At 47.5% G+C, this 116,306-nt stretch overlaps 2 protein-coding genes across 8 annotated transcripts; both read left to right on the top strand.

Annotated features, from left to right (window-relative positions):
• The first annotated feature begins 223 nt into the window (after nt 1-223).
• PHC2 (polyhomeotic homolog 2) lies at nt 224-102,823 on the top strand. 7 transcript variants are annotated; one of them, XM_060308176.1, is made up of 15 exons: nt 224-327; nt 53,723-53,950; nt 56,578-56,736; nt 57,817-57,894; nt 58,343-58,507; nt 60,544-60,696; nt 61,822-62,134; nt 74,636-75,054; nt 75,325-75,490; nt 92,837-93,039; nt 94,741-94,870; nt 95,706-95,820; nt 96,868-97,009; nt 97,962-98,238; nt 101,484-102,823. In XM_060308176.1, the coding sequence occupies exons 2-15, from the start codon at nt 53,777-53,779 to the stop codon at nt 101,636-101,638; spliced, it is 2,649 nt and encodes an 882-aa protein (XP_060164159.1). In that variant the 5' UTR covers nt 224-327; nt 53,723-53,776; the 3' UTR covers nt 101,639-102,823. The 7 variants fall into 7 exon arrangements, with proteins under 7 accessions (XP_060164159.1, XP_060164155.1, XP_030726080.1 ...); XM_060308172.2 differs by lacking the exon at nt 224-327 and adding an exon at nt 502-1,124; XM_030870220.3 differs by lacking the exon at nt 224-327 and adding an exon at nt 504-1,124 and having other exon boundaries at nt 60,610-60,696.
• On the top strand, nt 102,306-114,199 carry A3GALT2 (alpha 1,3-galactosyltransferase 2). Its single transcript, XM_030882825.1, is given in 6 exon segments — nt 102,306-102,312; nt 102,406-102,603; nt 109,899-109,974; nt 110,182-110,271; nt 110,569-110,703; nt 113,512-114,199. Coding segments are annotated over 6 exon segments (1,194 nt in total).
• The last annotated feature ends 2,107 nt before the right edge of the window (nt 114,200-116,306 follow it).

Genomic DNA, 116,306 nt, shown 5'->3' on the forward strand with positions numbered 1-116,306 from the left:
CTCCACAAGGAGCTCAGGTAGGGGAGATGCTCTGTGCCTCCCCACTCCCCCGCCCTCCCAGCCGTTGCCGTGGCCACCGGTTCAGGCCCGGAGCAGCACCTGGGCGTGTTCAGCCCAATCCCCGCCTTTCCAGAATGACCATTGGCTGGAGACGCCACGTGATGCACGCTGGTATGCTAATATATGGTAATCGCCCCCACGCCCCTCCTCCCCAGGCCTTGGCCGAGTAGCCAGCAGGGTGCGCGGCGCCGAGCCGAGGGGGCGGGCTGAGGGGCGGCCCCCGGGAGAGAGCGGCCAGGTGGAGGAGGAGCGCGAACGCGACCGCAGGTAACGGGCGGGCGCGTGCGCGCTGGGGCCGGCTCGCGGCGGACTTGCAGCGCGCGGGGCACTTGGGCCGCAGCTCTGCCGGCTTAACCCTTTGGGCACCCAGCTGTCACGGCCGGGCTGGGCCGCGCGGGGCGGGGCATTGCCGTGGGCACCGGCCGGCAGGCGGCGGCGGCCCGACCCGGGATCCGCGGTGGAGGCCGAGCAGCCCAGACCGGCGGATCGACCGGCCGCAGCGCGCCCGGGGGCCGAGACGCAGCCGAGGCTAGGGCTGCGGGGCAGCTCCGAGGCCAGGGCTTGCGGGAGGCTGCGGGGTAGCTGCTGAAGTACCGGCACTCGCGCTGTTTCTCGGGTCGCCGAGCCCCTCCCGCGCAGAGGCCCGAGCCTCAGCAGCCCGTGGCCTTGCGCGGCCTGCGTCTCCTCCGCGCATCCCGCAGAGTGCGAGGAGACCCAGGGGTCGGGCCTGACCTCGGCGCCCCCTCCCCAGCCGCGACCTGACAGTCCAGCCGCCGGCACTTTTGACCCGGAGTCAAGCTGGGGCCCCGGTGGGACGAAGGCAAGAGTGGTGCTTGGGGGCCACCAGCCAAGGGACCTGGGGATTGTCGGTGCAGGGAGGAGCGGACAATCCCCTAAAGGAAAGGCAGGCCCCACGATTTGCCAGGTTTCAGAAGGAGGGATGCCCAAGAAAGGCACTGGCCCCTTGTTTTCTGTGCTGGGTGATGACCTGACACTCATGGGAAAAGGTCACTGCTGGACACCTGGATCGGGTCTGTCATGTCCAGAGGAAGCGGCTGTTTTGCGTGAGTTTCTAACAAATTTTTTATAAGGCCAGGATTAAATTCATCTTTCTCCCTCATCCTCCTCCGAGGTCTGCTACAGAAGTGTGTTCTTTTAATTACCCACCCCCCTCACCACCAATTCACTAAGATTGGTGGCAGCATTAGGCTTACAGTGTAATTTAGCTTTCACTACAATAGAAATGGTAGGATGGGCCATGTGCCACTAATATTAAGCTTGCCCTGGGAGCTTCTCGGAAGTGTGTGTGTGTGGGAGGGGGGATGTTTCTATCACCAGTGCAGAGGAAAAACTGGCTAATGTGCCAGTGATATCAGTAGAATTTCCTTTATGAGGCTAAAGTCCTTTCTTCTAAATCAAGGAAGAATGTGGTTACACATGCAAAGTACCAGGAACCAATTTGATTTTTGCAAGTGAAGTGCAAATTGCACTTTCATGTTGCTCTTGATGTCTTTTATCACACAACAACAAACTCTTGCTGTTTGCCAGGCACTCTGCTATGTCTTGGGGATGCAAAGATGAATAAGATAATTAGTCCTTGTCCTCAAAGAAACAGTGGGAGAAACAGAAATAAAATTGCCAGTAAAAGTGATAACAGCATAATAGATGTGTACATAAAGAAGCACAGAGGAGGGAACAATTAGCTGTCTGAGAGGATCCAGGAAGGCTTTCCAGAGAAAAACATGTTTAAGGTCTTGAAGGATGAATAGGAGTTTGCCTTGCAGAGAATATTGGGAAGAACAGGAAGGGCAGCCAAAGCAGAGGAAACTGTGAATACAGACACTTAAGGAGCATGGTATCTCTAGGCAATGGCTTTATAGTGCAGCCATGGCCTTTTTCCTTTCTCGATAAAGTAACCTAGAATTTCTAATTCCCACCACATTTTCCAGTGAAAATGCGGCTGTAGCTCCAAGGTAGAGGGGTGGAAAACTGGGCATAGGTATGGCGCTAGAGGCATCATCCCAGGAGGGCAAATCTAAACCATACAATAAGGGAGTAATATGGGTCATACCCAGGGAAGCCATGCTGAATGTCAAATCTGTGAGGTCAGATTTGTGAGACCTTGGGAAATGAGTAAGCAGATCAGAAGCTGGAAGGATCTGGACTGTGATATGGGTCAGGACAAGCAGTTTGGGACTGAGACCATGAATCATGCAGAGGTGATAGAACTTGCTGTTAGTGGTGCCAGCCCTGGAGAGCGGGGGCTGGATCTGACAGCTTAAAGCAACTGCAGAAAAGGACAGCACCATCTCTTCAATAGACTATTTCCAGTACTTCCTTCTTTCTGTTCTCTTTCCCTCCTTACTATTATCGTCTTTTGATCCAGTTTCCACTCGTGACTCACTTTTACTAGGCTTCTTTTACTAAGGTCTTAGCTACCAGAGCAAAGAAAATCCTGTTCTGCTGCCTTAGCCTCCACTTCTAGAACTATAGATAGTCCATTTTACCTCATAAGCCATCAATTCAGCCAGCCTATTTTTACTTCCTGACCATTTGGAAACAGAACAAGGATGGGCCCAGAGGCGGTAAAGTAGACCTCATCCCCAAAACTCACCTAATGTTTGATTCAGATAACAGCCTTTTAGCTTTGCTTGAACCAAAATTTATTTTTAGAATGGATCATGGTGAATTTTTGGCAAATACCCCATCTTGAACTCAATTACAGATCAAGCCTCATAAAGAACGTGACACTGGGGGGATATGCCTAATGTGGTCTGCTGAGATTGACAATTCCTAAGTGCTGGAGAATCACGGGTGCTATTTAAGCAGTCTTCTCAATCAGCATGTTTACTGAGCACCTGCTTGTGTGTAAATACTGTGCTGTATTTGTGCTTTGGAAGAGATAGGAAAATGAGAGGGATAGTGTAGTCCGGGGATTATTCTCAGCTAAACAAGGATTCAGATCCCAGTTCTATCAGTTACTTGCTGTGTGACTTGGACATGTTATTTGACTTTGTTTCTTTATCTGTAATAATGCCACCTACTTCGTATACTTGTGAGGATTCAGCGTAAAGCAATTCTTCTGTAAATTTTCAAAGTGCTAAAGGTATGATATTATAGGAGTTGAAAAAAGAGAAAGATCATTGTGGACTATGATTATCCAGGAAGGCTTTTTTCAGAGACATGGTGGATTTTGTTATATAGAGAAGGAAAGTGGGAGGGATTTCTAGATGGGGAAAAAAATGTTCATAAAACACAGGACCGGAATATGGAAGAAAGTTTTCAGGGGTCAGTTGATAAAACTGACCAATGTGGCAAGATCAGAAGGTTTAACTAAAGAAGTTGTAAGATTGGAAGGGTTGCTTGAAGCCAGATTTTAACAGGCATTAATGCTTAACTAAGGAGTTAGAACTTTATCCCGTATGATGGAAAGTCTGAAGATGTTTGGTTAGGGAAGTGTGTGCTTATAAAAGTAGTATTTTATGAAGATTCTCAACAACAATGTGGAGAATAAACTTTAGTAGGGATAGAAAGAACTGTACAACCAATTAGAAGGTTATTTGAATAGTTTAGATATGAGGGGGATAAGGGGATGAATTCGGGTGATGGCAGTGAAAATAGAAAGAGATAGGTTCAATGAGTATTATAAAGGAAACATGAAAGGACTCTGACTGATAGATATGGAGGACAAGAAATTAGGAAGAATCAAATGTAGCCTTGAACATAGGTGACAAGATCAACAGAAATAGGACAGACAGAAAGAAAAGGCAGTTCGGGAGAGAAGAGGAAAAGCCAAGTGCTAGATCTCTTGAGGTGATACTGGAATTTATAAGTGGATGGATCCCCAAAATATTTGGAACTGGTGGGGGGGCCTAGTGTTCAAAAGAGAGAAGTCAGAGAGTCTTATACGTAGGTAATAATTGAAGCCATGAGATTAGCTTAGTTCCCACTTAGTTGTTAGCGGTATAACAGCATAGAAATAGAGGTGTAGAGGACCAAGGCTGGAAAGTGGAGATTGCCCACATGCAGGGAGGTAGGAAGAAGAAATGGGGTCAGTATGGTGAAAAATAAGGAATATCAGAGAAGCAGAAGAACCATCTCATTTATTCACCCAAAGAATGAATTCTCTTCACGATCATTTATTTATGTACCTGATAGATGCAAGGCCTATTAGACATGCTCTTAGCCGTGAGGGTATAGTATCGCAGAAGTGAAGCAAAGAGAGGGTTTCGAGCTGGAGGGATTGGTCAGCAGTATGAAATGTTACAGAAAAAGTTGCGAAATGTCCATTATATCCCAACAGGGATCATTGGTGACTTTTTGAAAATAATAGCTTCAATTCCATGGGGGATGGCCATAGGGATATTAAATGCCAGATTAAAGAGGATGGGGTCATGAGATGTGGGTAAGAAATGGAGACAGCATGTAGATCACCCTTTGTATGTTTGGCAGTAAAAGGAAAAGAGAGAAATAAGAAAGAGGTTAGAGAAGGCGGAACAGTCAAGCAAAAGATTTGCTGTTCCCTACCTGCTTCATTAATTTAGTTGCCCTAATATATCATTCTCATTCTTTCATATCCTTGATAGCAGTTCAGCAATTCATTTCTTAAACTTACTGCTTTGAGATTTACCTGCACGTTTCATTTAACAATAATAAGATAGCTACCATTTATGGAGTGCTTACTGTGTGTTAAGCACTTTGTATACATTCTATTCATTATCCCATTTAATCCTCACAGTACAGGATTACAGCCATACAACCTCTTGGAAACATGGAGCGGCTAAATAAACTGCCTATGATTGCATACTTTTTTAAATAAATTTATTTATTTATTTATTTTTGGCTGCATTGGGTCTTCGTTGCTGCACACGGGCTTTCTCTAGTTGCAGCGAGCGGGGACTACTCTTCATTGTGGTGCGCGGGCTTCCCATTGCGGTGGCTTCTCTTGTTGCGGAGCTTGGGCTCTAGGCGCGCGGGCTTCAGTAGTTGTGGCACACAGGCTTCAGTAGTTGTGGCTCGCGGGCTCTAGGGCACAGGCTCAGTAGTTGTGGCACATGGGCTTAGTTGCTCCACGTCATGTGGGATCTTCCCAGACTGGGGATCAAACCTGTGTCCCCTGCATTGACAGGCAGATTCTTAACCACTGCACCACCAGGGAAGTCCCTGCTCACATAAGTAATGAGGGGCAAAGATGGAATTTGGACCCAGCTCTGACTCTCAAGCTCAACGAAAGGACCATACTATGCTGTCCCTGAAGGCAGGGCCAACTTCATGGCTATGTGACCTGTGTCGCCTCCCAGGGCCCTGCATTTATAAGGGCTCCACACTCAGTTTAATGCTCTGTTGTTGCTGTCTTGAAATTCTTAATAATTTTTTAACAAGGGGACCTGCTGTTTCGTTTTGCACTGGGCCCCACAAATTATGGAACCAGTTCTACCCGAAGGTATCAATATTCCCTCCTAAAGCTGGGAAAACATTTTGTGCTGTGTAATTCCTTTTATTTGCATAGCCTAAAGTCCTTGCTGCCTCATAGTACATGATCACATTTTCCTGTCTTCTCATTTTGGACTCCTGGTATAAAGGGCAAAAGGGGGATATTTGGAATTTCAAGTATAGAGCCAGTATGAAGAGTAGAGAATAAAGAGGCAAGGAATTATTTACCCAGAATGGCTTCTGGAAACTCACCCATCATATCATGAGAGAATTATTGGATAGAGTTACTGTCCTGATTGTGTTGTTACTCCCAATTTAAATAAGAAATGGTTAATTTCTATTTCTTGGGTAGTCACATGTTCCCAATTGGTAGGAAGCTAGGAAGACCATTTCTCAACCTACTGAAACAGAAATTGGGGTTGAACAGGTATAATACAAATTGCCCTGATCTGATGCCTTTTTAGCCAGACTGGTGCCCATACCAGGGACTGTCCAGCAGGTTTGAACCATGTGGCTCTGTTCACCACATTTGCCTTGAATGTTCATGTCCCACTCTTCCCTTTTTGGCCCATTCTATTCCTTCATCTACCTGTATGGATCATGAAAACGAGAAGCGCTTAATTCTCCATATTGTCTCTCACTTTTGCTTTATAATCACTACTTGGAACTGACAACAAACTAAGTTTTTCTGGTTTTCATGGTTATTGCTCTCTCAAAAATAGCATTTACTCATCCCCAGGCTCCTCCCACTCCGGGTCTCTCTGAGTAATCATTTGACCAGGTGCTGACCAAGTCCTGACACCACTTGATACTAGCTGACCACATGACCAAGTCCTAACACCTAGATTCCTTTGCATAGGTTATCAGGCAAGATTGAGTTTTTGTTGCCATCACCAGCGTCATTCACATCCCAGAATAAGAGTGCTTACTCTCACTTTCTGTCCCCATCATGGATCAGGTGAGCCTAAGAATATGTGAGATTAAAAATATGAAGAGGGCTTCCCTGGTGACGCAGTGGTTGAGAGTCTGCCTGCCGATGCAGGGGACACGGGTTCGTGCCCCGGTCTGGGAAGATCCCACATGCCGCGGAGCGGCTAGGCCCGTGAGCCATGGCCACTGAGCCTGCGCGTCCAGAGCCTGTGCTCCGCGGCGGGAGAGGCCACAACAGTGAGAGGCCCGTGTACCGCAAAAATAAATAAATAAATAAAATAAAAATATGAAGAAATTTAGAGTATGCCCTATGGTGTACATCATGAAAGCGTCTAAGCAGCCAGGTGTTCTCTGTGGTCTCCTATTTGTGCTGCTGGCAGAGCCTCCATAAGGCTCTGTAGTAGTCATTGCTATGGAAAAATTATCAAATTTATCAGCTTAAAACAACAAACTTCTGTGTCTTTTAAGATTTAAGTATTGTGGGGCTTCCCTGGTGGCCCAGTGGTTGAGAGTCCACCTGTCAATGCAGGGGACTCGGGTTCGAGCTCTGGTCCAGGAAGATCCCACATGCCGCGGAGCAACTAAGCCCGTGCGCCACAACTACTGAGCCTGCGCTCTAGAGCCTGTGAGCCACAACTACTGAGCCCAAGTGCCACAACTACTGAAGCCCACGCGCCTAGAGCCCCTGCCCTGCAACAAGAGAAGCCACCGCGATGAGAAGCCCGCGCACCGCAACAAAGACGCAATGCAGCCAAAAATAAAATAAAAAGATAAATAAATTAAAAAAGAAAAGGTTCAAGTGTTACATCTCAGAAGCATTTCCCAACTCACTTTTAATGAATTAGTATCCTTCCTCTCTGATCTTCTGCTACGCTTTAACATCTCATTATAGCACTTACCACATTGTTGTAATTGCTAAGGACTCTGTCTTTTCCTATCCATAGCTTCAATTCCTAAAACTGTTCTTTGAACATAGCAGATACTCAATAAATGGTTGTTGAATATACTTAAGAATGGCTTGTACCTTTATATACTTTTTACTCTATTCTTTAGAAAATATATGTATACTGTGAAGTAACTGGCTTTATGCCCTACGATAAATACAGCCTTCATCTCCCTATCTAGAAGCTCATGTATCATGGTTGTTGAAGGTGTAAAGAAAACATCGTAGAAATCAAAGCCTTCTTGACTTGCCAGCTTACCTTCTCCAAGGAGGACTTCTTGAGCCTGTTTCTGTCTGTAAGTCCCTGCTCCATCCATACTCTGAAACCAATTCTGGCCCTTGTAGGAAATTATATAATGAGTCCCTAGCCCAAAGATACTTGATTCAATAACGAAGCCAACATTGGTTCGCTAGCTAAATATCTTTATGTAGGCAGGATCTGGGTCTGACTTATCCACTGCTATATTCCCAGCACCAAGCACTGTTAGATGCTCAATAAATACTTGGCGAATGAATTAATGATGCTCCATTCTCAATATTCATATCCCATTCCTTCACCCAGGTCCTGAGCTCTGATCACCCAGAATCTTAGGCCCGAGTTCATCATTTCACAGGGCTCAGACTTTCTGTGTTGGTCCTTGACTTATCTCTTCCTGCACCTTATCACAGCTGATCTTGCTTAACTCAGAACTAAGTAAGGTACCTCTTCCTCTCTTGATCTTCCTATCTAATAATATTGGCCAGATGCCCTTTAGGAGAATCTTCTTTTCCTTACCTATAGCCAGAAATATCCAGCATGCATATTTGATGTGTTTTAAAATTTTTGAACTGAAGAGAATTACATTCAGTTTTGGCCAAAAGCCGAGTTCCAAGATTTTGTAAGTCTGTTCAACTGATTAACTTGTAAGCTTCAGCAGTTCAATGCAAATTAGTTTTTATACCAACCGGCAAATCAAGGGAGGGGAGGGAATTAAGTGAGTGTGTAAATATGGTTACCAGGGAAACTTTTCCTGACAGAAGAGGGAACCTCACAGGAATTTGTGCAGGCCCAAGAAACCAATGTAACCTGACCTTTCTGTGTTCCCTTTCTGATGGGGGAAGAGAAGGACATAGAAACCATGGGTACAGATAAAGGTGGCTTTAGGCTTTTCTAGAGACTTGAGGAGTTAAGTTCTCCCTCTTGAAGCGGGACTGAATATTTTCTCTAGGGGAAAGGTGACTATTATAAGGCACCCGTTCCTTCTGAGGAAACATCTGGAAATGCGGAGCTTCTCTGAAGCTGTCTGTGAAATAGTTTTCATTCATTCAACAAATATTTATCCAGCAGGGAATATGCCTATAAGAGTTGGAGAACAATATGAGGTTATTGTACTGCACCTAGTGGATGTTCCTTAAATTTTGTCTAAATTAATTTTTTGAGTGGAGGGTGATATGGAGTTAAATATTTAATGCTTTTTTAAAGCATAAATTTCTGTAGAAAAAGCATAAACACAATTGTATCTTCTGCCGCATCTCTATTCCCGGATGATCACTCCTGAGAAGAACCTAACTCGTTGATCCATAAAGCCACACCCCAAGGTGGATGTCATCTAGTGACAGTGTCCTCTAAATTGTAGGTGTCGTACAGTGAAGGACAGATCCATCTCCACAAATCCATCTCCTTGATGGCCCAGATCACAAGAGAACCTTCTGATTTTAGCTAAAAACGGTGGGTGGTTTAAGGTCTATTCTTGGCTGTAAAATGCATTTGGATTGAAATGTGCAACACTGCCCCATACCCGAGGCCTACTGTTCAGTGTCTCTTTTTATACTTGAATATACTGGAGTTTTGTACTGTACACGGTGCCTTTCACTGGGCTGCAGAGAAGCAGTAGAGGGTCATGGTTAACAGCACAGACAGGAGAGCCCGCCCTGCCTCTACCCTTCATTAGCTGTGATCTTCACAGCCCTTCAAATCTTCACCCTCTTTGTGTTCCATCTTCTTGTGTATATGGAGATAATAATAGTACCTGCCTGGAAGGATTGTAGAATTAAACAAGTTAATACGTGTGAGGTGCATAGTAAGTACCTTTTACTATTTCCTGTGACCTCCTGGATATAGGGTCGATTGCATTTCAGGGAGGAGACTGTTGAGATACAGAAAGGTATGATAACTTCCCCAAAGTTGTACACTAAATTTGGGCTCAGATGATTTTCATCCTTAATTTAGCACTGAAAATTCCCATTCTACGTAGTAAGAGACAGAGAAAATGAGAATTAGAGTATGAAAGAGGAACTTGGCTTTTGGAGCATTTTGAAATAGGGGTTACTTCACAGAAGATGGGGACACTAAAGTGTATGAAGATGAAATTGCTTTCTCAAAGGCACAATGAGTGTGAGAAATGGTTGGGAATAATATAAGATAGGGACTATCATACTGGGTCAGGCCTGTAGTATATCCAGCCTCAAAATCTGTCTCTGATCATGGTAACAAGGGACAATTAGAGGGGAGTATTGTAGCTGCCATCAAGATAAAACCTTCTAATTATAGGGATGGACCTACCCATCCCTAAGTGTCTTTTAGTATCCTGCCATGTCTTGTTCACCCAAGTATTTAAGCTTTATTTCTACTTTTGGTCTTTAAAATCTGTTCGTTTTTTCCACGCACACTTTTAAAGCTTCTGTACCCACATACTAATAGCTAGGGATATGAAGAAGACTCGAACCCAGTCCTGGCAGCCCAGAAGTTTATGAGGGAAGACAGACATGGAAATATCGATTATGGTATCGTACTTAGTGCCATAATAGAAGTAGAGACAAGGTGTTTTGAAAGCTTAGAGGGGGGATCACCTAGCTCTGCTTAGAAGTGTCACCTTCTGGAGAAAGATACATTTGAGATGAGGAGTCCCTCAGGCAGACAGAGCACCTCAGAGAGGAGGGGCGGCATGTGCAAAGGTGGGGCGTGTGTGTGAGAGCATAGTACACATGGGGGGTTCCAGTAACCCCACATGACGGGAGCATGACGTATGACTCGGGCAGGGGCGGAAACAGGCTGAAAAGTAGGTCGGCGTCAAACACAGAAGGCTGGTTTCCAGGCTAAGGAATTGGGACTTCGTGTCAGAGGCCATGGGGAGCTGTTGAAGCGTTTCAGGAGAAACGTGATCAGATTCTTTTCAGAGCTTCACATCCCCAGTGTGGAGGCTGGTTTGGACAGGAGTGAGACAGGAGACAGAACCCTGGGATGAGAAGGGAACCTCTAGCTCAGCTTCTCCTCTACTGCCAGTATTTTTACTATTGCATATGTACATTTACATTCGTTCCTTCAACCCAGATTTATTGATGACATGCAGGGTACTGGGCTAACTGCTAGGGATGTAAGATCAACAACCATCCGTATCTTGGAATGGCTTGCAGTGTTTTCTTTGTCCTGAACCAAAGCTTTCTTGAGTTTTGAGCTTTCCTGGTCTATCTTCTACTTCATCTCAGTCCCAGTGCTGGTGTCTGGGGTGTAAAAAGGAGTTGGTGTGTGTTTATCTTGTCTGTACTCTTCATCATTTACTGTCCCCATCATACCTCCTTCCTCTCAATCCTCTCATCTCTCCAGAGCGCAAAGTTCCAATCATTTAATGAATTCCTGTAGAAAATGAATCTATTACATCCCTTTTTTAGACTTTGCTATTTAAATTCTTAACTTTCTCTTGTTTCCCCCAAACCTCAAGTGCTGTATGTTAGCACCCTTGGTCACACATTAAACTCTTTGGACCCTACTTCCTGTCCTTTACTGGCTTATAAAATCCTTACTTTCTTCATTCTTCTTTTCTTGTTTCCTCAAAGATGTACATACCAGAATTGCAGATTGCATTATTGACTTTGCTTTTTCTTTGTGGTGTTAGGGCCTTTCACCCATGAGATCACAGTCCTTAAAGGGAAAACTCCTCTACCCCTGAAAATTAATAAATTGAAGATGAGACGATATTTCTATTTGTAATAGAATAGAAGATAGAGTTTTATGAGAAAGAGTAGTATTTATTACATAATAATAAATTATGATTATAATTTACCGAGTACTTATTACATATGCTAATTTCCATGCTAGGACATTATGTGAGTTCTTATTTAATCCTCACAGCAACTGTAGGAGGCAGGTACTCTTATTACTCCCATTTTACAGGTGAAGAAACTGGCTCCAAAGGGTGAAATGATTCGTCCACCGTCATATCACTAATACAGGCAGGTCTCGAACTCAGGCCTGTCTGATTCCAGAAGCGAAGTTTACACTGCTGTGTAGTGCAGTGTAAACGTGCAGGGTCTGAGAGGGGGTACCACGGTCATTAAGAGTGAGCCAATTATTTTCAACCTTCCTTTAGTTATAACTATCATCATCAAATCTAGTTTCTTCCAATTTTCTTGATTTTAATAGTCATTTTAATAAGCTATTTTATTTGGATCACAAAACGGCACAATAAGTTTCTAGTAACATTCGCCCCTCCGCAAAAAGTCTGTAATGTTTATCATAATTTTAAAGGTTTGAGTTTGCATGTTATGTTATAGAGGTGTTATAGTTCACTGTGGATGCTATGCTGACAGTTTTGGGACCTACCTCCAGGTGGATAGATTGTGCCTTGGAATATATTTGCATATCCTAACAGGTTTGTTTTAGAGAGAACTAAATGTCCTTTCTAAAAAAATTTTTTTTAATTTTTATTATAGTATAGTTGATTAACAATGTTGTTTATGGGCTTCCCTGGTGACGCAGTGGTTGAGAGTCTGCCTGCCGATGCATGGGACACGGGTTCGTGCCCCGGTCCGGGAAGATCCCACATGCCGCGGAGCGGCTGGGCCCGTGAGCCATGGCCGCTGAGCCTGCGCGTCTGGAGCCTGTGCTCCGCAACGGGAGAGGCCACAGCAGTGAGAGGCCCGCGTACCGCAAAAAAAAAAAAAAAAAAAAAAAATGTTGTTTATGTTGTATTTCCACACAAGATCAATCTACCCCGGTGATGAGTGTAGCAGGCTGAATGATGGCTACCCAAAGATAATTAGGTCCTAATCCCTGGAACCTATAAACAATACTTGTAAGGAAAAAGGGTCTTTGCAAGTGTGATTAAGTTAATGATCTTGACATGGACGATTATTCTGGATATCTGAATGGTCCCTAAATGCAATCACACATGTCCTTATAAGAGAGAAGCAGAGGGAGAGTTGACACACACAGGAGATAACATAACCACAGAAGCAGAGATTAGGGTGATGCGACCACAAGCAAAGGAAAGCTGGCAGCCACTAGAAAGTGGAAGCGTCCAGGAATGGATTCTCCCTGAGAATTTCCAGTGGTGTGGCCTTGCCAACCCCTTGATTTTATCCCAGTAAAACTGATATTGAACTTATGGCTTCCAGGACTATGAGACAATGAATTTCTGTTGTTTTAAGCCACAGAGTGGTAGTTTGTTATGCCAGCCACAGGGAATTAATATAAGGGGAATAGTTACCTCTTGTACTACTTAGTTCATTTTGAGGGCAAATATCATGACTTAATAAAGGTGACAACCAACTAATATAATGTGTATGATAATAATTATTTCAGCAAAAACTTGTGTAGTGCTTACTATGTGCGAGGCACTATTATAAGCATTTAAATGTATTTACTCATTCAGTCTTCATAACAACCACATGAGGAGGTTTCTATCATTATCTCCATTTATAAATGGGAGCTTTGAAGCACAGAAAAGTTAGGTAACTTGACCAAAGTTATATAACTAGTAAGCAGTGGGTCTAGGACCTGAACTCAGGCACTCTAGCTCCAAAAGTCCACTTTGCACTTGGGAGGCATTCAACAAAGGACACTGGGACAATGTCTAAAGCCTTTTCAAGCCTCTGGCCGCTTCCTCTCCATGTTTTCTGCTGTGTTCACTGCATTTGTCTTCCTCCATGTGTTGTGTTGTTTGTCTTCCTCCATGTCCTTTATCTTTAATATCTTTTCTGTTTTAAAAAATATCCCTGTGTGGTTTTGGTATTAGAGTACTTCAGGTCTCCTAAAAGAGTAGGTAAGAGTTTCCTTTTTCTATTTTCTGGAAGAGTTTATATAGAATTGGTATTATTTCTTTCTTGAATCTTTAGTAGAATTCACCAATAAAACCATCTGGTCCTGGAGTTTGCTTTGTGGAAAGGTTTTAACCAAGGATTCAGGCTCTTTGCTAAATAAAGGGCTCTTTAGGTTATCTGTTTTTTCTTGAGTGAGCTCTAATAGCTTGTGTCTTTCAAGTTATTTGTCCATTTCCCCTAAGTTGTTTACTTTACTGTCACAAAGTTCATGATATTACCTTATTATCCTTCTAATGTCTGCAGAATCTCTTTCATTCCTATTATTGATAATGTGCCTTCTCTCTTTTATTTTTCTCGTCAGTCTGACTAGAGGTTTATCCATTTTATTGATCTTTTCAAAGAACAAGCTTTTCATTTTGTTGATTTTTTTCTCTATAGTTTTTCTGCTTTCTATTTCATTGATTTCCACTCTAGTTAATGTAGAAGCTGAAATTAATAATTTGAGATCTTTTCTAATATAGATGTTTAATGCTCTAAAATTTCTTCTGAGTAATGCTTTAGCTATATCCTATAAATTTTGATATGAAATGTTTTTCATTTCATTTGGTTCAAAATATTTTCTAATTTCCCTTGTGATTTCTCCTTTGACCCAGGGATTACTTTGAAATGTGTTGTTTTGTTTCCAAATAATAAGATTTTCTTAATAGCTTTCTATTATTGATTTCCAATATAATTCTTGTTCAAGACTTCTGTATCTTTATTAATTTTTCTGACTACTTGTTTTACCAAGTACTAGGACAGGAGAATTGAAATTTCTAAAAGTGTAAATTTTTCTTTTCCCCTTTTTAGTTCTATCGGTTGTAGCGTCATGTGTTTTGAAATTCTGACGCTGAGTGTATACACATTTAGGATCGTAGGTCCTCTTGATGAAATCACTTTAAAATAATCTTCTTTTTCCCTGGTAATATTCTTTGTTCTGAAGTCTACATTGCCCTATATTGATTTGGTCACTGCAGCTTTCCTATGGTTTTTGTTTACATGATATATCTTTTCCACCCTTTTACTTTGTGTGTGTGTGTGTGTGGTACGCGGGCCTCTCACTGCTGCGGCCTCTCCCGTTGCGGAGCACAGGCTCCGGACACGCAGGCCCAGTGGCCATGGCTCACGGGCCCAGCCACTCCGCGGCACGCGCGATCCTCCCGGACGGGGTCACGAACCCGTGCCCCCTGCATCGGCAGGCAGACTCTCAACCACTGTGCCACCAGGGAAGCCCCACCCTTTTACTTTTAACCTATATATATATATGTGTGTGTGTGTATGTGTGTGTGTGTGTGTGTGTGTGTAAATATATATATAAGTATATATATGTCTTTTTTTTTAATTGGGGTATAGTTGTTTTACAATGTTGTGTTAGTTTCTACTGTACAGTGGAGTTCCCTGTGCTATACAGCAGATTCTCATTAGTTATCTATTTCATACATATTAGTTAGTATATGTTTGTCAATCCTAATGTCCCAACTCATCCAACCCCCTCCTTTCCCCACTTGATGTCCATACATTTGTTCTCTACGTCTGTGTCTCTATTTCTGCCTTGCAAACGGGTTCATCTGTACCATTTTTCTAGATTCCACATTTATGCATTAATATACGATATTTGTTTTTCTGACGTACTTCACTCTGTGTGACAGTCTCTAGGTCCATCCACGTCTCTACAAATGACCCAATTTCGTTCCTTTTATGGCTGAGTAATATTCCATTGTATATATGTACCACAGCTTCTTTATCCATTCGTCTGTCGAATGGCCATCATCAAAAAATCTACAAACAATAAATGCTGGAGAGGGTGTGGAGAAAAGAGGACCCTCTTGCACTGTTGGTGGGAATGTGAATTGATACAGCCACTATGGAGAACAGTATGGAGGTTCCTTAAAAAACTAAAAATAGAATTACCATATGACCCAGCAATCCTTAAAAAGCTAAAAATAGAATTACCATATGACCCAGCAATCCCACTACTGGGCATATACCCAGAGAAAACCATAACTCAAAAAGACACATGCGCCCCAGTGTTCATTGCAACACTATTTACAATAGCCAGGTCATGGAAGCAACCTATATCTCTTTATTTTTAAAGTGGGTTTCCTTTAGAAAGCATTTAGTTGGGTCTTCCTTTCTAATCCAGTATGAAAATTTCTGCCTTTTAATTGGAATGTTTAAACAATTTACATTTATTATAATTATTGATATTTCTATTTATCCCATCTGTTCTTTGTTCCTTTTTTCTCTTTTTTGCCCAACTTTGGATTATTTACATTTCTTATTTATGACTTCATTGTATCTTTATGATCGGTTTATTGCCTATGTCTTTGTTTTATCTTTTTTAGTAGTTGCTTTCATGTTTATGATATACATCTTTAACTGATCCTTGTTTATCCTCAAATAATATTAAATCACTTTATGTATAGGGTAGAACTTTAAAACTATATACTTCCATTTATCCCCTCCTGTCCTTCGCACTATTATTATATATTTTATTTAATATGTTATTTTTGTGTTAAATAATCAGTTAACTTTTCAAAATAAGAAAACATGACTTTTTTATTTATCCACTTATTTATTGTTTGGACACCCTTTTTTTCCTTTGTGTTTCCATCTTTTATCAATTTCCTTTAGCCTAAAGAACTTCTTTTAATATATTTGGTAGTTCAGGTATGACAGAATTAATTCTTTCAGTGTTTTTCTGTTTTAAAAGTTCTATTTTACCTTCATTTTGAGAGAGATTTTTGCTGAGTAAAGAATTCTCAGTTGGTGGGTTTTTTCCCTCTAGGGCTTTAAAGATGTCTATTCATTGCCCACTGGCTTGAATACTTTATGATAAGAAATATGCTTTAATTTTTACCTTTGGTCCTCTGTAATGTGTCTTTTTTCTCTGGCTGCTTTTAAGATTTTCTTTTTATCATTTTGGCAATTTGATTATGATGTTCCTTGGAATTGTTTTCTTCATATTTATTCTTCTTGGATTTGAGCTCCTTGGATCTATGGGTTTATAATTTTCATCAAATTTGGAAAAATTGTAGCCATTATTTCTTCAAATTTTTTTTCTGTCCCCTTCCTCTCCAGATCTCTTTTCTTTCAAAAACTCCAAATTCATGAATGTTATATTGCTTGATATTGTCCCACAGACCACTGATGCTTTGTTCATTTTTATTCTGTCTAATGTCTATCTGTGCTTCATTTTGGATAGTTTCTAATATGGTGTCTTTAAGTTTACTGATCTTTCCTTCTGAAGTTCCTATTCTATTGTTAATCTAATTCAGTGTATTTGTAATTTCAGATGTTATAGTATAGTCTCCAGATGTTTAAGTTTTTTTACATTTCCTTTCTCTTGTCCTCGTGTTTGTTTTCCTCTACTTTGTGTGGAACATATTTATTAAAGGTGTTTTAATATCCCTGTCTGCTAGTTCTTCCATCCTTGTCATTTCTGGGTATGTTTTTATTTATATTGTTTTCTCCTGGTTAATGAGTTTCTTTTCCTGCCTGGTAATTTTTTATTGGATACTGGACATGGTTAATTTTATATTCTTGGTTGCTATATTTTGCTTTGGAACGTAGTTAAGTTACCTGGAATCAGCTGGATCCTTTCAGGGATTGCTTTTAAGCTTTGTTATGGTGGGTCCAAAGCAGTCTTTATTCTAGGACTAATATAGCTCCCACTGCTATGACAATACCCTTCTGAAGATTCTATCTAATTCCTTAAATGTTACAAGGTCTTTCTACTCTGACTGATGTGAACACAAACTATTCCCAGCCCTGTGTGAACTCTGGGAATTGTTCTCCTAACTCCTTTATAGTAGTGTTGAGTAGTTTCCTCTCATGAGTGTGAAAATTTGTACTCGACCAAAGATTCCAAGGAGGCCTGTCTATAAATATAACTGTGGAGTGTGTGCCTCTCTGTCTCTTTCTCCTTCTCTCTGTTCAGCACCCTTCTCTGTGGTTCTCTGTTTCACAAATTCTAGCCATTTTGACCTCCTGGATCTCTCATCTCAGTCTCTTCAGCCCAGTGAGACCACTGAGCTCTGTTTGGGTTCCCTGTCCCTGCGATGCATCCTGGAAACTCCTCCAGGCAATAAGCTGACACAATCTCAGGGCTCACTTTGTTTCTTTTTTCTTAGATCACAGGCCTGTATTGTCTGTCAGCCAGCGTCCGAAAGACATTGCTTTATGTATTTTGTCCCGTTTTTTAGTTTTTTGAGGCAGGAGGGTCCCTGTTTCCCCAGTTTTTAAGTGAAAGTCTCTAACATCTTTTCTAGGGACTTTACATATTGATTGTAGGTTCCTTTCTTTAAAGAAACTCTGTCACTTCAGACACGGTTTTTGGATAGTTAAAAAGCAGATCTGTATTTAAAGTAACAAAGTCGTACATCTAGATAAATCAAAATAGTGTTTAGGGGATTTAGAGACTAATTCATTGTTATTAGAATGGCAGGGAGTCAAAAAGGAATTTCCAAATAGGGCTGAGGCTGCCCAGATGGTGATTTACTGAGGTTCCATGGTTGTACAGAGCTGTAACCAGCTCAGTCTTGGCTTTAATAAGCCCTTTAACTGCCCTACTATCTGTTTAAATTCCTTCTTTATCGATGGTCTTCAGTGTTTAAATGTTCAGTTTCATGCCTCATCCGAATGTTCAAACAAGGAGTAAAACAGTCGGAACCATTGAGGTGAAGATCAAAACTACAGTGAGAAGGTCAGACAAAGAAAACGCTAATAGTGTTTAAACTGTGGAACCCTCCACCAACTACTGACCCAGAATTAATATTTTTCTCGAAGTCCTTGCTGCCCACACTGAAAATAAGTGAAGCCAATTACAACAGTCTAGCCTTGGGCCAGGTTATGGGCAATAAATCAAGCTCAACTATTAACCTTTCGTGTGTGTGTGTGTGTGTGAGAGAGAGAGAGAGAGAGAGAGAGAGAGCACGCTAGCGAACATGGTGGCAGGGGTGGGGGTAATACATGTGCAAATATACATGCTCACATATTTATTTAGCATCTTACATGTGCCAGGCATCTTATTTAATCTTCACAATAACCCTATAAGTTTGGGTTTTAGGTATTACATATTAGGTATTCAGTGAAAAAGCTGAGATCCAGAGATACCAAATGACTTGTTCAAGTTTTTCCACCACACCATGCTACTTCTCGCAATGCCATACTGTATTCCCCTCAGTAGCACCATAATTCTGTTGTCAGTAGGCCATAAACACAGCCTTGGGCCATTCATGTTGCAATCATGTACTCTGGGCCACAAGAGGCATTGTAAGACAGAGTTGGATGGATAATCGGTATCTTTCATTAGAAAAAGAATTTAAAGTTCATAATTTACGTAGAGTAGAACAAAACAACAATAAGGCAATAAGGACAGTATATTATTTTCCATATAGGCCAATTTAACCGAAAAAGCGTGATACATTCGTAATACCATACCACCTGTCACTCAGAGACAGACCTTTTAGTTTGAGGTTGTAGTCACTATTAGCAAAGCCTGGCAGTGTTTGCAACTCTGTCTTTTAAACTTATGATCTTCATAAAGAGGCTTCATATTTGAGATTGCTGTCATGGAGTGGTTTTTCTGTGGTTGTTTTCCAGCTACACCAAGTTCATATAATTTTATCTGCTTTGCTGGCAGCTTCCTTGATTTAGCTCATGACGAAGCTACCTCAGTCTCCTGCTGTAGTTTTCTCTGCCTATGCCCTCTCCAGTGTTGGTAGACTGGCTGTATTTCAAGACTTCAGTATTTGATAGTAGGTTCAATAAATACTTGTAATTTAGCAATGCTAGTTATCCTATTATTCTTGCTATTTCTGGTACAACTTTGATTATAACTACTTAAAACTCCATATGTAAAGTCCCTGATGATAACCCAAGCTTCTTCTTTAAAGACATAAATGCTACCAGTCTTTACTTTGTCTTATGGATATCGGTGCCTTACTTTTGAAGTCTACACCAGTTTTTAAAATTCTGTTTTTGAATTTGTCAGTGAACATGCTGTCCTTCACATACAAGAATGATGGTCCTGATGCATCATAGTACTCTTTCGAGTTTCGTTTTCTACTACTAGAGATAAGCTGCACTGAACTTGAGCGTGTGCAACTTATCTGGGTAGGGGCTGGGTAGGGTACATATATCTGAGCTGTATTAGCGAGGTTCTTTCCAGTGTGAAATGCCCTAGCCTGTATAAGGATTAGATCTACAGCTTTGATTTTATTAGACAATCAGCATTCATGCTTTTTATAGAGAGAGTGAGGACTAGAATTCACATCTTATTTTTTTCTACTCCTTCACGAAAATTTAGGGTGAAGCTACTGGTAATCGAATAGAAGAAGAGAAATGACGTTAGTGTTTGGGTATCTGTGTATAGTAACACCTTGATTATTAAGTGACCGTATAAGTAATAGTTTAGAGGAACGCTCCAGGGCCAGACTACCTGGGTTTGAATTCTGGCTCCTCTGTTACTATTTGAGTCACTTTGGTCAAGTTACTTTACCTCTTTCTGTCGTTGTATCCTGTGACTTTGATAAATTCACTTTAGTGCTAATAGGGTTTTTTGGTAGACTCCTTAGGACTTTCTACAAATACAATCATGTTGTCTTCAAATAAATACAATATTACTTTTTCCTTTCCAATCTCTATGCCTTTTTTCCTGATTTATCTAGAACCTCCAGTATAATATTGAATAGACAATTGAATTGTCGTTACCGGTCTTAGGGAGAACACATTTGGTCTTTCACTAAATAAATATGATGTTAGCTGTAGGTTTTTGTTACGTGTCCTTTATCAAATTGGGGAAGTTTTCTTCTATTCCTAGTTTACTTACAGTTGTCGCGATTGGGTATTGAATTTTGTCAAATGCTTTATCTTCATCTATAGTGATCATCATATGATCATCTTTATTGTATTAATCTGGTGATTTCCACTGATTGATTTTTGAATGTTAAATTTTTTCTTAATGTAAAAACAAGGAAATAGAGATATTCCATACATATTTCTGTGCATTTTGGGGGGAACTGACAATATCTTAAGGTAATTTAAAATCTCTAGGCTTATTCCCTAGTTGTCTCTCAATTATAAAACTATATGTTAAAGACATAATAATCAACAGTAATACACCTTTTGAGGGGTAAACAAATGATTATATTGAGTCTTCCTGATTGATGATTTAAATATATTTTAGTGAAATCTGAATCAGTGTAAGGATAATATAGTATTTATGCTGACTTCCTGATCATTAACTTCTCCCATAATCCACAGAAAAATAATCTTAACTCTTTTGAGATCTTATCTTTTAAAGAAATGAATATACTAGATAATGAAGCTAGCTAATACATAATTGTTGAGAAGTAGTTCACTGCATATTTAGAAATTATTTTGGAGTAGTAATCATAATAAACAGAAGTTTCCAAGTAAAGAAAGTCTTGGTTCTTCATTAGGTGATAAAGAAAAAGAGGACCCCCATAGTTGGTGCCTTGATTTATCATGCTTGCTTTTTAACCATGACCATAATATCATGTTCATTCTCTTTATAGGAAGGTATTTTTATTGTTTGTTACTAGGTACTTCTGGGGCTGCTTTATTATAGTGCCTGCTATTTTTGTAAAGAAGCCATTCAAATATAATAAGAGTGATTCATCCCCTCCTACTGCCAGTTCCAGTCCCACAAATGGAAAAGCACTGAGGGGGACCTTGGCTGATTTAATCTTCCATTAAGGTTCTATTTGCATAGCCCATGGTCTCTAAAGGCTTAGTCTGCCGTTGCCTCAACCGACCTTTTGTACAAATAAAATTGAATGAAACAGATGAGTGAATAAGTGTGTCTGGAGAGCAGCCCCGGAGTCTCACTGCCCCCGCTCACGTGCAGAGCAGTGTTTCCCAGCCCTCACTGCACACACAGGGCCCGTGGGGTGAAACCCGATGAGGTGCTCTCATCGACTCCTTTACAGGATTGGCCTTTTCAGCCTCAAGAAGCAGCATGACCCGTTCCATTCAGCTGCTGCTCTCAGCCCATTCTTCAGCTTCTCCTCTCACGTTCCCATGGAGGGAGGCTCTGGGCTCGTCCTGCACATGCTCCCTGAGCGAGTCATTCACAAAGACAGTCTGCTCTCCAAGGCAAAGCTGCAGTCAGTGAGGCAGCAGACAAGGAGCCATGCCAGCCAGAGGGGGAAAGGAAGACACACTGAAGATGGCATCAGTGCAGTCATCCCACAGGGGCTTGAACTGAGCTTGGATGTTTTTCCTGGAAATTCCAGCTTGTTCCAGGCATTTGTTTTCTCTGTAAAGGAGCGAGGGCAGGTATGATTCCCTCCAGGCAGGAGAGGCAAATAAGCCTTATTGAGCAGCACTGCACAGAATTACTAAGTATAGAACAGACCAGCCTTCTAGGAACAATACATGAAGTCATCATAACAGTAACTTTCCCCTTGGGTATTCTCACAAAATATTTTTATCTAGTTTGGGTATAAGAGATAACATAATGCCATAAGGATAGTTTAAAATGCAGATTACTTGGAGGTTTCCCTGGTGGCACAGTGGTTAAGAGTCCGCCTGCTGATGCAGGGGACACGGCTTCGTGCCCTGGTCCGGGAAGATCCCACATGCTGCGGAGTGGCTGGGCCCGTGGGCCATGGCCGCTGAGCCTGCACGTCCGGAGCCTGTGCTCCGCAACTGGAGAGGCCACAGCAGTGAGAGGCCCACGTACCGCAAAAAAAAAAAAAAAAAAAAAGATTATTTGGTCGAAAATAATCACATTTGAAATATGTGATATTTTGTTACTGTTATGTGGGTAAATTTCTGGATTTTAGCAATCTGTTTTCAGTTCAACAAATACATGTATTGTGAGCCACCTACCCACTGCTGATGGCTAAATGTTACTCTTTATGCTGGGCGGCGAGAAAAGCTGTGTATGAACTGAGCATGACAAAAAGATGGAATTAGGAGACTGTAGACGTCTCTGCTAATTAGATGGACTGGACCTAGAAACGGCTGGTGTGAGGTGGTGGATTAGACGTATCCATAAGGGAAAGGAACTCTATTTTATATCAATCAATTTTTTCTTATTATAAAAAGAATATATTTTCATTCTAGAAGATTGGTGCTGGGGTAGGGGGTGGTGTGGATAAGCAAAGCCAAGGGAAAAACCCCTGCTATCCCACCACCCCAAAGTGATGCCGTTAACATTTTATTTTAGATCCTTCAGCGAGTATATGAGGGAGGTCTGACTTGTAAGCTGGACATCGCTGAACAGTATCAGACTCCGTATTTGTATTTACCTACTCATGCATCCTTGCACTCTGATTAAATCCTCAAACTTGATGTAAAGTCGTTTTCATTACACACATCCCTGTAAAGCAGATGTGCAAATACCAAATTCACACAATTCAAACTGTTATTTTCTTTTTCGGTTAATGTTTCAAATATGTTATCCCTTCAGCTTATAAACAGAGTCTGACAGAATGTGACCAAAATAAACTAGTTGATTACCTTGCTCTTCTGTTTAAAAGTACTCTAGTGGCTTCTCATCCCTCTTAATCTAGGAATTTTCATCTCTGGTAGTGGTGGGCTAGATAGTTAGAACCACTGAGGACAGCTCTAAAGGTTGAGAGAAATATTCTTTTTAATTTTCTTAAATGTATTGAAGAGCTAACAAAATAGCAAGATTTGTAGACCTGAGTCAAAATCTAGGGTAAAGCAAGGACCCAGAGATGTAAGCTGAGCACTCAAAGCCTCCTTTTCCCTAAAGACATTTGCTAATCTGGAAGAAATATCTGTGAAATCAAACTGGGTTGTTGGTAGCCTTACAGGGCAAGAATCAAAACCTAGGTAAGAAATCTAATAAGCCCTCCCCTTTGTAAGCTGGGACCATGAAGAGCTATACCTTCAGAGTAAGAGTAAAGTGAAAGTAAACCAGCCCTGGAGCAGTTCAGACTTGTTGACACAGGTGGTCCAGAGAACCTCAAACTTTTATTAACTCAGACCAGAATGAATACTAGTCATGTCCCCTGGTGCCTGGCAGAAGCAAAGGAAAATCCTTTCTGGAGGATTGTGCCATTATCCTAAGGACTCAATCTCAAAAATGATTTTTTTTCCAAGTATAATGACCAGTAGTCAAAGATACTTAGTTCCAAAAAATAACAGGCTACCCTGAGTAATAACCAATAGAGAGAGCAGACAACACAAAGTCCCACAAAAACTTCAGGTAGGGGTTCCCTGGAGGCGCAGTGGTTGAGAGTCCGCCTGCCGATGCAGGGGACACAGGTTCGTGCCCCGGTCCGGGAAGATCCCACATGCCGTGGAGCGGCTGGGCCCGTGAGCCATGGCCGCTGAGCCTGCGTGTCCGGAGCCTGTGCTCCACAATGGGAGAGGCCACAACAGTGAGAGGCCCGCGTACCGCAGAAAAAAAAAAACAAAACTTCAGATATTGCGGTTATTAGGCAGACTCTAAAACAACTGTGTTGACTACATTTAAAGGGTTTTTTTAATGAGCTTGAAAATATCTGCAGGAACAGGAATCTATAAAACATGTTGTAAAAGATTGGAAAAAGAACTAAATAGAACTTCCAAAACTGAAAAATACAATAACCGAAATTAAGAACTCAGTGAACATATTAATCAACAGATTATACACAGCTGAGGAGAGAACTGAACAGTAGATCTAAAGGACGTAACCAGAATGCGAGAGGAGATAAAATGATAGAACATATACAAGATAGGATAAGAGACATAAAGGATAGAATAAGCCCTAACATGCTTTTAATAAGAATCCCAGATGGTGAGGAGAAGCAGTTTGGGACAGAGGCATATTTGAAGAGATGATGGCTGCGAATTTTCTCAAACTGACATAAAACACCAATCCATAGATTCAAGAAGCCTAATGAGTCTCAAGCTAGCAAATGAAAAGAAATACACTCTTAAAATACATCATTGTAAACCTGCAGATAACCAGAGACAAATCTGTGATAAATAAATAGATTATCATCAGAGAAGTAGCAGTTAGGCTGATGGCTGATTTCTCAGCATCAACAATGGAAGCCAGAAGACCAAGGCTTCCATAATTCTTTCTGCAGATTGTTTGCTTTCCAAGGACCTCCTGCCAGCAAGTTAGTGGAGGCAAAATTCTAGTCCTCATTCCAGTCACCAGAACCTGTGCCTCACTCTGAGCTGCTTCTGCCCAGAGAAAGGGGTGCATTTTTCTAATTCTCACAAAGATATCTTCCACTTGCCAAGCCATGTGCCAGTGGGGCAGCATCTACCTACAGGAGGTACCCTGTTTTAACTTGTGTAAATCACCAGAGGAGCTAGCAGGGGTTCTGCAGAAGAAAGTAAAATAACTTCATGTGCCTCTTCTAGTTTTGAAGCTACACATTCTTCCTTTCAGTGGGCCCAGGCAGAGGAAGACAGCTCTGGAAAATTAGAGGTATTTTGAGGCAAACAAAAACTGAGAGTTTACTACTATTACATTAAATGTGAATAGACTAAATGTTCCCATTAAAAGACAAAGATTGTCACACTGGATTATAAATCAGTTGTCTACTATTTACAGTAGACTACCTAAAATATCAGACAGTATTTCTCAACTGAGGGTGATTTTTGTCCTCAAAGGGACATTTGACAATGTCTGGAGATTTCTTTTGTTGTCATAACTGGCAGGAGGGCGTGTACTATTGACAAGCAGTAGCCTGGGGTGCTGCTAAACTACAGTGCACAGGACTGCCCCCTTACAACAAAGAATTATCTGGCCCAGAGGGTCAGCAGTGCCAAGGTTGAGAAACTCTGATATAAATAAACAGAAAATTTGAAGAATTAAAAAATGGAAAAATGATACACCATGAAAATATACAACAAAAGGAAGACAATAACAGCTATATTAATGATAGGCAAAACTATCTTAAGTCAGAAAACATTTCTAGAGATAAAAGGTATTACTTCAAAAGAATAAAATTTCCATTTATCAGAAAGATATAAGAATTTTAAATTTATAATTACCCAATAAAATGGCCTCAAAATGCATAAAGCAAGAATTTGCAAGACAAAAACAAATTCACAATTGAGGTGTTTTATGTTTACATTTCTCTCATGGTATTTGATATAACAAGCAGTCAAAAAAACAGGATATATAAGATTTGAATAACAGCTAATTTCACTGATGGGCATTTATAGACTCCCGTACTTAACTATGGAATACATATTCTCTTCAAGAGCACACATGGATCATTTATCCAAGTTGACCATATATATACTAGACATACAGCTAGATCAACACATTCCAAAAGATTAAAATTGCACATAACTCTGCTCTCTGACATTGGTATCATTAAGAACAATAAGAAAAAGGTGACTGGAGACACACACTGTGCCCCAAATATTTCAAACTTAAGCAGTACACTTCTATGTAACCCATGGGTCAAAGAACAAATCACAGTAGAAGTTAGAACTGAATGATAATGAAAAATACCATATATAACAAAACTCCTGGGGTGTAAATAAAGCTGAGTTAAAGGGTTTTTTATAGCTTTAAACCCACCCATCTCAAGAAGTTAGGGGAAAAAAACAGCAAATTAAACCCAAAAAAAGTAGAAGGAAGGAAATAAGACAAGAACAGAAATTAGTGAAAGAGAAAACATTCATAGACAGGATCAGCAAAACCAAAAATTGGTTCTTTGTAAAGACTAATAAGATTCAAAATCCTTATAAAGACTGGTGAAGAAAAAAAATACAAAGATTACCAATTTCAAGAATGAGGGACTTCCCTGGTTGTCCAGTGGTTAAGACTCTCTGCTTCTACTTCAGGGGGCACGGGTTTGATCCCTGGTCAGGGAACTAAGATCCCGCCTACCACGTGGCACGGCCAAAAAAAAAAAAGAATGAAAATGAGAACATCCCTATAGAACCTACAGGCATAAAAAAAGTGTATTTCTAAAAGAATGAACTCCAGCTTCTTACCCTGGGTGTACACAGCCCTGTGTGATCTGATCATTTAGATTAGATCCTCTCATTTTATATCACTGGCTCTTAAGTCTACTGTGCAGCCATCAATCATGCTAAGTCTGTTTCTATCTTAGGGACTTTGCTCTAACTCGTCACTTTTTCTGGGACACAATGGCTGTCTCCTTGTAGTTTGATCTCAATTTTAACCGTAACCTCCTCAGCAAGGCCTTTCCTGACCACCAGCCTAATGTAGCCACTAGTCATTCCCCATTACATGACCCAATTTTAATTCCCTAATTAGCACATGTTATTATCTAATGTCTTAATTATTTCCTCCCTGCCCCAGATATAAAACACATGAGAGTAGGAATCTTACCTTGCTCACTAGAGTGCACAGAGTAGGTGCTCGATAGATGTATGTTGATTGAAATACCATCTCATTCAGTCAGGGAGAGGTAGGCTAGGGGAAATAGGAAAAAAGTAGAAACAGAAAATGAAGAAAAAAATCAAACTATTTAAGAACCTATTGTGTACAAAACTATAGTGTTTTTTAAAAAGGGAAAGAAGGGACAAGAAAATGTGCACAATGGGTTGAAAGGAGGGGGGCGGGAAACACTTTAATCATATAGTAGTACTGTTGTGTTTCAGAAAAGCTCTTTTAATTAGAGGGAAAGAAACTAACTTTGTTGAGCTCCGTCTGTGGAGGAAGCCTAAATTGCCAGATGATGTTTTTTGAAAGATTTCATTTCTACTTAGAGCTGTAACCAAAATAATTTTCTTTGTTTTCAACTCTTTCCTAGGAAGAAAAGAGCAAGTTCTTTCATCTTATAGGAGGAAAAACAAAAGGCTCTTCGCCTTCATGGTGTAATATTTGTCCAGGATTACTGGTAGTGCCATTCACTGAGAGAGAATACAAGAAAACTCATTTTGGAGGGAAATCATAAGTTTCATTTTGAACAGGTTAAGATTTAGAGGCTTTTGAAACATCCAAGTAGAGAGAGATGTTGACTAGATAATGGGATACATCAGCCTGGGTCTCAGGGGAGAGGTCTGAGCTGGAGCTCTAACTCTTTGATGTACACAAGGTAATTGAAGCCATGGGGGTGGATGTGAATGTCTAGAGAGAGAGAGAATAAAGAACGAAAAAAATGAGGTTCCGGGGCTGAACCTTGAGCAACTCCAGCATGTAATGGTTAGGTGGTGGGATACCAGCCTCTGCAGGAGATTGAGAGGAATGGCTAGGAGAATGTGGTTTCATGAAAGCCAAAGTTAGACACCTTTCCAAGGAGAGAGGAGGGTCAGCAGTGTTGAATGCTGCTGAGACATCAAGGAGAACAAGGAATGAAAATGATTATTAGATTTAGTGACATTGAAGCCCGTGACCTCAGTGAAAGTCGTTTTAGCAGAGCAGTGTAGAATCTGAGTCAGTCTTAGCTTTGCATCCCCGGTGCCTTTGCATAGGGTAGACACTGGATATATTTGTTCATTTTACTGTGAAATGTTTAGTAATGCAGGAATATGTATAATATGTATATGCAGAATTTAAAGAATAATTATAAAGTGAACAACATTTACTGATCACCCAAGTTGAGAGAATCTTAGAAGACACCTGTCTGCCCCTCCCTGCTAGCATCTTCTTCTCCGCCCAGAGATACCACTCTGCCAGTACTTAAGGGATAAGTATCCCCTTGCTTTTCTTTATAGTTTTACCACGTATGAATGGTTCCCTAAACAATACGCTGGTTTTTTTTTTTACAATATACTTTTTAGTTTTGACTGTTTTGAATTCTGTGTAAATGGAATCATACTGTATCCACTCTTTTGGGTCTTGCTTCTGTTGCCCAACATTATGTTTTTCTGATCTGTCTGGGGTGATGATGAGACTGTATGTCGTTTGTTTTCACTGTTATATATAGTATTCTGTTGAATAAATATACCACCATTTACTTTGACATTCTGCTTTTGATGGACATTTGGGTCACTTCCCATTTTTGCTGTAACCAGCAACACCATCATGAATATCACCATATGTGCTGCCTTATGAACTTGCGTAAGAGTGTTTCTAGGATGGATGTATACATAGGAATGGAATTGCTGGGTCTTATGGATATGTTCAGCTGTTCCCTAAAGTGGTGTGTCAATTTACATTCCTATTCTTTCTGTGTGAGAGTAACCACTGCCCTAGATCCTCCCCAGTGTTTGACATTGTCAAACTCTAAAATTGCTGCCTGCCTGATGGCTATGAAATTTTATCTCATTGTGGTTTTAATTTGCATTTTTCTCATTATTAATAAGGCAAACTTTTTTAAATTGAAGTATGGTTGATTTACAATATTGTGTTAATTACTGCTGTATAGCACAGTGACTCAGTTATGCACATATATGTTCTTTTTCATATTCTTTTCCATTATGGTTTATCCAGGCTAGTGAATATAGCTCCTTGTGCTATATAGCAGGACCTTGTTGTTTATCCATTCTATACATACCAGTTTCCATCTGCTAATCCCAAACTCCCAGTCCATCCCTCTCCCACCCCCCTCCCCCTTGGCAACCATCAGTCTATTCTCTATGTCCCTGATTCCGTTTCTGTTTCATAGATAGGTTCATTTGTGTCATATGTTAGATTTCACATATAAGTGATATCATATGGGATTTTTCTTTCTCTTTCTGACTTACTTCACTTAGTATGATAATCTCTGGTTGCATCCATGTTGCTGCAAATGACATTATTTCATTCTTTTTTATGGCTGAGTAGTATTCCATTGTATATATGTACCACATCTTATTTATCCATTCATCTGTCAATGGACATTTGGGTTGTTTCCATGTCTTAGCTATTGTGAATAGTACTGCTATGAGCATTGGGGTGCATGTATCTTTTTGAGTTATAGTTTTATCTGGATATATGCCCAGGAGTGGGATTGCTGGATCATATGGTAAGTCTATTTTTAGTTTTCTGAGGAACCACCATACTGTGTTCCACAGTGGCTGCACCAACTTACATTCCCACCAACAGTGTAGGAGGGTTCCCTTTTCTCTACACCCTCTCCAGCATTTGTTATTTGTAAACTTTTTAATTATGGCCATTCTGACCGGTGAATGTTTTTTGTATGCTTATTGGCCATGTAGTATTTCACAAAAGAGAAAATCCAATCAAGTCTATTGTCCATTTTTCTGTTGCACCTTTTTTCTCATTGGTTCATAGGTATTCTTTAATATTTTGGATGCAAATTCTTTTTTGATGATGTGTGTCGAAAATATTTTTATCAGTGTAAGGTTTGAATTTCACTTTATGATGCCTTTTAATAAATAGAAGATTTTAATTTTAATATAGTCAAATTTATCAATCTTTTCTTGTTTAAAAAACCCTTTCCTACACTGAAGTCATTATGATTTTCTTCTAAAAGTCTTATATGTCTGTATTTTCCACTTAAATATTTAATATTTCCACTTAAAAATTAATTTGGTGTGGAATGGGATATCAGTTTCATTTTTTTCCATGTAGATACCTGATTTTCCCAGCACTGTTTAAAGAAATATCCATCCCTTCTCTATGGATCTGACATACCCATCTGTCAGATAACAAGTGTTCATAAATGTGTGAATTTGTTCTGGGAATCCCTCTTTGGTTTCATTCAGTGATGTGCTGATAAATGTTAGCAACCAGCTCCTCTCTCTCCTCTCCCATACACTCAAAAAAGCCCCGATTTGTAGCATTTGCTGATTTCTGGTGGGGTTTAAATACTCCCACCATGACCAGTTTCAAGCTACCAACATGATGTCATAGAACGCAGAGTTCAGAAGAGATGCCAACAGTGGGCTCTCAAGAGCAGGGTTTATTCCAATGCTACATCAAAAAAGTATCTGGGGGCTTCCCTGGTGGCGCAGTGGTTGAGAGTCCGCCTGCCGATGCAGGGGACACGGGTTTGTGCCCCGGTCCGGGAAGATCCCACGTGCCGCGCAGCGGCTGGGCCCGTGAGCCATGCATGGCCGCTGAGCCTGCGCGTCCGGAGCCTGTGCTCCGCAGCGGGAGAGGCCACAACAGTGAGAGGCCCGCGTACCGCAAAAAAAAAAAAAAGTATGTGGCCCAATCCTCTTACTGATTTCTATGGGCCCCCAGGGCCTTGTAAATACAAATATTAACACATCAATTTTCAGAAACATAGTTACTGGGAAAATTAGGCATAATTATGAATTAGTTCCATCCACTTAGTATTATCTTATACATATTTTAAAGCTACCCTCTTCCCCACCTCCCCTCCCCCACACATATCCTGATCATTCCCACCTAAAAGTTCTTGGGGTCAGGGTTGTGACTTCTATTCCTTTATTCTCTCCTGTCCCCGTTCCCCAGTAGCACCAGCTTCTTTGCCAAATTCAATGACTGGGAGAGGAGGCTTGCTACAGAAATTTCAAAAACGTGGACCAAGTCACAACTCTAGGATGTAAACCACTCTCTGGGTCAGGTACGGCCTGGGAAGCAGGAGGTTGTCCAGAGGCAAAGCAGACTCCTTACATATCTCCAAGTCTATTACAGCAAATAAAAAGACTGGCCTGTTGGTGTGGCATCAGCCAGGAAACCTTGGCACCAGTGACTGAGCTTTTTGGTATCCGTTCACCTATAATTGTATGACTCCATAGAACTTTTTCTAAATGGGGACCGTGGTGATCATAACGGTCTGTAATGTGGCCCTAGTGGCCCTGGTCAGCTTATCGTCCAAAGTAATAACAACTGCAGTAGCTTCTGTGAGCGCCTACTGTGTGTGAGTGCTGTTCTAGAAGTTGTACAGGGATCCTCTCTGCCCCTCACAGTGTCCCTTCAAGGGTGGTTGTTCCATTTTACAGATGAGGAAATAATGACTCAGTGAGGTACGGCACCTTGTCCTCAGTCACACTGGTAGTAGGTGACAGGTGTATCCCATCCCAGGCCTGGGTAACCCCAAAGCCACTACCCCACACTGCTTTGTTCCACTCTTCACTTTGTACGTCCATGGTAGGATTCTCCACTTTGTGCCTTGTGTTGTATTTCCCTGTATATATTTCTATTTTCCTTACAATATTGTCAAAGTCCTTACAGGCAGGAACTGTGTCTTTTCTACCTACCGTCCAAGCAGCACTAAGTTAGGCTGACGAGGTGAACTGGATTGAGTGACCTGCCCAGGAACACTTCAGGGTCAGTGTCTGGGTCAGGAGTTGCACTTTCTGCTGGGAGACGATCCCAGGAGGCTACTACCTCCCATCTTCCTGTGCTTCCTAGCTCTGACACCCACCCAACAGTCCCTGGGTCCACTGGAATGTGTACTTAGGAAGCGAGGACTACCCCCAGCCCTGGTCAGCAGGTGTCTGCACCTACTGCACCCCCAGCTTCTGAATGGCCAGGACTTGTTCAGATAGAGAATGAACATTCTTTCCCTGACATTTTCATTTTTCACTATGTTTTGTGCTAAGAATATTGTGGTGTTTAAGCCCAGTTACTTTTAGAACTATAGGCAATTTGGAAAATAAATAAAGGCACAAATAAGAAGATGAGAATCAGCAGTAACCATACCACCCCAAGCAACTACTGTTAACATTTTGGTACATGTCCTCCCAGCTAGCTGTACATTCAGTAACGTGGAATTCACAAAAATGAATTATATTATGCATGTTATGTTTGTAACCTGCTTCATCCCCTTCCATTTTTACTGGTTATTCCAAATCTAGAGGAAGCCCTGTTTAGAGAAAAGTCCTCTCCTCCCTCTTGCTGTGATTTAGTGGGTGAGATGAGATTAGATCATAATTATACTTATTTAATGCCATTTAAAAGTTAGTAAAGCATTTCACATCCTAATGAGGAAAAAACTTAGTCTGACTCATAGGGCAGAGGCAAGATCAGTGTTTATATCTTTATGCCAGCCTGAGAATCGTTCCACCACTATTTATTCCATCTTTCCACAAATGCTTTAAAGTTTCAGGTTTCAGGAGGAGAGAGAGAAAAAGTACAATTGTAAGTAGGGCTAGATGATCAAATGTCGGGGCCAGATGGGATATTGTTTTTAACTGCATATCCGTCTGAGGCGTTCTTTTTGAAATTATTATTGACTAACTTCTGAATATGTTTTACATGCATAGGGAAAAAAATTTAAAAGCTATAAAGGGTATACAGTGAAAACAGCCCCCCACCCTATCTCTCATCCCTCACGTTCCTCTGCCACTCGGTCACCTTCTCCGGAGCATCCCTGTTAGCAGTTCTCGTGTGTCCTCACCTGAAGCATTCTGAGTTCAAAGGGCAGGGGCCTGCAGAGGTGATCAAGGGTGAGAAGAATGCGCTTCTGTATTTTCCTCTATCACATCTGTATCCTCTGCTGAGGTCATCCGAGTAACTGGGATGCAAAGCCCTCAACAATATTCCAAACGAAACAGAATCTCCCTCTGCCAAAGTCCCCTGTGGCTGTATCTCGAGGCAGCGTCAAAACTGCCACCTTCTGTGCCACTGGAGGCACTGCTGACCCCGGACCAGTCTCAGCGTCAGAAGACTGAAAGCCTCGTCTGGGCTCTGCCCTGGACTGGCTCTAGGCAAGTTACCTCATCTTTCTGAGATGCCCGTTTTAACTAGGTGATCTCCAAGTCCCTTTCTTCTCTAACCATGGAAGATTAATTAAGAGAATGTCTTAGCTTGGGCTGCTATAACAAAATACCATAAACTGGTGACTTATAAACATCAGACATGTATTTCTCACAGCATTGGAGGCTGGAAGTCCAAAATCAGGGTGCCAGCATCATAGGCTTCTGATGAGAGCCCTCTTCTGGGTTGCAGATGGCTGACTTCTTATATCCTCACATGGCAGAGAGCAGAGCAGAGGAAGCAAGCTCTCTGGTAGCTCTTATAAGGGCACTAATCCCATTCATGAAGGCTCCACCCTCATGATCTCATCTAATCCTAATTACCTCCCAAAGGCCTCACCTCCTAATGCCATCACACTGAGGGAGTAGGGATTCAACATACGTATTTTGGGGAGACACAAACATTCAATCCATAACAGGGGATAACTTAAAACAGTACTTCTCAAGTTTTAATATGCATGTGAATCACCCAGAAATCTTGTTACAATGCAGATTCTGATTCAGCTGATCTAGGATGGGGCCTAAGAGTCTTTTTTTTAAGCCTGCTCCCAGGTGATGTCATCTACTGGTCTGAGGCTCAGGTCTTGAGTAGCAGGAACCAAGCTGGCCTGACTAATGGCCCATGACCTGTTCTAGGGATTAAGCACCTGGGAGTTCAGAGTAACATTTCCTTTGAAGCTGAGAGCTCCCTCTGGAGAACCCTGGCACCCGGTTTCCTAAGATTCTTCTCTGCTAAAGAACGCTGACGTTCTGTGAGCTCTGCTGGGTGCCGGGCTCTGTGCCGAGTGCTCCAAATACATTCTCTCTCTTCATCCTCACAGCTACCCAATGAAGGCAGTGCTGTGATTGTCCCCATTGTACAGATGAGGACAGTGCAAGCCTTCGAGAGGATAAAGTGCTCAAGATTACATAGCTGGTAAGGGGCAGAGCAGGCATTCCAACCCAATATGATTCCAGAGCCTTGATCTTACTGCTGAACTGAAGAGCAGAATGGCGTTCTCGGTTCCAGCCTTGGAAGTAAACACCACTGCATCATGTGTATGTGGAAGCAGACACTGTTGTCCATTGGCACAGAATGTCTCCTCCAAGGGTACATGTCTCTGCTTGCAGATCTACCCTCTGCCTCAAATTTTCTTGATACCTCTGAAGGGGTTCTGACGGCAGCAGTATCATCCAATGGGTGGGGTAGGAAGGCTGCTCCCATGAACCTTCTCTCGCCCCAAGGAAAGGGTTCCTTGGCTGTGAACGGCACTTAGATCTGTCATGGGAAGGCCATGGGCCTTAACAGGCCACATCCATTTTCATTTACCTTCTGAAAGAAGATTAAGGAGAAAATTCAATTTTGCCTAATGCCTCCCCCAAATGGCTAATTTATATGCTAATTAGCAAGATAAGAATCGATGAAACTGGTAATCAATATGATATCCAAGGCACCAGTAATGAAATTCATTTTGAGATGCACCGCCGGTGGAAATGAAGCAATTACACAGAATAAATGGGGCAGCTCAGGGAATAGGGGCTCCATATTGCACTTGACTGCATTATTTCCCCCATTACTCCTCCCCTCACCCTTTCCCCACCCCGTTGAAATCAACTGTCCATGCCGATCCTTTGGAGCACCCCACACCAGCTTCTCCCTCTCTAACGCCCAACCCTGCATGATCCCTATGGATTTGTGGTCCAACCGGGAGAAAATGGAGGAGGGAAAATTACACTCTGAGAAGGCTGGACGTACAAGCCCTGGAGGAGAATCAGGGGCTGAATAGGAGCTTTTAAGCCAAATGCTGAGTAGTGAATAGCACTTCACTCTCATACTTGCTGAGCATGGTTTAAGGGTTTCCAGTTCTAGAGCTTAAGTATAGCCACTGTATTGCCTAGATTTTCCAGAGCTGTCCTCATTTCAAACATTTTGTCTCATCAGACCATATGTCAAATGATGTGTCCTATTTAAGTCCAGTGTGAAGTAGGCCATAGTGTCCTCATAAGATCTAGCCTGACTCTAGGAAGTCTTATTTCAACTTGACCATTTATTCATTTATTCCAGGGTTTCAGATTTTTTTTCTTTTCTGTGTGTGTGTGTGTGTGTGTGTGTGTGTGTGTGTCTGTGTGTTGAGGGGGTGATTGCAGTCATCTCTGGAGATTAGGGACACAGCATTATTCATTTCGTACTTTTCAACTAAGACAATTAAAATGTGTCTTTTATCCCAATGTCTGCTCACTGGTATCACCTGGGGAGCTTTTTCCCCCAAAATTTATTTATTTATGAAAATTCTTAGCATATGAAAATGTTGAAAGAATTATACAGGGAATATTATATACGTATATTTTTCTAGATTCTACAGTTAGCATTTTACCATACTTGCCCTATCACATATCTATCCAACTATCCATCCCTCTATCCATTCATGAGTCTAGCTTCTTTTTTATGCAGTTTCAAAGTAAGTTGCAGGCATCAGAATGCTTCACCCCTAAACACTTCAGCATGCATATCATTAACTGGAGTTCAATATTTGTTTCTTTTTTCTTTTGAGGTAAAATTTGTGTACAATGAAATGTACAGACCTGAAGTACACCATTCTGTAAGTTTTGACAGAAACATATACTATGTATATGTATACATATAATATACATTAATGTAAACCACCCCCTATCACCATATAGAACATTGCCATCACCCCGGAAGTCCCGTCATGCCCGCTTCCAGTTATCCCCCATCCCCCCACTTCCAGAGGTAATCACCACTCTGATATTTCCCACCCTAGATTAAGTTTTCCTACTCCTACAACTTCATGTAAGTGGAACCATACAGTGTGCACTCTTGTGTAAGGTTTCCTTCATCCAGCATAGCACTTCTGAGATACATCCATGGTGTTGCCTGTATGGATGGATAGTTTGTTCCTTTCTATTGCTGACTAGTATTCCACCATATGGATGTACCACAGTTTTTTAGCTAATATGAATAAGGCTGCCAGGAACATGTTTGTATTAGACTTTTTATGGACAGATGTTTTCATTTTCCTTGAATAAATTCCTAAGAATGGAATTTCTGAGTAATAGGGTAGGTGTATGTTTATTTTTATACGAAACTGCCAGACCATTTTCCAAAGCAGCTTGAGGAGCTTTTAAAATACAATGCCTCCCCCTTATCCCCAGAAACTCTTAAATAATTAATTAATTAGTTTGGATTGTGGCCCAGGTGTAATTGTTTCTGACATAATCATCTGGTGGTTCTAATGTGCAACCAGAGGTAAGAATCACTGAAGATATATTTCACTATATTAAATGCAAAACGTTTCGTGTTTTTTTGTGTCTTTACTTTGAAAAGTGGCTTTCTGTTGCTGTTCCCTTTTTTCCTTTATTTTTACTGCTGTAAAGACTTGGGTATGGTCTAGGATGACCTGGATGTCACAATGCAGACTTCAGAGTAAAAAGACCAGCTTTCTGATCCCAGTTTTCCACCTTGTATCACTTGGCCAAGTTACTCGTCAGTTTCCTCTTCTATAAAATGGGGTTTATTGTAAGATTTCCAAGGTTATGAGGATAAATGTGCCTGACTCAAAGCATTTTCTGAAATTCACCATAGGATTGGGGTGGGAAGAGAGTTTCCAACCCCCCGGGTGAGTGGGATTCCTTAACTCTGCCTTTCTGAACAAGGGCAGATTGACAGTTCTTTTCTTTGGTTCCTTAATGGATGGCAAGGCTGTGAATGTCAGAGGTTGAAGAGCTGTCACCACCTCCCTATAATGATTGAAGTGTAATTATCTCTTGTCTTACAAATACGTAAAAGGCACAAGTGAGTAGGATAAGGATTTTGAGTCGGTTTTCCATCCCAGTGGTAACTTGGGCTGCTCTAGCTATTCACCATGTAACCAACAACACACCTTTGCGAGACTGCTGGCTGGAGGCGGTGTTAAGACAACAGGGAGGAGCTATCCAGCAGCTGATTACTGAGCATTGAGTCAACAACTACAACAAAACAAACCACTGAAATCTGATCCCTACCATCTGAAGCCTGGCCCACTTCCCCAGGGGAGACAGACCTGGACACTGTCTTCTGAGTTCACCTTTTATGACACCAGTTCAGATCTGAGTGAACTGGCCCCTAAGCCTTACAGAAAGCTGGTTTGTGTGACTCCTGACGTTTTATATCAAATGCTCAATCCTTGTTGGGAAAACAGCAACAACAAAAACCTCTTTAAGGGGTCTTCTGAGTGATGTGGCTTCTCTCATTGTTCAACCATTTGAGTAAGGATTTGCCAGCGGGCACCAGGAAGAATGCAATTGTGAATAATAGGTTTTCCCATGTGAGACAGTTCAGAGTGGGCATAGATGAGGATCTTAAATCAGGCTAGAAGTGCCACGTTTTAGCTCCTTTCTGAACAGGAGGGCTGTGGAGCCTCCTACTTCATGTCCTCCACAGACAACTACTGAGAATGCAGTGTTCTGGCCTTCCCAGGGAAGTAGGGTTTCCAGAGTATCAGAGGTTGCTCTGGGCTCCATTTATCAGAATGGAGATCCAGGGTAAAGGATGGCTGCTAATGAGCCCCTCTTTTCAACTTTTTGGCCTCCCTGAGTGTCTGTCTGTGGGACCCGTGTTCTTTTGTCAGGGGGTGCAGGGCAGAGGGGGTGAGGAAAAGAGATCAGATGGCCTGCTATCTGAAGCATGTGCCTGGCTTCAGTAGTCCCCTTTTGGGTTGGTTTTATTTTGTAATACGTCCCCTGAGACGACAGACTAAGCAGCCTGGATTACCCTGCAATTTCTCCAAACTATTTGCATGAAATACTGCAGGCAAAAAGCCCAGCCCCCCATTGGCTGTTGCTAGGTAACAACATAATCATCAGGAAATTAGCCTGTCTTTTTTTTTTTTTCCCAACCCGGAGTGTGTGGTTGCAGCGTTGTGCAGGAAGAGAGAGGGAGTGGAACAAAGAGAGATGAATGGGATGGTCTTGAAGGCGGGGACACCACAGCCACAAACCTGCATCCCACGGTAGGACAATCTGCTTTGGGTTGGGCTCTTTACTCAGTCAAGCCAATATTGGTACATTTTCCTTTCTTATAAGTATGACAAAGCTAGCAGTTCCCACAGACAGCAGGAACAGGAGCTATGGAAGCAACTCTGACATTTGAAGTGATTTTGAGAAGCAGGAGATAGTGCTTAATATATGAGAGTGACTCCAAGTGACGATGAATAAATGAATGTGTCTGGAGAGTGTGTGTAGGAAGATAAGACCCCATTCGTGTGGCTGGAGAATGCCTGCAAAGAACAGACCTGAGAATGTGCGTGTGAATGAGGCGTGTGACAGAGGCAATCCAAGCATGCTTTCAAATGTGGAAGGAAGCCCCATAAACTGAAGTTTGGGATTGTGTCCGTTGTGACTCCACCAGCGTTTAGGCATGTGGTCCTACTGTTTTTCAGCCAGGCAGTCGTCAGCCTACCCTTCTGCCTGGTTGGACTCGGCAGGTGAATGAAGAGTAACATGAAGAGAGCATTTGTGTGTGTGTGCGAGCGAGTGTGTGTGTGGACACATGCGCAAGTGGACACATGTGCACACGCACGCACTTTGGAGCATTTAGATCATTTTCAAGACTGTATACTCGAAGAGCAGCACGGCAAGCCCTGACAAGTGTACAGTTACACCTGGACACTTCCACGGGGTAATGAATATCCATAGAGACCATGAGTACTTTCCTTTCCCTTCCCGCTAGTCCCAGATGGCTTTCCCACCTCTAACCTCCCTTATCTTGTCCTCCTTTTGAGTTCCCTAGCAATGACCCTGCCCTTACACTAGACCCTCCATTGCCGTGCTGCATACTTCATTGGCTGGCTACGACCCCAGGCAAGCTAATTGCCTTGTACCATTCAATGCCTGCCAGATTAATGACTCCTCCTGTGTCTGGTTGCCCACAGCCTCCTCTGAGATTCCTCTGGGTCCTCTCTCTGGCTTGTCTTTCCCTTCTACCCGCCTCCTCAGCTCAGACTCTCTGAGCTTGACATCTGAGTTTTTAGAAGTCATTTAATTTAAATGCAAAAATAGAAGCACTGTCTTTTTTTTTTTTTTTGGCCTGATCAGTGGAGGTGGTCCCCTGCCCAGTGGGAGGGGACCATTTTGTAACAGCGATACAAATATACAAATGTAACAGGAGCAAGACAGAATGTGTACCAATAAGCAAGTGCAGAAGGGAACACAGGCTCCCAAGCAGACAGCCCTCCACAGTGACTAACTCCCTCCAGTGGGTGAGCCTAACAAGATTCCAAGCCCCTGCCCCAGAGGGAAAAGTCATCCTGAACTTACAGTGGCTCAAAGCCCCTTTCTGAGTACGTGCACTAGATGGCACGAACCTGGTGCAGGGCAACGTCAACACCCTCTGTACAGATGTGACAGATGCTCTCCAAGACAGTGGTCCCTGGACCGGCAGTATCACAGATCTGCAGGTGGGGCCTGTAGTCTGTTTTGACAAACTCTCCAGGTGGATTCTCAGGTATGCTAAAGTTTGGGAACCACTGTGGGCCTGAAATTTTGCATTTTTAATAAGTTCCCAGATGATACTGACCACTCTTTGAAAACCTCTGCTGTAAGAATAGAAAATGGAGGACAGCGTGTAATGGGAAGGATCTCCTTCCAACTAGAATGCCCCCTCCCTACTTCCAAAGTCCCAATCAAACCCATCTTTGCAGGCCCACCCCAAATGAAACTCCTAGCTAATTCAAAATGTAATAAGGTTATCACTTTACATCTTGTTACATTTCAGGGATCAGCAAAGTAGGAATGGTTGGGGGACGGGGATCAAAGAAGAGTATGCAACAGAGACCGTGTGCGGTCCTCAAAGCCTGAACTTTTTACTAACTGGCCCATTACAGAAAAAGTTTGCCAATTCCTGTTATATTTATGTATGTACTTTTCTTATTCCTCCTCATAAACTTTAACTCCAGAGTCAATATCTGAATCATTTTTGTATTTCATTCAGTACCAAGCACATAATAATTGTTCAACAAACATGGGAAGGATGGATGTTGGTTGGGTGAGCTAGTTTTGTGTTTCACCAGTGTCCTGAAAGTCCAACAAAAGAAATGATCAGCTTCTGTACTTAGCCACTTTGTGGCTGCCCCATCCATGAAATAAGAACAATAGTTTCTCATTTGAGTAGATGATGAGAATCAGGAAGTTCACACTAATGGAGTTTATTCTTTTTGTTGGTAACTAGAATGATGAAAACCAGTGAGGAGCTGACCTGCCTCTTGAAAAACAAGACTAGCATTTAGAATCATAAATGGAAGTACTATAAAAATAAGCAACAACTTACATTTTCCCTTGGATTTCTGGTGTCCAGTAAAATATTTTCATGGTTATACACTACCAGAGTTAAAAGAGATCCTAGAGGCAAACGCTGCATGGATCACACCTGCCATGACTCAGCCTCTGCTTGACTGCCTCCGCCGACTGGAAACTCACTTCTTTACAAACCAGCCCACTCCACTTTTAGCAACTCCAACCGTTAGTAAGCACTTTTTTCTGTTGAGTTGAAATCTATCTCCTTACAATTTCCACTCTGCAGTCCTATTCTAGCTATCAAAATTAGCTACCTAAGTTTTATAATATGAGGAATAAAGTAGGGTAAACGTATACTTGACTGGAAAGAGTAGAAGATTGAGGGGGATCTACCCCATTTAGATAGTTTTCTTCTACAAACAGTAGTGAGATGGTTTAGAAATACAAGAAGCTAAAAGGCAGCAGGTATGCCAAGGGAAGAAAAGCAAACGCATGGGTATAAAATGGGATAGAACATAACATTCCAAGTACAATAGGAAACAAAAGACTGGTAGTGACAGTAGATCACAGGCTGAGCACAGACATGCCTTATGTATGTGCTAGAGAGGAATGTTAATAGCAATTAGAGGCTATTATTTGGGACAAAGGAGGGAAAGGAGGCCCCGAGCTGGGCCGGGGCAGGGGGGTGGGGGGTGTCTAGTGTGGGGGTTACTCTGCAATTGCCTTGTGATCCCAAAGCTATGAAACAGCTGCCAGGACAAGTTGCTGGGGCAGAAGCACAGCAAGAGAAAGCCTCTTAGGAATGGCCAAGTCCTTTAACTGGTGGGCTGGGCTGAAGCAGTGAGGGCCTAAGGAGGGGACTGTCCCAGAGAAGATGGGAAGAGAGGGGTGGAGGAAGGAGGCTAAAATCTCAAGTTGTACACCTGTTTACAATGTAATGTAGGCTTAGTACTAGTCCAGACACCTTGCAAACTGACAAACCAATCACTGCATGAAAAGCAGCTCCAAGAACAGTGTTTATTGATCACTTACTCTCTGGATTTCTGAAGCACTCTTACCGCACAGAGCTTGGAGCTGTGTGAGGCACTTAACCTAGAAATAGCAGACGCTAATAAGCTTCTAGTCTCTCGCTTTCCCCCTTCCTTCCCAGCACACATGTGCATGAGTGCACATGCGTGAACACGCCCCTCTCATACACACACCATGGTTAAGTCTACCTGGTTACTACTTCTTCCAGTTTCACCTGTAGGTGGGGTGGGGTTTTTTTTTCCTTCCCCCCCGCCACCCCACTTTTCTTAGAAAGGAAATTCCTAAAGTTAGAATGGGGCTTTTTGGACTCTGGGGAAGAACTTATAATCAAGCCTGGAATAAGAGTATGTTCAACAATTGTAAAGGATTAAAAGCCCAGATTTTCGAGCGTTTTCCCTTCTCCACGTTCAAGTCGCCTCCCATATTTACAGTTCAGACTTGAGTTCTATTCTCAGACTCTTCTGGTTTATGCCACTTAATAGCTTTGTGATCTTGGACGAGTCACTTGACCACTCAGCGCCTGCTTCCTCAGCAGTAATTACTACTCCAAAACGATGCCAGAAAGAGTAAGCAGGCAGAGGGAGGCTAATAATTATTAAATGCCTCTTCAGTGCCACTCACTGGGCTAGGTGTCTTGCTTGCATTTTATTATTCACTTCTCCCAATAACTCTTGAAAATCTGTATCATTAGCACTGTTTACAGATGAGGAAACTGAGGCTTGTGGATGCTAAGTAACCTGTCTAAGGTTTCCTAGCTAGAGCAGCGGCAGAAATCAAGGCAGCTTTCTCTGAATGTGGAGCTCCTCCTTTTTTCTTCTAAATCGAGCTGCCTCCCTGAGCCTGTGCCTGGCACATAGTAGGCTTTCGGGAAAGGTAGGTTTCCTTCATCCCTACTCCCCAAAGGACTGTGGGGCAGATGTTTTTGTTTTGTGTTACTTTTCAATTAGATTGTGCAAATGATTTTGTAAACACCACCAACAGGGCCAGGCTTATATCTAAGTAAGATAATATATCTGAAAATAGGAACAGGAAAGACCTACAAAGGTTAAACACGCCCCAGTTATCACTCCAGGTGTGATTTCTGGAGTACGAGGCAAGCCCTGGAAGAGTTACAGTTGACAGGCCGGCCGTGGACTGACCCGCTGCTTGAGATATCGCCTGTGAGACAGTCTAGCAGGAAGGCAATAGGAGCCAAGTTAAACTGATGAGAACTCACTGGCCCAGAGAGGCCTAGACTGGAGGGAGCACAAGTCATTCTGCCTCTTGTGTGTGGACTTGCAACCCTGGTTTCAGATCCTGTGCCCGCCATTTGCAAGCTCTATGGCCTCACATAAGTTTTTGGACCGCTCTGAACCACAGTTTTCTTGTGGGAAAAATGAAGACATAATCCCTGTGTCATAGGTTTGTTGTGAGGAATAAATGAAACCATGCATATAAAGCTGCTGTCCCTGAGCAAGTACCCCCAAAATGGCAAGAATTACCGGTTACCAGCACCAGGCCTAAAGCCACTGGCCTCCTAGTGGATAAAGGATCATTCACATACAGACCAAGAGTCTTCGTGACAGGAGGTACCACTTCCATCCCAGGGAACCTATCTCTCTGTAATCTATCAAAGCCCCATTTCCTAATCTCCTCATAGGGGATGTAAAAGGAAACTCTAAAGGAGGAAGGCTACACTCTTGGAATAAGCTCTGGGGGGAGCATGCTCAGGTGGCAGCACCCCAGTATAGCCCCCGCTTCTCCAAGGTGCTCTTAACCCTGGTGTTCACAGAGTGAGCTAACTTCTTAACCTCAACTGCTACAAAGAGTCAAGAGATACCTGTAGAACCACTGGGTAGGTCTGAGGTATATCCAGTTTGGAGGGTAGGACAAGAAGAAGAGAAAAAAAGGCTGGTGAAGACTTCATAGATAAATTTCCATGCCCTTGAACAATTACTTTGAAAGCCTGGCTGTTTCCCATAATCCGTGTCCTGGCTTAGTTGTGCTTGTCAAGAAGTAGCAGTGGCAGAAAGACTAGCCTACCATGGTTTAACCCAGCATCGGGCCAGTTCAAGGCTGAGATGGAGTAGCAGAAAATGGCCTGCTCTGGAAATGGGGGAGGGAGGTGTGCATGTGTGCTCTGTGGAGAAACTTAGTAAGGAGAGGCTTTTTATAGAGGTCTTTTTATAGCCTTGACTCCTGAGATTTCTCTCTATAAATCCCAGGAATGCAGAGCTCTACTAAATCTAAACAAGGAAGAATCGACTAAAACCATAGCATGAAGAATTTACTTTGTCACCAGACACACAAAAGAAGATTTTTCTAAGTTTGAGGTTATTGATGGAAATTAAAGTATCTTTCTCTCAAGAAATAGTCTTCTTTTACCCAACCCCAACCTACTCTCTTTCTGTGCCATAATCTAGGTGGCTTCAAACCACAGAAATGCACCGTCCCATAGTTCTGGAGATTAGAAGTCTAACATCAAGGTCTTAATCCAGGTCAGTAGGGCCACGCTCCCTCTGACATACTTCCTTGTCTCTTCCCAGCTTCTGGTGGCCCTGGGTATCCCTTGGCTTATGAAAACATAACTCCAATCTCTGCCTCCATCTTCACGTGGCTCTTTCCTCCTTGTGTATGTCTGCCTCTTTACATTGCATTCTTTTATAAGGACACCAGTCAGATTGGATTAGGGGCCTACCCTGTGCCAGTATGACCTCATCTTAACTAATTACATCTACAATGACCCTGTTTCCAAATGAGGCCGCATTCTGGCACATTGGGGGTTAGGAACTGAACATCTTTTTGAGGGCACACAGTTCAACCCATAACAGGCAATATTTGAAGTGAGAGAAAAAAGGACATGGATACAGTATACGATGGCTAGCTGGGAAATTAAAGAGATGGATGTCCTAACGTTAGGCACCAACTTAACATAATGACTGGATCCAAGTTTGTCTTCTGGGAAACCAGTAGAATAACATCCCTCTTTAAACCCTGGAGTTAAGACTGAAGAACCTTTAATAATGTCAATAATAATAATAATTCATCATATCATGACAACAGCAGCTAACATTTTTTAAGTGTTCACTAAGTACCAGTTACAGTTCTAACTGCTGTCTATGTGTTAACCTATCGAATACTCCAGATAACCCTACCAGGTGGCATTGTTGTCCCAGTTTTACAGGTAAGGAGACTGAAGCCTAGAGCGGCTTTCTAATTTGCTCGGAGTCAAACTGGGAAGCTGAAGGTTGAGCCCAGGCAGGCCGGCTCTAGAGCACGCATCCTTGCTCAATATAGAGATGGGCTGCCTTTAAATCTTATGTTCCTAAAGAGCCTTCTGGAAAAGTGCCCTTTACAAAAGAGACAAACACTTAAACAGGTAAAACAGACCATGGTTTTTTATAAAGAGACTTGAGCGTGACTGTGGCTGATGATAAAAATAACTTATGGGATCCTCACTATGTAACATGCTTAAAGGGATCATTTTCCAAATCCCAAATCAGGCTCACAGCCTTGCCATTCATCACATGCTTACTCTTTGCTAAGTATGGTCCTCAGTGCTTTACAGACATCGCATTTAACCAGCCCATGAGGGAAATGGGGTCTCATTTCACTCCTGAAGAAATTGAGGCCCCAAAGGTGACTTAACTTGCTCAAGGACACACGGCTAATGTGTGGCCTGGTTAGAATTTGAACCCAGGTCTTTCTAACACCAAAGCCCATGCTGTTAGCCAACCTGCTGCAGGTACACGGTCAGCCATGTGGGTGTGCACAGATCAGGGGCCCTGGAAACTACAGCCCGCAGGCCGAACCCAGCCCACCTCCCTTTTTGTAACTACTATTGTATTGGAACACAGCCCCACTCCACTTAGGACTTGTCTGTGGCTGCTTTCGCCCAGCAGAGTTGCATGGTCACAGCAGAGCCTAAACTATTTGCTCTCAGGCCATTACAGAAGTGCCAGGCCCTGCCGTAGGCGAGGCAGGCTGCACGGCTGCCGTAGACGAGGCAGGCTGCACGGCTGCCGTAGGCGAGGCAGGCTGCACGGCTGCCGTAGGCGAGGCAGGCTGCACGGCTGCCCCGTCTCAGAGCAGTGAGACTAAAGTGCCTCCACTGCAAACACTCAGTGTTTCCATAACCTGGCATTAACTGTATGTTCCGTCCACAAGAGACCAAATCCTTCTTGTTCCTCTTCACATTCTTCCGCCAACCAGCACCAGCTTGTTATGGAAACACTTGATAAATTATAAAGAAAACAATGAGCTTTTGGAAAAAGTTTGTTCATTTAAATGTATGAGGTTCTGACCTTAACCAGGTAACTGTGGTTAACATCACCAATGATAGACCTATCGATAACATGTATCCCTTGAGATGAGGCGCTGGGAAGGACACGACATCACTTCTGTGGTATTTTTCCCCAAAAAAGGCTAACCTCGTTCTAATCATGAGAAAAAAAAAATACACCAAACAAACTCAAATTGAGGGGCAGTCTAGAGAATAATTGACCAGTACTCGTCAAAAATGTCAATGGCATGAAAGACAGGACAAGACTAAACTGTCACAGATTGGAGGAGACTAAGGAGGCATGACAACCAAATGCTATGTGATATCCTGGACCAGAAGAAGGACCAAATAAGGTCTGTAATTTGTTTAATAATAGTGTATCTATGTGACATTCCTGGTTTTAATCATTATACTGTGGTTCATAAGAGTATATAGGAACTCTTGGCTATTTTCCCAACTTTTCTGTAAGTCTAAAATTATTTCAGAGTACAAAGTAAAATAAATAAATGCATCCCAGGGCTTTCTTAAAATTTATGTGTTGGGTTCTGTTTCACAATGAAATTGTTCGACTTTGATGGCTGGGACTGTGTGGTCAGTTTTAACGTCTCATCCTTCATTTCTGCTTTGTGAGCCCTCATTTATTTGCTTGGGTTTCTAGAGACACTAAAGGAGACAACATGCAGAGGACTGGGGAGAGAGAGGGAACTTTCTGCGGTGGTTTGAGCTGAATCCATTTGGACTGCTTCCAGCGTATCAGTAACCTCAGACAGCTGCCAGAGACATAATCAGATCAGTGCAAATCAGGACACTTAGGTTGATGCAGTAACTTAGGGAGGCATAAGGAGACCTCCCCTCGGGCCCCTGAGTCTAGAGAGCCTGAACGCTTTGCCAATACTGACTTATTCCTGGACAGAGAGGCAGCCAGAGGAGAGGCAGAGCCATAGCAAAGAACAGCGTCGCCTGCCTCTTCAAACTCTCTGTCCCCCGAGCCACTACAGGGGTGATAACAGCAGCAGCCTCTGGGGGGGAGACTAGACCTCTCATCGGCCGTCAGTCTCCGCTTCCATAGGAGAAGCCCACCCCACTCTGCCCCAGGGCTTTAAGCTCCATTTGGAGGGCTTCGTTTTCAGTTTCTTTCCCCTCTACTTCCCTGGAACCTCGGTCACAGCTGTAATCCGCAGCAAATGGATTTCCCTGACCCTCGAGACAAAGGCCTAGTGTTCTCCAGACTCGGTGGCTCCTGGGAGGGCAGAAGCATCAGCGTTTCTCCAGCTGCCGGTCTCAGGCCCTCTGGGCAGCAGAGACCTGTAATCAGATCGCTGTCTGGAGCTGGTTACAGTCAGCACATCACTCAAAGTGGTCCCTCGCGGTTGGGATGGGAAAACTGACTAAAGTACGTATGAATCACAGCCTTCCGAGCTCCGGCTCACACAAAACCACACAGTGAGTTGGAACCCAGAGAAAAAGAGACTCTCAGTTCTAGACATTATAGCCATTAATCAGATTTGGCCTGGGTTCATAGTAGGAGTCCACAGGGATGGGTGGCCTTGGGGGGAGAAGTAAGGAACTGGTTAGAAGGAGGAATAAGGGTAGGAATTAAAAGGAAATTGAATAGGGGTGTGTAAAATGCTTAATGCCGAGCGAGTTTAAGTGTTCAGATTTTCTAACGTGGGGCCCCAGTTCGGAGTGTTAGGAGACTCCACATGTGCCTCGGTGGCCCTCACTGAGCCTTCAGAGCTTTGAGCCCACAGAGCAGAGCTTTGAGGCAGAAGGCCTTAAAAACTTGGGTTCAAAGAGGGGAACTATAGTAGAAAAAGTTTGAAAGCTGCTGTATTGTTCCACGCTTCCTAATTAATTCTGTTTCTTTCCAACAGAAGTTCCCTTCCACCAGGAGACCAGTGAGAAAGTGACATATGGCAGGACCCTAGCTTCAAATTTCCCCTTAGGGCAAACTCCAGCCCTCTGGTTGAGCAAATCTCCACCATGAGTCCAGCCGGTTTTCTGGGGGTGCCTCCGTGTTCATGCTGCTGCAGGACAGTCAGCGGAGCCCTCTCTCCTTGAGTGACTCACTTCCCCAAAAACTAGGGTTCAGTTTTTGAGTAGGAAAAACAAGGGAGATTGTGGTAATGTTCGGTTTCTTAGATCGTGGTAATGTTCGGTTTCTTAAATTGACTGGTGGGTACACTTGTGTATTATCCTTTGTATATTATATATAGAGAGAGGTTATTTTGTAATATACAACATTTAATAGACATTAATTAATAATTAGGGATTAAATTCAGCAATCGCAATTCCTTAACACCTCTGAAAATCTAGTATGCTCCAATATAGACTTTGGCCAATGGCATTGAAATAATTGCTCAAGGTGAGATCGTGGGTGAGGTCTCAGAGGGTGTAGTGTGGGAAGAGCTCTGGCTTTGGCGTCAGACTTGGTTTTGCATCCTAGTTTTGTGATGACCTTAGATAAGTTACTTTCGTAAGTCCTTCATTGACAAAATTGGCATAATACCTACCCCATGAGGGAGGTCACGTGTATATATAAAGCACTCACTATAGTGCTTGACACATAACAGGTGCTTAATAAGTAATCAGTATTATTAGTGTAGATACTGTTGATGGAAGGCACTGAAATTAAATCACCAGCGCTATATGTTTTAAAGTAGTTGGCAAGAATTCTGAAGATGAGGTAGAAAGGAAGCAGAGCTTTCCAGTGAGAAGTAGGATGGAGTACGGCGTGTTTCAAGCAATTTTGTTCAATAAACATTTATGGAATGAAACGCTAGGTATATACGGGGAAACAGGATACGATCCCTACTCTCCAGGAGTTCAGAGTCTAGTGGGGAAGACAGACACATAAGTAAATCACTTTCTTGTGATGACAAGTGCTAGGAGAGAGGTAAGCACAAAGTGTCTTGGGGTAAGTCAACCAACTGGATGGCTTTAAGAAAGAAATTAGGACCCAGTGTGAAGCAAGAGAAGCGTTAGAGGACGCTGCATTCAGTGAAGGTTTCACAGAAGAGACACAAGTTGTTCTGATGATCTAGGGAGCTGGTTAAGTGAAAAATGGAAGGCAGGCATTTCAGGGGAAGGGAACAACATGAGTAAAACCACAGAGGTAGGAAATAGCCAGTTTGGTGGTTCCTCAAAAAGCTAAACATTGAACTCCCATATGGTCCAGCACTTCCACTCTTAAGTATATACCCAAAAGAACTGAAAGCAAGGTCTCAAACAGATACTTGTATACCAACGCTCATGGTAGTGTTATTCACAATGGTCAGAATATGGAAACAACCCAAGTGTGCATCAGTGGATGAATGGATAAACAAAGTGTGATATATACATACAATGGAACATTATTCAGCCATAAAGAGGAATGAAATTTTGATACATGCTACAACATGGATGAACTTTGAAAACATTATGCTAAATGAAATAAGCCAGACACAAAAGGACAAATATTACATGATTTCACTTATATGAGATTTCTAGAGTAGACATTCATGGAGACAAAGTAGATGAGAATTTACCAGGGGCTGGGCTGCGGGGGAGAGAGGAATGGGGAGTTATTGCTGAATGATGACAGAGTTTCTCTTTGGGGTGGTGAAAATTCTGGAAATAGATAGTGGTAATGGTTTCACAACATTATGAATGGGCAAGTTTTATGTTATATATATCTTACCAGGATAAAAAAGTTAAGAAATAATGAAGGTGTACCTCTACCTCACACCATATACAATAATTAATTCAAAATGGATCAAAGACTTACATGTAAAAATTAAAACTATAAAACTCTTTGAGAAGAACCTAGGTGTAAACCTTCAAAACATTGGATTAGGCAATGGCCTCTTAGATATGACAGCAACCATAAAGAAAAAGTTAAATTGGACTTCATCAAAATTGAAGAGCGGAGGAGGTAATCACGAGCACATGGGTATGTGGTCTTTGGGAGAAAAAAAGCAGATCTACGAAACCAGAGCAGTGGACTCACATTGTAGAATATAAGGTTAGAAAAGTGGGATGAAGCTAAGAGATTAATCCTAACCCACATATACCACCCCCCAAATAGGTATTCTTATTACCCAGTTTTGCAGATTAGGAAACTAAAACTAAGAGAGGTAAACTGCATTGCCCAAGGCCATACAGCTAGTCACAGCAGAGCTAGCATTCCCAGAGCTAGGATTGCCTGACTCCATGCTCTGTCTCCTTCAGCACTTTGCCTCTCTTGGGAAGATTGAGAGACCAGAGAATGGGCAGAGGGAAGGGCTGGCCATCTGTTCCCCTACAGCAGTGACTACCCAGCAGAAGTGTCAATCTCGGCACTCACAAAGCCTACAGTAACCTCCTCCACTTTCCCTCTGTCACACCACACATGCTCCTCAACACCCCACTCTTCTGAACGCCAGCAGGTGTGGTCTCATCGCTCATTTGGCAGAGGGTCAGCAATATTATTTGTATCTTTAACTTTGTACTTCGTGCCCCGTCCCTACCAACTAAGAAACAGAGTCCAGAGGTAAGGAACAGGCTTCAAAGGATTCAGGAACCTCTACAATTGTAAGTACATTTTTTTATACATCTGTGCATTTTTTCCTGGGCAAGAGGCCTTAGGTTTTACTGTTTCTAATATGCCTTCAAAAGTTATGAACCCAAGGGCTTCCCTGGTGGCGCAGTGGTTGAGAGTCCGCCTGCCGATGCAGGGGACACGGGTTCGTGCCCCGGTCCGGGAAGATCCCACATGCCCTGGAGCGGCTGGGCCCGTGAGCCATGGCCGCTGAGCCTGCGCGTCCGGAGCCTGTGCTCCGCAACAGGAGAGGCCACAACAGTGAGAGGCCCGCGTACAGCAAAAAAAAAAAAAAAAAAAAAAAAAAGTTATGAACCCGAAAAGGAGGATCCATGTCATCTACCTCTTTTCAATTTCCAGTACTTAGCAAACATACCCCACATGCGGTAGATGTTCAGGTTGCGAAAAACTAGGAGCGTGTTTATTCGGGAACGTTCTAGAGGTGGTTGACAAGGAGTGGAAGGTGGGACAGGGCAGCTTTATGCTGTGAAAGCAGAGAAAGCGTGGGTTCAGGTAGCTCAAATGTTACTTCTCCTTTGAAGCGGTCCCTAGTTTCTTAGGCAGAGTCTGTCCTTCCCTCCTGTGTGCTTTGCAGGAGAGACTGAGAGGGAGCCGGAGAGAGAGAGTGTGTGTGCCCTGGAGAGACAGCTGTAGCCATCAAAAGTGGGAGCTGGAACCGAGAAAACCGGCCAGCCAGCGAGAAGGGGAGGGAGAGGGAGTATGCGCTGTCCGGAGAGTAAGGGCATGTGCATGGGAATGAAAGAGAGGACGTGCCTCATCAGGCCTGGGGGAGTGAGATGGCCAGGCAGGGGGACCACGAGAGAGAATGGGGAGGGAGCTGGAGCCAGGGAATGGGGCCCAGAGTGAGCCGGCTGCAACTGGGAGAGGGTCTGAGAGAGAGAAAAGAGGGCAGGAGTGGGGAGAGAGCTCATCTGAGTAACCAGAGCAGCCCGCCAGGGTCAATGGAATGAGGGCTAGAGGGCGGGGGTATATGCACATGTCCAAGAGAATCAGACAGCGAGGTGAGTGTGAGCACACAGGAGGGTGGGGAAAGGGAGGGCAGGCGTGAGCACAGGAGTGAGAGAGGATAGGGCTGAGGAGGCAGCAGCAAGAATGGGAAAACCAGGGGCTGGGGGCAGAAATTAACAAGACAGAAGAGGGGGAAAGCGGAAGAGGGTATGCAGAAGCCAAGAACGAGGTGATGAAGACAGGAGGGAAAGGCATGCTTGTTAGCAGAAGGAAGGGGGCAGGCGGGCAAGAGACCTCAGGAAACATATTGTCCCCACGTTACTAAGGTCAGTCTGTCTGTCTGTCTGTCTGTCTGTCTGTCTGTCTGTCTCTCTCTCTCTCTCTCTCTCTCTCTCGGAGCAGTTGCTGTCTTGCCTGTGCAGTTTTTCCATAAACAAATGCCACACTTTCTTTAGAATGTTGTCTTGTTTTATTTCTCATCAAGGATTGAGTATACACTGTGCCCAAGATCTGCCCTAGCTGCTGCAAAAGAAAAAAAAAAAAATAGAGCTGAGGCTTGATCCAGGATGTAGACTGCCCTCTCCTTAACTTGCTGTGGCTGCTGCCTTGTTTTATTTTATTTGTTTATGGTTATAAGGACTAATACTTCCGTTGAGATTTCCTAGGGTGGGATGCAAAGCAAGAACTGAAACCCAATTCTGATCAACAGTTTGGGAAAGGGAGGTGGGCCATTGAACTAAGAAGAGACTTTGGGATTCTGTGGGATATTCCAAGCTTGAATCTAACTCCCATTTACTGATCTGTTGCTTGGTGAGCCTCAAAATCCCAACGGAGCCTCATCTCGACAACTAGGTTGTCAGTTTCTGCAGGATCAGAATTATGCCTTCTACTGCTTTCTGTCCAGCCAATGCTTCCTTCCATGGAGCGTAAGATGAGGTAGATTCCAACTGAGCAGGGCACAGGAAATACTTGTAGACTTCGCTGTTTCATCAACCTGCACCACCAGCATCATCATAAGCATCCTTAACAAGTGCGTAGCCAAAATGAGGCCCAGGGCTGAGTGCAGTTCGGGACAAAGAGAATTCATGGAGGATGGCCTTGCCCTGTGGCAGTCAAAGCAGACATATAGAAATTAGGGGAAATCACTGCTTAAGGACCCAGGTCATGAGTGCTGTTTGCTTTGCCTTGGAAGCCATAGGCCTCTGAACTTCAACTTGCTGCCTGCCCACTGGGAGTAACCTGGACTTCCTCACCCCCAACATTCCTGTCTTTGAACCTTCATCTACACTTTTTGCAGCCCATGGTAAAAACTCACCCAGGCTGAGGCAGGCATCCTGAGGAATGCTGACAACCTCCAGAGGGAGCACACTGGGAGGAAGATGGCGGGACGTTAATGACTATTTTAGTTCTTTGCACTAATGTTCTCAATACTGTGAAAAAATCGTATTATTTTCTTCATTTATTAAGTTGGCATAATCTTCTGCAAGAAGAGAACTGAATGTCTATGATGGGATGACAAAGAAGTGTTGTTTTTAGGTGTAAGAAGGAATGGGTAGAAGGAAAAGCATGTATATATATATAAAAATTAGGATTTTAGGAATAGCATGAAAGAAGAAAAAGAGAGGAACTTGACCTAGGACACGGGCATGACCTTCCCACCACTCCTTCCTTCTCTCCCAGCCCTTCTCCACTCCTTGCCTCAAGGGGATGCGCAGCTTCCAGTTCTGAATCCCAATCATCGGCTGGTCCCTCAAGGAATTTCTAGCACTTCTACCCTTAGTGGCTGGGATAGAAGTTCCAGGAGGCTCTGCCAGTTCCACCTTGGAAGAGGATTGATCTACTGGAACCGGACAGTGGGAAACAGGCTGGGGACAGTTTTAATAACCACAACAACAGCCAATGCCTAAGGAACACTCAATATATGCTCGACACCCCACTAAGCGCTTTGTATTGTTCATTTACTTTATCCTCCCATCAATCCATACGCTCTTGTGTCTGCCAGATTAAGACAGGAGGTTAGAGAAGTGTGACTTGCCAAGGTTTCCCAGCTGGTAAGTGGCGGAGCCAGGACTCAAACCTAAGTCTTTCTGACTCCAAAACCTGTGATTTTCACCAAATTGCTCAATGTGGTGCCCTGCTCAGCATTGGATCAGAGAGCACTCAGTGAGTACTTCAGGAAGGAAACAGACTCCAAACACACTCAGAGCTCTTCTGGTTGGAAAACAAAACAAAATGATCACTGCAGTTTATTTTATTGCCTCTTTCTCTCATTCTGTTCTCTCTAGATTTTGGATCCCATTTCTTTCAAGAACTGCCTATATAAATATGGACAAATAATAATTTCTCTGATGTCCAGTTTCTCTACCCCAGTGATGAAAAGTTTGATGGTGTGAGGAATGGTCCCTAAGATCACTGCTAGGAAGCCCATCGTAGGGGATCCTCCTAGGCTGTTTTTCATCTCCTCTAGCAGAATAAGTCGTAAAATTTAGATTCAGGCTGACCTGATTTCACACCTCGCCTAGTGAGCCAAGCCTAGCCCTGTCCTGATGGCAGGGGTGGCTGCAGACCTCAGTTCAGAAGTAGTCCCACACAGGCTGGTAGAGAGCGGATACCCACGTGTGTATTCTCTAGAATGCGTTTGTTAAGCATTTCCCTCCTGCTTCTTCCCTCCCAGCACCTGCCTGCTCATCTGCCACCTGAGCGCCCTGACTGTGCCATCCTGTAGGCCATGGAGAACGAGCTGCCCGTCCCCCATACGTCTAGCAGCGCGAGTGTCGCCAGCAGTACCAGCGGCGTCAGTAGCAGCAGTGGCGGCAACAATAGCAGCAGCGGTGGCAGTGGCCGCCCCACGGGGCCCCAGATTTCTGTGTACGGTGGCATTCCTGACCGGCAGACTGTGCAGGTGAGACGCCACCTGATTAATCATCTCAGGGCTAGCCAGGAGGACGTGTTGGCATGGTCTGGTAGGACAACCGGGGTGCTAAATCTAGAATGGGCATAAGGGCGTGTGTCAGTGGGTAACTATGTGTGCAGCATTAGAGGAGTAGTGATACTAGATGGATTCAGTCAGGGAAGGTTGGGGAGAGTGGGAATACTTAGCAGATCCAAAATTTCCTTTCTTATCTGGTGACTCAGATCCCACAGTGCCGTTTGGGGAGGATAAACATGTGAAATCATAAAGGACACACAAGTGAAAAGAGCAAAGAGAAAAAATGACTAGAATCTGCTCAGCCACAACCTAGATCCCCTACCTAAGTGACCACTTCCTTGTACCAAATCTAAGTTTCTTACATACGGAGGACCAAAATAGAACCCCAAACAATCCTTTGTCTTTACAGCTTTTTGCCTTCTTCCCCAAAGCAGCGGTTTGCAAAGTGTCATCTATGAGGCCTTCCGGGTGACTACACACTCTTCCAAAATGCAGTCATGACCATGTTTTGCCGTCTGCCATGTGCCCCGCACTGTCCGAAGCATTTTGCTTATTTATCTTCTTCTCCAGCTGTGAGGGTGGTTATTATTAGGCACAATTCTGTAATTGAGAAAACTGAGGCTCAGAGAAGGTAGTGACTTATCCAGGGTCACCAGGTAAAGACAAAAAAGCTGAACCTGATTCCCCCCAAACCTGTGTTCTTATTCACTACAATGTCTGATTGAGGCTCCTGGATAAACTAGGGAGAAAAGAGAGACCACAGCCGAGAAGCGTTTATTCTAGTAGCTTTGCTATTGCAGTTTGGATGTACTAGATGAGTGAGCTCATCCTTCTCTGGCCCTAGGCCCGGATTAGGGGATGGAGGAGAAGCCACAGCAGATGGTGAGAGAGCCTGAAAAGTCTAGTTAAAGGAGACCCCGTCAGTTACTCTGGAGTCTTCCCTCGCCCAGCTCTCTCTGCCTCACACTTAATAAAACCATGCTTCCATCCTTGCCACCTCCCCCAGCCTCCTCCTCTGGCCCCTCTGCACATGAGTATTTTAGCACCAATTTCTAGCAGCTGATGTTAGGATGTGCCCTCCTGCCCTGCACCACAGTTCTAGGCAAAAGGGATTTGAGGTTTCTGCTCTGGCAAATGGAGTGACCCAAAGTTGTGTTCCGCACCCAAGCAGAACCATTGGGGTGCCTCCTATTTCTGTTCCTTGACATCCTCCAGTGAGAAAAAGTCCATCTCTACTACTGCTGTCTGGATGCTTGGGGGTGCTTTTAGGGGTCTAAGGAAAACAAAGAGGCCTAGATAAAGGGAATAAGAAGAAAAAATTCGGGGGAGAACAAGGAATAAAAAGAACTGAGCTCATGTAAACCAGGACCCTCAGAGGGGAAAGTACACTGAAGGAAGTGGGTGGAGGAGTTGGGATGGGGTGGGGGTATCTGGGGAGACTCCAGAGCCCATGGAGAATCTGTGATATCAGGCTGTTTTTACAGAACCCCAAATCTGAGCCCAGAGGTTGTTTTGTCCGAGAGCCGCCAGCCCCTAGAAGTCATGTTAAGCTGGAGAGAGCTAGACTAGAGGCTCACTTGCCTGGGGTAGAACAGCCCTGGAGCCAGAGCAGCAGAGCGAAGGGTGGGAAGTGGGCCAGAGCCTAGCGAGGGCCCATGTAGGGCACCGCATGGGAAGACAGCAGGAAGGTGACCAGGTGAGAAGGGAGGAGAAATGTACGGGGCTAAGGAGAAGAAGGTAGAGGGTCTCAGGGCTGGAGGAAAGGCATTTGCTTTTCCTTGTTCCTGGGGGTGGAGAAGAGGCTTTGAGGGATGGGAGGGTGGGAAGGGATCAAAGAGCAGCCTTTCATCATCTCCCAGAGACTGTGGCTCAGCCAGTCCCATCAGGAAAGAGGGAATAGCAGTAAGGCCACGGAATGGGAGATGGTGGCTCAAAAGAGAGTGATAGAGAGAAGGAGGGAAAGAGTAAAAGAGGAAGGCAGCATCCCTGTAGCTGCAGCATCCCTGCTGTGCGAGGCCAGGGGGACCATCTTCTGAGGGACCGATAGGACGTCCCAAGCAGCCGGGGGCAGCCCCTGCCGGAAGGGTGTTGACCTTGAGCAGGTTTGAGTTTGGCTGGCTGTGTGTTCAAAGCTCGAATAGGCTGCGCTCCGGACTTGTCTCTTTCTTCCCACCCCTTTCCTCCTCTCAGCCTTGTTGAACTTCGGTTCCCTCTGTCATCATCATCCCCGCAGTCCAGTTAGACTCATCTGAGGCTGCAGAATGGCGGGGAAGGGGGTACCTAACAAGCCTGGCATGGGACCCAGTGTCACCAGAGGCTTAAAGGACTCCTGTCTCCTGAGCTCCCACTGCCCCGAGAGTTGGTGGTAGTGGCGTGTGTAGCCCATATCGTGGAGGAGCAGGGAGCCTGTGTGCTGAGGAGAGCTGCTAGATGGGCAAGGCAGGAACGGGTGGAGCTTTGCACACAGGCGTCTCCCCGGCTCCCTGGCGAGTGGGGTTCGCAGGCCTGGTCCTTATCTGAGCAGCTAGGGAGAGAGGGTGTTGAGCAGGCTTGGCCGCAGCGCGGGCTCTTCCCCCCCACCCCGCCCCCGCCCTCTGCAGGTGATCCAGCAAGCCCTGCACCGGCAGCCCAGCACGGCGGCCCAGTACCTGCAGCAGATGTACGCGGCCCAGCAGCAGCACCTCATGCTGCAGACGGCGGCCCTGCAGCAGCAGCACCTCAGCAGCGCCCAGCTCCAGAGCCTCGCGGCCGTGCAGCAGGTAAGATGACGTCACAGGAGCATCGCAATGCCCCCGAAGGAAGGGGCAGGAAAAGCAAGCACTGCACACGTGTGCCCATGCGTTCTCTTAACGCGTCCTCACAGAACCACTGCGAAGTGGGTGTGATCGTCATCCCGAGTCCTCTGACAGATGAGGAAAGAGGTTTTTGAGAGGCTAAGCGCCTCGCCCGAGGCCACACAGCTCTCAAACAGGGCGGCTGGACCTCTCTGCCTGCCTCGCCCAAGGAGGGACTGGCGGGGGCCTGCCTCTCCGCCTCACCACACTGCAGGGAGGGGGCCGAGGGTGCGAGGAGGTGTCCACAGGAGAAGGCCATTGCCCATTCAGCTTGCCTGTCTGCCCTCAGTGGCCGAGAAGAGCCCAGACATGCATTCGACAGAATCTTTATGCGCCCGCTGCCAGAGTTCATGTCGGGCACCGAGCACGCCGTGGACCCTGTCCTCTTGCAGCTTGTGGTGGGGAGACAGCAAGTAGTCAGAAACACAGATAGACAAGGAGACGAAGTAGCAAACTACCAGAGCGCTGATAAGCTCTGCAGAAGAGCAGAGCAGCCTGCTGTGGCTGAGTAACAAGGAGGCCCACCTTACGGTGGGTACAGCTGGTGGGGAGGGGGGAGCCTGTCTGCTGGAGGAACAGTGAAGCCGACACTGCAGGATGAGAAGAAGCTGGCCACGGGGAGGACGCAGGCTGGATGTTCCAGACAGTACGTGCCCAGCGCTCCACGTGGGGGCCGGTGAGCCGGGTATGATAGAGCGGGTGCAGTGGGGTGGGAGCTGAAGAGAGCTGGAAACATTGGTAACAGTCACAGCTGGCGGTTCGAGCGCTTATATGTAAATGCTCCGCCTCGTGTAATCCTTTCAGCAATCCTACAAGGTAGACACTGTGGTTACGCCACCTTATACAAGAGGAAACTGAGGCACTTGCTTGAGGTCACGTGGATGAGCCAGAATAAGGGTTTGACTCCTTACCGCTGCCCTATAGTGCACCCTGCGGCAGGTGAGAGCCGGGGGGGATGACTGGAGGAGGTCTGGGCCTCTAGTGATGAGAATTCTCCTTTCCTAGGCAAGCCTGGTGGCCAGCAGACAGGGGAGCACTTCAGGCAGCAGTGTGTCTGCACAGACCCCCGCCCAGTCATCCTCGGTGAGTAGGATGGAGAACAGCAGGCAGAGCCCACAGCTCCAGGACCAGCTCCTTCCTCTTTGCCCAAAATTCTCTTGGGCTTCCAGACCCAGTTGTGGTGAATCCTTAGCCGTGGAGAACCACGGCTGGAACCTGTTACTCTTACCAGAAAGAAAAAGTGCATGCCGCTTTCTAACTTCTTTTAATAACTCCCCGTCATCTTTCCAATGTCAAGGCTCTCTGTTCATAGCTCAGTCCTCTCCCCATCGGATCCTCCCTGCAGCTCTGCACGTAAGCCAGAGATGCAGCAGTGCTGGGGGAAGATCCAGGGCCCACAGATCAGAGCTGGTCCTAAAGAAGGCTGAATCCACCAAGGGACAGAAGAGGCAGAGAGAAAGAAATGGATGAAGCGGGGCAGAGTTAACCCACAGAACCTCCTGTTTCCTACTTGGCGTGCCTCCCTCCTCAGATCAATCTGGCAGCCTCCCCGGCAGCAGCCCAGCTCATCAACCGGGCTCAGAGTGTCAACTCAGCAGCAGCCTCAGGCATCGCCCAGCAGGCTGTCCTCTTGGGCAACACGTCTTCTCCAGCCCTGACTGCAAGCCAAGCACAGATGTATCTGCGGGCACAGATGGTGAGTCCCCAGCCTGGGCCACGGCTCAGGTGGGCCGGGAGGACGGAGGCAGAGAAGTTGGGAGCTGGGCAGTGAGAGAAGCGTGGGGATTAGAGAAGGGTGGGGAAGAAGCACTAGGGGGACAGTTGGCAGGAAAGAAGGGGTGGCGTAAAGAAGGCGGCCTGGAAGGCTGAGCGGGAGCTTGGTACAAGCTCCATGACGCAAGGGAAGGTGGGGTTCCAGGCTGAAATAAAGTTACCCATGATGGCTTCTTTCCCTCCCCTGCTAGAGTGAAACAGAACTATCCTCTTCTTATCAGAAACCACTCCCCAAAATTAATTAGGGTAGAGAATGCAGGGATCTGTGCCCAGGCGGTGTGTACACTCAGACACGTAAGATAAACAAGCGCGCAAACATCCAAGTACCCTACAGAAGTGGGGTCTTACCCCCCTGGGACAGTCCTTGCAGGGACGGGCCACCGGTAGTTCAGGGTCAAAAGTGTGTTCCAGCCCAGGTGATGAAGGTGGCAGCCAGCTCCGGGACATGCGGCTGCTCCCCCGCCTTCCCAGCTGGGCCCCATTCCCATCAGGGTCACCCTGTCAGCCATTCATCAGGCGGGCTTGCTTGGGCCGAATGGACTCAGGACGGCATCAGCCCTGCACACGCATACCTAGAGTCCCCCCTTTACACCTGTCCCTAAGGTGCAAAGGCCCATAGGAAGCTGAGAGGTTCCTAAGATTTAGCAGAATTTCCCGTGAAAGCAGCAGCATTCGCCCTAGGAGGCAGGAACATCTAGCTCTACGCGGGACTCAGATCACTGCCCCCATTCTGAAGAGTTCTCCCTCCAGCTCCTCGACACACTGTCCTAAAGACTGTACAGTCCCATCCCTCCCTCGGCTCCTACAGTCAGAGCTTGACACTGGGAGCTTTTCTGGGTCCTGCTCCAGCACTTCCGTCCTTGACTCTGAGCTCATTGAGGTGCAGCTCTACTGCCAGGGAACAGCCCATTAGACACACGTGTGGACTAGACTTCCACTTCTCCAGGGGGCCGGGCAGCCCATGTGACACCGCCCAAACCTGCTCTGTCTTCAGTTTACTCTGACCCTTGTCCTACTTAACTGCCCCCACTGGAGCCCTGCAGCCTGGCCAGGTCCCTGCCCAAAGTGGGGTACTGGTGCTCAGAGGAGCAGACACGCTGTCAGACACCGCATGTCCCCTCGGACACTGAGCTAGTCTCGCAGGGGCGGGGGTGTCATGCAGAGACCCTCAGTCCCTGCACTCCACGGAAGGAGATGCAGACACGAGTACGGCTCTGGGGGCTCTGGTTCTTCTACCGCTGTTGTCTCTGCACACGCACGTACACACACACACATACACACACAAACACATAAATACACACACACATAAATACACACACACAAACACATAAATACACACACACATACACACAAACATAAATACACACACATAAATACACATACACAAACACACAAACACATAAATACACACACACAAACATAAATACAAACACACACACAAACACATACACACACACATACACACACAAGCACATAAATACACACACACACACAGCCTAATCTGAATTTGACTAAAAAAATGGCCAAAAGAATGCATCTAATTTGATCTCTTCTGGTGGAGAGTCCTGTTCTGACCCAGACCTGGAGTCCAGAGCAGGTTAGATTTAGAACATGGTCCCAGGGCATCTGTCGCAGCACAGGGGCCCTGCTCCCCGGGACGCTGCAGAGAGGGACTTGAGGGTGTCCTGCGATTGTTGGTCCCTCTGGGGTGAGCTCTTCGCAGATCCTTCTGAAGTAAACTTGACTTGGGTGCAGTCCCAGAATGGCCCCCACCCGTGGCCCTTCACTGCCCGGCCTGGGTCAGACCACGCCGAGCCTCTTGAGAGTTTCGGGAGATCCCCTGGACTCTTTCCCTGTCGTGCCTCCCCGCATCCCCAGTCCACCCCCTGGCTAAACTGTGTGTCCTGTGGCTGAGCCCACATTGGGCAGGTAAAAGGCGGCTGTTTCCTGTGATTCCAGGCCCAGCCAGGTAACCTGGTGCAGGTAGCTAGGAGCCTAGGCGGCACTGTTCCTTTGTCCCCTCAGCTCATCTTCACGCCCACGGCCACCGTCGCTACTGTGCAGCCTGAGCTCGGCACTGGCTCCCCCGCCCGGCCCCCCACCCCCGCCCAGGTGAGGATTCCATGCTTGTGGGAGGGCAGGGGGGTGGGCACCCCCGCAGAGGGGCACTGATAATGGGTATGGGCCCAAGCCCTGGAGGAGCTCTGAATGTCTGGAAAGTTTGGGATGTTCTGGGAAAACAGGTGGGAGACAGGGCGTCCCAACGCTCCTACACTTGCTCCTTAATTCACCGCTGAGAAGGCTTCGGCCACTCTTGACTCTGTTTCGAGCCCCGAACACAGAGCAGGAGTCAGCAGCATGCCGTGATTGCCAACAACGGTGGTCATCTCTACCTTTTTACCTTACACCCTCCCCAGGATAATCTCTGTTGTTGTTGCCTTTTAAGAGGAAAATTCCACTCTGGTTACACATGCTAGCACCTCTAGGAATCAGCAAAAATTGCATGGAAGAGGGAGCAAAGATGAGTCCTGGGTCCCTCCCTTCTGCTGGGAGTACCCAGACACTGCGGTGGCTGTAAAGATTCTGTGGGCTGCAGGGGAGAGGAACCATCCCCAGCTACAGAACGGGAGGAACCACCTGGTAGCAAGATTAGCAGATTTGTCAGATGTGAGTCTGGTACAGCCTCCGTGTGTCCAGCAGAGGGCACCAGGGACCAGGTTGAGTAAGCATGCTCATCCCGGCGTAAACCTGATTCTGAGGACAGGATAATCCTTGGCCTGGGGACCTTGCTGGTCGATTAACTTTCACTTTTGCCCTGGCCTTTTCCAGTGTGGGAAGCCCCGTGCCCACCCTGTATCTAGGAATTCTTTCTAAGTGGTGTGCAGCCCATCCTGATAGTTTGGGGGAGGAGGGGAGGTAACAGAAGGGAGAGACAGCCCGGCCTCCCTGCCTGGGCCTGCCCCAGGAGGGGCAGACATCCCTCCTCAGAATTTAGCTTCTTCTGCTGATGAATCCAATCGCTAGCACTCTTTCTGTCTCCTTTAGAAACTCTGCTCCGGGTTCCTCTTTCGGCCCCTGTCTCATTCTCTCTCTCTCTCTCTTTCTTTCTGATTTTAACAACCCGCTGTCCCGTTCAGCCATTCGTGGATCCATCCCTAACTCCTTCCCTGTATGAATTGTGTGTCGGCATTGCTCCTACCCACATTCTCTGGACTCCTACAGACCCCTCTTTTCCAGGTACAGAACTTGACCCTCCGAACACAGCAGACACCAACTGCAGCAGCCTCGGGCCCTACCCCCACTCAGCCTGTCCTGCCCAGCTTGGCCCTGAAGCCCACGCCGGGTGGTAGCCAGCCTCTGCCTACCCCATCACAAGGCAGAAACACTGCTCAGGGTTCCCCTGCAGGTGCCAAGCCTGCCATAACTGACAGTGTGACGGAGCCACTCAAGAAAGGAGATGGCAACAGCAGTGTGCCAGGGAGCTTGGAGGGTCGGGCTGGGCTCAGCCGAATGGTACCTGCTGTGGCAACCCACCCCCTCATTGCACCAGGTAAGGGCTCCAGGAAGAAGGATCCTATCCCAGAAAACTCAGAAGGACTATGGGTCAGGGGGAAACTTTCAAACTTTCCTTTTTCCCATGGACGTGCTAAGATGTCAGCCATGTGTCTCTCTTTCCCCTCCTACAGCTCCAGATTCTGTTTTAGGCTTCTAGCCTAGCTTTAAAGAAGGAAGCCACATCAGTGGGAATAAATGAGACCTTCTTCACAATGGGCATAATGGTGATTCTCAGGGTACACAATCATAGCTCTTCACTTTGAGAGTGGAGGTTTGGCAGTTAGACTATTTCGAAATTCTCTAAGGGTCAGCAAAAAGGACAGGGGCTAGCCAGAGGCATGTAAGAATCCCACAGGGAGATGAAGAAGTGGGAATCTTATTTTCTCATCATTCAACAGACATTCGTTGACTAATATTCGCCAGTTATGTTGCCAGTTCTGGGTGTGCAGAGATAAATAAGACGTGGGCCCTGCCCTCCCAGGAGGACACAGTCTGGAGAGACAGACAAGTACAATGCAATATAGGGTGATAAGTACTATAATAGATGTGAGCACAGAGGCATTATATAGCCTGGCGGACAGGAGCTGAGAAAGGCTTGCTGGTGACGGTGACACTTGAGAATAAATCTTGCAGATTAAAAAAGTAATAATCCAGCAGATTACTTGTGAGGCAGATTCTGTGAAGGGGATGAATCAGTATTCCCTGGGGCTAAACTCCCTGCCTGCTAACGTTCTCCCAGTGCTGCCTATTGTAGGCAATCTTTAATGAGAAAATCTGCCAGGAGCCCCAGAAGCCAGACTTATCAGTCTCAGGAATAAGACCAAGCTGTCACAGCACAGAAATGGAGTGGTGGGCCACGTGGCTTTGCATTAAAGAGACACTCACCCTGGTCACATCCCTGAAATAACCACTAACCCTCTGTCCTCATCCAGACTATTTTACCATCCAATCTAACCTGCATTTTTTTTTTCTTGAGAGCCTACTTTATGCTTGTTACTAGACTAACCAAGATGGTCAAAATGTGATTTCTTACCTAAAGGAGTGTGCAGTCAAAAGGAGGGAGCCAGATATATAAGCAAATCCATTCGATTTCATAAATACCATTGTAGGAGTAAGTATGAGGTAAGTGTGGGCCCAGGTGGGCACCTCAGTGCCAGACAGGAGGGGTCAGAGATGCTGTCCCTCCAAGGAAATGGCACTGAGTATTGAAGCAGGAGTCATTTCCCCAACAGACAGAGGAGGGGAAGGTATTCTAGACAGACAGTGGGAGGCGAGCTGGGGAGAATCTGAATTCAAGTCCTTTATTCACCCTTTTGAGGCTTCAAGGACAGATGTGGTCTTAGCCTCCAGTGGTCACTCTGAGCTGAAGCAGGTACCTCCCTGCAGAGGCCTGACTTACCTGTGGCTCCAGGCGTTTCTCCCTATCCGGCATTACTTTCTCCAGAGACTAGTCTAGCCGCTTCCTTTTATGGAGAAAGAAACTGAGGCTCAGAGGGTAAAGTCTGGAGGGTCTTACCCTGAGCTGATAGCAGCTGAGACTAGAGCAAGGAGCCCAACTTAACATTTCTTCTACCTTCTCATGCAACCTACAAACCCTTGAGCAACATCCGGGCTTCAGGACTTCCTGAGAACCCCATTTCTGCCCAGGCCAAAATGTAACCTCTCCTTAGATCTAAGCCAGCCCCCCAGATTCTAAGGACCTTCAAAGGAAAAACCAGTCCTTAGGGTTCTTCCTAAGCTCCTAGGCAACCCTGGGGCCTCAAGAAAACTGGACAGAAAGGGGACAAGCCCGGATAAAAACCTCTGATGTAGACTAGATAATATGCTGGGCTTTTTTATGTACCTCACCTCTTTTGACCTTCAAAAGAACCCTATAAGGTAGATGCTTTTATCCATTTAACAGATGAGAAAACTGAAGCTCAAAGCGCTTGCCCAAGAACTTACTATAAGTGTCACTCAAAGTCACATCAGTATTACATGGCAGAACTGGAAACCAATTCCTCATCTGGAGGATGAGTCAGATCCTATGTTCTTAATCATCAAGCCATATTTGCCTCTCTCAGTTCTTACAGGGGGGCTTCCTAGGCCTTTCTTATTCCTGACCCAAAGCTCGAAGAGCCTGACAGTTCTAAGACTGTTCTGGGTTTTACAGAGTCTAGTGGAGGGCTCTCTTCTCTTGAGCCTGGTAAAGGGGAAGGCCCGTGAGTTACAGACTGAGGTCCAGGGCCCCAGGTGTGGCCTGAGACTTAACAGCATGTGGCTATAGGCAGTACAGAGACCAGTGGTTCCCCAGAACTTTCTATGGAGCAGCTGTGAGCTGCAGACCACAAAGACCGTCTCCCCAGTGAGACGAATCAGTAGGCTTTGCATTGTTCCTGTCTCCCACCGTCCCCTCCTATTCTTCCCTTCCTCTCCCACCCCTTCCTCTCCATGAGCCCACTCCTCACGCCCAAACGGAAGGCAGCAGGGACGTTTAAGATGCTGCAGACCCTCTCAGGGCCTCTAGAACAAAAAAAGACTGAAATGATCCTCCTGACCTGATGGGGGGCGGCCTGGAGCAGTACCTGCCTTGGGTGCCACAGTTCCCCAGCGAGGAGGTAACTTCTGGCCTCCTGCCCAGGAGGAGCCTGGGACTGCGAATGAACGGAGGGATCAGAGTGCGTGCGCATGCGTGTGTGTGTGGGTGGGTGGGTGGGTGTGTGATAGAGGGAGAGAGAGAGAGAAAGAGAGATGGGGAGCAGAGTGGCAGGTTTTTGCTATTGGAGCATTTTTGTAGCCGGCTGGCTGGTTGCCCCCAGGGAAAGTAACCAGTGGAGACTTGTGGCTGAGGCAGTGTGGGGAGGAGAGCAGAGAGGAATGCGTTCTCCTGGGGGCTGTTTCCTCCCGGAGCAGGCAAACGCTCTAGTCCCAGCTGGGACTGCTCCCACTGACAGCTGTTTGGGGGCAAAGCCCCTCCCCCATGGCAAGCTCCCTGCTGTTCCTGCTCCTGTCACCTTGGCAACGGGCTTCTTTAGGCTCCGCAAATAGAAAAGGTCCCTTATGCCCTGAAAAGGCGTGGGTTGGTGGGTGGGGGAGGGGAATAGGAGGCGGAGAGCAGAGCAGAGAGCTTGGGCTTCTCGGTGATCTGAGGACCCAACCAGGAGGGCAGAAGAGGCGCAGGCTGCAAGGTCCCATGGGCCTGGCTTCCAGAGGCGCCAAGACCTGGGGGAGCTGGGCCACAGCTCCTGATAGGAGGCTTGGTCCTTGGAGTCCTCGTTCTAGTGGCTAAACTCAAGGTCTTGGATGCACATGCAGGCTCAAAGGTGAGGGGAAAGTGGCTGCCAGGAGGGAGATGCTGCGATAAAAGAGAACTGTCCCGTCATTGAAAAGCCTGGGCCCTTTTCACACAATTGTGCTCCAGATGCCAGGTCTTTGTTGTGTCTCTTCATCCCTCCTCAGGTCTCTGGAAGGAGAGAGAATTCATTGTTGGGAAGGCCTGCCACACAGCAGCTTTGTTTTATCACAGAGAGGGTTTTGTGTCAGGGAGTGGTGATCCTGTCTGTGATAGGTGGGACAATGTGATGTGTGCTGATTCCAGGACTCCTGGGTACCATATCTCCCTCGCAAAGCAGGTGCCCAACTGTAGGGTAGATGCACTTTTACTTAGAGAATCCCGCAGAAACCAAAACACGCATGTGGGCCTGTTATCTAGCTGGAATCAGATCCCCTACAATTTTGATGTTCAAATCATGCAACCAGCCATGAAAGTCATTTCATTTATCCACTGTGGGATCAGATTTAGATTACTAACCATCTCCTTCTCATACTAGGGCGGAAAAGCCAGCAGATATCAGAGGAGGATTTTTATATTTTGCTGAACATTTCTCACCATGGGTGTGTGGGGGGGGGGTGAGAGAGAGAGAGAGAGAAGGAGGAGGGGGAAGAGAGAGAGAGAGGGAGGAGGGGGAAGAGAGAGAGAGAGAAGCAGCAGACTGTGTTCCTTGGAACTGTTGAGCATCCCTTCTTTCCTGAAATCCTTCACGCTAAGCTCCTATTATGTTACTTCCATGGTTGCTGCCAGTAATAATAATTACTACCAGTTAATGAACAACCATGTTCCAGGCACTGTACTAAATGCCTAACCTACGTACCTCATTTAATCCTAGCAGTAATTATTCATCTCACAAATGAAGAAGATATGGCTCAGAAAAAAATAATTAACTACCATTTCCATATAGCTTTTCTCTCTTTAATTGTTCAATTCAGCTCAACAAATATTCATTTAGCACCTATTAGGTGCCAAACGTGATGCCAACCATATGGGCGTTAGAGTTGAACAAGTGTATAGTCTAAAGAGGGGTTATGGAAATTTGAGTCGTGCCTTGAAAAATGAGTACATTTCCAGAACAGAACTGAAGGGGGATTATCTCAGCTGGCACTGGGAGGCACTATGCCCAGGGCGGCCACGTGTGCCTGTGACCATCTGTGTGTGTAGGTGGCCCTGCTGCCCCTTGCTTTTCCCTGGCCCCACTGCCATTAGCTGTGGGGCTCCCAAAACATTCTGTCCATCCCCCTTGTGTTTGACTTCGACACCTACGTTTTCAGACACCTGCCACCTGTCCACAGATGACTTCTCAATGCGTGTCCGTCCCTGCCCTCCCCCCTCCCCAGAGATTTCCAACTGTCTATAGGATACGCCCACGTGGATATCACCCCACCGGCATACACATTTTTAAAATTTGGAGATTCATAAATAAAACAAAAACAAAAACCCGGAAGTCTTCCTCTTCAGAAAGGGCCCCCTTTCCCAGCTCCTGGCTGCTGTCCACAATCATCAGGTATTCCTAGACTCAGACTTACAATCTCAGGGTTGTTTTGGCTTCATTTTCCTTCATCGGAGAGGCAGGGTGTTATAATGGGAAAAGCATAGACTTCGGAGTTAGATGTGGTTTCAGACCCCAGCTTCATCACTTAACTAGTTTTATGACTGTCATCAAGTTACTTAATCTCTGTAAATCTCGATTTCTTCATCTGTAAAACAAAGATGGTTATATTTACAACAGACTGTAAAAAGGATGAGATGGCCTGCAGAAGTGATCAGATATCTACCGAGTAGGCTCACAGTAGATATCCGTTCCCTTTCCCTGCTTATTCCCACCCTCCATCACCGCCCAGTTTATCACCAGGTTCTGACCATATTTCCTACGTGTCGCCTCCCGGCTTTGCTTAAGGCCTGCTGACCATACGAGGCTTAACTGACCACGAGAACATCCTGCTCATAGCTGCCAGCATCACCTTCCTCAGAGACTCCTTTCTTGTTTAGAAACCTTCGCTGGGTATTTATTTCCTACTCTGTCAGTCACAGGAGGGATTCAATAATCAGCACGTTAATGACTTCTGACCGACTGACTCTGACTCTGGGGTGGGAGCCTTCAAGACCCCCCAGTTGCCCCTTGAACCACTCTCATCGCTCCCAGCTCCCTCACACAGATCCTCTGCCTCACCTTCCCCACTACCCCCTGCCCACCTTTGTAACTTACTTGACCCGCGCAGACCTTCTACGTCCCCACCTTCTGGCATAACACTCCCCCTTCGTTGTCCCCTCCTCCAAGATTACCTCCAAAGTTCTCAACAGCCCCCAGCTAACACTTGAAGGCTTGCCGTTTCAACTTGAGCTCGCTGACTGCTCCATTCACTCACCCGTCAGCATTTTTTGAGCATTTGTGAGATACAAAGCACCACGCCTCATCTGTCAGTTGAAGCCAACTTCCCGGAACTTGCTGCGCTGTGGAAGTCTCTCAGAAACAACTCTCTCCTTGCTTATAAAGTGGGAATACCGCCCATTTGCCTCAGAGGCTTATTGTAAGGAATAAATGAGACTCAAATTATGAGAATGCTTTGAGAAGTTCAAAACGATATACAAATAGCAGGTAGTATTTTAAGAATAGCTACCATTTATTGTGCATCTTCTCAGTATGAACAAAGGCAGGGAACCTCTCCTCTTTGTGGTTGAAGCATAATATTCCATTTGATACTAACGACTACTCTATGAAGTATATATCACCATTTGCAGGACAGGAAGTCAAGATTCAGAGAGGTTAAACAATTTGTCTTAAGTTGCACAGCCTATAGGTGGCAGAACCAAGATTCAAACCAGATCTGTCTGACTCTAAAACCAACACCTTTAGCCACTTATGCTATATTCTCATCCCTCTACCAAGGATGGGTAGTTTCGTTTCTTTTCTTTTCTTTTCTTTTTTGTTTTTGTTATTTTGCGGTACGCGGGCCTCTCACTGTTGTGGCCTCTCCCGTTGCGGAGCACAGGCTCCGGAAGCACAGGCTCAGCAGCCATGGCTCACAGGCCCAGCCGCTCCGGCATGTGGGATCTTCCCGGACCGGGGCACGAACCCGCGTCCCCTGCATCGGCAGGCGGACTGTCAACCACTGCGCCACCAGGGAAGCCCGGGTAGTTTCTTTTCTAATGCTGCAAGCTGCCTTATAAGGAATCCTGCTCACAGAGGATATTTGGTGGTTTTGCCAGGTAGTTGCAGAGCAGGTCTGAAGACATTAAGCCATAGACAGCCCACCATAGAGTGCCCCGGAGGTCAGCAACCCTGTTTTTGTAAACTTGTTTCCTCTTATGGGGAAATTCCCTTAGCTCTATTTCCCCTCTCCTATTCCTCCTACCCCTCAGCCTGGAAGGACTGCATCCAGGAAACTTCACGTGGCTATTGCTTTCAGTTTTCCTAAAAGGAGCTTTCTTGTCTACTTATGTGTATGTGGGACTCTGACCTCTAGAGTCAACCTCAATCTCAGTCCCTCCCCGAGGCCTGATCACATGAGACATCTTTGGAGATGAGCGGCCTCTGGAGAGCGCTGGCATCATTTAGACCCACCCATCATTTTGCCTCTTCTCTGGCTGCTCTTGCATAGTCGTCCTGGGTTCAGCTGTACAGGATGCCTTGTGGGTCCTGGAAAGCACCGGGGTATACAATGCCTCCAAGTCTTCCCACATGCTCTTCCTTTCAGCATCTCCTGAACTCTGAGTCATGCTAAACACTTACTTCCTCTGGGAAGCCTTCTCTGCTTTCCTTCCCAAGCTGAATCCCCTCTTCTGTGTTCTCAGTAGTCTGTGCTTATCTCCTGTCATAACATTTACCAAGTTATACTGAGAGTGTCTGTTTTCCAGCTATCTCTTTGACCAAACTGTAACCTATTCTAGGGACCATGTTTTAGCCAGCACCAAACATGGTATTTGGTCTATAGTAGGTACTTAGTAATGTTTGTTGAGTGAATGAATGCTTGAAAGTATCTCTTCACTTAACTCTCTAAACCTTGAAGAGTAGTGGGTTGTAAAAAGTTATGCCATTCCTCTCTCACAGGCACCCTCCTCTCACCCATGGTCCAGGTAACTCCAAACTCTAGTCAAGTATTGCAGATCAGAGAAAAATAAGTGTTTGAGCAAACTTCCAGACTACAACTGGGATGCTTGCAGCTCCCATGTACTTTGAGACAAGAGTCCCAGCATTTCTGGACAGTGAGCTGCTTCCTGCATCTGTGAGGACTTGGGATCAACCGAGATCCATTACTGATCACAAGTTGTGGCAGCGGATGCAGCGAAGGGGGCGTGCCAGTAAGCCGTCACAGCCAGCCCTCCTGCATGGGGGCCTTAATCCTCTTGTTGCTAACAACCAACTGTTTGGGGAACAGTGAATTGGTCTCTTCAGATTCTAAGGAGGCCGTCAAGGTTAGAGCACCAGATGGGAAGATGAGCATTGCCTGGAGTCTCTCCTTTTAACTGGGCCCTAATTTGTTGAGGCCCTAGGCCTGCCCCTCCTCTGCTCCCTGACAGAAAGGGCTGATGAGGCCTTCCAAAGCCGTGGCTGAGGTCCCATGGAACCAACCCTTTGTTCCTTAGAAGCAGTGAGCTTTCCAGCTGCAGGGGATGGGGAGCCAAAATAGATACAAGCGAGAAATGAAGCTACTGGACTGTAGGAAAAAATAAAGGCCCAGAGTGATTTCTGTGCATTCATATTTCATAAACTGATATGCCCCATCCTAGCTGTAGTGAAGAGGGATGTGGCCTCCTCTGTTATTGTGGCTTCAGTGGGAAGTGCCCACCTTCACCACCCCACGCTGAGCTGGGAGGGCGTGGGAGAGGGAGGAGAATCCATCGATCTCACCAGGATCAGCAGCAGACAGTTACTAAGCATCTACAGACGTAGATTATTATGTTGGACAATGTGGAAGGGAAAAGAAACATTAAAAACCTAGTTCAATTAAAGCACATCTTTTAAGTTTAAAAAAAAACGTAAAACAAGTCTTTAACTCAAAAAGCATCTAGTCTGGTTGGATAGATAGGAAATAAACTCATAAGAGCATAAAAGTATTCCAGTTTAAGACACCACTGATTGTAAGACACACCATTATTTTTTTAACTCTAAGAAAGAAAAGCACTACCAATTAAACCAACATCATCAACTGTAATATGCATCCCAACTCAAAAGATGTTAAAGTGGAGGTGGGGGGCTAAGAATCGATCTTTAAGAATCAATGAAATACATATACAAGATAGTACATGCTAAATCACAAATGAATCAAAGAAACAAAGTGTTCAGGACTTCTGAGGGAAAACCCATAATGGAGGGTTAAGGCAAAGAGAGAAAACACGAGCTGAGCCTGGGCCAAAGAAGCTTATGCTTTACTGAGATCACTGAAGTGGAAGGAGGGCATTCCAGAAAACGGAAGCACTGAAATCAAAGCCAAAAAGGCACGGGGGGAGCAATGTTGTACAGACAATGAGCAGAGAAGTTAGGGTGGGTGAAGGTGAGGGCAGGAAGGTGGTGAGCAGAAGTTGGACAGGAGGAGAGCCTTCAATAAACCAGAGTGCTGATAAACCCAAAATGGCCGGGCTTCCCTGGTGGCGCAGTGGTTGGGGGTCCGCCTGCCGGTGCAGGGGACGCGGGTTCGTGCCCCGGTCCGGGAAGATCTCACATGCCGCGGAGGAGCTAGGCCCGTGAGCCATGGCCACTGAGTCTGCGCGTTCGGAGCCTGTGCTCCGCAACGGGAGAGGCCACAACAGTGAGAGGCCCGCGTACCACAAAAAAACCAAAATGGCCTGTGGGGTTACCCACATTTCATCCATATTCTGACTCTGAAGAGGAAAAGTTCTGCGGGACAAGCAAGCTGAAGTCCCACCGTGTTGTCGTTCATTCATTCAGCAACACTGATTGAGCGTCTACTAAATTCCAGGCACTTTGGCGGAAACAAATCCTAAATTCTGCCTATCAAGGGGAGATAAGTCATCTACTGAGAAAACTATGAGGTATAGGCATCATCGTTACTCCCACTTTAAAGCTGATGGCACAGAGGTTCAGGGAGGTCCATTGACTTGCCCAGCCTCCCACAGGAGGACAGGGACGATGAGAATTTGATTTATGGCCCTCTAGACAGTATGAGACAAGGCGCAAACTTCCGTACAGGGGACAGTGGACAGAAAAGATCGCTTGGATCAAAGAAATAATAAAAATTGAAAGGTTAGTTTATGTTGTGAGAAGATCTTGAATGTCAGGATCTTTAGGTAACCTCAGATAAAGGAGAGTCCCTGATGGCTTTTAATCAGGGATCAGATCTGTGCACTAGGAAGATTCATTTGTGATCTATCTACAAGGTGGATTATAGAGAGAAGAAACAGGAATCAGACCAATTAGAAAGCTATTACAACACTTTAAATGAAAGGAATTTGACCCAGGATAATGTCTGAGTTAAATCATGGTCTTGGCTTTTTATTAACCTTGAAAGGTTAAGGATGTACACTCCCCTCAAAATACCCTGGGGTCTTTGATCTGTGAACTTATCGAAGCCGTCATGAACTTTGTTTCCAGCCTTGGCATATACTAGCATCATTTGTTCTAAAACAATGGCCTTAGGGTTTCCACATGCAGCACGGGGTCGGGGAGAGAGTGGGACAGAGAGGAGGCCCCAGGATCGAGGGCAGCGAAGCCAACAGTTGCCTCTCCCAATCTTGGTAAACAAAGGTGTACTGCGCTTAACTACACTCTTTATGGTCTATAGATCTAGACCCTTCTTCTCTAACCTTCCCTTTTCCACCTTATAAATCCTGAATTTTAAACTCTTTTCCTATGGTAGCCACCCCCATCAGATTGTATAATCGCTAGTCCAAACCTCTTGTCTCACAGTTAAAACCCCGAAGCCCTGGGAAGGAAAAGGACCCGTCTCAGGCCACACAGCCAGTGGATAGCGGGACAAGCCTCTAACTCTCCTAGCCTCTCTGAGCTGCACCATCTCCAGCTCTCAGCTCAGACCGCCATCCCCTAGAGGGACTCTGTTCCCCCGGCAGGAATGAATGGTTTTGTAATAAGGGAGAACAAGTTTTACTTGTGTCTTCAGTGACGCTGCCCATCATTCCGCAGAACTTTTTAGCCTCTAGAGACTAGCCAGGCACTTCGTGGCATCTGCGGTATCTCTCCAGTGTCCTAACAACGGTCATCTTAAAAATCCCTGATTATTAAGTTTGCCTGACTAACAATCTTGGCCTGATTGTTAAGTTTGAGCTATTCAAGGTGAAATTAGGGGACAAGGCTCAGGATGAGGTCAGGGGCGATTCGTAATCACCAAATGCCTGCCGGCAGTTCCCATTTGGACATTCTACCATCACCTCAAGCCCCACACATGTCTCTCAAAACGTCATGGCCGTCCGTGTTTCCCCCTCCCATCTTTCCCTGTCATCCAGGTTACAGCCCATGGGCCAACCATACTCCCTCCTCTGCCTACAGCAGTCAGTCACCAAGGACCATTTTGTTTCTCCTTACCACCTCATTTCTGTCCTCTCCTTTCCATTCTTATTGGCATTCTGCTTGGAACTCTGTGTTGGGTTGTGATGAGATAGTTGGAAACTTGCTTGTAAATGGACAGAATTCAAGAAAAAAGGTACCTCCCCTAACTCTGAAATCTGCTTACTTTGCACCTGTGTCACAGGATCCTTTTTAAGTGTCAGCTCAGGACCCAGAATTTGCATTCCCCTCATTGGCTGGGAGCCTTTGGTTGTAAAAATCCATTTGTGAGCTTCCAGCTGTGGCCCTCTGTGCTTTTGCACGGCACAACATCTCTCCGCCGGCTCTCCAGCTGTGGGAGTCCCTGCAGAGGACAGCTTTTAGGCAGGACAGATTCAGCTGAGCAATCCTCATGCTAAGCGGGCCTGGATGCCACTAGGCAGAGAGTGAGCGGCTTGAGGACAGTCAGTCTCTGAGCTGAATTTCCTGAGCCCCTTCTGTCTATAAGTCATGACACACATGAATTCCAGTTCAGGACAATATGTTTATTTATTTATTTATTATATTTTTTTTTTTTTGCGGTACGCGGGCCTCTCACTGCTGTGGCCTCTCCCGTGGCGGAGCACAGGCTCCGGATGCACAGGCTCAGCGGCCATGGCTCACAGGCCCAGACGCTCTGTGTAGCATGTGGGATCTTCCCGGACCGGGGCACGAACCCGTGTCCCCTGCATCGGCAGGCGGACTGTCAACCACTGCGCCACCAGGAAAGCCCTGTTTGTTTATTTATTTAGCCCCCATCTAATATTAGGCATCATGCAAGGTTCTGGATAAAGAGATATGTGATCATTTCTGATCATGAGGGGTTCACGATCTGGAAGGGAAGACAGCCAAGAAACAATTATAATCCATTGCGAGACACGTCATTATGGTAGAGGTGAGCCCAGGATACTCAGAACCTAAGCCAAGGCTGAAATAATCATTTTACTTATGTGATTGAATATATGAATTAAATGACTGACGATGACCGTGGGCCAGGCACTGTGCTGTGCACATTATGTCATTTTTTTCTCGTTTTAGTCGCACAGCATTTTTCTTCTTTCATCCTTACAACTTTCTGGGCAAGAACTATTTTTGTTTCTGGTTCTCAGACAAGGCAGCTGAGGCCTAGAGAGGTTAAGCAGCTAGCCCAAGGTCCCCCACTGGGTAACAGAAGGAACCAGTGGTCCATCCCAGGCTGCCTCCCCACAGAGCCTGAGGACCGTGTGTGCAACTGGCACTCCCTGGAAGGGGCCCAGACTGAGCAGCAGTAGGGTGAATAAGATCCAGCCTTACAGAGCTGGGCTGGGCGATGGGAGCCTGCACCTGTCGCAGGCCCAGAGAAAAGTGAGTGAAGGGCGTGGAGGAGAGAGAACATAGCACACTGCAGAATCCAGTGTTTCTCTCAGCCGCTGGAATGATCAAAGAAGGCTTCACAGAGGAGGTGAGCTTTGCATTGGCCTTTGAGGGACAGCCAAGGGCCCAATGTTTCGGCATAGGAAGAAAGCAAGAAAACAGAGAGAGAAGGCCAGGCCATGGCAATGGTCCAGCCAGGCTCTAGGTGAAAGAGGAAAGAGATGAAAGCAAGAACACGGAGTTTGGAAAGGCTTCTTTATGTGGATGTGGGAGGGGGCACAGCAGAAGGTGAGACCGAGCCATGCCACCTAACCTGGCCTCCCCCTCTTCAGCCTATGCTCAGCTGCAGCCACACCAGCTCCTCTCCCAGCCGTCCTCAAAGCACCTGCAGCCCCAGTTTGGGATCCAGCAGCAGCAACAGCAAGCATCACAGCAGCCGCCGCCGCCCCAGGCATCACGGCCAGCACTCCAAGCCCCGTCCCACCCCCAGCTGGCCTCGGTCCCTCCAAGCCTGGCCCTGCAGCCCGGCCCCGAAGCCCATGCCATGCCGCTAGGCCCAGTCCCATCCACCCTGCCTCTCCAGTGTCCCGCTGCCAACCTGCACAAGCCTGGCAGCACTCAGCAGTGCCACCCTCCCATGCCAGATGTCGAGCCTCACAATGGATACCCTGAGGGCCTGTCTCACACCCCTCAACACAGGTTCCAGCATGCCTCGGCTGTCATCTTACAACTGCAACCTGCTTCGCCAGTGGTGAGTAAGCCGAGCCCGAGGTCCAGGGAACAAAGCGGGAGGACACGGCTCAGGCAATCCCGCGGCCCCCATTTGGATGTGTGTCTGGGTGGGCTGAGTGTCGAAGTCCTCTCTGAGTAGTCCAAGAAAGAAAAGGGGCCTCTCCCTAATTTGGGGCTAGCTGAATCTTAATGTCCTTGCCTTCTACCCAAGCTCCATGGAAACGGGGGACGTGTCCAGGAATGTAGAGGCAATTCACGAGAAGATCATCTCTGTCCTGTCCTTTAACAGCCCCAGCAGTGCACCCCCGATGACTGGAAGGAAGTGGTACCTAGAGAGAAGAGTGGGCCTGAGACTCGGTCTGGCCCACCACCGCATCAGCAAGCCATCGTCACTGCCATGCCCGGTGGCCTGCCTGTACCCAAGAGCCCGAACATCCAGCAGTCCCCAGCTCATGGTATGAAGTGTAGCGGGGCCCTCGGGGGAGGGGAGAGCATTGTCTTCCTTGCCACCCCCTGGCACATCTCACTTGGGCATCTAGAATGGGAGGGAAACTACTCCAAGCCCCAAGAAGCAAGAAAGAAGCTGGGTAGGTGGAAACAGAGAGAGGATTGAGAAGATGACGCAAGGACAAAGAAAGGGGACCCAGAAGGCATAAAGGAGAAAGAAAAGGAGAATTGAAAGTTCTAGATGAGGCTTGCCTGTCATTGCTGTCAGATGTACCTGCATATCCGTATGCCGGGTTGAGAGCTCCCCCAGGGATCCAGTTGTCTCAATCCTCTGCTCTGCTTGGTATGAGAGTGCGTTCTTGAATTTGGCAATATGACGAGGTGGCTTGTGCAGAGATGAGGGAAATGCTTAGGGGGAACTAGGAGGGGATTCAGCTCACGGAGAGCACCTTGGAAGGAACGGTGCTCAGCTCTGGGATCCCCACCTTCTGTCTGTGAGTGCTCAGGGACAGGCGGGCTTCTCCTAGACCTGGGTTTTAGGAGACTCTGCTGACCCCTCTACCCTGACGAGAGAATCACAGCAGTACCTCTGCCTCCACAGTGATCCCTTCGCTTTCCCTTCCTTCTCTGCCAGTGTGCACAGCAATCTTGGCCCAGATCTCAGAGACATTCTGGGCCATGGGCTGCCTACAACTCAGGGAGGCAGTTCCATCATTGGACTAAATGTGTTCTGGGAGTGGGGTGGGGAGAGCCAAGAGAAAAGGGGTTTGGAAAACAGAAGAAGGAGGAATGAGAGGAAAAGTACTTTGGGACAAAGTAGTTATAAATGTCCTGTAAGGAATGGAGGGTGGACTCAAGGAAAAGGAAAGCAAAGGAATATGAAGAAAAAAACATTAGAAAAATTAAAAGACAGCAAGGAGGTCAGCATTCTCTTGGCAAACTTGCAATGATAAGGAGCTCACCATTTTGAAAAGCAGCCCATTCCATTGTAGGATTGCTCTAATTATCAGAAAGTTGCTCTTCAAATTAAGCCAAAATCTGCTCTCGTGGAACTCCCACCACTAGCTGTGATTCTGTCTTGTGGATTGTCCATCTCCTACAGTGTGTATAGACAGTTATCATGTCTCTTTCCTCTCCCCCATTAAAAAAAGAGAAAATCTCCAGGCTAAATATCTGAGATTTATTTCATTTTCTACCTATCACACATCCAGACCTCCCATTCCCACCATGCTGATCATTCTTGTCTAGCTACATTCTACCTCTCCACTAATTCCCTTAAAATGTGATCCCCAAAATGAAGCACATTAATTCCAAATACAAAAAGGCGCTAGTCACCCTAGGTTGGCACCTAGACTTAGCTTTATAAGCCCTTCAAGGGACAGATCTGCATGGTATAGTAGAGAGGAGCTAAAATTCGTTGAACACCTATGTGCCAAGTTCTGCTCTAAGTTTTCCTTTACTCATTCATGATAACCCTGAGAGATAAATATTATTGGCCCCATTATTTAGAGGAGGAAACAAAAGCTTGAAGAGGCTCCAGTTCACAGAGCTATGAAAGGGCAGCACCATGATTCTGGCTCCAGGGGTAATTCCCTTACCTGCCTTCAGCACGACATTGCACCTATGGCCCCACGTTAACTCCCCTGACCCAGGGGAATGATACCCTTAGTTCACCGAGCACTGTGTCACCTGAATTCCAGAGGGGTTGGGTTTGGTTTTTGTTTCTGTCTTTGTTTTTGTGGTTTCTTTTTACATGGATTGCTATCACTTCAGGTCTCTTCCATCTCAAACTTGTACAATTTATATTGTGAGCCAAAACATGATTAATTATATCTGTTAAACGTTATCTTGTGAATTTAGCCCACAGTTCCAGGCTAGCCAGAAAATGGTAATGCTTAACAGCTAACATTTAATGAGTCCTCTCTACCAGCTTTACATGCATTTCCTCATTTAATCCTGACAGTAACCCTCTGAAGCAGGAACTTTTATCATGCCCATTTTAAAGATAAGAAAACTGAGGCACAGCAAGAATAAGTGGTGGGGCAGGAATGTTTTATATCTGAATTTTGTCACTCATTATACTAACTCCTCTGCTTAACTTTGCCATCCGTAAATTATATAGCGTGTTTTCTTTGTCTTTAACCAATTTGCTGATCGAAATATTGAATAGGACCTGACTGAAGACATATCCCCTGTCTGCAGGTTGGTGATAATCAACAGCCTTTGTTCAAGTATTTGTTATCCAACAACCTCTGAATGAACTGACATTTGCCTCCCTTTCTTCATCTTGTCTAGAAAGCTCTCAAAAATCTCTTTCTGAAATCTAATCTAGATGATACACATATAACAAAGCATCTTGCTCCTGAGGTTCTATCTCATGAGAAAAGTAAGTTTTGCACAGTGGAAACAATTGTCAACCACCCAAGATTTAAATATTCATTCTGTATATGTTTGAATGCCTGCTCTGTGCAAAGTACTGTGGGGTGGAAGGTAATAAATGCATAGAGAAATAAGGTCTGTACCCTACCTTCAAGGAGCTTAAAGTCCTCTGGGAAAGATGAGAAGTGCACAGGAAAAAAATACAGTAAAAACTAAGATATGATAAATGGCATAGAACGATTATGGGTAAATGCTTTAAAAGGTAAGAGAGAAAAGTTACTGCCAAGTAGAGATTATCAGGATAGATTGCAGGGAGGAAGTGGCATTGTTCTAGAGCGAGGGTTGGCAAACTACATCCCGAGGGCCAAATTCATCACATCACCAGTTTCTGTACAGCCCACAAGCTAATAATGGTTTTTACATTAAAAAAAATTTTTAAGACTCAAAAAAAGAAGAATATTTTGTGATACAAGAAAATTATACGAAATCCGAATTTCTGTGTCCATAAATAAAGTTTTATTGGCACACAGCCACATTCATTCAGGTAGTGTCGTCTGTGGCTGCTTTCCTGCTGCAACAGCAGAGTTGAGTAGTTGCAACAGAGACCACATGGCCTGCCAAGTCTAAAATATTTACTATCTGGTCTTTTATAGAAAAAGTTTGCCAGCCACTGTTCTTGGGTCTAGACCATGAAGGATAGGTAGGACCTGGACATGTGGCATTGGGGAGAAGGGACTAGTGAAGTAAAGGAAGGGAGGCAGGAGTGTAGGCATGTTTGGGGGACAGAGAGGCCGAGCATTCATAGAACAAAATGTAAGTGTAAGAAATGCAAAGGCGGAAAGGGGGAGGAAATGTGCATATTAATGAAAGAAGGCTTTGAAAATTTGAAAAATGGGGTGGGGGGAACGAGGGAAAGAGAAAGGGAGCAAACTAAACGATCGAGGAATATAAAATAAATGTAAAATGTGGAAACAAAGGTAAAGGGATGAGGCCTGAGGGGAAAGGGCTGGGGATATGAATGCTAAGAAAGGTAAGAATATGAGAAAATGTTGGAAATAGAAGTCAAGCATGGAGAGAGAAATTCGGGGCAAGTATTCGGCATAAAGCCTGGGGGATGGGGGTGCAGTGAGACTTGTGAGTCTCACAAGCTCTAGTATATCTACTGAATGAAGGTGCTTTCCCGACAATTCAGTTTAATCCAGCGTGGTTTAGGAAGAGAAGTAACATTTATTGGGCTCCGTGTGCCGGGCACTGCAGGCAATTTGTATAAATGCTCTCAGTTAGCCTGCACAGTAAACCTAAAGAGACGGCATTAGCCCCGTTTATGGAGGTGTAACTGGGTCACTTTGGTCATTACTTAACTTCTCTGATCCTCAGTTCCCAGTGGGGAGGATAACGACTACTTGTGGGGTTATTGTGAACACTGAGAGGAAGTGCGTGCATGTACGGCTTGACACATATTCAACACTCAATTGCTGCTAGTCGTTATTCTTCCTGCCTCCGACTTGGCCAGGCGGGAGTCCACCACCGCACGGGGGACTTCTGACGGGGCGAGAGCGGACATTGGCGTGGCGCGGCGCCCGCCTCCTTAAACAGAACCCTTACGTACCTAACCGGCCGCCAGCCCCGCCCCGCGCCTTCCAGAGGGCGCGGGGCGGGGCCGGCGCGGCCGCACAAAGGAAGCGCGCGGCCCGGCTTCCGCGCCGGCGCCCCGCCTCCCTGAGGCCCCGCCCCGCGCGCCCATGCCCCGCCCCCGCCTCGCCCCGCCCCCGGCGGAGGCGGCCGCGGGAGCCCTGCCGGGACGCGCCGCATTGTCTCCGCGGCGGCTGCAGCCCTCGAGCGCCTGCCGCGCGCGCGCAATCCGCCGCCGCCCGCACCCCCGCCCCGGCCTCGCGCCCCCGCCGCCCATTGTGGACGCCGGCCCGGCCGGTACGGTCGGATGCGCCGCGGCAGCCCCGGGCCCCGGCTCGGAGGCTCGCGGCGGAGAGGAGGCGGCCCGCCCGGGCCCGGGACCCCGCGCGAGGCGGCGCCCGGCCGAGGGGTTGCGTAGGCCCCGCCCGGCCAGGCCCAGCCGGGCCCTGGACAGGTCAGTGCCCGTGGCGGGGGAGGGGTTCTCGCCAGGAGGGGTACCGCGGCCCGCTCTCGTCGCACTGGACACCGGGCACCGCCCTCCGGTGCCACTCCCGGTCCGGGCCTACTCGGCTGCCAGGCCGTGCCAGCTCGCGATTCTCGCCCTCCCGACGCCGGGGAGGTGTCCTGCGCCTCCCCCCTCGTCGGGGACCCTGCCTGCCCCGCACTTCCCCGGCAGCCGCTGTGTCACCTTCGGCGTGCCAGACGCTTCCGTGTGTCCCCGCACACCCCCACCCCGGCCTCGGGCCTCCGGGGCGGCGCTTTTCCGGGGATGGACGGTCCGCTTAGGGACAGGGCTGCTGGCATCCGCTGTACCCTCTGGGTAGGGGACTGCCTATCTTGGAGGCCTGCGGCTTAGCTGGAGAGTTTTGTTTTTAATCTAGTTCAGTCTCACGAAGCTTTTAATTGGATGGAAAGGGACAAGCTGTTCTGTGTCTATCCTCTCTTCCATTTTTAGAAGAGCGTTTTCTCTCCTTCCCGTGCCAAATGAAGGCATATTGTATTGTTGATTCTTTACATTAAAATCGGGACTTGTGAGATTCTTTATTTAAATTGAAGTCCAGAGAGAGGGAAATAATTTGCCCAAGATCAAGTTGCAAACCAATGGTGAACCTACAGTGTGAACTCGTAGTCCCCAGCTCCTGTATTGTTGGATACCAGTTTGTGCCAGTGATACCCCGGCCGTCCCAGTCCTCCCCATCCCTCCCGCAAGGCTGCCTTTTCGACCTGAACACATTTCACTGACATACTTTCAGTTCTGATCAACTTTCCTTTCCTTCCTGCTCCATACCTAGAATGTTGACTTTCTTCCCATGCTGCCTACAGAGACACGTTCTTTTATTCTTTTTCCTGCTAAACAACTTAGTGACAGCTCTCCCCTTAGATATCTCCCATCCTAGATCTTTAATCCCCTTCCATTAGCATATTGGACCCAGAGGATCCCTTGTTGTGAAATAAGCTACCGACCTAAATCCACCATATGTCCCCAATTTTTCTAGGACAACCCCAATTTAAAATATTCTATCACGTTGTCTATCAACCAAGTGTCTCGATTTTTGGTTTAGAAAATAATGTCATTTTAACCATATCAGGCCCTGCTGTCCTGGCCTTTTCCAGCCATTTGGCTCTGGGGCATAACTGGGTAATCCAATTATCATTCACCTGGGATTTTTCATCCCCCCCCCCACCCCCGAGTCAACCCAAATGTTGGAACTGCTAGGATTTCTAGATGAGTCTGAAAATTGCAGGCTAATGAGGCAAGGAAATTCCTTCTTGCTCCTATATGTCTGCCCCCGCTGCCCTCCCCATTTTTTATTCCGGTAGAGGGCCTCAGACCTGTGGCAGCGTCTATTGATTAGGGCTTAAGTTGAGGTCACATGGGATGCAGGGCTTCATATCATGTTGACTCCAGAATAGAAAGAAAGAAACTTACTGTGTTGGTTACAGGGCAGGAGATTCTGTCTTGGATCTTAAGATACCTGCACAGCTAAGTAGTTTTGGTTCCGCTCAGATTTCACACACCTTCATTAGGCTCCTGCCTCGTGTAAAGCATGATCCTAGGCACTGTGGAGAATGTAAAAGTGATTTTTTCACTTAGCCCCCAACATCTGGATCTATATCTCGAAATAGCCACATTTTTGAATCAGCTGATGCAGTGTGTCCCACTGTTTCTTTACCTAAGTTCCAGCCCTGGCAAGGCGGGAACCAGAGCCTCTGGCTTGGCTCCTTCACAAGGGCTGGCTTCTTCAGAGGGCCCAGCAGATGGGTAGTGGTGCTCGTGTGGCACCTGCCCTTTCCAGGCACTCTTATCACGTGAGCTCTGCCTCTCAGCCCACCCAAGATCTGTTACCAGGCTTGTCCATACACATCGGGAAGAATAGATGCCTTTTTTCTCCAGCGTTAATCTTGCCACTTTTCTGTGGTTCTTGAGTTGGCTTTCTCAGTTGTCCAACTGCATTTTTGTGAGAGGTAGCTCCTGTTTTCATCGCCTTCTCCTCCCCCCCACCCCTTTTAAGCTGTTGTTTTATTAATAGGTGGCACATAGGTACGTAATGAATGTTGGTATTTTATCATGCACTCACCTCCCAGCCCTGTCCACTTCTCTTCCAGGTCCTGGCTTACTTTCGAATTTACCTTTGTCAGATGCACTCAACATATATTATTTCCACTTCCTCAAAGTAAGGAGGAAACTCCAGCTCTTCTTCCTTCTGTCCCAGTAATGATTCTCCTGGCTGTAGGTCTCTTCAGCCATTGTTCCTCTGCATTTCAATGGAGCATAACCTTTTAGGAAGGTGTTGTTATGCTTGCCTCTCCAGACATACCTCCTCTGTCACTGACCTTCTAGTCTAAGCTGATTGACCCTGAGACTTCTCTTCCTGCTACCAAGGCCCCTTCCCCCATCTGTGACCCTGTGCCTGTGCCTTGCTCTGGCTCAGCCCCAGGATCCACTCTTTTTCAGACCACATCCTTTTTCCTGCCTTACTCATTTCCTGTCTCAGATACTTTGGATCCCTTGGATCTTTCAGTGGGAAAGAGAAAAAGAGGAATAGATAGACGATTTTATAAAATTGACCTGTTCTTGCCTCTGGCCTTGCATGCTCTAACTTAGGCCATCCCCTCCCTAGGTTTTCTTGTTTTAGGGGGAAAAAAAATGACTGCTATCTCAGAATTAAGAACCTTTACCTGAGGTTTTGAGTGTCTTTTTATCTCTTTGTGAATGTGTGAAGAGGATGACTCAACTGCCTTAGACGCTTCCTCTAAGTCTCTGCCCTCCTTTGGGCTTTAGGCCTCACACTAGGCATTCGGTAACTATTTGCTGAATTAAGTTCACCCCCTTCCTATCAAAGTCCTTCACTTTGAGCTAGCATGGATCAGTAAACCAACATAAAATTTAAGTTGAAAAAACTAGGGAGTAGGATGGTGGCTCCCTTTCTGGTAACGCTGCTCGGTGTTAGTGTGACACTCACCGAGGGTTTTTTCTTCCTCTCGGTCAGTCCAAGTTTATATTAAAGTTCTCCCAGCTGTGCAGTGCCGTTTACTCTCCAGACGGATTTGGTCCCATCCTGAAAAAGATTCTCTCCTGAAAAGATACATCTACTAGAGTTGAGAGTAGGGAAATGAGACACCTTCATAGAAGCATAGTTTCTCTTTTATTCCCTTTCTTTTGTGCCATTTTGCAACTGGAAGATGAAGATGATGATTTTCTGTGGTCCGGAGGAATCTCACAAAAGTGGTTGTAGAGATTCTTTTGTGTTTTCCACCCCCGTGGAAAAGCAGGGTGAGGACTGGCTGCCTTATGCAATCTACTCTCATGAGGCCTTTGTACCAGTAACAGAAATGACTGTCTGCAGTGACTTAGCACCTTGTCTGGTGGAAATCAAAGCTGGGACTACCCCTCAAGGTAGAGGTATGAACATATACTGATTTATGTTTTCAGTGTTTTTATGGCATGCTTTAAACTACAGTGTGAGTCACCAGTTAAAAAGACTCTGAGTATGTGTTCTGTTAAAATGTTTAAAGTAGGCCTGTTCAAGATAACTTGAATTACTTATTCACAATTCAAATAGATGCAGGTTTCATTTTAAGCATTGACTTATTTAAAAATTTCAATTTGAGTTTAGCTACATCAGAACACTGATTTGATGCTTGCAAAGAAACTCTGAAACAAACCATCTTTAATTCAACTTTATGACATTTTGGAATTGTTAGGAAAATAATCAACCATTTATTTATCCAAGACAACAGTCTTACAGATTCAGGGCTTTTTTCCCCCATCAATAACAAAAGTAGAATATAATTGCCATGGTCAAGAAATGGTTGTGGTTTTTTTCGGCCCCGCCCCAAGACATGCGGGATCTTAGTTCCCCAGCCAGGAATTGAACATGCGCCCCCTGCATTGGAAGCTCCGCGTCTCAACCACTGGGCCGCCAGGGAAGTCCCGAGATGGGCTCTTTTATAGTTAATCGAGTTATACAGTTAAGAGTGATTAGTTTTTGAAGGTATAAAATATAGTAAGAAACATAGCATATAATTTAAATAATAAATTGTTGCTATGTGATTCATTGTAAGACCATCTAGGCCAGCATAATAAACTTAATGGTTTGTTGTTCTTTTTCCTTCCCCTTCCAAATTTATTTATAGTTAGTGAAAAGGGATGTGCTTTCCTATACTTGAAATTTCCAAATGATTTTTTTAGTTAAATCCAAAAGAGAACATTCTTTCTACATCTGCCAAAGAAATGATTGCTATTAAATAGGGATTTCCAGTGTTCTAAGATGAATCCAGATGTTGAAGAGAGTCCCCGTTTGCTGTTAGACTCTCTTGAAAGCAAAAACCTGTTTCTTGGATGATTTTCTTCTTAGCAGTGAAATTTGTCATAGCTTCTCTTAAGAAAAGATGACTGTTAGCTGCCATGTCATAACCAACTCTTCTCCAGTAGATTAGGAGAAGCAGGCCTGATGCTGAATATTGAGACCGTTGGCAAGAAAATGAGAGTTCATGACTGCTGGGAGTTATTTTTAAAGCTCTTGTTGCATGGCTATTATGTCTCAAATACTGTATAATTATCCCTAGTTACTGATATCTTTAGCCTATTTGAAACCATCCATATGTGGCCTAAATCCACACAGCTATATTAAGACATTTTTAAACAATCAAAGCAACTGACACTGTAAATTAAAACAAAATTAATGTGAATCAACTACCGTTTTTTTAAAAATTGGTTAAGTCCACATTTCCAGGCCTCCAGTAATCAGTATTAATCTCTTCTGTCAGCTGATTGGTAGCATGATTGAAAACTTAGACAATGGTTATTAAAGGAAGGGGGGCAGAAATGATCAAGAAGTTTGATTTGCAAGGTAAGTATTATCTATCCCATTATATAGACAAGGACAACTGAGGTTTGGCTTTCTCTAGCACGTGCGTGTGCGCTCACGCTCGCGCGTGCTCTCTCTCTCTCTCTCTCTCTCTCTCTCTCTCTCCCCCCCCCTCCCTCTCCCATTTCTCTAAGAATATTAGTGCTTCTGCAGTTGGTAAATAAGAGAATTTTCTAAACATTTCTAGTTGGTTTTTTAACTGTTATAAATCCATCTTCCATGATTTTCTCTTCAGCCTTTTAAAGTAATTTCTTTTCACAGGCTAAACCGCCTCCTGGCATTATAAGAACCACTAGGAAAAGTGGTTCTTTATTTGTTCCTGAGTTCTTTCTTTTCTGGTTCCTGGGGTTCTTTTGTGTAATACCCTGGGACTCTTTATGAAAGAAATGCATAGGAAGGGAGGGAATCTGGCGGTTGTCATGTCCTTTGGGTTAACGACTGTTGAAGGTGAATTGGGACGTGTGGTCTGCCCCAAAGGGCAGGTGCATTTCCCTTGTGTTGCAGTCATTGTCAAAGTGGAAGTAAGATTTCTTCCCGAAGCCTTACTTCAGGAGTGCAAGGACAGCACACTGAGTAGGCCAGAGCACCTGAGGAACATGAATGATGCCTGAGTTTGGACCAGTGAAAGAACAGCTCTGCTCTGGGGCTGCCAGAGGCCAGGCTCAGTGTGCGTGAGACTGGGGCAGTTTCCTAATCTCTCGAGTCTCAGTGATGGGAGCTCTCCAATAGCCATGTCAGGCCTCTTCCACTGTGTCGTAACTGCAGTGTCTTATTTAATCCTTACCACAGCCATGTGGGACAGAGATGAGTACCCCATTTTACAGATGAGGAAACTGAGGCCTAGAGTAACTTGCCTGGGATTACAGACTAGGATTTAAGCATAGGGTCTTTCTGATCCCAGTCTTAACTGCTGGGTAGCACAGCTTCTAAATGTAATCAGTGCCAGGCATTTTACATATATAAACTCTAACATTCCCTGTAACCCTGCAAGGTAAGCAGCATGATTGTCATTTTTATAGACGGAGAAACTAAGGTGCAGAGCAGGTACCAAGTGCTTGAAGCTAGCTACACAGGTAATCAAAGATGGAACCAGAGTATGAACCCAGGTCTGCCCCAGTGCTGGTGGCCTTTCCACTCTGCCATTTTTCCTCTTGTCTCCTGTGATCCTGATGTCTCTAGCGGAGAGCCTCTCCTGTTGGTTCCAGACCTTTTGCCTTGTGAAATCACAGCGTCTGCTAGAGAACTGTGATGTTAGGATATCTGGGAGCCCTCGACCGCAGCCCTGGAGACCGTAGGGCTGCACAGCTTTTTTTGAACTCTGTCCCTGGCTCCCTGCGGCTAGTGAGCCATCGCACGTTGACCAGCGCAGGTGCTGCTGCTGAGTGGGACCTGGTCTTCAGCCTGGGCCGGGCAGCAGTGCTGCAGCTGTTTGGAAATCCCCCCTGGCTCCCATCCGAGCCACGCGGGGGCGGCTGGCTGTCGCTCCATTGATTTTTTTCCTCCAGAGCTGGGGGTGGCAGCTTGGAAAACGTTCAGCTGTTTACAATTCAGCTTATGTACACTTTAGCTGGGGAGTGTGGGTGAGTCAGAAGGCCCGCTCTCTCTGCCGGTGTCCTAAGAGACAGCCTGAGAGTCAGCTGTATGGTAATGGCCGCCAGGGAGGAGGAGGAGCCCCCCCTGCCAGACCCAGATGCTTAGGATCCAGGAAGCCTGTCTGCTCTCCAGTCCTCTTAACCCAGACTCAACAAGGTCGCTCCGCAGTGACACCGAGGCGCGTCTGAGGCAACCTGGCCCAGCTTCCCTTTCATTGGGCCGCCACCTCCCTGGCAGGCACCAGGTATGGAGCCAGGGCCTTGCCCTCCTGTGACTCGGCAAAGCGCCCCAAAGGGATCCTCCTGTCACAGCCCTTTCTTCCCTCTCGGGAGAGGCCCCTAAGAGCAGAAGTGCTCCGAGGGGCAGGATGATGAGGGCACCTGTGTGAGACAGCCGCGGCCTGCTGTGCGTCTGGGAGCCAGGGGCTTTTCGTGGGTCTGACAGTAATTCGGTCCTTGGCAGAATTGCAAATGCTCCAAGCATCTGGCATTGGTACCTCCAGCCTTCTGGTTCTCAGGAGGGACCCTGGGTGGGAAGGGGCCTACAATTTTCCCAGCTCTCTAAGGGCTTCTTTTGTGCTTGTTTTAGAAGGTACTCTCTTCCAAATTAGGTGGTACCCACTCTTGCCTTGATTCTAAAATGCACACTTTTGACTATGCACCCTTTTCCTCCTCTGGGAAATTAAGATGTTAGACCCAAGGCCCTTCTAACTCCAGTCCTCTGTGATCTAGTGCCCCTGATCCAAAACGTCCACTCTTCATGCCCCAGTCCGCCCAGCAAACCTCATCCCTAAATGGGGAGGAAAGCTATCTGCTTCTCTAAGTGATTCACAGCCAGGTGTGAATGGCCACAGGTGTATATTTGCATTTTAAAGCAGGTTGTTAACCAAATGAATCTCTTTAATGGAATACTCTGTCAGGGTCCCAGGACAAAGCCGCCATTCCTCCTTGCCTTTCTCTTCCCTCTCCCCGCCCCCTCTCCCCCTCCCCCTCCCCCTCCCCTCCCCTCCCCTCTCTCTCTCTTTCCCTCTGTCTCTCTTTCTTTCAACAAATTGGTGCTTAATGAGATATCTTACCTCCCTCACTTTCAGAGCAGCACTGATTTCTTTAGGGGCCCAAATATAACTAATGAGATTGTAAAGGGAGGCCACAGCCTTTCCAGAGGGCTCAGCCCTCAGCTTGCCGTGCTCTGTTAGCACCAGGTGCATCTGGTCTGTGTCAGCTGCTCCCTGTCTGGGATGTGGCTTCCCTGGGCGTCACTTTGCAGGTGCTCCCCTCAGGGTCTCTCTAGAGCAGGCAGTTGTTTAGGAATCCTGCTGTCACCCCTCCTGGCCACGTGACTGGCCTGCTAAGCTCAGGCACAGTGAGCCGGACTTCAGAGCCAGGGGCCTGGAGAGAACGCTCTGTGTTGTATAAGCGACCTTGTTTTGCCATTTGTCGAGCAGAATTTGTTGCAGGCAAATGATCCATGTTATCACCTATTCTGCTTCCTTGAATCCTGTATTAACTTCATTAGCTTTGTCTTTCTCCTGCTGCTGCCAAGCAAGGGTAGTTAGAAGTCTTGTAAATTAAAATACCCCTTTCTCCTCAGGTCTGGAGAAAGTGGAAATAGCTACTGGCCACGCTGAAGGGTAGAGGGAGAGGCTCTGCTTGCCCTTCATTTCCTCTGAAGTCAGGTCTTCAAGGGGACTTATTTTAGGGGCAAATAGAATGAGTGGCCAGGTCATCTGAAATACCCACAATAAATGTTAGTACTGAACGATATTTCAGCATAACTGACGATTTTTGCCTTACCTGTGCTTATAAAGAGCACCATAACTGGTTCCGAAGTGGCCCAGATGGTGCGTGGCTGGAGCCAGCCTGACCTCTGTCCTCAGTGGGCAGGAAAGCTCGGCCTCTCTGGGCACCTACCTCCTGGCCCCGGGGGTGGGGCCGTTTTTATAGGCGTCTCGGGCCTCTGCCTCTAGAGGTCATCATGCCTTTCCAAATGCCTGGAGCCAGCATCAGTGTTTCAAAGGGACCAGGGAACCCAGAGCTGCAGCCTTTGGGGCCAATTTAATGCTGTATCTCCCTTCTGCTGAGGAAATCCTCACTCAAACAGGAAGAACTGGGCTAAGGAATAGCTCTCATTCTTCTTTATAGCCAGGTACCCAGAAGTGCCACCCCCGTAGGCAGGCACCAGCCCGGCTGCTCCCTCTCGTCATTATCACCTCAGAAAGTGATGTGCCAGTCTCAGCTGGTGACCGGTTGCTGTGGGAAGAGTAAGGAGATCTGTACGCTGGTCAAGAGTGAAGACGGAGCCCACGGGTTCCCCGTGCTCCAGCTCAGCAGCCGTTAAATGGCTATTATATATTGGACGCTGGGTTAGCCCTGAAGATACAGATGAGACCGAGACAGCCCCCACCTAACGGCACCTGCTTTGCCTAGCAGAGGAGACCGGCCCTGTAGCAGATAATTTCACAAACTGGGCCACTGGGGGGGTCCTTCCTATTTTAATCCAGTCCCTATAAGGGCTGTTTCTGCCAGCGCCTGTGAGACCAGATTGAGAAGCGACCTACAAGGTTGAGGCCTATGTTATGTAACAACTCCCCCAGAACACATTGTTTTGTTCATTCTGATCCAAATACTTAGCCCTTTGTGGTCAGCTTCAATTGAAGGCTAGATTCTACTTCCCCCTTCCACCACCGCCACTGAAGCTTGGCTTTATTTCCTTCCTGCAGCCTCTCCTACTCAGGGTGTCCTGGCCTCCACCTTTCAGTTCCAGGTAGCTAACTCTGTATGAAGGCATTTGAGACCTGTGGGAAACCCGGCAGCACTTACAGCCTCGGGACTGGTCAAGGGAATTGAGTAAGGAAGAATTCCAAAGATAGAGAATTTCTTTGTCTCTGTCTTCCATCTGGCCTCAGGGCCAACAGGGCAGGTTTCTGCAAGTTTAAGCGGCTTTCCCTTAAGCAGGCTGCAAAGCAGTCTGGGAGAACGGGAAGCAGATTAAATTAATCTCAGTGTGCTGAGCTTGGCAGGGGGTGAGATTGTATATGGTCATTCCAGAAATAGCCCAGACTCCTCTGTGACTCAAGCACATGATAAGGTATTGCCTACAAGATGACTGCAAAGCGAAATAGCTGCAAACCTTTGTACAGTCGTAAAACGCTCTCCCTTCCGTCCCTTGGATTCTGTGTCTCCTGTAACCTGGCCCAGAGATATAGTGGAGAGTGATAGCTTATAATGTTGTGGTGAAGGGGTTTATTAGTTTGTTCTCTTGCTTAATAAGATCCTTTTTTAAAAACTTAGATTCCCAAAAAGTCTTTTTCCTCCCAGAGTTAAGTATTGGCTCTGTAGCCTCTGAGCTCGTGAATGTCTCTGTTGGCTCCTGTATTTGGCACGAGGAAGGACTCTGACCTCAGGAGCCCCCGCCTCGTCTTGCAGTGTACGTTAGTAGGCACAGATCTGAGAGACAGGAGGGAAGGGGGTAGAGGGGGTAAGGAGAAGAGTCGAACAAGGTTGGAGAGATCCCATAAAAGGAGACAGGGTATCAGCAGCTGTTTGGTGATAAATATCAGTGAAAAGAGGGAGGTGGGCAGGATCCCAGAATTCAGAGGAGAATGGATTAATTCCATAGAAGTATGATAAACTAAAACAAGGCAGTCACTCATTGCCCTCCATCTGTGCTCTCAGCGAGGAACGAGATTGTGTTTGAAAGAAACAAAACAAAACTCTTACCAACAGGATCTCTTGGATCAATACACTTGATATATTATGTTACTATTGACGGAGTACCTGACTTTAAAAGATGCTGGCAAAGAAGACCTAGGGTGATGATGAATTTGCAACCTTTTATATAAGAAGTCGTCAAAGGAGCAGAGGGAGTGTGGCCTGGAGGAGAGAACGTAAACTGGGCTCATAAGTGACATCCTTCATGACACCAAGAGCATTTCTTGAGTGTTTCCCAGTGTGCTAGCACTTCATTGCTATTCATTTTCTCACTTAGTCCTTGTAGCAACACTAAAGGGTAGGTCTTATTATTGTCTGTATTTTATAGCTGGAGAAACCAAGGGTCAGAGACAGAAGAGGACTTGTCCCTAATCCACTTGAGTGATAGAGACCAGTCTCTAAGCCAGGTCTAAGCCTGTGTTTTTGCCCATTATACAAATAAGATTAGCCTTGTTATGTGTGGTCTAAGAAATAGAACCAGGGTACGTGGACAGAAATTAACAGAAGATAGATTTTTGGCTCATTATAAGGAAGAACTTATTAATTGAACTGCCCAAGTTGGGAACAGACTACTTCAGAGGTAGTGAGTTCCTTTGTCATTAGAGGTATTCAAACAAATGCCAGAAAATCACTGGGTGGGGCTATTATAGGGAAGGGTCAAGCATTGGTAAGGGGTTGAACCAGACTTTCTAATCTTGTGACTCTATAATCTGTACAGTAGCTCATTAGCGAAGCCAGGGAATATTTTACTAGGCTCTAATCAGAGGGGAATAGCCATCATCTAAAAATAGGATTTTAACTTACATAGTAAGCTTTCTATTTTAACATTTATTCATTATTTTAAATAAAATAGATTGTTTCTTTGCATATTTAAAATACTTTAAAATATACAAGCAAAAATGTAATTATGTAAATATAGACTGAAATATTTAAAATTTAAAAGCAAAGAAACTTAATTTGATTGATTGTATAATTAACTCAGTCCTCCTAGTTATTCATGGATTGTTAAGGAAAGATTTTTTTTTTCTAGTTCCCAAACACCTTTACAATTTTAGAAAGACTGATTCTAACGGAGAAATTTTCCATCCCTATAGAAAGGTCAAAAATGTCAAACAATTTTCTTCAAAGGACTATAAACACGTAAACGAATTTTTCTAACTTGCTGGTATGACTGTCTCCAAAAAAATTAATTTTTAAAAAATCTCATTAATCACATCTCTTAGGTAACTCCTGCTAAGCTCTGAAATTTATTATAGTTGAATTACAGAGGTCTGAGTACTGAAGACATGTGTCATGGCCAACTGTTTTTTTTAACAAAAAAGATTTATCCCCGTTTACTGCACATTAGGACTACTAGTAAGAAAATGAGCCGGTTATAAACCTTTTCTAAAATGAGTTTATTTTGATTTCTCCATGCCACATAATTAAGCATCGTGAATTCCTGTTCTGTGGTGGGATTTTTAGATCTTTAACATGAAATAAGAGCATCTTCATATAAATTTTGTGCAAAAATTACTTAGCTAATAAATATACTGAAATTCTTTTTAAAGTGTGTAATACGTACATTCACACTGGGTTATGCTTACTGTCAGTAGGCTTGTTGCAATAAAGAAATGGCTTTTTCTTTCTTTTCTTCTTTCTTTTTTTTCTTTTTTAGGAAGTTCCAGGTTAAAGGCAACCTCAGCTTCACACAGTTGGCGGTGGTAGAGAATGGCCCTGGGAAGGGGGGGTGGGGAAAGAGTTAAAAAAGTGAAGAGAGGAAAGTTGCTTCTAAAACAATGAAGCAACTCAGGAGAGGTACTGTTTGGAGTGGAGGAAAGGGGGTCCCTTGTGGTGTGGTTCTGTAAAGGCACCTCATCATACTTACTGGAGCTCTGTCAGGCTCTTCAGAGAAAGGCTGGCAGCCCCGTGGAGAGGAAATCTTAAGCAAGGCTCTCCTTGGAGGGAAGGAGTCTGTGGTTGGCCGAGAATCAGATTGGATGTGGAGCTGAGAACTGGACAAGAGGCTTGATTGGGGCAGGAGACCTGCAGGAACAGCACAGAAAACCTCAGCTCTGCTTAGGGGCTTCCTCGGTGGAGAAACAGAATACACGCATGTCTTAATGCAGTGATCCCAAATAACCAGTCTCCGATGAGGCGGATCTGTGTTAAAATGTTCACGTGGGGTTCAGTACTTTGACATTTCACAGCACGTTTAAAATCTAACCCTTTCCTGAGGAACCTCATAGAAGGTTCATTTCCTCTCTGCCCCAAACCCCCTCATGCCCCAAGCCCTATACCTAGTTCAGCTTTTCATCTTGGTTTTAGATGTCACCTTGAATACATTTTCTCCCTTGAGCAGAATGTTAACTTGTTTGTCCAGATCAATATTGACCAAGGTCTTAACTCCTCAGAGGCAGAATTCTTGCCTGTGTAACCTGGTTGGACTAAGCACAGTTGGGAAATTAAGAAAACACTGCTGGCGGATGAGCTGCATTGTTGCAGAACACACTGTAGTCTCACTTGGTGGTGGGTCCACTGAGACTGTACCACTTTTGAATGGGTCACTGGGGGAGGGGACTGCTTGGTTTGCATCGTCGGGCAGTGTTGAGTCCCTGCTCTGCTACTGGCCTAGACCTGGTTCTGACCCCCGCCCCCCGCTTGTGTTTTCCTGCTTTCCCTTGTACAGAGACAGGGCAGGGCATTGTTCATGCACTGACCGACCTCAGCAGCCCCGGCATGACCTCAGGGAACGGAAACTCTGCCTCCAGCATCACCGGCACTGCCCCCCAGAATGGTGAGAATAAACCACCACAGGCCATTGTGAAACCCCAAATCCTGACGCATGTTATCGAAGGGTTTGTGATCCAGGAGGGGGCGGAGCCTTTCCCGGTACGGACTACTTCTTTTCCCCTCTTTTTTTTTTTTTTTTAATAAGTATACTTTGGATGTGTATTAGAATAGCTTTACATTTCCGTGTAAAATTTCTGAAAATGTGAAAAATTTGCTCTTTCCTTGCTAATTTTCCCCCAAAGGAATATCAGAGCCATTTGCTTTCTAGGATTGAGTGTCTTCCTAAGGTCCAGAAGGGGTCAGTGATTAAGAATAATTGGCAAGACCCCTTGGTTGGAAGTTGCCACACAGACTCAGCCGTGTCCCTGCCTGGTGAAGTGCGAACCCCTTGGTTAGAAGGGGTTCACATTGGGGTATTTGGTGCTGCAGGGTGATGGACTTTGGCATTCGGGTTTGAATGCCACAACCCCCAAATGGCAACACGTTGGCTGGTTAGAGAGCAAAAGGAAGCTGTGTAGAAGAGAATTCTCAAGATCTATCTGAATGGAAGACAAGCGAACAGAGTTACAGCCTGAAGCTTCTTTTCTGGGGACAGAGCCTTGAAAGGGGAGTGAATGAGGGGCACTCCAGAAAGGGGCACTTCATCAAGTGTCTCCAATTAAAGCATAAGACCAAGGGGAAACACAGAAGAATCAAGAACATGGCTCATTAGAACAGCACCCAGAGCCAGCAGTGCACAGTGTGAATTGGTGAGACAGGTGGCCTGCTCTCTAGGTGGGAGGAGCCCAGCGCCAGGTGCACTCCAGCCTCTCTCGTGATAAACTTAACTGGCTGTTAGAGACACAACATCTTCATGGGAGGCCATCTATCTTTTGCACATTCTTTGGATCCACGAGTGGTGTGAATAGTCAGCCGAAGCCTCTGGGCTTGATGAACTGAGATGGGTGGACTGCCCTTCTAAAATGCCAAAAGACAAAAATGCCAAGACAGGTTCTTGTCCTCTTTCCCTCTGGAGGTCGGTCAAGGCCTGGGGCACCTTAGCTATAAGTAGCTCTAGCCCTGTCACATACCTTCCCTCATTAGACTAGGTCCTCCCTTTGGCCCCCTAGAGAAGCTCCAGAACCCAGCTGATCTCACAGGATTGATGCTGATTGGACAGCAGCCCCAGCATCGCCCAGGAGATCTGGCAACCAGGCTGCCTGCACAAAAGGCAACAAAGGGAGTGCACCAAAGAGTGAATCAGCTAGTCTGGGATCCTGGCACCACCGAGGGCCTTTGCTTTCCGGTGTGGCCCAGTGTCCGCGTTTTCCTCTTCTCTTCCGTGGCTGCCTGTCCCTCTGGCTCGGGTAGGGCAGTGGTAAGGGAGAGAACAGTAAGGCATCCAGGAATGGCGGCTGGGTCTGTGTGTCACACATACAGTCACACACAGCCTCAGCTGTGTTCCTGCCCCGTGACGCGTGAGTGCTGGGGCCCGGCCCTTGTCCTGGTGCTGCGGGAAACCTGATCCCTGCCTCCATCTCTGTCCCCTAGACGCTTGGAAAAGTAGATATTCTCCTGACCTCCTAAGCCATCCATTGGTCCTGGGTTGAAGCCATTTCCATCCCTGTGCTTTGGTGGTCATCGGCATCTTGCCTCTTGAGCTAAACAGCAAAACAGGCCTTGAGCAGGGTGTACCTGGATGGTGATACAGGGGCGGGCATCTGTGCCTGGGTGCTTTATACATGTAATTTTGATGAGGCTGGATGGCAAGGAAGCATGCCCACCTGACCCTCATGGCCTCCATGTTGCCTTGTCCCCTAGGTGGGACGCTCATCCCTGCTGGTGGGGAATCTCAAGAAGAAGTATGCACAGGGGTTCTTGCCTGAGAAACTTCCGCAGCAGGACCATACCACCACCACTGACTCAGAGATGGAGGAGCCCTATCTGCAAGGTAGCGTCTCAGACCCTGGATGCCGGGGCTTCTGGCGGGGCTGAACAGGACTCAGCAAGGCTGGAAGGTCCTTTCCCAGTATCCACGGAGGGGCTCTGAGCCGGGGAGCGTGTGAACATGTCAGCTGACCAGACTGCCCTGTCCTGTGCCCGCTCAGCCCTGTCCCTAGAAAACGGACGGCAGTTCCTGCCCCTGGGGAACTGAGTGTGCCCTGCCTGTCTCCAGCCCCACTCCTGCCAGCCCCAGGATTCCAAGAGCGGCTTTGCCCGCGTGAGTCACTCGCCAGTTGTAGGCCTGCAGGAGCAGCCCCAGGTGGCTCGTGCCCTTCCTCTACCGCCTCGGGAGCCTGCACTCGGGACGGGGGCCAGCGAGGGCTGCACTTGCCGCACGAGCCACCGACTAAGTGGAGGCGGGACGGGACGCCCACGTAGGCTGCAGAACTCCTGGGCTCTGTTACCCAGGCCGGCAGCCAACTGGACACCTCAAGGGAAGGGCGGGGTAGTTCCAGATCAGTGGTGACAGCATTGAAGCTTTCCCTGTGAGCGCCTGCTCTCTTCCAGGGTCATAAAGAGGGGCGCTGGTTCTTCCCCACCCGTGCTTTGTCTCATAGTCCTTAGAAGCAGAAACTGCCGGATGTCCAGGGGCCATCTTTGGACACCTTCGGATACTTTCCAGGGGTGAAACCACAGCCCTTCCAAAAATAGCGACAAAGCAGTTTGGCACTCTCCAAGCCGCTGCTGCAGGCAGGACAGAGCAAAGTGGCCCGGGGTGGGGCTGTGGGCAGTCCTGTGGGGACTACTCCTTGTCCGCGCTTACCGATTTTCATGCTTTTCAGAATCCAAAGAGGAGGGTACTCCCCTTAAACTCAAGTGTGAGCTCTGTGGCCGGGTGGACTTTGCCTACAAGTTCAAGCGTTCCAAGCGCTTCTGCTCCATGGCTTGTGCAAAAAGGTGAGAGCCTCAGCCCCTTCCCTTTTCTTGGGATTGCGCCTTGGTACCCAGCTCCTTATTTCCGTGACCTGCCTGGAAGCAGCAAAGAACTCCCATGAGCAGAGCAGGGCAGGCGGCAAGGGTCCAAGGGAAGGAAGCAGCATGTAGCTTGTCGGGCCCTCCTGGGTCCCACTGGCACCCGCCCTTGGCAGCTCCCATCTCCTTAGGGTTTACCGAAGCCTCCACCGGAAGCTTTGCCCAGAGCCACTGCGCTGGCTACAGACGTTTCCTTTGCGAGCGTTTGCGCAGCTTAGAAGACAGATGATCACAGTAAACACCAGCGTTGTTTACTGTGGACCGGCTGTGTGTGAGTCTCTGTGCTGGGTGTTAATATGCATCATGTCATCTGATCTTCAAAGTAATACTGTGGGGCAGGTATTGCTATCGTGCCCTTTATACATGTTAGGAAACTGAGGCACAAGGAGAAGTAATTGCGCCTAAAGCCTTCGAGCTGGGGATCTAGACTTGCTGACTCTAAGCCCAGAGTGATCCTTGTGCCGAGAGGGAAGAGGCCTGAGCCCCCAGAAGAGAGGAGCTCTCTAGGCCCCAGGCAGAGACGCCCTGCACACCAGCTGGAGTAGGGCTGTCCGCAGCCCTCCCTCCCCACAGGCTGCGCTGGAGGGCCTCCCGCACCTCTGCCAACTCTGCCAAGCTGTTCTCTGTCAGGACGGAGGACACTAGTTTCCCGGCCCCGGTGATACGTGGAGTGGAATGTGGCAGCCCTGAGTTCTTACCGTGATCCGAGTTGTGCCAGGCACTTTGCACACGTTAGCTTATGTTATTGCCAGACCGGTTACAGAAAGTGAGTGGTCTCCTCCCCAGCGCTAGATAAGGAAACGGAGGGGCTAAGTGACTTGCCCAGATCCACACAGCTAGTACTGAGTGATGGACTTAGGACTGGGACGAGGAGGCAGACGCAGCTTTTGCCAAGTATCTTGGCTGCTCTTCTCCTCCTGGGCCATTCGCCCTGCGACTGCCCTGACCGCCCTTGTTCCCCGGCTCTGGCAGGTACAATGTGGGATGCACCAAACGAGTGGGCCTTTTCCACTCGGACCGGAGCAAGCTGCAGAAGGCGGGAGCCGCAACCCACAACCGCCGTCGGGCCAGCAAAGCCAGTCTGCCAACACTTACCAAGGATACCAAGAAGCAGGTGAGAGGCTGGCGGAGCCTGCAGCTCGTGCTCTCGGGTCCCCACCAACTTCCCTTCCTGACACGACCCGGGACGCCCGCCGTCCTTTTCCGCTGCTGGCATCAGTGCTGCGTCACGTTCTCATCTCTCATGATCTGTCAGGTCAAGCCGTCTCCCCGTGTCCCTTCATAGGTCCCTTCATGTAGACCCATGGGTGCTTCAACTTTCCCTCCTCCGTGACCTTGCCCCGACTTCACCCCTTTCTTCCAGTTTGCCTCCATCCTTGACTTACGGGGCTCCCCTGCCTGAAGAGACAGGCTGTCCCAGGTAGCACCTGCCTTCCGAGGAGGGCTAGGTGAGAGGCAGCCGACACCCTTTACTTCCCCTCCTTGTTGCCTCTCTGAACATCAGAGCACTGAGTCCTTGAAGGTCTCTACCAGGAACGTGGGTGTTTGTTCATTAAGTATGTTTTAGCACTGGCTGTACGTCAGGAGCTGTTAGGCACTAAATCTCTTAAGTTGTGCTCCAGGAACTCAGAGCCTAGTATGATGCTTCAGACCTTATGTGTATTTTGCTGTTTATTGTTATTGTTTTGGCCATAAACCTCTTTAAGAATCTGATGAAAGCTACAGTCCAATATAGACACACACAAGAAAATTTACATGCTATTTCAGGTGGTTTACAGACCATCCCCCTAAACCCATAGAGCCCTGGTTAAAAACCCCACATCTAGAAGAAAGAATAGACGTAGAATCAGATCATTGCAGCATAGTGTGGTACATGCTCCAGTACTGGCACTGACTCTGCTTAGGATCAGAGAGGGGACGTGGCAAAAGATGCTTTTTGATCTCGAATTCAGATACATAGTAGCAGACCACATAGAAAAGGGAGAATATACCTGCCTTTGCCCAGCGCTCTGTTAGAGGTGCTTTATGCCCCCATCCTGAAGAAAACCGTTTCTCTGTGCTCCCAGCCAGCAGGCACTGTACCCCTCTCAGTTGCTGCCGCACTGCAGCTAACACACAGCCAGGAAGACTCCAGCCGTTGCTCCGACAACTCAAGCTACGAGGAGCCCCTGTCACCCATCTCAGCCAGCTCATCCACCTCCCGCCGGCGACAAGGCCAGCGGGACCTGGAGCTCCCTGACGTGCACATGCGGGACCTGGTGGGCATGGGGCACCACTTCCTGCCAAGCGAGCCCACCAAATGGAATGTGGAAGATGTCTACGAATTCATCCGCTCTCTGCCAGGTAAGGTCCTTGGAAGTTCCACGCCTGCCTGGAGTAGCAAGGAAAGCAAGGGTGTGAGAGACCTCACCTGCCGCCACCAGGAGAGACCGGGCAGTTCAAGGAGAGGCTTGGGTTCAGGAACGGGGTGCGGGGTGGGGGGCAGAGATGAGTAGGAGGAGGTGCCTGCCAGTAAGAGCTCACATTCTAGCATGGAGCGCCGACTGTAATGTTCCGTGGCTGTAATCTGCCGTATCTGTGGGCTCGGTGAGGGGCCTGTGTGAAGGTGATGACGTGACCAACCCTGTGTGTCTCCGGGATGAGTTGGGAGGCGTGTCAAGTGGGAGTGGAGGAAATCGGTCAAGGAGAACGTTAGAACGAAGAACGTTTACACTGAGTGACGGTGGACAAGCAGGCCTGTGCCGGATGGAGAGACGGCATCAGGGAGCAGCCTAAGCAGAGACACGCAAGCATGTAAAGGAGCCGGTAGCTGCACGTGACCCTGGGTGTGCAGTGCCGGTGGTCTCGAAGGTAGGATCTAGAAATGAAGCTTGAAAGACCTCCCATCTGCACGGCTGCACTCGTCGGGACCAGAGCTTCTCCACTGTTTCTTCTGCCAGTCTCACCCAGCCACTGACCAGGTCAGGCAGTGGTGACCATGAGCCCGTTCACTCAGAGACCAAAGTGGGATATAGTGGTTAAGAGCAGGCTTCGGAGTTAAACAGAACTGGGCTCAAATCCTGGCTCTGCCGCTTAACCCAGCGTATTATCTATTGCTGCATCCCCCAGATTTGTTATGGCACAGGTCATGTGGATAAGGAATTCAGGAGCGGTTTAGGCGGGCAGTTCTGCCACAGGGATTCTTAGGAGGTTGTGATGAGGATGTCGGCCAAGGCCAGCCAAGGCCATGTGAAGGGTCACCTGGGGCTGTCAGATCTGCCAGGGTGCCTCACTCACACGCTTCCCAGGGAGCGTGTGGCTGCTGGCAGGAGGCCTCGGTCACTCTCCCACGGGTCTCTTCAGAACGCTCACGCTTGAGTGTTCTCGTGACGTGGCAGCCAGTTGTCCCCCCAGGGGGTGATCCAAGAGAGCAAGGTGGAAGCCACCCACCATGCCCTTTACGATCTAGCCTCAGAAATCACATTCTGTCACTTCAACAATATCTTGCTGACCACACAGGTCACCCCATTCATTGTGAGGGACTCATGAAAGCATGAAAGGGAAGCAAGGATTATTGGGAGCTACTTGGAGGCCGGCTACTCCCATAGTTCACCCCAGTGATTCATGTTCCTCCCTCATGCAAAATACCCTCACCCCTACCCGAGGCCCCACAAGTCTCATCACATTACAGCGGAGGTTCGAGGTCCAGGATCTCAGCATCTAACACAGGTCCAGGCACGGATGAGGCTCACTGGGTCCAGCTCCTCAGGGATGATTCCTCTCAATCTGCAGACCTGGGAACGAGGAACGGGTTATCCACTTCCCTCCACAAACCTAGGATATGGTGGGATGGGCATCGGGTAACCACGGTAGACGTGCCCATTCAGGATGCCCCGTTCAAGAAGGGAGAACACAGGAGGCTACAGGAGTCACCAGTCCATACCAGGGCATGTGTTGGCATTTCCTTGGTTAGGACTCAAAGCCCGGGGTGATTCTCTTTCGCTCTTGGTTCCACCCTGAGTCATCCTTCCTTTCCCATGAAAGGCAGCCTGTGGAGTTGTTTTCTCAGCCTGCTTCCTGCTGCTTTTATTTCACAATACCTCTGATCCTTTCCGTCCATGTGAGCAGTGTTTCTGCCAGACGATTCTCTCTTACTCTTTGTGGGCTTTTTATGAATGTTATCCAACAATGTCTTCAAGACAAGCCTTACTCCACATTAGGTTTCTTCTGAAGCCGAGGGACAGTGCCCTTAACAGTCTGAGGAGCTGGGCCGTTGAATGGAGAGGCTCTGTGAGGCACGCCCATAAAATCCTGAGAGAGCGTTTGATCCAACAGTTCTCTGAGGCGGCACCTTAGAGCTTTCTGCGGTCTTAACAAAAGATTTAAGTCACCCCCGCAGTTTTGTCTTTAGACTGTGTCTCTTTGACTGTGTCCTGGATTTGGTCTTTGCCTAGAAACCATTTCTTAATTTTAGCATCATTTGCCATCTGGAGAGGCTTAGGAGTTTCAAAATCAGCAAATCCAGGCTCCTTCCTGTTCTCGTTTTCCTCGACCTCGTCCCTCCTCGCGTTTCCCACGGCCGCGGTGGGAGGCCAGGTGGCACCTGCAGCAGTCTGCCTGAGGTCTCCTGAGCCCAAGCAACGTTCAGTAGGCGTCTCATGCCCACGGGGTTACCACCAGCAACAGTGTTGCTAAATTTTCTACTATTTCATAACAAGGATCCCTTTTCTTCCAATTTCCAGCAAGTTTCCTCACGTTCCTTTAAGCCTCTCCAGCAGTTTCCTCCAAGACCATCAGGCTTCTCACTCCCGTCTCTCAGGGAACCTTAGACCTTCACTGCCGCTCTCCTCAAAGTCCCTCCAGCTCCGGCCCACTGCCAAGTCCAAGGCCACGCCCGCGTGGTGAAGGTGTGGTGATGGCAGCACCCATCTTCCAAGTACCCAGATCTGCATTGGTTACGTACTGCTGTGAAACAGATTACTCCAAGACTAGTGGCTTCAAACAGTAATCACTTCTTACCTCGAGAGTTCTGTGGAGCGGCTTAGCTGGGCACGGAGTTATCTTTCAAGGGCTCAGTCACGATAGCAGCCAGAGCTGCAGTTTCTGAGGGCTTGGAGCTGGAGGACCCCCTTCCAAGGTGCTGCGCTCACATGGCAACGGGGAGCTGGCTCTGGGCAAGAGGCCTCAGTTCCTCTCCAAGTGGGCTGCTCCAGAGGGCTGCTTGAGTGTCCTCACGACACAGTGGTTGGCATGTTCCAAAATAAATTATCCAGAAGACCAAGGTGAGGCTGCCGCGCCCTTTGTGATCCAGCCTGGGAAATCCCATGCTGTCACTTCCACAACCCTGTACTGATCTCCAGGGTCGGCCCAGTTCACTGGCGGGGGGTGGGGGGGTTGAACAAGGAGGTGTCGGGTCACAGGACCGCCTTAGAGTCTGGCTACCTTGGGTAAGTCACTCAGCCTCTCTCAAGCTGTAGAATAAGAACAGCAACACCTCCCTCGAGGTGTGGTCACGAGGATCAAGTGAGATGATGCATCTGAAGGCAGTGACTGCCAAGCGTGACCGCTGGTAGCTCTCATTGATACTGTCTTTGGTCATGTCCCCTCAGGCTGCCAGGAGATAGCAGAGGAATTCCGTGCCCAGGAAATCGACGGGCAAGCTCTGCTGCTGCTCAAGGAGGACCACCTGATGAGCGCCATGAACATCAAGCTGGGGCCCGCCCTCAAGATCTACGCGCGCATCAGCATGCTCAAGGACTCCTAGGGCTGGCCGGGCCCCGGGCTCCTCCTCCCGACTGAGCAGAGCCAGCGGACACTCCTGGGGGCCCTCCTCTGGCTCTCAGGGGCCTTTCTGTGGGAGGGGCGGAGAGGCGGGCGGCGCGGAAGATGGGGCTTTATGCTTGTACATATTGATAGCACTGCTTCCTCCGAAGTCCCACTACGCTAGCCCCGCTCTCTTCCCCTCCCTCTGTCCCCCATTTTCCAGGGGGTATACGGTCAGGGCTCCCAACCTGAGTTGGGTTACTTCCAAGGGCAGCCGTCAGGCCTGCCTAGAGGCCTCGGAAGCCCTTGCCTGCCTTCCTCCACTTATTTCTCTGGGCCCAGCTAACTCTTCCTGCTGCCAGCTTCTCCCACTGCAGCCTGTTTCTGAAGCAGCCAGAAGGGTTCTCCCCCCTCACCCTCTACAGGTGGAGGGAGAGAAGCTGGGCCCAGTTTGGCCACGCCTGCTGGCACAGACGCCTTAACGCTGTGTGTGTGACTGTGTGACCGTGTGGGAGCCTGGACTGACAGGCCGAGAGCCACCCTCTGGTATCTCCAGGTGTTTTGTAGCAAACAGCCACTTAGTGCTTTGTCCTGGACTCCACTCAGCCTCAGGATGGGGAATAGGAAAGAAGGGCCGCCTCAGCGCAGAGAGGCACGATCAGAAAGCGATGAAGAGTAGTGGGAGATTTTCCTTTCCAGATGGCCGAGGTGTCTCCGCAGCCCCTTCCCGCACTGTGACGTCCCCCTGACTGCCCTGCTGTGTCACAGGCGGCACTGAGGAAGCTGCTGGTGGGCTGGGCCAGGCCGCGCCTCCCCGTCTGCCCACCCGCCCGCCCTGGGAGCCCAGCGGTGGGGCCCTGGGAACATCCAAGGGCAGAAGAGCTGGAGTGACCACCGCTGAGGTGAAGAAGGCAGCCTTCGGCCTCGGGTCCCATGCTTCTCTGCCTCTGGAACTTGCTGGCAGTGGTCTGAGCTGCCCGTGGAGGAGGCGGGGCAGGAAGGGCGAGGGCCTGCCTCTGACTTGCCCGGGCCTCTGCAGACTCCTGGGGGGAGTGGGACTCTCCCTGGGGGAAGGGTGGGTGCCCTTCTGAGCTTGTTCTATTCCCCACTCACACCCCCAGGCAGGGTTGGAAATGAAGGACTTTTTTAACCTTTTTGTTTTTTAAAAATAAATCCATAAAATCTGTTCCTTCTGTGCCTTTCTCCCCTGGGGATGCCTTCTGTGGTCCTGAATAGCTACTTTTCATCTGTCAGGAGAGGGGTGGGTCCCTGGGTTGGGGGAGGGATGACCACCTTAACTGGATAGCATATCCTCCACGCTTCGCTGGGGCTGGGTCCTTTGAGGGTGCCCTTGGTCCCAGTCCACATGAGAAAAGCAGATCCCACCTCTGTTCTTCACATGGGTGTCCCCTGGAGTGCGAGGTCCAGGGCCCCTTCAACTCTGAGCCCCCCTACCCAGCACTGCCACCAGGGAGACACGATGCTGTTGGGCCAGGGATATCTGGCACACCTGAGGCAGAGCCCAGACCCTTCCCTCTGCCGCAGACACCTGTGGTGGCTGGCTGCAGCGCCCCATCCAGAACTGCCCTTGAGGTGGCTTTGGCTCACTCGACCCCTCAGCGCTTTCTGGATGCTGCAATAGCAAACTATTAGGAGAGTCTCTGCCTCAAGGAGGTGACGCCTAAGCCTCGAATAAAGGAGAAGGGCCTTCCAGGCGCAGACCGCTCACCGTTCACTCAGTCTGTGACATGCTGTAACGGCAGGGCCCGGGGAGATAAGCAGGGACCTTTTAAGAGCCAGTACCCATATCTGGACGAGAACTCTCTGGAAGGCCTTTTAAAATGTAGCCACTACCCGGAGGAAGAGGAGAAACAAAACTGGTTAGTGGCCGACTCAGAGGGTGGAGCCAGGACTGGAAAGTCTGGTGGTCCTGGAGGTCGGGAATGGCGACAGGACAGAGGCCAGTGCAGGACCCTGGGCCGAGGGGGAGTGGCAGGGGGCAAGGACCTCAGAACCTCGGGGAAGTCGGGGAAGGTGCCTGGTGGAGAGGGCGCCTAGGGAGCCCCCTGCGCTGCCCTCCCCTCTCCAGGCCAGGCGGGCCGGCCCACCGTGGCCCGTGCAGCTCAGCGAGTCCACGCTGGACCTCCACTTTCCCTTACTGGAGGACAATGTCGGGCCCAAACTGAGTTTGTCCTTATGTGTGTGGTGGAGAAGGGAACTAAAAGCCCTGAAAGAGGATATGGTGGATTTGCAGGGCTGACTGACACAGGTGAGTATCAGTGCCGTTTCTTCACTCGGGGTGAAAGGCCCCAGTTTGAAGGATGCCTCCTTCAACACGCGTTTGCTCCTGAGAGTTACACCTTACACAGAATTTTGCAAAACTTTTTTGATCATGACCGACAGTTTAAAAAAATTTTCCCACCCTCATGTATGTACTTGAATATATATAACTGAAACAAAACAATCACAAAACAATACCTACCCTGATGTACAATACATTCTGATATTTTCAATTCCCTTCCTGTTCATATTTTTAAAATCTCAGTCATGATCCATAAGATTGATTTCATGGCCCTCTAATAGATCATAACCTGCACTTTAAAAAAAGCCTGCCTAGTGCAAGCTTTCCAGAACTTTTCCATGTAACTACCTTGTGTGGCTCTTACCCTGTCCTGGGTGACTGGTGCATGTACCTGTTTTACTGAAGAGATCAAGGGCTCCTCAAGGTGAACTGTCCAAGGTCACACTCAGGTGACCGGCGCCCTTGAGATCTGGCTGAAGGTCCGCGCAGAACAAGGTTCTCCCTGGGTGGCAAACACCACAGTCTGGCCCGAGGACCACGACACAGAAGAGGGGCACGAGGAGCCCTGGGGAGGAGGAGTCAGTACAGAATGTCTCAGCACCTCTGGCCAACCAGAGCTGGCCTTCCATCCACCCTCTTCCAGGTGATTGGCCCCAGGGGGCTCCTCTCCGGGTAGTTCATCCCTGCTTGCTCCTGTGGCTGTGGTTTCTGGCAGATGGCCTGAAACTGCTTGGCCCCAGTCACCAAGAATGGGTCATTTCTTCCCCGGCTCTGAGCTGAGAAGGTTCTTGGCAGGCTGTCCCACCAGCTTCCTGTCATGGCAAGGACTCAGGTGAGGGGGGGACGCTGCCAGTAGCAGGGGGAAGATGAGGCGGGACAGCTGTCCCGAGAGGAGTCCAGCCTGGTGGCCAGAACAGTCAAGGAGGAGGCACCAAGGCTGGCCTGCTGAGAACCAGCTGAGCCATATAGGTCCTGGGAGAAGGTGACTGGAGGACATCGCCCAAGGGGTAGAGACGGTCCAAGGAATGGGTGGTGGGGTGGGGGGAGGCTGCATCCTGGGAGATCTCGTGCCCGTGAAGAGCTCGGCGACTCCTCCTGCTGCCCTAAACTCTAAGCCCCCTCGGTGAGCAGAGAACAGACTTTGGGGCGCACCTTCCACTGCAACTGTGAGCCCTCTATTCCAACTGGGATTGACTGTCCAGGATTGCAAACTTGTGCCCACTTAGGAACTAATGACTGATCTTCAACCTCTTCCTGAAAGCAAGGAGAGTACAGGAGCAAGACATGAGGCCACCTTGTGGGACCACCTTCTGCAGGTGGAAGCGGGGTGGAGGGGAGGGGACCCTTTTGAAAAAATCAGAGCAAGGAACTGGAAGGAATGGGTCAGGCAGGTGCCTCTGTGGACTAGAGGCTCCCTGGCTGGGCCATGGGAGGGGGCGGCAGGAGCCTGTTGCAGGCCTGGGTGTCAGCACCCTCCCAGGACTGACAGCTGGAGCCCACCTGGACCACTTGGGGACAACTCTGCATGGCTGCCCTAGTTGTGAGGGGCCGGCTAAGAGGGTCAGATGGCAGGGAGGGCAGAGAGAGCTCCGCTGCAGCCTTCTCCTGCCCCAGCACCTCCCATGCCGTCCCTCCAGGGACGCTTCCAGGAGCAACTGTAAAATATCTCAATAATTTTTATATCGATTACATATTGAAATGATATTTGGGGTTACATATTGAAATGATCTATTAGGTTAAAATAAAATACTAAAAATTTCGGTTGTTTCTTTTCACTTTTTTAACATGGCTACTACTAGAAAATTTTAATTTACGTTCCTGGCTCACATTATATTTCTATTGCGCAATGCTGTTCAGATTCTTTCCTACGTTTTTATAAAACAACATAGAAACACGTCTGTAAATGCACAGGTACACAGGTAGAGGGGCTTCCCCCCTCACAGAAGCGCAGCCAGCCTCTATGTACAGTTGTTACTTCCTCTTCCACTTGATTCTTTAGGCCCTTTTCCCGGGAGCACATATAAATCTACTCATCCTTTTCAGTGGCCACGTTGCTTTCCATTGTATAGAAATGCATAATTCATTCATCCAACTCCCTAAGGACGAACAGTGGGGTTGTTTATCTCCATTTGCTTTTTCCAGCAATGCTAGGAGAGCATCCTTGGCCTGCCCACTGTGAAGTCTCCGTTTCTAGAGGTGGGAAAGTTGGGTCTGGTGTGAGTGCTTGAAATGATTTTGCAGGCTCCTCAGGCAGGGCTAAGAGAGGTGGACTTCACCTTGCAGTCACTAGGAAGGCTTAAAAACACTTGTTTTTCCTAAATGGCTAACTCTGTATTTTTCCTTCATTAAAAAAGCAATAAAAGCACATTACGGACAACTGGGGGCACAAATAAAGGGAAAAAACCCTCCCATAACTTATTACACAGTCACTTAAGTTATTCCTTCCAGTCTTATTCGCTCGGGCATGTTTTCATTGCTAGATTGTAACCACAGTGCCCATCAATTTTAGATCCTGCTTTCTTCATTCACGGTTCTTGTGCAAGTTTTTTCCATGTGACTGCAGACTCTTCATAAAAAGTTTATTTAGCCAGTCCCTTCGGCTGGACGCTGGGGCCTTTTTCAGTTGTATCTGAGAAGGCAGCACAATGCCTTCTCCACTGGTGCCCTCCAGCCCACGTTCAACCAAACTCAAGTCTCCCTGTGTGAAAGAAACACACGCACCTCCATCAATCCCAAGCCCTCAGCTCCTCCAGTTACCATCCTCTCCCTTTCCTTTTACAGCCAAACTTCCGGAAAGATCCGCTTCCACCACCACCACCCCAGCCTCCACTGCCTCCTCTGCTCACTCAGTCCCCTGCCCGTCCCCAACCGTGTCCTCGGTGGGTGCCTGGGCCCTGGCTCTCCTTCCTCTGCTCTCTCCCTCTTCCACAGCGTTGCCCTCCTGGTGAATCCCAGAACTCTCTCCCAAGCCTGCCTGCCTGCCTGCCTTCTGAGCTCCGGCTTCTTACCCCCAACCGGACTATCAGCCACCATCTCCTTTCCTGGTCCCCCAGCCCTGTCCCTCTCATCAGTGACCAAGTCCTGCCCATCAACCTCCTTGACAGCCAGTCATCACCTACTCCTCCCCAACCCACTGCCAACACTCACTTGTCTTCCTGCCTCCACCTGGTCCCTGCCCCACGTCCAGGCTCAACAGTTCAGCTGGAGTATCTTCCAAGTAAAAATGTGATAGCATCACTCCCTGAAGGAAAGAGCTTTCAGGGCTCCCCACGGCCTTCAAGATGAAGTCCAAACCCCTTATCCTGGAATGTGGGCCCTGGGTTACCTGGCTCAGGCTTATCTCCAGCCTCAACTCTTATCACTTCCTATCCACACCCTATACCCCGCCCCTGCGTCAGGCCTGCAGTTCCCCGTATTTTCCAAGCACTCTCACCTCGTCACTTTTACACAGTGCTGTTTCTTTTTCATGGACCTCCCTTTCCCCTCCACTGCCTTCTTTTTTTGCATTGGCAGGCGGATTCTCAACCACTGCGCCACCAGGAAAGCCCCACTGCCTTCTTTGTGTGGATAACTTTTAGTTCTTCAGGTCCTAGCTTAAGGGTCACCTCCTCCAGGAAGCCTCCCTGACTTCTCCCCAGTGGTATCTTGCCATTTGCAAGATAACGGTATCTTGTATTTACACTAATCACAGCCTTGCTGTGCTGTGTTCCATGCATCTGTTTGCAGTCTGTCATGTGACCCCATTCCCCTCCCTTCCTGGCCACCCATATCTTCCTGACCCGGCTCCCTTAAAGACAAGGTCTGTGTCTCGCTCACCTCTGAATCCTTGACCTAGCACAGTGCTTGATTCTGAGCTTGTGACCAATAAGTACAGGCTGAACGCATGAATGAGCAGAAGCTAGCGAACATCTCGATGCATAAACTTTTCCCATGCTGAAGATGATCTCCTTTGAACAGATTCCCAGAAGTTGCAGTGATTGGATTAAAGGGGATGACTATTGAAAGCTTCAATTCCCACAGCTAAGTAGCTTTCCAAAAAAGCTGCAGCAAGTTACATCCCACCAGCAGGTGTAAGAGTGCCTGTCTCGCTGTATTCTCCCAGCGTGGCTATTTTCATTTCTTTCTTTTTAAAAAGTGCCCATTTTATAGGCAAAACATCCCACCTAGTTCTAATCTATAAGTCTTTGATTACTAGTGAGGGTGAACAGTTTTCCATATGTTTGCCTACTAAATGCATTTCCCCTTCGAGGATTTCCCTGTTCATGTGACATGGACAGTTAAGGCAGGTGGTATTTTATGAGCTGACTCTGGGGGCTGTGTCAGGAGTGACTGGGAGCAGGGAGGTCGCTGCTGCAATGGTCCTGGTGGGGGATGAGCAGGCAGGATCACTGTGGGGGCCGGAGAAATAGGAGGGGCAGAGGGGGGCGGAGATCAAGGAGGCCAAGCCAACCACCCACCCCTGGGGACTGACAGTGGGCGAGGCAGAGGGAGGGGTCAGTGCACCCAGGTTTCACCAGCTGAACAGAAGGGGTGTCTGCCCTGAGATGCACAGGCAGATACGTACACACACAACCGCAAGGTGCCCCTCTGAGCTATTTACCGGATACGCCTGCTGAGGAACGGTGAGGTGGGGTAGCAGAAAAGGCAGGGGCGGGAGGGTCTGATCAGGCAGGCTTCTTGAAAGAGACCAGAGGAGGCAGATTTTGGAAGGACTCATAGGGCAGGGAGGGGAGCTGGGAGGCTGTGCAGAGAATCCTGAGGGCTTGTTTAGGAATAATACTACTAATGATAATCAACAATAGCTAAAGCTTACTGACCTTTTACTGTGTGCAAGGCCTTGTTCTAATCACTTAGTAGGTATTAACTCAATATCCATCGCAGCCCTCTAAGGTATGTATTCTTATTATCTGCGTTTCTAGACAAGGAGACTAAAGTGCAGAGGCCCAGAACCTTGCCCAAGGTCAGACAGCTAAGAAGTGGTGGCCTGGGATTCGAACCTGGGGGTCTGGCCCCAGTGGCCAGGCTTTCACCATATTTGTCCTGTCTGTCTAGAGACACCAGCACCCAGAAGGGCTGAGGAGAGTTGGAGGAGACCCCCCCAGAGGAGCTTATTAAAATTCTCAACTTGTAGGGCCCTTCTGGAAAACAAGCAACCATGCACAAATCCCAAAGTCCACCTCCTCTGAGCCAGCAGTGGGGTCGCTGAGCTATGCTGGAGGGACCCGGCCCTGTGACTGGAGCCGCCATAGACACGTGGTCCCTGACCGCAGCCGGCCCTCCGGGCAGCCCAGCAACTCATCCCTAAGCCCCAGACGCTCTCAAATCCCAGCCACCAAGCCACAAACCTCCCTGCATCCCCTCCCAGACTCTCCCCTGTCCGAGGTCAATCCTACCCAGGCTAAGTGCCCCAACCCCTAACTTACTGTCCCCCAAGTTTGCTGCCAGGAAAAGCAAAATGTTATACATCTAAATGCTCATCACAAGGGACCTGGTCAAGTAAATGATGCCACCTCCAGTCAATGGCATATTAGGCAGCTGGAAAAAAAGGGTGAGGAAGCGCTTCACGTACTGAGGTGGACCAACCTCAAGGACATAATGGTCAGCGGAAAATGCAAGGTGGAGAACAGCGTATCACTGTGCTACCATTTGTGGGAGAAAATCAGAGGAAGGGACAGAGGGAAGGGAGGGCGAATTTGCTACCATATTTATATTTGCCTGTATGTGCATAAACTATCCCCTTTCAGGGGAACTGGGTGGCCGTGGCTGGGAACAGGAAGGACTGCACTGTCTATACTCTTTTGTACCTCTGAATGTCTGTGCCAAGTGAACAGAATAATACATTCATATTAAAGCGAACAAATAAATGAAACACTGAATTACCTCATTTTTCATATATATATGTGTGCGTGTATAAAAATATATGCAGAAATGAGTTGCCGACCCCCCCCCCACCCCCCAGGGCCTGGAAGAGAATCTTCTGATCCATTTGCACTTGGCCTCTTAGGGCTGCTCCTGCACGGGCTCCCTGCAGTCAGGTACAACCCCCTTCCCCCAGCACTTGCGATGGGACCAGCAGGGCAGGGTTGAAGTGGTTCTTTCCAAGTGCCTCCTTGAGGGATGGAGAGTGGCACCTGTCATGGCCCGCACAAGCGTCCTTGCGGGCTCTCCTTCCTTGTAAGGAGCAAAGCGACAGGGCTCCTGGGCAGGCCAGCATGCCCCTCACTGATGCTCCCACCCCACAGGCACCTGAGAGTCCTCACCCCCATGGGGATCTGCCCTTTGGCCAGAATGCCCCTGCTGAGAGACAACTTCACAGGTCCCCTGCATCCTTGGTAAGGAGCTGCCATCTCTCCTATTCCGAGGACACCCACACACCCTACAGAGCTCTGCCCCAGCGTTCCTGCCCTCCTCACATCCCCCACCCTGGCAGGGCTAGGCACTCTACCCAGGGGCCCCATCAGGTAACACATCTCCCCCTACTCTGCTGGATCTGGGAAGAGATTTCTAGGGGTAGGGCCTGGGTGTGACCCATCTGTGGGTCCCTAGGGCCCAGGCCTGCGGAGGTGGCGGTGACCATGCATCAAGCAGGAAGATGGATGGACCTCTCTCTCCATCCCCGCCCTGGCCAGGGCCCGGCCTGAAGTCCTGACTTGTACCTGCTGGGGGGCCCCCATTATTTGGGATGGCACCTTTGACCCAGATGTGGCCCAGCAAGAGGCTGTACAGAACCTCACCATTGGTCTGACTGTCTTTGCTGTAGGCAAGTAAGGCCCGGGGAGGGGAGCGGTGCTATCCAAGCAGGGAGTGGGAGGGGGTGTGCACGTGATGTAGGGGTGGAGCACCCCATTCTCCTGGGCTGTAGGATCCCAGGATAAAGCGAGAAGCAAAGACAGCACCCCTTGTCCCAGACTCCCAGCATGAGGGCAGGACCATCCTTTCCCTTCCCCTCCTCCCCGGAGTCCACCCAGCCCAGGCAGCCAAGGGCTCAGCATCACAACCGAGAAGGAACCTGCCCAGGGCCTGGGGCTGATCACCTGGAGGCCTTGGGTTTGCGGTGAGAAAATGATGGCGTCTTTCAGGTGAGAGGAGGTGAGACCTGGGTAAACAGAGGGGATGGCCCAGCTGCAGAAGCGTCTGTGGAGGTCAGCGGCTCAGGTGCAGGCACACAGAAAGGGCGGGGCGGGGGGAGGTTCGCCAAGAAAGTCTGAAGGCGGAAGAGGGGCTGGGGAGCTGAGGGCTTTTGCAAGGGAGCGAATCTGGGCTGGATAAAGAGGGATGTGAAGAAAGGAGGATGCGGAGAGTGGTAGGGTCAGCAGACCAGAGGAGTCAGTGAAGAAGTACTGTTGGGGGTGATATCACAGGAAGTGGGCTGGAAGGACGGGGGCTCAGACAGTGGGACGGGTGAAGCCGCAACTTGGGGTGGGGGGCAGACTGATGATGACCAAGTCGAGGGAGGGGCCATGGGGGCAAGTGACTGAGGAGCGGGGAAGACAGAATCACGACAGGAGAGGAGGCCAATCGAGGAACTAAGGGGCCCCCAGGTATGGACAAGGAACCCAGAGTGGGGGGTGGAGAAGAAACCTCAGGGGGCTGACCTGCCCATCTCCCCATTATGGATGTCAGGGTGTCCAAACTGGTATTCACTTTCCAGTAGTGATGCAAATGGGACTCCTGGCTTAGAGTGGCAATCAGATCCTACAATCCTAGGGTACAGAGAGGTAGAGTTCAAGGCAACTTAAGGAAGAGTTTCTAATAATGGAACAGACTGCTTTGGGAAGGCACTGAGAGCTCTGCATCCAGGAAAAGATATCCAAAAGCCTGGGGAAGGAATTCTGTCTTCGAGACCCCAGACCAGCGGTTACCAACCTTTTTGGCACCAGGGACCAGCTTCATGGAAGATGATTTTTCCACGGACCAGAGGTTGGGGGAGGGGGGAAGGGATGGTTTAGGTGGTAATGCAAGCGATGGAGGCAGATGAAGCTTTGCTTACTCACCTGATGCTCACCTCCTGCTGTGAGGCCTGGTCCGCGGCCCCAGGGGGTTGGGGACCTGTGCCCCAGGCAACTGCTCAGGGCTCCTCCAACTCCGTCCCTTACACTCTAGAAGGGAGAGAAAGCCAGGAAGGCCCCTGAGAGGCTGGGGTCAAACAGGACTGCTGGCCTCTCCAGGGCCTTGGTGCTCCCACTCCTGCTCTGAATGCTGAGTAGGGTGTTCCTGCACCAGCCCTAGGGGTCAGAGTCTCTTGAGTCCAGAAATTCCAGGGTCCTGAGGTCCTGAGTTCCAAGGATCTATGAGTCCAACACCCTGGGATGCTGAGGCTTCCAAGGTCTCTGATTCCAGTTTCTCACAGTTCCACCCGGAATAGAGCAAGTGTAGGTAAAAGTACAGGCTCCAGTGCCAAGCTGGGTTCAAATCCTGGCTTTCACTTACCAGCTATGTGCATGCTTGCTTGCACAAGTTACTGAAGCTCTTTGAGATTCAGTTTCCTCACCTGAGAGATGGAGCTAATAATAGTGAGGATTAAATGAGATAATGCACGTTACTTTGAACACTATCTGCCACATGACAAATGTTCCAAAATATGAGGCATTAGTTCGATTATTTTAGAAGCCTGGGATCCCAAAGCCTGTTCATACAAAGTTTCCAGTATTCTGAACGTCCCGGTTACCTATGTAAGGAATCACCACAAACTCAGTGACTGAAAACAGTCCATTACTACCACAGCTCGTGATTTTGTGGCTCAGGAATTCTGACAGGGCTCAGCAGCAGGGGGGCCCCTCCCTGCTCCCAAAAGTCCTGTGGATGACTGGCGGGCGCCTCTCTCCGTGGCTAGGCTGGTCTCCCTCACTTCGTGGCAGCATCTGAGTTCTGACACTTTTTAAAAAAAATTTACTTATTTTTATTTATTTTTGGCTGCGTTGGGTGTTCGTTGCTGCCCACAGGCTTTCTCTAGTTGCCGCGATTCGTTGCAGTGCGCAGCCATTGCAGTGGCTTCTCTTGTTGCAGAGCACGAGCTCTAGGCGCATGGGGTTTAGTTGCGGCGCTCAGGCTCAGCAGTTGCGGCTCGCGGGCTCTAGAGCGCAGGCTCAGTAGTCGTGGCGCACGGCCTTAGTTGCTCCGGGGCATGTGGTATCATCCCGGACCAAGGCTCGAACCTGTGTGCCCTGCATTGGCAGGCGGACTCCTAACCACTGTGCCACCAGGGAAGCCCTGAGCTCTGGGACTCCTTAAGCGAAGGGTCAGAGCTCTAAAGAGACAAAGGCTAACGAGCCGGTCCTCCCAAGGGCCAGCACAGCATCCCTTCCTCGGGACTCTTGATCGAAGCGGTCAGGGAGAGAGCCGCGTTCAAGCGGGGAACAAAGGGCCTCTCTGGGCAGGGGTGGCAAACAATGGGTAATTATTTTTAATCCACCTCGGACGATTCCGGGGCTGGACAGTTTTGGAGTTCCAGGGACTGGGGTTGCAGGGGCACAAGTACGGACGAGGTGAGGCCTCAGAAGCCCGACGTCTCCGCGGATGGCGGAGTGCGCTGAGGCCCGGCTTACTCAAGACGGCCCCGCCCCGCCCGACAGATACCTGGAGAAGTACCTGGCGCACTTCCTGGAGACGGCTGAGCAGCACTTCATGGTGGGCCAGCGAGTGGTGTACTACGTGTTCACCGAGGGCCCGGCCGCCGTGCCCCGCGTACGGCTGGGCCCGGGCCGCCGGCTGCGCGAGGAGCGCGTGGCGCGCTGGCAACGCTGGCAGAACGTGTCCATGTTGCACATGCGCGCGCTGCACGCGGCGCTGGGCGGGCGGCTGGGCCGCCAGGCGCGTTGCTTGCGCTGCGTGGACGTGGACCAGCACTTCAGCGGGACTTTCGGGTCCAAGGCACTGGCCGAGTCGGTGGCGCAGCTGCTCGTCTGACACTACCGTTGGCGGAGGCGGCTGCTGCCCTTCGAGCGGGACGCGCGCTCGGCCGCCGCGCTGGGCCCGAGCGAGGGCGACTTCTGCTACCACGCGGCCGTGTTCGGGGGCAGCGTGGCGGCTCTGCGGCAGCTGACGGCCTACTGCGTGCGGGGCCTGCGACGGGACCGCGCGCGCGGCCTGGAGGCGCGCTGGCACGACGAGAGCCACCTCAACAAGTCCTTCTGGCTGCACAAGCCCGCCAAGCTGCTGTCGCCCGAGTTCTGCTGGAGCTCCGACGTCGGCCGCCGGGCCGAGATTCGCCGCCCCCAACTGCTCTGGGCGCCCAAGGAGTACGCCCTGCTGCGCGGCTAGAGACGCCCTCGGCCTGGAGGCCCGAACGCCGGCGGAGGCCCTTCTGGAAGCAGCGTGGCACGGCGGGGGCGGGGGGGGGGGGCGGCGGGAAAACTGCGTGAATACTACCCCCCACCGCCCGAGGTGGCAGGAGGAGGCCCGGCCTTTGGGGAGCGCCTCCCCGAGGCGGGCGATCCATCCCTTCCCTGACTTTCCACAGCGACCCAGATACTGCCAGCTGCCTGGAAACCTGTCACCTCTGACCTTACTGAGTTCAGTGGAGGCCCCCGAAGAGACGTTTTAGCCCCTTCCCCATATCCCCCCACTTTTTTAATGGGACTGAGGCACACAAAGGGAACATAACTACGTAAGGACCCAGAGAATCTGTGAGTCAGTCTGTGAGGTCAGCAGCTGGAAAGCAAGGACTGGCCCTCAGGTCCAATAGAGCTGCCACTGGGCAGGAGCCCCAGATAGAGAAACACAGTGGCATCCGGTTCACCTCCGCCGCCCTCAGCAAAGTTTGTACATATCTAAGTAATATGATAATAAAATACATTATTCCCAAGTGTCCTACAGCCCTTTCTCCTAGAGAATCCAAGTCCATAAAAATGACATTTCCTCGCCATGGGACCCATATGGCTGTTTGGCCACAGTGTCTGGGAAATAAATTTCCTCATCCGTGGCTGCTGTCCAGACTCTTCATCCTCAATAGGGAAAGACACAACGTCCCGAACAGAAGCCTGAAGTCATCAGGCTCTCCAGGAAAGGTGGTTCCCTCCGGGAAATAGCTGCGGAGACGGGGAAATTATCTGCTGGAAGTCCCTGAGATATTGTCTGACAGTTGAAAAATGGAGGCCCGGAGAGGGTGGGGCTTACCTCCAGGTCTTCTGACCCGTTTGTGTAGTGTTCTCATAGACCTTGCATTTTTAACAGGCTCCACTATTTTCAGGTAGGACAGCAATTCTGGCTATAAGCCAACTGTGATGGTTTTCACATAGTAACAGTTTTTACAAACACTTCCAGTTGTTGCTAATGTAAGAGATATCTCCCCTCTCCCAAGCAGTTCCAAGGTCCCAGTGTCTCGTGCCTAACTAAACTAGATTAGCAGAACCCAGAAGACCCTTTGGACTCTGGGTTAGAGCTAAGAACAGGCTAGGTGTGCCTAAGAACAGGTTATTGCTTGATGGCTATAGGCTGACATCCCTTCCTCTGGTGGGAGACTGTCCTCCACCTTACACTGCCTGCATCATTCACCAAGGGCCACACACACTGAGCCCTGGGCCAGCAGAGACCTGAGCTCAGGCCAGTTAAGATCTGGATGGAAATCTGCTCCTCTTCTGACTCTGTGTGTGGCTGTGGACTAGTTCCTTACCCTTGCTGAGTCTCAGTTTTCTCATATGTAAAGTGGGGATGCCAATCACCCTCCTTGCAGGGGTTGTGATGCTGCAGAAAAAGTTCGTGGAGAGCAAAGGAGTCGCCAAAGGACAGCCATTTCCTGTTTTAAAGAGGAAGTGATGGCTCGAGTCAGGGGTTTCCAGGTGCTGGGCTAGGGGAGCCTCATGCTGTGGGTGGAGACCTTCCTGAGGAGGGGGAGGGGTAAACAGCAGAATAGAGTGGAGGACCTCCTTTGTCTTGCCCAGAGGCCCAGGGTGGGGGTGGGGCAGGCTCAGGTGTAGAGAGGCTCAGGGCAGCAGCAGGAAAAACAGGGGATAAGCTCCTTCTGCCGCTGCTTCCATCAGTGTCCCTGTTAATCACCAGTATCCTCAGCACCCACGCTGGGACCCTCAGGGACCGGGTAAGCTCCTGAGGGCTTCCAGGTGAGCCGGTGAAAATCAGACTCCCAGTCCCCCGAGTGTCACTGCTACATGCAAAATCTTCACCTGTCCAGCCATCCCACCTACCATGCCAGCTCGGATGTCACCCCCAAAATTCCCAAACATCACCAGCTGTCTAGTCAGGGTTCCTTGATCATAAAGGACATAGATCCATCAGGGCTACATCAAATAATAACAATTACATTTATTGGGTGCTTACTATGTACCAGGCACAGTTCTAAGCCTTAGATATCTATTGGTTCATTTAATCCTCATATGCACCCTATCAATTGGTTACTATTATTTCCCTCATT

The sequence above is a fragment of the Globicephala melas genome, chromosome 1 (assembly GCF_963455315.2).
Source record: "Globicephala melas chromosome 1, mGloMel1.2, whole genome shotgun sequence".
Lineage (NCBI taxonomy): Eukaryota > Metazoa > Chordata > Mammalia > Artiodactyla > Delphinidae > Globicephala > Globicephala melas.

Excerpts from the sequence above, each read along its gene's own strand:
- PHC2 (XM_060308176.1), top strand. The coding sequence starts at position 53,777 with ATGGAGAACGAGCTGCCCGTCCCCCATACGTCTAGCAGCGCGAGTGTC. Across the intron at positions 56,737-57,816 it reads GCCTCGCGGCCGTGCAGCAG|GCAAGCCTGGTGGCCAGCAG; the intron begins GTAAGATGACGT and ends CTCCTTTCCTAG. Across the intron at positions 95,821-96,867 it reads TCCATGGCTTGTGCAAAAAG|GTACAATGTGGGATGCACCA; the intron begins GTGAGAGCCTCA and ends CGGCTCTGGCAG.